This window comes from Opisthorchis viverrini (assembly GCF_000715545.1).
Source record: "Opisthorchis viverrini unplaced genomic scaffold opera_v5_4, whole genome shotgun sequence".
Taxonomy (NCBI): Eukaryota; Metazoa; Platyhelminthes; class Trematoda; order Opisthorchiida; family Opisthorchiidae; genus Opisthorchis; species Opisthorchis viverrini.
This window is the reverse complement of record NW_008751660.1, coordinates 603,900-748,078: the sequence shown is the minus strand read 5'-3', so window position 1 is coordinate 748,078 and position 144,179 is coordinate 603,900. Positions and strand designations below refer to the sequence as shown.

Here is a 144,179-nt window from a genome sequence, read left to right as displayed (position 1 = left end):
TGTTCGCTAGGTAGAGGTGGGCCCGTCGAGTCCGTTCTACCTGTACCTCAGGATCTGGGGAATTTGATTGGGAACTTTTCATCCCCAATCAAGATGCCAAGCTCAGCGAACAAACCATTGACCATCTACGCTACCTGAGCTACCGACATTTTCCTCAATAGAAAACCTCAGGAATACCTTTCAAATTCTAACAACCATCCATCACATCAACGTCTATTCCTATTTTCTTTAACCCGCTACAACGACCTTTTCAGAACAAACACAAACATTTATGGGTAGAATTCCGGTGTGTGACATGGTCACACCTGGTTTACTATTCGTAAAATGGAAGAAGGCCTTCGTTGCGGATTTATTTATTAGAAAATGCAAACTGACCAGTTACAGGCTATTGGACAGGGAAGCGAAACTCTCATTTGCATCCTATTTACAAAAACTGAACATCCATCTTTTCTTGAACGCGTCTTCCTGAACTTTCCTGTATATTCATTGACTCCAATCATTCATTGCTCAAATCCAAGCAAATGCTGCAAAGCGACTCCACAAATTCCGCAACAGATCTCCCCTTTCAAGGGATGCAAAGCGAATTTACAAGAAAAAACATACTACTCGCATGCCTCCCTCTGTAGTATCACCGTTACACTCGTATTATGTAGATTGTTAGTAGTTCTGGGTTGTCCCACTCATATTACAAGTGTAGTATGTCTCTTGTTTGTTTCAGTCCACCGTTAAACCTGGTTTTGATTTGGCGCTTTTTGCTAACCCACATGATGGGGAGTTTGGTAAGTTTCTAAACACACTGTTCTTGTTTTACAATTCCATACTGTCACTTTATGTTGTTGTGATGCTGGTGGTACCAATGGTAGCACTCCGTTCACTGGAAGCCACGCTGGACAGAAACTAGCCAGCTGGTATCCTTTTACAACCTTGTAGGTTAGATAGAACGACTTTGGGGGTTCGATACGGTACATAATTGGTTTTATCTATCTCTAGGGAAAAAAATGCTTCATGGTAACCCTAACTTTGAGGAATTCCGAAACCGGAGAAGCCTCCCAGGTGTGTGTGTGTGTATGGCAAACCCACTAATTTGCTGTCGAGTTGAGGCTGACTACCGGCAGTCTAGCTTGTTAATCTTGCGAATAAGTAGCAACTAACCGGTCCATGCGATCTACCTGCGATTTAATATGTCCGAATCCGCCAGACTCATGTTGTTCATAGTGCACTGCTATCAGCTCCTGAATAAAATGTTCAGCTTCCTTACCGCATGCCCGACTGTGACGTTGTACGATCGGGGTTTCATCCTGAAGGTGAAATGAACGTCTGCTGCAAAGCCTTCTTTTCATTCTTGTTGGGAATTATCAAAGCAGAACGCATCTCACGGATCTCCAGGGTGATTCAAACTCGTTACCTCCCGGTCAGTAAACTAAACCGCGAGTAGCTGGTCAGCATTGTGACTAACTCACACTTGGTACATGGCGTTACTTGTACTTCGGTGTCATTTTACTAAATGAGATATTCACAAATGCATCGAAGTTCGGGGACTTTTCTGTTCGTTGTGCCGTGAAACGTGGAGAATAGACCATCGCGTTTCGTAGGTAGGCACGTCAGCTGCGCTTTCGTGCTTAATCACGGTCATTGACTGCGTGACATCGAGCCGTACATGTCCACTTGTATATTGTGTTGTTATAGATGGTATATCAACTTCTCTTCAAGAGAGCACCTTCTCGGGATACCAGTTTGATTCATTGTGACAAACACATTGAAAACAACTATTTTGCATACTCCTGCGCCGATTCAATTAAATTTGTGGATTAAGACCACATTCGGCCCAATGCAAACCGTCTGTGGTTCTCCTACTCTGCGGAGACGCCCAGTGGTTTGAGAACTTTGGGTTGGCAAATTCTATTCGGACGCCAGTCACTCATCGTTATATTGTGCTGGTTGACAATTTAGTCGAAATGTATCCACTTCTACTGCCGTATCCAATAGCATTTAACCCCTTTATTACGGCGTTTCTTCTCCCAATCCGGGAATGTTGTCCTGGGTTAGTAAGTAGTCCGTGTGTAGTATGCGCGTGTGGTAACCTGTGGATTGGTAATGCTAGTGAATCTTTCAGATCTAGCATTGGTGTTTAACGAACCTACGCACTCGAAGTACCCCAGTGAGAATACGAAGGCCATAAATTACGAAGTGGAACGCCGAGAGGCATCAGACAGTCAGTGTTCCTTTGCAAGGTCGGAAGTCATGGTAGCATGTAGCAGTCATTTGGTGCTTGCGGTGGAAAGTATCGATATTGTCAATGCTGTGGACTTATGTGAGCCTGGAGATAAGTTTGACGACTAATGGACGGCAGTGCTGTGGGCCCACACATTAGGAATATTATCACGGAGCGAGCAAAGATGGAACCGTCACAGTGGGATCTCATTGAGGAATGTCGTGCCGTCTGAGTCTATCTCATTTGGATTGTGGATTCCTTGTAGAGTGGAAGGTGGTCGGATAAGTCGGTCCGAACTCACGCGTGCGGCGGATTTGCCTTCTTTGGTGTTCACTAAGGAAGGGCATTACTGAAATCCAAGTGAATGTTTCGCCTCGCCAGGTGGTTGCTTGGTGGTGTTGAGTTTTCCTTTTTCACTCAACTCATTGATGGATCATATCACTCAACATTCGCGGGATACACCGCCTACCTCGAACTTTTGTAGAAGCGTTCATTTATCCAAGCTCCCATCCCGTAAATCGCGTGGAACGGCTTTTCCTTAACATATCTGTAAAGTACACCTCGCTTGTGAATCTGGTTGATTTCACTTCCAAATAGTACATTTTTCTGATGAAATCCACAATGAGATAATTTGCACGTTTAGTTTTCCAGCTGATCAGCACTACGCGCCTAGAACCCAACAAAGACATTTCTGTGAGTCAGCTGATTTCTGTCACAGAGATCTCCGAACTAGCCCCGGTGAACCGGATCTGGCGCATTTCCATAAGTCATATTGATTTTCAATAGTGGTCGCCAAAAAGATGGGTCAAAACAGTCAGCATAGAGGCCCGAAAGTTGTAGATTGCACTGTCACCCAACGCTTATCCTTTATTGTTGAAAAAGACCGAAGTATGTGTTGAAATGAGGTCTGATTTAACAGCTGTCGCCACCTGGAACATGGGGACTCATATCTTAAGAATCGTACCACAACCTTGAACAAATCTTAAACAATTTAGATCTATTTTTCCCACAGCCCTCTGGACTATAGACGGGAAAGTGACCCGTAGTCAACAAGTTCGAAGATCTTCGTTTCATCAAACTCTTCTGGGCACCATCTAAGCCACAACTGGATCTGTACTCTTCAGTAGTTTTGTCTTGATTTCTCTGATCGGGTATATCCACACTGGTTAAATTTCTTTCTGTTTTATAGTCATTTTGCCAAGTAAACAGTCGATGGATGCGCGATGCTTGACCGTGTGGAATGAACTTTGCGCACGCGAACCTGCCGACAACCTCTCGGTTCCAGCTTATCGTATCCCGAATGTTTCGCAGTTCGTCGACTGGCTCTCTCGGGTTCCCATCAATGTCCCCGGTTTCCTGAATTCCTACCCACAACCGCCAGATTTCCCTGAGAATACTGATCGCATTTCCATCAACCATACAGTCGGGTGCCTCGAAAGCACTATGCGGTGTCATATTTTGGTCACTGGGAGCTTGTACCTAGTTGGGGCAGCTTTAAAAGTGAGCTTTTTGTCATGTGTACAGTGTGTTAGATGAGCGATACAAGTCCACCTTTGTACTGCTCTCGCCTAAATAAAGGCCTGTTGGCCGCACAAAGCTCTCAGCTGCAAACCTTTTGCGGGTGGAGTAAAACTTTTTATGCCAAAATGTTGCATTTTGTCGCGTATATACTCAAACCGAAATCCATCCTATTCTACGTTCATATTCATGCAGCTCACCAAATTTCATTGTCCACTAAAGCAAACGTTCCTTTGGCTGAAAAGTCTTGTGGGATAATTCCCCAGCATCGCCGAAACTCCATGATGCCTAAATGAGGCTCAAAAGCTTGGACTGATACTCTGAACTCATTTGCCCGATTACCTTAGTCCAATCAGGGACACGTCACTTCTGTGGACCTTTGTTTGACGACACGATTGACAGCTATCATCTCAGTCTTCAGCACAGGGCTCGCTGTATGACTTCCGTCCCATCTTAGGCGTACAACGGTTGTTTGTGGTAGTCATTATCACTTTGCTTATACTTAGTGTAGTCAGTAGGAACGTTTGAGTACTTACTGTCTGTTTGCTTTTCATTGGCTTTTGGTAATCTAATTATCCTCTGCTCATTCACCTAGGCACTGGATGAACCAGTATGATGGAATCACCCTTCTTCGCAAGCAGCAACGTGTACTTCTGAATCGAACTGTATACTCTCCACTAATTTTTGCATTGATTTTCCGCTATCCTCGCCGTATTTTGGTACTCTCATTCTGACGTGTAAGAGATGTATATACACAGCAGACTTATTCTATTATGATGGATGCACTTGGGCTGTGCTCAATCTTATGCCAACCATCGCTGCCTTGCAGTTAGACTTATGATCCAAAGGCTTTGGTTGAGGACTCTAATTGTCCTCCTGTTTATGTGTGTAGGCATCCCGGCAATACTCGAATCCACGTACAACCGTGAATTTTACACCTACACCTAACCCCAAGCCACGCCGGCCGTCGCATGATGCCATCAACCGGGTCGCCTTGCTGCATATAGCAGGGCAGGTATGCGAAGATATGCCACTGCTAACGCCTCGCTTTTCTCAATTACTCGTTCTTACCCCCTCTTCTCGTCATGTTGCTAGCGGCACTCCTGTAGGCACATTCTTAAGAACTGCCAGGTCCCTTCCCCGCCCATTCGCTGCACTATCTACGGTCGACTAGGCCGCAGAAACTTTAGGATCATTCTTCAACCCCCGAAATTCAGCTCATCTGGTTGCCTTTGCTATCTGAAACAAGCTGGACAACAGACTTCTCTTGCATACTTGCTGGACTCACTTTCTAGTAATATGTTGTGTTCTGAAACGAGGACTCAGAACCCAAGTGCAGTCGTTGAAGTGATTTCCCCTTTGTTTTGCGCTCGCGTGTATGCACGTCTCATGATCCAGAAGCCGCTACCTCCGGTTTCGCTGGGATTGATATTGTTCTAGCCAACTAGGTCTTGGCTTGACTGTTCATCCGTTAATATAAGCCTATGTGCGGTTCATTTGACAACATCTATCAGGGTGGCAAGTAAAACGCTGCCGAAGTCCCCTACAGCAACAAGTCCTCTGATGTTGACTCCTACTGGAAGGTAGTGTCCGCAGTGCTACAAAATGTTGAGCGCTCCGCTTGTGAATGACGTGACAAACTATATCTAAGCACTGAATTTAAAATTGACCGAATCCTGGACACAACCCTTCTGGTCAGTAGAGCAGTGCCACTCGACGAACTGTTGGACTTCAAGTGAAAAATTTGTGCGCGGGTCGATAAGCCTGGTGTGTTCAGAAGCTGTAGGGATTGAGCAGGCGGGAAACTCGGGCAAAGTGCACAAATTATTCAAGCTAATACGCGTAACAAGCTCAAAGAAGCCTCTAGCGAGCGAAACATTCGCTGATAACAAGAGGAAAGAGGAATGCCTGGATGGTTGGGCTGAACACTTACGAGCAATTCACCTGGTCACTTGTGGTTGCTCGGCCAGATTTCCCGCCCGTACAATAACACTAGCAGCTGAACTTGGGACTCCAATCGACTTCGGAAAGAAGCGAATGACCCTTGTTCCCCAAACTTCACTAAGCTAATGGGTCTGATGAAATTTGACCCATTCTGTCCAAAGATGAATGTAAATTCCTCACTCGGTGCTTGTTTGGGTTATGTGCATCTGCCTGGGGGGGTGGGGAGGAGATCATCCCAACCAACCGGGATGGGTCGATAACGGTGTTCATTTTTAAAAATTGTACTCAGTATGTAGCAGTCGCAAATGAGGCAGCTCTACCCCGCCGTAACCATACTCTGTCGATCATTTTAAGGTATCTTACAAGCGCAATAGCAAGTAGGATTACGACCGGGATGAGGCATTTTGGGTCACATCATCACGCTTCAAGAGCGCGTTCGATTCTGTTGACAGGTTAGTTCTTTTAAACATGCCTGAACAGCATTATATGTGCGATCCATGCTTTAGGACGTACAGTCTTTGAACGTGCTTCTAAGAATTCAAGTGTGACACTAGTTTGTGGGACACCATAAGTGTCTTGGAATTCGCCTTACCTTTGACGGTAATGTGACCATCGGGGTCAATGCACGAATTTCAGAGCCAGTTGTGCCATCGAATGGGCACATATCTGGGTCTCAAAAGACGCGCACATCAGACTACAGTGCAGGCTGTGCTGCCATACAGCTGCGAGACTGCCATTTATGGCGGAGGGTCTGAGATTTCTCCAGGTGTTTGGCCAATGGCGTCTCAAGTACCGTTAGGAATCAATGAGGTGGTTAAGATACGGGCTTGGAGTGAAGCTTACTTTGCTACACTCTATGCATTCAGCATTGCAAGGTAAGTTGGTTGCTCCTACACTCTATGCATTCAGCATTGCAAGGTAAGTCGGTTGCTCCGCAGGCCCAGTTACGAACCTCCGAGACAAGCTCTGTTCCTTCCATCTAATTCAAAGTGGCGGTAACCTAGAGGTGGACAGAATTTGACATGGCATAGGGGGATGGAGGGTTTCACAAAACGTTTGGCTGCCGTTGGTGATGTTTGCCTCCCGGTATTGGGTCCACGTGATCCTCTCTGTGCTTCGGCGGATACATTGAACGACATGGAGGCTAGCCGGTGTGATTAACGTTGATGCTACTAGTTTCTAACCCGGTTGTCTGACTGAGTGCTGGAGCTGTATGCACCTAAGATGTTTATTGTAGAATAGCTCCAGGTCCTCATCTTGCCCGGTTTCTTTCTCCACTGAACTGAAGTGAGCATTGGTGTTCTCATCCGGCGTTGCTGCTTATGACAACGATGCGGTAGAGTCAGGCAGCATCCTCTTCACTCCATGTGCTTCAGGCACCTTTCCCGTTCTCATAAATTGTGTCTTGGCTACGTGACTAGCATGTGGTGTATGTAGACGATATTCCAGTGCACTCCGTGGTTGTATTAACGTTTGTCAAACTTATCCGCGATAATGGTGAAGATCCAAAAAGTTGAACTCAAACTCGAGTACGAACTCTCCAAGCTAGTCTCCTAGCCGTGTGCCATCATAGAACGAGATAAAGACCTACCCGAATAGGAAACGTTAGAGTGCATGACCGGGGGACATCATGCGACTTGTTTTACATGAGATGTCAAATTGGCCTCGCTGTTCGTTGTCATTGATCTAGATACGGCTTCGTCTAGGTTGCTCCCGGCTGGCTGTGCCACTGAAAAAATACTATAGTCCGTGAGAATGCCATACAGTGAAGGATGTTGACACCCACTCAGCGCTTCATACTCCATCGGTTTTGAATATCCCCAGACATGTGGAAACTATATTTTTGAGTTCCGAAATCAACGTCGAACCCATCGGTGTATATTTAAAATCAGAAGTAAGCCAGTAGCAGAAAGCCCTGTTTTGCTGAAACAGCGCATTAAATAAAAGGTAACAGGATTGGTATTCAACTCGGAAGCAGACACTCTTTGACGCATATGTGTGGCGATAGCGACATCACAGAAGTGAATGCCTGTTCAACGTCCAAACAAGATACCACTTGCTCCTTTGGTGGTAAGGTTTCGATGATCTTTGGGAATCACTTACCGGTTGGGGCTAACTTGACCGAGAGGACTATTCAACTAGGGTGCACTCCAGGGATACCCTTTCATGCCTATGGTGGTTGTCTGTCGTGCACCGTCGAACTCGTGGCCCAGGTTAGTCTATAAGGAGCTACAAAGTAACAAGCAACGTATCAGTGATTTGATGGCGATATCTGCAACTTAGAGGTTAATAGTAGGACTGCAATACTTTCCCCTTAAAGTTGGCTGGCGTTAGCCTATGGGCAGAGAACATGGGGGAATCGTCAGGGTATTTGATGACAGCCAACCAAAACTTGCAATTTTGATGCGTCAAAAGCCTTTGTTCAAAAGTGCATAGGGTGCTGCTATATGTTTTAAAGGACACATTGAGTGAAGAATATTATTTTGCTGCGTGATTTTACAGGTCTTTTGCGATTAGTCCTTTGTCACGTTTGTGTGAAGCGATTCCACAAGTGAGTAGCAACTGTTTAGCTCATTCACGGTTATTTACCTTTTTCCCTTAATACTGCCCAGTACGCACCTGCAAGCCAGATGCTAAGTGGTGACCACAATTATGGGTATCCTTTCCCGGAACTAACCTGGCTGTCCCGTATTCCACGTGCCGACCCTGGTCCAGTAACCGCAGTAACCCAAATCAGGTCATTTTCTGCTACAGACGCGGGCAAAGCATGCAAGCAGGGAGTGGCCCCTCAACTTCGTGAAAGGTAAAAACAAGGCCTTTGCTAAGTTTTAGCCTCGAGCGACCCAAATTGCTAAACGCCTGCCGCAACAAAAATAGCTAAAACAGTTAAGAATTCCGCTCATGTGCTAGATAAATCATGGTGGTGTGTGCACCAAAACAAAATGTTTTAAACCACTGAACTAGAAGGGCTCAATCAGCTAACACCTGAGCCGCCAAAACACGTATCATGTTGCGTCAAACGAAAGGTGTCAAGGGAAGTTTTACGCCACAAACTGAACGTTATGGTGCTGGCGCCCACCAACGTGTTATATCACAACCACAATGTCAGTGGTTTTCTTTGCGGTTTCCGCTTTTCAATGAACTTTTACATTTAACTCCGCTCCAACAGCGACACCGGTGAGTCCATACAATTTTGCTGTACGGTGTGCTTCCAAAATCCAAGCTACCATTTCTTCCTAATGCGAATTTCTTCACTTCATCATCCCCACTTATGCTTTTCGTGACCGCGGTCATAAACTCAGCTGCCCAAAACCACGCAGCTCCAGCAGCGGTTTTCGGTTTTTATTCATATTGATTGGCTGAGTCACTGAAATACCGTTGCTTCTCCAGACTCGTTGTACCGGTTTATTAGCTACTCCAGCTCACGTTCCCTTGCTAGGCAGGATCTTTTGTTTGCCATCTCCCATCGTGTTGTTGCCCACAATCCTTTACTTTTAACGGTTTCATCAGTTAGAGACAAAAGCCCCTAATTAACGTGTTTCTCTGCCCTCGATGTCCACTTCATTTAGATTACGCCAGTTTATGCATGGCTTCATCTGCGCCAAACAATCTCCATTATTTGCGTGACCACATTTGACACTAATCCAGCCCTTTTTCTGACTGGGCCACTATGATCATGGCTGACGGCATGTCAACAACCAGCTAGGAATGAACCTTATCAGTATTGTTTTCAAAGTTGTACCCTTCCAGTCAGCGTGGCAGCTGCACTGGATCGACGACAGCACACTCCTAAGCCGTTCACTTGCCGTAGTTTTTGTACGAGGGATCTGTCACGAAGGTCTGGAAAATTTGGCGTGGTTACTTAAAACCATACTGGAACTGACAGCTGACGGTCGACCGGGTAACCAGATAAACCCTCCCACCGTGTGTATGGCGGATCTCTATCATGCTATTCATTTCACCGTGAACGGCAAAGCTCACTCAGCAAGTGGTAGCGCTGTGTGTTGGTGACTCATCCTTACTGGTTCATCGACCGCGAAGGGCTTTGTTACCCCCAATCCCCGAATTCTTAATGTACTTTCTGCTTTCGTTGGATGGAAGAGCTTTCCTCCCCCTTTTTCTTCAACAAGGGGAAGGCGGGCCAGCGAGCATTGGTAACTATCGTGAGTGCTTGCTGGAGTCTCTCGTTTCGTGCCACCATCTGCACCACTTGGATCGCCATCCAGCCGACGCCATACCCAGACCACGGGATAACCTACAATCAGCGACTTTCGGTCCGAGGACAGAGAGCGGAAGCGCCGTCGATGTTATGGTCAGTACTTGCTTTTTCCGGAAGCCCATCTGCAGTATCCATTGCGATGTACGTTTTTCACTGCTCCCATTCAAATACTAATTATCTGCGTCAATTTTCCGATTGATTATGGTGTCTCCGCTTTTTAAGCAGCCGCAAACAGACATTCATAGCCGAGAATTTGTTCTTCACGAAGCTCTTCGGCCTCGAGCATTTTAGGCAAGTGTCGCAACGGAATTATACAATGCGGCACGATACTTCAATAACACCTTTAGCTGCCGCACTCCTCGAGGGCCCTGTTGAGCATCAAATGCTCTACATATTATATGAAGGTGAACACGCCCTCATTCATTGCAAGAGCGTTCCGCCCGACTCCTGATACAGTGAAGACTGTATGAGATGGGTGTAACCATCCTCTGACATTTGACTTCGTTCGGCCCATGATGCGCACCTCTTCATTGGGCTCCAAAGAATTCCGGAGATTGGCCTCAAAGTCACTATTGTCTCACAGTCAAAATCAACCAGCCACCTCAAAGTATCTAAATCAAAGCCGTCTTGAATGCCACTGGCGGGTTCCCGAAAATAATTCCGATCCGCGCTTAACACCAGCTCCTGACAACCATTCGTGATACCTTGAAAACAGGTATTAACGTGCAATTCGACCTCCACGCTTGACCATTTGTCTCTGAAGTGCAAAGCAAAGCTTCCAGTGCTTCGTCATCGGTGTCACCGGAGACCTGTAGTCTAATTTTTGCTGTTGGATGGCGTTCTGAAAGTGGAACAAAAAATTTTACTCCAGACTGTACTAAACTTGTTAATCTGCTTGCGAATTCGCCCGGATTTCTAACGAACGGTTAGGGCTTCTTGCTTCGACCATAATGCTTCACTAATTTGCCACCACCACCCCGCTTAGCCAGCCGTATAGACTTGTGATGCATACGGTGATGCTGCTATACGGGTTTGGAAAGAAGAAATTCAAAGGCCTGTTGTGTTCCTTTTGGGACGTTCCGTGCCACCAGAGAAGAATAACTGTGCATCCAAACGCGAGCTCGTGGCGTTCTACCCTACCGTCCAAAATTTTGGGTACACCATAGGGCGTCAACCGTTCGCGATCTTGATTAATATCATGTTTCGGGTCTTCGTGTTCCAAAACTGTTAAAAATTATGTTTTCTTGAGAGCTCCGACACCTCGACTTTTTAAAATAACCCTCCACGAAAGTCTGACGTTCCCGGCAAACACATCATGGCAAGAAACATCCTTGAGACAGCCAGTCCTTGTTTTTGGCACCCTCGACCCCAGTATCATGGACACGGCTCAGAGTGAGGGACCACAGTTCCTCATTGAATGTAGAAACTCCTCCACCTTTCGGACACGCGTCTGTCAAGCAAGAATACCTTTGTTATCTGAACTCCAGGAACACACGATCAAATCCATCCACTCGTCGAATGAAGCGAAAATCCACCAGGACTTCCACAAGAGTACTCCTTTAAAACAGTACAGCCTGGAAAAAGTTTTCATTATGCAGCATTGTGAGCGAATCCCAGCCGAGACCTATCAGCGGCACAATGCCCTTAGCTGCAAAACCTTTAAGGTGAAGTGAAAACTTTTGCGCCAAAATGTTGCATTTTTCTGCGTATGTGCTCAACCAGGAAACCATCATAATCTACGTTCACATTAGCTCACCAAATTGTCCACTAAAGCAAACGTTCCTTTGGCTGAAAAGTCTTGTGGGATAATTCCCCAGCATCGCCGAAACTCCATGATGCCTAAATGAGGCTCAAAAGCTTGGACTGGTACTCTAAATTCAGTTGACTGATTGCTTTAGTCCAATCAGGGACACTTCATAGCTTTCAAAAATTCAATTCCATTGTGCGAATACTGAGCGCCAACCTGTCCATTAGTGTGATTTCAAACATCCCGCCTTAAAACACCTGACGTATCGACATCTAGGCTTGCTCCCACTAAAAACTCACCATCAGCTTCTGTATCTTTATCGCTGGTTGAACCACCCACTGCGACTTGGACTACCTTTACCTGCTCTCGGTATCCGAACAGCACCTGCTGTAGACTTTCACTGGCCTCCACGGCCTACAGGCCAAGGCCCGTTAAATCTTTCCTCATTACTCCGTAAATCCTCGGTTACACGTTGTTATTATTACTATTTCATCGAACATTCCCCACTGTTTATGACATCGTCCTGTTTTTGTGCGATCCGCACCCCCATAAACCCCCAGTCATGCTTCCTTCTGACTGTAGCCATATGATCATGCCAGACGGTATGCCACCCACAATGTGGGAATAAACATTAATATTATTATTCCACGCTTTCTGAGAACCCACTTCCAATTAAAACTTTCATTTTGTCGAACTATAGTCCGCGCAGTAAGCAAACGCATTTTTAATATCCCGCCTTTTTTCCCACAGTACGACCGTATTTGTCCGTCACACTGCACACAGAGTACAACCTATGCCAGCGTCACCAACTTTGCTTGGTAAACGCGGTGGGTTCGCTATTCGTTTACGCCTATACTTGGTCTCCTGTTGCATGTGTTGGTGCGTTATGGCAGGCAGGCAGGGGACCAGGATGAAGACAGCCGTGTAGATCCTACACATAACGACACCGCACTTCCCTTCACACTATCCTCAGACTGGATGGCGGGCGCAACCACTCTCTCTATATATAAATAGCAAATCTCAAATATAATGTTATTAAATAATTTGTCATTTGCCCTGGTACTAGCTCAGTACCTTTTCAAAGCTTCTGTTGCACGGCTTCTCAAGTTCCTACCTCAGTGCTCCCTGTCCAGGTCATCCGTAAGAAATTTGTAGATGGCGAATACTCCGACTCTCCTTTTTTCATCAACCTCTAAAGTGGGATCCTGTCAAAACTGCTCCAATTCACACACCCCTTTTTTGGGGGGGGGTGGCGTGGGCCTGTTTTCGGCATTTCCCGGTCAACTATATGTATATATATATAATGCTTCTCTTTCTGTCTCGCTGCGGCCACTTGTTGAATTTATGTATTTGATGAAGATCGGCGCAATCTGCTTGGTAGTTTCAAAAAACCAAAGGCTAATGAGCTCGTAAAAGTAATTACGGGGCAAACTATTAAAGCATGGGGAAATAAGGGAGCATGGTGTACGACAATTCTGTCAAACAAAAATAATAAATTATAAGCTGTGGTGTTAAGCCTAAATGTTAAACGCTTTCGAGTATACCGTCCCACACCCGTACAACTTTTAGCAAGGACAAGTGACGCAACCGAAGCTTGCGACCTTATTGTAAACAGGTTTCTTCTACGCCCCTGCCGGGGCTGTTGGAGATAAGGGCAGTGAAAGGTACAGCTAAACCACCCTCAAAAAGTAAGGACTATACCTTTCATTTAAACTCAGGCGCCTCTGGTCCAACTAAGAGGCCTGAAACAATGGGTTCGAAAGTATATGGTGCTGTTTACACAAAGATGGGCAAAAGTACATAACTATCCTTGGTCATCCGCTTCCATGGCGTTGGCAAATGTACAGGCGTATCACAGTTGACACAACGTAGTCAACATTCGCACATCAAATGATGACGAACATAATGTGGTCTCAGTTGTGTGGACTACGGCCGACACCTTTGAGTTCGTTCTCATGATTCTGACTGGCGGTGCGCTGACACCCAACTCGAAATCATACATGTCAGAGCATGCCTAGCACATAAGTGCAAGGGAGCAAAACGGGTGGAAGTCAAAAGTACAGGGGTTGTAGATGAGTGGACGAATGAATGTAAAGTTGGATTCAATGCTAGGTTTCTGGTACTTCAAAGCCTAAAGGCGATTCCTTTCAACATAAGTCTCGTCACTTTACACTGTTGCTGGCCCCAAATTTGCCGGTGTTAAGTGGTCGTGGGATTTAAAAATGCATGCAGTAATAGTCTCTTTAAGCAATTGAACGGAAGCTTCGCGGACGGGTTATATAAACCGCCCAAGGAAGATTTTTGCCAACTTTCACAAGGTCTTCTTCAATATCCGCGAATGAACACCGCCTCATCCTAGGATGTTAAACAAATCCGGTTTAACCAGAGGGCCGCAAACGTGACTCTCGGGGCTTAGAATAATACCAAGCCGGGAAGTTAGGTGCGCTGAAACGGTGTCAATCCTCGGGGCTTAGAATAATACCAAGCCGGGAATTTAGATGCGCTGAAACGATGTCAATCCAACGAGATGGCATAATGTGCCCTAAAAAGTGCTTTCAATAGGGCCGGATCACGACTGGATTTCACGGAATGGTTACCAGAGCGGAAGCAGTTAGTCTTTTCCCCAATTAGTGTCCCACACACTTGTGTGGCGTATTGTCGTTCCGGGCGGAATTAAGACTTGGCGTCGTTTCTGATGAAGGATTTCAGGTTTCCGTTTTACACTGGTTTTGTGACCGCCGAAGCCCTTTACATCGCCACGGGCGACGGATGCCAAATTATTCACAAAAATTTTGGCGTCGTGTTCTGAAGACACTTGCTTCTCTTTATCGGCTTCAAATGTGATCAACAAAATTACTGTTGAAGACAGTAAATGTATTAAGTGCCCCCTCTGTCATCTTGTTGCGGTTGGGTTTCGCACATGCATTACTAGCTGAGGCAGAACGTTCTCCACTGCATCCAACTTTTATAGGGAAAGATTTCAAAATAAGAACTGCAGATTGAGATTCCTTGCCAGATGACATATGGGATCAAAATGTAAGTGACTGCAGTTGCCGTCCAGCACGTGAAACAACAAAGTGAGAGTAACTGCTCCTTTTCCCGTAATACATTGATGTTGTTTTTGAGGCCAAACGACACGGAGCGAATGATAATCTGCTTTGTACAGTGAGGACAAATGTCAGAAGAAATCAGATAACCCATGTGTGATTCTCCGGGGCACAGAATTTAAGGCGAGGGTGGTTGTCTCGGGATGAATTACCCGCTCTCCTTCTGAGGGCCTGCCCGTAGAACACAATAGGCAACCGCTGCGATAGGCATATTTGAGACATTGGAATTGGACCCCGCCCCCGCGGGAAAAGTGGGGGAAGAATGCTCATCTACGGCTATTAGCTGCATTTTTGACAACTTGTCAAAAATCCTGGGGCAGTTTCTTGCTGATATGATTTATCGATACCTCCTGAGACTTTCTGAGGGTAGCAAGTGCAAAATATTACAGAAGAAAGACCATCAACTGGTCGCCTGTTCGTTTGCACCATTGACTCTTTTTGGAAGAAGGTCAAGGTAGGATCGATGCCTTGGTCTGCTGAAATCTGTGTTCCACGTTCCTATTTGCGGTTGGCAATGAGTTCTCCCCCATTCTTTGGTGCCATGGTTCTGCATTTGTGTTGCGGAGCGACGTGGATTTGGCTGTCACCGGGAGGAAGCTCTGTTTCTGCTCTTTACGGCGCACTGATTATCGGAATCCCATCGCTTCGCTGGCATTCTGTTTTAAGACACTATATATCGGTCGGAGTTCCCGGACCCGCTCCACCAGGTTACAGGCGTCCGCTTTTACGGCACTGAGTGAGGCCGGTTGCCCAATTTGGGACCAGTTTGAATTCGCGTGCCCCGACGGGTAGGTTCAAATATGTGAAAGACACTGCGTCCGTTCCTGTGGCCATGAGCTTCGCTGGTTGGGTTTCATACATTCTGTTGCTTGCCTCTAGGGTAAAGGGTACTCTAATTCAAATGCTGCTTTGGAATTCTGCCTACACGCTGTTTTATTCTGCAACCTAGCGACAGCCAACAGGCTTAGCATTTTTAGTTGGTACGGCATCTTCCCTGACCTTCGTCGAAGAATCTGCCCGCTGGGTCTTGTTCAAACGGGGCATAAGTAAATGCCATATCCCTTAGTATGTGACAGTTGTATTTCAGAATAGTCCGAGAACTCCAAGACGCGCTGTATCACCAACGGATTTGGGATCAGCAGCCATATTCGAATGAGCTATTTGGACAGGTTCAATGACGGTTACAACCCCCTTGCCACCTAAGTAGACAGCTTGGTCGGCGTATTCAAGAAGTGGTCTGACGTGGGCCCATAGATTAGTTGGTACGGCATCTTCCCTGACCTTCGTCGAAGAATCTGCCCGCTGGGTCTTGTTCAAACGGGGCATAAGTAAATGCCATATCCCTTAGTATGTGACAGTTGTATTTCAGAATAGTCCGAGAACTCCAAGACGCGCTGTATCACCAACGGATTTGGGATCAGCAGCCATATTCGAATGAGCTATTTGGACAGGTTCAATGACGGTTACAACCCCCTTGCCACCTAAGTAGACAGCTTGGTCGGCGTATTCAAGAAGTGGTCTGACGTGGGCCCCATAGATTATCTGGAAGTCAATGCGAGTACTATGCAGAGAGGTGCTTGAATCAGAGAAGAACTATATTTGTACTTTGAGACAACTCTCCGCAGTGGAATTAGAAGAGTATATATGGAAGCGGGCCGCACGCCCAAACCTTTTTGGCATCTAGCTTTGAAAAATCCTTTGGTCCGTTTCTTCATGTTCGAAAAGGGTATTCGCCGAGACCATTTTTGAAGAATATGGGTGCAGTTCCCCTCACCCACTCGCTCACTAGTTCAAACTACATTGAGGCTCTTTCCCATTCTTGTCATATGCGTTCGGGCCTCAAAAGTTCATTCCGACATATTGTCACCAACCTTCATGTCCACTGTCTTGTCTGCAGCGTCTGAATAAATCAGTTACTAAAACATTCACTCTTGATAAGGTTCACCTATCTCTGGTTATGATGGTAACATGCTTGAAATTACCTACTTCTCTACAGAATTTCCCACCTTTATGGAGAAGATGCCAGGGCACTGATAGGCAAAAATATGAATGCCGCGCCCACAGCGGACCCAAAGTACGTGTAAACAACTTCCAACAAAACTGTGACCCCATGGGGAGATTTTCGGGGTTCGAATAACTACCATCAGGTTCTGAAATTTTATGTTAAAGGACCCTTAGTTTGAACAACGGTTTCAGAGAGATTTGGGGTATGCATCCAGGGATCAGCTAGACGCATCCTCCAAACCTCTCTGAAACCATGGTTTGAACAAAGATATCTTTTACAAAAAGTTTAGGAGCTTGATATTATTTATTCGAACCCTAAATGAATGAATGAAGGAATGAATGAATGAATGAATGAATGAATGAATGAATGAATGAATGAATGAATGAATGAATGAATGAATGAATGAATGAATGAATGAATGAATGAATGAATGAATGAATGAATGAATGAATGAATGAATGAATGAATGAATGAATGAATGAATGAATGAATGAATGAATGAATGAATGAATGAATGAATGAATGAATGAATGAATGAATGAATGAATGAATGAATGAATGAATGAATGAATGAATGAATGAATGAATGAATGAATGAATGAATGAATGAGCGTTGTCTGTTGATGTGGTCACCTTGAAATTATTGCAGAAAGGTAAAAATGAGACCGGTTGCTTTTCACCTTTACTTTTACTTCAGAACGTGATTTTCCAATAATGGCTGCCGTAAAACGTCAAAGCATCTGTGTTCGACACTGATGTCCGGCTCTCCATGACTACGAAATGACTAGATACTGACAGAAAAGCTTAATCTGGTAGGGTATATGTGGATAGGAAGGCAAAGCTCTCTTAGGGGTGGATTATTCATAGTCAGGATGAAATGAAGTAAACCTTGCAGTCCTCAGAGAGCCCACAATCATTTTCAGGAACATTTAGGTCGCTTCGGGTGTGGCTACCCTAGTGACTTAGCTTCTCGGATATTTTGGACATAACTATGAGAGTAAAGATGGGTCACAATACTTCGGCACAAAACATGAGCCAGATGATGCCAAAACTCGTATAGCAGACATGGAACAGAGCCTCAGAATAGCTTGAATTAGCGGACAGCTTCCAACGTGCTATGTGTTTGAGATGTGAAAGATTCTTATATATAATCGGGCGATGGAAACCACAAGATTTGGTTTGCAAATGGAAGCAAGTTAGCTGATCGGTTTCCTAAAGGTAAGCCCCTTGATGAGCAGGCTGCTACCGCAGTTTAGTGTGGGATGGTTAGAAATTATGATGGGGACGACGGAGCTGTTGATTCTATTAAGCTACATGATATCGGCAGTAAAAAGCAAAAGTGGAGTGAAGTAAGCACAATAGTGCTTGAATTGAGCAAATTTGACGCCAAGTAATCGCCTACTCACTATATCTTCGCTACGACTGTACCGACTGGTTCACGTTTTAAGACGCATGCGGTCCTTGGATCCTAGGCTCAGGTCTGTACGGACTGATATTACGGTTTATTACCATACACCTCTCCATAACTTTAACTTCGCTGCGTCCAATAATACTTAAAATCACTGAATCTTGCAATCGCATCAGTGGCGTACACACGGTTTATTATTATCACCAATGGGATTAATGGAGCAAGTGTTAAATTGACCCATATATCGACAAGACTCCAGCTTTGGCGCGAGCATCATTCGGAAATTGCGGGCATTGGATCTATTTAGGACTTGCTGAGTTAGCCTCTACAACTTTGTTTAGTTTTTTGTTTCCACTGCTGATGCCGAAGATGTACACGAATTGTAATTTATTATTTATCTTCGTTTCAGGAAACCTGTCAAGCAAAAGCGGATTCTGAGAAGGAGAACATCACTACACATTACGTTTGTACCAATGCAACCAATAAATATAACCAATTCGCCAGAGGTGGTCGTATATTTTTCAGGCGTATGCTTGACAGACGGACGACATGTATGTGTACGGAGCACCATCGGTGGTCATTATAATTGCCTGTCATGCATGGTTGATGCTTCGTGTTCATCGACTCGCGTAGATACTGGCCTAACGTTTATTACAAGTAGCAAAGGCCTCAGAATCGGCGTCGCACGTGGATGCGGACTTGGAAGTTACGATAAATAGCGAAGGCAGACGACAGCAGGTGGCGTTATCACGATTACCGGTATCGGTTGATATCGACAAGACTCCAGCTTTGGCGCGAGCATCATTCGGAAATTGCGGGCATTGGATCTATTTAGGACTTGCTGAGTTAGCCTCTACAACTTTGTTTAGTTTTTTGTTTCCACTGCTGATGCCGAAGATGTACACGAATTGTAATTTATTATTTATCTTCGTTTCAGGAAACCTGTCAAGCAAAAGCGGATTCTGAGAAGGAGAACATCACTACACATTACGTTTGTACCAATGCAACCAATAAATATAACCAATTCGCCAGAGGTGGTCGTATATTTTTCAGGCGTATGCTTGACAGACGGACGACATGTATGTGTACGGAGCACCATCGGTGGTCATTATAATTGCCTGTCATGCATGGTTGATGCTTCGTGTTCATCGACTCGCGTAGATACTGGCCTAACGTTTATTACAAGTAGCAAAGGCCTCAGAATCGGCGTCGCACGTGGATGCGGACTTAAAAGTTACGATAAATAGCCAAGGCAGACGACAGCAGGTGGCGTTATCACGATTACCGGTATCGGTTGACCTTATTTTTCACCAATGTAGTTGGGTTTGATGGCGTATGTCAACTAAGGAGCGCGATTAGTTCCGGTGGGGGAGATATTGCTCTGTTGTTAATTATCATGCAGGTTTTTCATAACACCGCGCCATCTAATGACTAGTTGTGCACATAAGAGAGTAGAGATTACCCATGGATGTGCATATTACCCTCAATACAATATAGTGCATCAATTCTCTTTCACCAATTTACTGAACGGGAGGCAAACTTCTCAAAAAACTGTGTTCTGCCAAAGTTTGCTGAATAATTCATCCAATTTGTTACGTTTAAAGTTTTACGTATGCAAGCGGTAATCCACTATTTTTCTGGGTGGAATTTGCTATGGGTACTTTGCGGATGTTATCTCACCTTTAAAGGACACTGCGGAATGCTTCAATACGCTAAGGTTTAACCCCGTGCTTTATCTCAGTTGGGGCCGATGACTTTGAAATTCGCTTACTTAAATAATTGCTATGAGCAACACATCACCGAAACGTGCAGACAGATTACAATAGCTCCTCATAAAAGTCGAGGCTTTGAAATAATAATTTGGGTTTACGTTCAGCGGGTTAATTGTGCCTGAGTATCAACTATTACAGTCAGAATATGGCGATCAACGACATCATAGAGCAAAGGCGAGAATAGGAGCCATGTCTAGCAGGTGGTAGGAAACTCTCAACTGTGAAAACAGTTAACTATCAAACAAGGCTTGGGCAGCTTTTACTGGGGTCAACTCCAGTATGCAAGACCACTATCTAGAAAACCCAGTAGGACAATACGGAGTTCGCACCAAAGAAACCAATGACTGCTTGAAAAAATAAGCTATTTAGTGGGATTTTGCGTACTTTGGAATCTACTTCTCAACTGTTCATCAGAAAAATAACCCTTAGAGAAAAGCTGGCATTTCACAATATCCACCAATTGTATGTACAAAAATAGGCCCTGATACGAGCTTCCCTCGGAAAAATGTACGATTTAAGTGCATGAAACACCACCTCAGAAAATGTTAGAAGTCCTTTTCTTGAGAACCAGTGACAGAAAACCTTCGGTAACCCTATAATGGTGTCGTCAGCCTGCAGATAAAATGCTGTGCCCCCGTATTTTCCTGGTGACCTAATCACATCCAACTTGGCAAGGCGTAACTACGGATGGCCTCTAGTCTAAATGGTCTTTACTCTTGCACAGGACAACCCCCTTGCGCGTTTGAGTATGACTAAGGAGGATCCTTAAGGAGACTTCGTTCACATTGGTGAAGCATTTCTATCCACTGTTTTGCCAGTCGGCCGACGGAGGCAGTCTTCCCTCCGCTTGAGAGGGAGCGATTGTGACGCCAATCCACAAATGTAGTGATCGCCTATTACCCAGGAGTTACAGGCTTAGTAGCCTCACCGGTATCCAGTGCAAGGTGATGGAATGCATTTTGAAGCGAGCTGACTTGAATCACCTCAGTACCTGATATAGCCAGCGCAACCGGTATTCCTCCCAAACCATTTCGCGTGACAAACACGCTTGCATTTATAGGCAACTTAACCCAAGCCAAGGATGCCGTGTTTCTCGACACATCAACCCATTCCACAGGTTCTAATGTCTCACAAGCTCGGATCTTATAAGATTCAGGGAGAAGGCACACATCTGGTTGGGGCTTTCCCGACATACGGAATATTCTTTGTGATAGAATGCTTCTACGTCAGCACCAGTTTACATTGGAGTACCTCAAGGCCAGTTCATTGGACCACTCTGTTTTTTATTTATCTCAACAAATTTCCACCTGCGCCCTCAAGTCCATGTATACTTCTTGCGGACGACCTGGTTCCTGGATTTCGAACGCCATCGGTCTACATTAGATCATAGGCGCTGTCGCTGTGACCCTTTGACTTACATCTCCTGATTACAAGCGGGCACAGCTACCGCTTAATGGCTGTTTTTGCCATGCACCATTCGTTTTCTGGAGTTGACTGCAGTGACCCGGTGACTGGTCATCCTTAATCTCACTTTCCTGTTGGGTGGACGTAGTAGATCTCAGTTAAGCTAAGATTGTTATCCACTATCTGGGAAGCTGTTGCCTGACCGCTTCTTACTTGTCTACTGTCACTGTCCACATTAACTCCTTTTTTGCACAACTTAAACCCTGTGTCATGATTCTGTGGTGGGCTAACAGCTACCGCCTGTCCCAACCAGTCCAACAGCTGGCCTCCCAGCCGGCTAACTGGACGGCAAATTTTTACAACCAGGCACCCATTCTGGCCCAAATAGTACTTGGTTTCTAGCTCAGCAAACGAATCCACCTCTCCCGGCTCCATTTAGCTTGCTGCCATCCCCTTTCAGATATTTTCTATTGACACCGTTGTTTCTTATGCCTCCTGGCACTCGTCACACGCTACTGCTTTCATTCTATTTCTTCCTCGTTGCCCCTCTTCCCAAGCTTCAAACTTCGACTGCAGTTGCACAAATGCCCCGCAGAACTGTTATTCATTCAAACTGGCTGGTACCCGGCCTACACTCGCACGGTCCTTCAAGGAAGGGGAAATTGCCCGTTGCACTGCATCCGCCTGACTGCCTGTGTCAGTCTTCGTCTCACCCAGATCCAGCTGCTACAGAAATACGTATCTCCTCTCCGACCGCGGCAACCTTGACGACTGCTATGGGGCTGTCCACAAACAGAAGCATGTCAGGTTAATGATGGCATGGCACTGTCATACACAGTGGGGTGGCACTCCCGCAACTATTCATCAGAATCTCGACCGCGACCCCTCGCCCACTCGAATCTGTCGTCGCAACAACGGGTAAATTTTTCATCCGGCCTGTCACTGGGACGAGCTCTTTTGTACCCGATAAATTTTCGCTCAAATTTGGCTAGCCTGGTTTTCTGCTACAATTTCGGCTTGCCTCTTGTACAAGTTTAAATCCTGGTACGGTGTTAGGTTCGCCTTATGTGGTAGCACCTTGTCCCCATCCGACCTTTCCCCTGCACCTGGCTTCCCTACAGTAGTGCAGGCTGTGAGTCTGATTATTCTCAAGTTAAACCACATTTTTGAGACAAAACTCGCCCTTTGCTCCCAATTCGAATTGTTTCATCTCCATCTCCACTGTTTTTCGTTGTGACTCCGGCCATTTACCCAACCGCCCAGGGTCACTCATGGCCAGCAATGGTTTTCAGTTTTAGTTCATACCAGCCGGCTATATATTTGAACTAGTCGCACAACATGCCCATTGTTCCCTGCAAGTTGGGAAAGAGAACTATTATTATTATTTCATCGGATATTTCCCATTGTTCACGACGTTGTCCTCTTTTCGCGCAATCCGCAATACCCGCAAGTCCCCTAGTCATGCTTCATTCTGCCTGTAATGGTATGATGATGTCAGAAGGTATGCCACCCACAAGTTAGGATTAAACGTTATCATTATTGAAAATTTGTCCATACGTCATCCGGGGGAGACTCGGCGAACATCCCAGTCTTACGTGGTGAGAGTGGACCAGAAGACATCACAAAGACTCCAAAATCATCAGGGTATTCGACTCATTTTAAACGTGCTTGTCCCAATGCTCCAGGAAAAGTCGGCCTAAAAGTCCTTCCTTGTTCTGTAATGCAATGTAATGTAATGTAAATGTAAGGTGTCTGGCGCATGGAATAATTTCCTCTGACAGCTGTTCATTCCGCATCCAGTACCCAGTTCGAGGGACCTGTAAACGCCTTTTATTTGAGTCATCGCACCGTCTGGCTTACTGCCACTCACTAAAAAATTACACAGCACTTCTACAAATTCACTTAGCTTGTGCCCTTTGGGAGAACGAAATCCGACCCGGGAGGATTAGATCCTGCAAATTTATCCGTGACCTGTGAAGCTGCGAAAAGTCTAAACTTGTTTGTGACTTCCCACCGGCAGCTGACGTGACTCAGTTTTCACGTCTCTGGAAGGTGATCTCCGGATATACTTTTGTTTGTCTGGAGGGGTTTTTAATGATTAGAGACGGCTTCAATGTCCCCGTACTTTGGATAAAGAGAACAGTTTGATATATGGGAGTTCTTCATGCATCTTTTAGCGAAAAATACAACTGCGATGCTAGGGAACTAGGCTGCGGTCTTGGAAACCGGCCAATCCGAGACGGAAAGCGACAAGTAGTAGCTCAGCGAAGAAGCTCACGATCGAGGCCATCGCTCAGGTTTCCCGGGTCAGTTTCTGTTCTTGTCGTTCAGCGGCTAGCATCCATCTGAAAGGCGCAAGCGATAAAGGGTGTAGCACTGCTCTTTAACTTCTCAGCTCAACAGAGTAAGCTTGCCAGCTTGAGTGCTGGCGTAGAAAACCGTATAGCAGTGTTGTGAACTGGGCGACAGACAGACTGGTTGATCCGACCTGGGAATGGGGATTCGGATTCAACCTGTAATCTTTCGGCTATCGGCACCACAAATCTGGAGACGACTGGCGCGGACAGAGAAGCCGCAGTGTTGGACCGTTGGTCTATCTGGTCATCTCGCACACTTAGAACGCCTCCAGGCTAGGTGAGCTTAACACTTTGTTCCATGTTTTGCATGTTTTGAATCCGTTGCTTCTATGGCTTTTGTGGTTCAGCGACGGTTTCAGTGGAGATCAGACTGATATAATTTTCTCATGTTTTCGTGAATATGTAGGTGCACAGAGAAAAAGAGCGTCCTCTTGCCTAAGGCTTACTTGAGTGAAGGGCCTTAAACCAAATTCTACGCGTTTTAACTTTGTAACTATGCCCGGGCGAAAAACCGAAACAATTTTGAATTTACCCCGGTAGGAAGACCATGTCATTGGAGTGGACGAGTTGCTACGAGACTGTTCATCCACTCTCCGTCTCTGATCGACTGACTGACAGTCTGGTTCACCGGTTATTTGTACGCTGAACATCCGTGGCCCTACTGGTGCATGCATTTTTACTGCATCACACACTAAATCGCTCAAAGAGCGCCTGGCGCGAAAATGCGGTGCTGCGGTCCTAAGTGTTCTGCTTGTTTACTTGTGATAAGTTGTTGGGGGGTTTTGATGTTGGTAAGTCCAGTTTCTGTGTCTTTAGCACTTTGAGTAACGCCGGAATATCTGATAAATGTTTTTAAACATTGTTTCACCAATAAACACTAGACCAGAGTGACGGATGGGATTGCAGCCTAGTTTATTTCTCGTCTTCGGTTGTCACATGGCCTGTTTGCAGCGCTCGGAATAACTAGCTTCAGCTCGTGAAGCAATACGGGTTCTTGAAGTGCGCCCAAATTCAGCTTACAGCAGATGAATACATGGCAACCCCAGGGTTGGCCTTCGCCATCCGGCCAGATACCTCGTTCTTCATGTTGGGACCAGAGTATGACATCTAACTGGGAGTGTATGACAGTCGCTGACAACTTGCCCTGGCTATGAGTTCTTTTTTCCTGCTGCTTTGGTAGACCTAAAGTAAACCCTTAGCGTGCCCAGCCGCCAGCTTGTGTCGGGGTCCACACGCGCACGCAGCCCTTCAGTGTGAACGGCAGCATAAGTCCCCTGGTTAGTGGTTTCAAACACAAATTAATTCTTTGCACTCTTGGTGGTAATCTAACAATAACGGTCTTAGTAGCTCACATCGTTTGTGGTAGACAATATAGTGCAGCTCTGGACTTCTCTTGAAGACAGCTTCACGTGTTCTGGATTTGGCTGGCGTATGTTGGGAGCAGGATTAACGATATCTTTAGACCATGTTTGGAGCCCATGACGTCGTATTCGGAGCGCACACGGTATGAAAGCGCATCCCTCACTTTTACGTCACTCACGAATCGATGACGTCTGAACAATGGGCAGGTCGTTTGGGTAGAAAATACTTGGCACCCTGCCGCGTTCATTCGCCCAATGATTGATTATAGAGCACCGGTGCACTAACCGTGTACGAAAGACAGCATTCGGTTGAAACGGGGTCAGAGTAGCCACAAGGATAGTACCAGCACCGAAAAATGTTACCTCTATCGTGCTTTTCCCCTTCGAGATAGGTTAAAGCGCCAGCTTACAGACCGGAAGGTCCGTGATTCGAACCCAACCTCAGCATCCTGACTGCTCTTGTCTAGGCGTGGGTAACCCGGCAATATCCCAGCACTCGTGCCTCCTTGCGTTGGCATGGCAGCCAGGAACCGAAAGGGTGCTACAGCTGAACGACTTTCCCACCACTACTGTCAAAACCAGTAACAACAATACATTGGCGGTAAATACTGAGGCCTGACTGTTGCACAAACGCAAGTAGAAAAGACACTGTTTAGGACAGGGAAGAGGGGAGAGAGAGAGAGATAGGAAAACTGATCAGAAACTACACCTTGGATTTGCAACAGTATAAATCCACTTTGGTATCACATCGGCGTAAGATGCCATCAGTGACTGACTACCGCTCATTTTGGAATACATTTGTGGATTTCAACCAAGCGCTCCTCCAGAATCGCTTCTCTCTTTGTTTTCCAGAGCCGCGTAAGGGATTGACATCGCTTAGCAACCCAGGGACTGGCCTATCCCGGAGTTAGACGAATCTGTCAGAATCGTTCTTCCAAATGCTTCACCTTTGGACTTCACATCCTTTCACAATGCCGGAGATTTGCTTGTGATACGGCACTAACCCGTTCTCCAAACCACAGGATATCAGACAGAACTGCGGCATCGCTTAAATCTCCGGCCTCAAACATGATTTGGCCTGACGAACTATCAGACGCTAAGTGAAAGTGCACGCCGACCGTGAAGCCTCGTGGGCAGTGAAGGTTAAGGAAGTGAACGAAGCACATAAACCCGGGAATTCTCAAAGATTATTTCATTTGACCCGTGCGGCCGGTCCACGAAAACCGCCTATGAGCGAGAAAATCAAAGATCAAAGTGGTGCGGCCATTTTCGATAAAGAGGGACACAACCGCTGGGCCAAGCACTTTAGACAATACTCTTCGTGGCCTCCTTTTGCCACTCAGTTGGATTCTGGAGCTGCAGCAGACAATGGGTCTGGAATCCTATAGGGCCTTCAAGGTTTATGACTGCATATTTTATCTCAAGCGCCGCCAAGTGCTTGCCCGGATGGCCTCCTACCCGCACTGTCCCAGGATGGAGATGAAGTCCTCAGTCAGCGTTTGTCTTATCTGTTTGCCTGTGGAGAATGATGTCCGTCAAGGGGTCCACTCCATTTCTATCGTCTCGTGATCGACAAGTTAATGAGACGAACGCCGGAAAGTTAAAAAAACCTTGATGTTCAAATAGCTCAGTTCCCTAAAACCATGTAGGAAGTCCCGTGGGGAGCAGTCCGACGAAGAAGAATGAGTCTTCGCACTGCAAGAAATCGTATTAAGAGGTTATCTGGAGATTCAAGTCCTACTTCCCCCACGATGGGAGTGTTAAGAAAGTAGGACGTTTCCTTCGGGTCGGATCAAAAACACTAGTCGCCTAACAGCTGCCAGCGCATTATTCAGTACGGTCGAACTACTTTTAAAATCAAACTAGCTTGTTTTTTTCTCAAAAGGCACCTGCTCTGCGCGGCCGCATCAAGAGTCAAACAGTAGTCTTACTTCCTGCATTTTCGGACCAGGCCAGGCCCTACAGCGAATTTGTTCAGACTGTTAGGTCATTAGCTCCAAAAAAGGAATCTCTCAAGGTAACTCTGTCTTTCTCACTGCCTTGTGGGTCAGGCTCAAGGTCGGGTACCTCTACTGAACCCCCCTCTTCGATCTGGGCAACCGTGAAGTACCATTCGCTCTCACAGCTCTTCCTTCACTGACCCCTTCTCATCCTGGCGACCGATTTGGGTTTTACGATCTCTGTACAGCCAATTGCTCAATTTTATGTTCAACATCTTTGTTTACAGGCAACACAAGGCATGAAGTTAACCAGCTGCAAACCAGTCGTACACTTAGCTGGACCATTTGATAATCAGCTGCTGGTGGAGAGCATCGATGCATTTTGGAGTACATCACTGGACTCCATGGCATTGTGCGGGTGCGTGTATCTATTTACTTCGTTTCGAGGAAACACCGTTTGGATCGTTTGGATGTGCGGGTGCGTGTATCTATTTGCTTCGCTTCGAGGAGACACCGTTTGGTATCGTTGAGGGTCGAGATGGCTCAGTCGTTAGAGCACGAATTTACCGACCGGACCTCTGCCTTTCGACTTCCCCTCGTGCTTCGTTCTGGTGGCATGGCAGCTAGGCACCCAAAGGGTGTTACAGCTGAACGATACAATTCAGTTCACCACTTGCAAAGCGTCTCTGCGGTCAAAAAATATCGAGTTGAATTGGCTTAGAAGTTTCCAGAACTCGACTGGTACGATTATTGTAATGGCGGTTTAGGTGGTTGTTGGAGGAAGGCGAAGGAAGTCATGCTCATAGCTTTTGAAACGGCCCACCCAAATTCGGTCCACAGTGGATCTCGCCACGAACAGTAGCTCTGATCGAAGCCAGGAACAAACGACTATGGTGATGCGCGCAAATTCCCCAAACATCGCATAATGAAGAGCCTGGGGATTGATAGAGAGCTTCGGTGGATCGCACAAGCCCGGAAATGAAGAAATCGTCCGCCACCGGGGACCTCGTACCCTGTTTTACCTAATCCGGTCCGACGAAGACGGGTGTTAGCGAAGCTATCTCATAAAAGGATGGTATCCCAGTTCATCCACAGAAGGTTCTTTTTGGATGATGGGCTGAACACTTTGAAGAACCGTTCATTCACCCTTTGGACAGACCAAATGAACTCGAGTGGAGCGTTGACGTCAGTGTCGTCTTCAACGGAATCCCAGTGTGCAGTTTCATTGCTTCAGCATAACAAAGTACCTGGTCCAGATAGTTCGCATCCTGTACTCTTCAAGGAAGGTGGCGAGTCTATCGTGGTAAACCTAACGATTCTACTCCAGGATGTTTAGAACGAAGAAATTCAAGCAAATGGGCACCGACTGTAATTTCCATATTCAGAAAGAGCCAAAAACCTCGTGTGGAAACCACCTGGGGAGTCAGTCTAGTGGTCATAGCTTCCAAAATGTTATCTGCTGTTATCCTGTGAAGGTTAAAGCATCATCAAGAGAGTCAAGTTCGCGAGAATCAGACTGGGTTTCGCCCTGGCTCGGCTTGCATCGATCATATCATTGCTGGAACTGCGCCCTTTCGGCCTGTGGCCAAAAATGGTCGTCTTTTTCTATCTCGCATCTGCTTTTGACTCTGATGTCGTTAGAAACCGCGAAGGTATCTGGCGAGAGACAATCTCTCGAATTGGGAAGGCCAGAGCAACGTTTGCCAACCCCCGACACTCATGGCGCCGACATGACATCAGGTTGTCAGGAGTAGAGTGCGATGCCGCAGCTCAATTCTACGTTAAGAGCAACGTTTGCCAACCCCCGACACTCATGGCGCCGACATGACATCAGGTTGTCAGGAGTAGAGTGCGATGCCGCAGCTCAATCTGTTCTACGTTATAGATCACAGACGCGACCGCTGCTTGCGGAAGACCTTAGAAAGTTTGCTGTGTTTGACCATAGGTGCCTTAGAACGTTGCGTGAATCTGGTGGGATGAATGGTCGTTCAGCTGTAATACCTTTTCGGTGCCTATTTGCCATGCCACCCGAAGGAAACACGAGGGCTGGGATACTGCCAGGTTGCCCAAGCCTAGACAGTGGACGTCGAGAGGCATAGGTCGGGTCCGAACCACAGACCTTCCGGTCAGTAAATTCGCACTCCAACCACTGAGGTATCCCGCCTCAGTCTGGTAGGAACACCAGATCAGTAATGCTCAAATACACCAGATTGTTTTTGGAGGAAGTTCATTCCCCATCGTTAGGTCAGCTTGTCACGCTCCACAGGTTACGTTGGTTAGGCCATTTAATTCATATGCCAGAGGACCGTTTGCCTCGTAGAGCCCTTTCCGTCAAGCCTTTTATTGGGTGGAGACGACCCAGGGACGGTCAGTTCATGACTTGAAAATGAAGCATTAAAGTCCTTACCAGTCAACTCAGTCCTCGGATGGGGACCACGAGACGAGACAAACCAATGGTTAGTGATTCTGACGCATATGACTGTGTCACGCAGTCAACGGTGCTCTTGTGTAGCTCTCACTCTCTGTCGTACCAGGCAAACAAACCTTTGGACGCTAATACACACACTGGGCTATCGCCTCCAACGCGTTGTTCGGATTCCCTTTTCTCCTCATCCTCGGTGAGCGAAGCTGGAACTGCACATTGGTGCACTGTTCGTCAGCTGGAAAAAAACTGAATTTGTCGAACGACGCGCGTTCTGAGACCTCATCACCATCATAGACTGCAACATCAGTGTTGACACTGGTGCTTCACTGCCGTACAACCGTCAAGTTTATCTAGTTGTATTCGAATCCTTAGAGTAAAAAGATAAGAGTGGATGAGAAAGGGGGATCTTGGCGCTGAAACATTCACCCGTATGGGGTAGGGTCGTTAGCTTTGCACAAAAGTGACCTCAACGAGTAATGAGTATTAGCAGAGTATTGTTAATCCGTTCAACCTGACCATTCATAAATGAATCGGTGCTGAACACTCCATAAAAAATCGTTCAGCTGTAACACCCTTCCGGTGCCTAGCTGTCATACCACCAGAGCGAAGCACGAGGGCTGGAATACTGCCAGGTTGCCCAAGCCCAGACAGGGTTGGAACCACAGACCTTCATGTCAGTAACTTCGCGCTCTAATCACTGAGCCTTCTAGCCCCTCACGTTACAAGTAACTCCTCGAGTTAAACACAGACCGGGAACGTCTTTCACAGACAAAAATAACATGCTTAGCCGGTGATTACGGACAGAGCCTATGCTAGTTTGAGGTGTGGATGTTGATTATGAAACACCGGAGTTCCTTTTAAAAAGGATCGAACAATGCTCGGTGGTCGTATGGGACAGATTGCTTGTGAATGGGCTCTAGAGATCGGTCGATTTCGTGTCCTCGTGTTCAGCTGGTACCGCGCAAGAGGTATTTTCTCCTATTGTGTCCGATTGGGGCCCACCAATCAAGCCACCTCGCATAAATTTCCCATTGTTTTAGGGGCGGTGACTGCTTTGAATTCACAATCTTTTACCAAAGATTTGAATTTTTCGCAAACTGGTCTGCGTCTTACCCGCCTTCGTGTTTTCAAATAACGAGATGTCGAGCACACGTCACACTTTTTCGTCGGGTATAGATTTTATCCAGCAACGCAATCGTAGACTAACAGTCGGTACAGTCATCGACATAGTCATACGCTGAAGAATCAGTGAAATGATTGAGTGTGTCAAGGCTGTGCAGCTTCGTTGATTCGGTGTTTTCGTCGGGTATAGATTTTATCCAGCAACGCGATCGTAGACTAACAGTCGGTACCTTTATCGACATAATCATACGCTGAAAAATCAGTGAAATGAGTGTGTCAAGGCTGTGCAGCTTCGTTTTCGGTGTTAAACGTGCGGAACCGGTGATTCCGAATGGCTTCGGTTAGTTCATCCAGAAACACGTGCACAAGAACGATGTTGTCTGCATATTTCAAGTGGACAAGGTTTCCGTCAGCAGCTATTTGAACACCAAGGAATTTCATCTGCTTGAATCCCAGTTTTCTCATACTTCGAGCAATTCAGTATTTAAAACCAACTAACACGAGGATCAGTTTGAGAGATGCTGACCGCTCAGTGACTCAAAGAGCCCAAACCCGCTTGAGCGTGGGCATCTTTTGCTGCCTGATAACCATTATCACTTGAAGTTTTAGGAACATGTGAATGCGGCGCTGAAGAGAAACTGTTACCATTGGGTGGTGCTAAACAATATCCCTTGTAATGGCCGGAAATTATGGGTACTCGCAACGCATCTATTCCATTGTCTTGATCGTTCAGTTCTTCGATACCACTATAGAAAAACAGTCTCCCCACCCCTGAATGATTTTGGCTTCATTCTGGATCGAACCTCCAGTTGAGCAATACCTCTGATTAAAAGTCGCCTTAACCACTCCAGCGTGATGTATTTTATGAACAGGGAGTTTCTGTCTTCGAGAATCGGTTCCTATACAAAGTGTCAAATACTTTTTCGCATGTTTGTACCACAGATTTATAGCTTCCCGAAGATTAAAGTTCAACATTTCTGAAATAACTTATGTTCCTTATCTCACTGGTTTTATTTGATAAAGCTATTGTTGGGCGTTTTCGCTCGTGTCAATGCGGTCGCTTTGTCAGAAGACATCCCCTTGGACGAAGCTGCTTGGATCAAAGATGGCTACCCCGGACAGGCACTAGACGAGGCATATGTCATGATGTCGAACAACTGTTTCATAGCTGCTGGCATCTATGGAGTGATTGTTGTACTGGCTGGAGTTCAGTTTTATTTTGCCAAGCGAAAGGATAGGCTTAGTCGTTAAGCCATTCTGATTCGCCCGATTCGAATGCATAATAATACAGCACGTTACCGCCGGGACTTCATTCCAGCATGTGACTCGTTGTCTTTCCAAACTCATCATGTTCTCCTACCTGAATTTTTTCTCTCGTACCAATTAAATTATTATGATTCTACCAAATTTTAGCGTTTCGGGGTTCTTTCACACCTTGTCGTTTCTTAGTTTTTCCCTCGAAGACGGGCTACCAGAGTTTGCCACCTTGCCTACGTACTGCCGCTTTTGAATGCTGTATTGTGTGGCTCAGTGGGTATTTCTGTGGTGCAGCACTGAAATTCAATAATTCCATGAAAGCGTTCTTTTTATTTTACATGCACAAAGCTTATCGTTCAGGCAGAAAAGCAGCTTTCTTCATTTGCTATTCGGGCGAATTTTTAGAACAAATGATTAAACTGGGGTACAAATGAAGGGAGACGCCATACCCAAATCGAAAAGCCAGAGGATGGAATTGAGAAAACAAAGAGGAGACATTTACCCCAAGGCGAACAAACTGGGAACATATTACGCATGGTGGTTCAGCTTTAAAGATTGCCTCCGACGTCAACAAATCGAGTGAGATATGTAACTGTTATGTATAAGTCCTCCAGAAACTGATGAAGATAATGTAGTCCTTCCTCAGCAATCTGCTGACAGTGGAACCTCGGAAATGTTAAGCAACAGGTTCTAAGCGTGCTCAGTGCCTGGCGTCTCTTGACTTCCGTTACACTGATTGTCATAGTTATCCCTCTCCCCAAGGGTGAATATGATCCAAGATCATGCACACTTGGAGGAGGGGGAGGCAACGTAGCCGAATCTTCGATCAAGTGCATTTGATGTTATCAACTATCCATGCAAACAGCGGCCCGTGTCGCGTTAGATAAGGCGCAGGAACGCACGACCTGCTTCACTGAGGGCCTCGAGGGTGGAACAACAAATTAAATGGGAGTTCCGTTATTAATCAAGACGAAAAAATTTGACTAACAGTTTAACGATGCAGAGCTGGAGGAGATGGTTACCTTTCGGTTCACCTATTTTGTTCTACTCAGCCAAAGGGGAATTCTAATCCACCTTGCCTTTCTTGACTGTTATTCATCTCCAACTCAATCATGAGACCAAAACTTTTGTTCCCTATCGCGTCCCGCGAAAGTAGATTTCTCGATACTTCCGTTAGCTCCACGCTGTTTAAAAGATACTGGCCCCTGGTCACCACCAAGTTTCCATGCCTTCAGAATTGCGAACTTCTAATAAGGCTCCGAAAATGCATGCTGGTGCATACCGATAAGCCTCAATACTGTCGTACTGACCATTCTAGGCATTGTCATCATTATTGACAGCGATACACCAGTAGTAGATATTGACGCTTTACTGCCACAACTATGAGGGATGAGAGCTTCAGTGAAGAGTAGGGAATTAGTGCGAAGTCCCATATACTTGAGGAAGACGAGTAAGAATTCAATGCCTACACCTTTGGACAGTATTAAAATAAACAAATCTGAAGTCATGCTGAACTGAGGCTCCATAAGTGGGATTGATTTAATGTCGTTTACGAACCTCACCCGACACAAGCCCAGCCGTAGGCGAGCTCTAGTTAGACAGTTCGGTTGCGTGCAAGCGGCGTCATGTGGGCCCCATCAAGGCACGAAGATCCCATGGCACTGTTTGATTGTATCTATCTTCATTTCACGCCATGTCGTGGCCTGTCCTTTCACGAATATTTCGTGAGCTTGTTTGGAACGGCAGACAAAGCCTTTCTCGGTAGACACTAGTTAGACGGCATACCTAATACACCCCCAAGCCACCTCAACCTTGTGAGTTTAATCTGCTGCTCCAAAGATTTGGACGCATCACCAAGTATCCCTTCACACACCACCTAGTTGCCTACCCCTTGCAGCCAGCTAAATTCCTGTGTTGCGGAGACATCGGTGATCAAAAGCTTTAAGACGCCTAAGTTCCTTGGATCGCAAGGGCCAAGACTCAACCATAACGTAAGATCGACTTTATAATTGTGTATGTCCTCGAGATAGCTCAGTTGTTGATGCGCGGTCTTGCCGACCGGAAGGCCCGTAGTTCGATCCCAACCGCTCCTCTCTAGTCCTGAACAGCCTGACAGTACCTCAGCCCTCGTGCTTCCTTCGAGCAGGCCTGGCAGCTAGACACCGAAAGGATTTTACAGCCGGATTTTATATGTATACTTGTATACATGGTCATTTTGCCTCAGCGAAATTCATCCTCTTCCAGGTCGAAGTTCTGCATGGTGTCCTATCATGTTGCGTTCCACATGCCGAAGATAGATGCCACAATATGAGGGCAGCCAGCAGCCGTCGTAGGACGTGTGGCACTTATTCCCCCATGGTTGAGCAGGTAATTTGGGTATCTCTTGAGCACGTGTACGACCAACGACTGGCCCCAATTCTCTAGGACACGTTCATCTTCCGACATACACAAGCTAGCCAAAACTTAGCACAAGCAATGGCCTCTATATTTGAATAACCCTGAGAAAAGCTCTGACCCGGAGACCAAATGGCGCTTCAAAGTGGGAAGGCATATCGGTACTTCATGGTTATCATCCCAATTACGGTCGATGACCCTTCGAGGTCGCTTATAATGCGATGCATGGTATGTTTCCCTAACTTGTGGTTCATAGAGCCTTTCTAGTGTTAAATGAGGAGCTGGCTTCTTGGATTTAGTTGGAAATCTAAATGAAAATATGCACCGAGCAAGGACTTGATTTATATAAATCTGTACATTCCAAAACGGTTGGCAGTCAAGGACTAAACCGAGCTATCGGTAACTGATGATGACGTGGCACTGACTCCAGGATCGCCGAGCGGTAAGAGGACGGCAGGTAGCACAAACGATGCCTACCGCGTTGAAATCTGGCGCTGCTGATAAACAACTGGTGATCTGCATACGGTTCCAAATGACGCTTGTCATCATTTTGGTGTTCTGCGTTCAGATTAAACATATGAACAAGTTATGCTGATGAATTGAGGCGTCTTGTCTGTGCATTGAACTCTTACTATTATGACTAACTGTATGCGAACTCTTCATGTCGGTCAAAAGGACGGTCAGCTCCCGACAGGTATCCTTCGATGGACTGGAGCTACGGCACATTGGTGCATAAATGGATATGACAAACAAAGAGCTCTCAGGGTTTCGAGCTAGTTTTTTGTCACTGTGGGATTTCGGATAGCACACAGTCCGCTGTTTACAGGTATCTAGTGGAGCAATGAAGCAGCAGCTCGTGAACTTGTGACTAGACTAGCACCGGTACAAACCGCTGCAAGGTCACTCAAAATTCGTAATCTAGACAGAGTTGGCGCTCAGCAATTTTACTTGGATCCTTTATCCGACTTCCAAGATGTAGCAGAAGTCAGCCGATAGAGCATCTAGACTCTGCGCAAGATCAGCTTTTTGTTTGATTTGCCCAAGATTTTTCACGTTAAAGACTGCAATAAAAACAGGAGAATAAGGCCTGAGGAGCGCTGGCGTGCAATGTGTCAACTTCATAAGTGTCTGAATGACGTACCCACCACCGTATGCACGTAAGAATGATTGTCAAGTGCGACATCACGGGAGTTAGGAGATAACAGTGAAGGAAATGAAAGGTTCAGAAGTCGGATATCAGCTGTATGTAACGCAACTATCCATGACGCATGAAGGTTATTTTGTTTCTGGTTTCATATGGGCTAAGATACTGTCAGGGAGTCCAAACTTAGGCAGGAGGATGACTGGCGTCTTCAACCAAAGTCTGGCTCAAAAGTTTGCAAGGCAGCGGTGCGAGACTACTCCGGTAGCCCTAATTGCTCGAACCCCCGATTTCGAGAACCATGTAACTTTCAGGACTCTGTCCATTGAGCAACCTAATAGGAGACTGGGTGTTGAATGGAATTCCTTCCTTAGAACTCAATGAGTTACTGAGGTACGCAAACCGTCGCAACACAATAAGTCCCAGTTGGTCCGCGACGGGAGCAATCTAATCACTTCTCTTCTGGAACTTTCCGGTTTTGGAAGCCCCATGGCGTTGAGGCAAACCAGTGGTAATGCAGCGCTCCAGTCCATACACCGTACTTGACATTTTCAAGTTTTTTTCCTATTGGACTTGGAAACAGGGTGGAATCCAAACAGAATGCGGTAATACTGGGGCACAACATTGACCACTGTTTGGCCTAAAACCGGTGACACGATCTATCGGCCTAGAGCGGCGAACCGTAGGCGGGGTAGCGATAACTACCTGAACAACAGCGCGAACTGCTGATCACGTGGTGCTTTCGCTTCCTCCGAGCACTGTGCCGTGTTTGATCACCGCCTTCCTTACCCGGTTTTGAGGTGAAAGAGTATGTTAACCTAGGCGCAAGCAACCACCGCTACTACGGAAATGAACCGCCCCAATCCGGTTTTTGAATAAGATCAGATGAAGAAACTGTGTACGAGTAAATTTCTACGAAGTTCGAAATATATTAACCTCGGAAGTGGCTCAAGTAGAATAGTTTCCAGAGCCTAACTCGCATTCATTGCTTCGCCGTCACCTTTTGTCCGGTCGTCAGTCGTGTTTCTCGCATCTGGATTCAATCTCTTCCTTTCATTAGTGTCCGGTGACGTTTCTGTTTTTTTTTCAGCGTCGAGCTGTCCTGTTTCCGGAATGGTAGTTCGCGGCTTAGTGCTTGCAGAGTGGGTCGCGAAGCGTTCCCAGCCCGTCTGCGTGTAGCGCTTCTATCCTCCAAATTTGGAAGTGTTAAAATTTGGGACTCCCAGTAACCAATAAATCCAGTGGCTCCACAAAGGGAGGCAACGAATACTGTGCTTCCTCTTATAGGATACCATCCATTAGGTCTCCGAAATACCGGACTGTCAGTTTGAAATTACTTGGAGTTCTTCAAATAAGTTTAGTCCCCAAATTCCATCAGTCGTATTTCGTACATGAACACTCATCTCCAAATTAAATTGTTGCTAGTAGGAGACATTGTTACACTGTTGGTACAAAACCACACGTCACGTATGTACATTATAGCAGTATGGACGGCAGATCCATTTCAGTCGGTCGTTAACGCCAAGTCGACTTTTAAATGAGTGCTAATCGCTGCTTATGAAATGCCGTATTTACGATATGTTCTTCTGTAAGCTGGTCACCTAAGCAAAGTTCTGTAAATCGTATATTCGAGTTGCGAACAGACGTCAAGCTGTAGCACAAAACCCAGGAATAAGATGGGTTTGTGCTGTAATTGAGTAGTAATTTGTGAGACAGCAAATGTGTCCCCAAAGTGGATATTTCAGATCAGATCCACACGAAGCGATTAATAAGATGGGTTTGTGCTGTAATTGAGTAATAATTTGTGAGAGAGCAAATGTGTCCCCAATGTGGATATTTCAGATCAGCTAAACTAAACAAAGTTAAATGTCCACACGAAGCGATGTGCAGAATCCGTTTCCAAGATAAACTTCAAGCACTTGAATGGAAACCGTAGGTGATGGATACTCGTGGAGGCTCTAAAGGGTGTGGAAATTCTTTCAAGATGTTGGATGAAATTGGAGGTGAACAGCATGAGTAGCTTATAGGGAGTCTTCAAATATCGAGAAAAGCCAACAGCACTTTATCCTACGGAAACGAAATGTAGTGATGTGCGACGTGTTCCATCTATCCTCAAATGTAACCGGCACTCTATGACTTCTTTCTGGTGCATAGGTGTCTGCCTGAAGTTTAAACGCTCCATACAGCTTCCGCCCAGGCATGAGCGATAGGAAACTACGATGTCCAGTCAGCCCAGGGATCTTTCGGTTAGTGGCTTATGCCTAATGGTAGACAAGAAAGGCTCGACAAAGTCCCGCCAACCTATGGTCCTACAGATTCAAAAATGAACCCACACTAGAGATTCCAAAAAAAAGCTCAGTCACACACAGTTTTCTGTTCTCACTGGGACTAGCCAGTTAGGCATGGACGAAGTCGACCTGACTTCAGGCTACCGAACGCAAGGCCGCAGGTTCGTCGAACAGTCTTAGGTGACCGGTTGCATGCTCAGCTCATTGGTGAGCATCACGCGAAGTACCAGTGGTTGGATCCGGCATGATCATTAAGTTGAACCAACAGAGTAATCGGCTTGGTGTAGTTATTCAGGTACGTGTACATGACAGACCGGTAAATTTTCCCGGCACCTTTTCCTTGTAAGCCAAACGCGCAACGGCACGAACTTACAAAGCTCTAAAAAATCGTCCAACTGTAACATCCTTTCGGTGCCTAGTTGCCATGCCACCCGAAGAAAGCAAGACGGCTGGGATACTGCCGGGCTGCCCAAGTCTTAACAGGGGAAGTTGGGAGACAGAGGTCGGGGTCGAACCACGAACCTTCCGGTCAGTAAATTCGCGCTCTAACCGCTTGGGCCATCTCACCCCTCCAATTTGAAGCTGACTAGTGATTATGTAAGCGCTCTAACCGGGTTGCATTGTGTCGGGACGCACCCAGACGTGGAAAAAGTACATGTACAGAGAGTGACGCATCCCCAAGGTCACCATCGGTACGACACGTTCAGAAAGCAGGTGCGTTGGCGGAGTTCACCAAACATGGCTTAGCAACATATGACCAGCGTAGTGGGCCTGAGATTGTTCACGACCGGAACATCGCCATTGGCTGTACGGAGCGAACAAGTGGACGACCATATTCGACCATTTAGTCATCCTATATATTACGCAGACGCTCCGTATGTTTTGTCCTGGAAATACAGCCGTGTCCCCAGTTACCTGTCTTCTCCCTATCGCGTAGTCTGGCAGACTCAAAGCAGGCGTAACCCATAGACGGCCACCCACGATACAATGCATTGACGAGTGCATAAATGCGAAACTGAAAACTTTATTTCACGAATTGACTGACTTGGATTCGGGAGTTGACAAACAAGCAAGTGTTCCATATATAATTCAATCATGGAGTACCTCAGCCGTAAAACCGTAAGGAATCTTGTCAATCAGCGAAGTACTCAAAGCCCTATGCCCTTCCTATCCCTGTCGGAGACTCGAGGAAACAGTTAGGTTGCCTCTGTAAGATGCTTCTCAATTTCGTACAGTTAGTTCCGGGCATCTCCCTATGAAGGTCATCCTTGAAGAGTGGGGAATGAGATTTCCCAACAAACGGAGCTTCGGTTTACTTTGCGTGGTCATGTGACTATTTGCCCTATGAAGGTCATCCTTGAAGAGTGGGGGATGAGATTTCCCAACAAACGGTGCGTGGTCATGTGACTATTTAGGTTCAGCTACTGATTTTACCTCAGCTCACTAAAAGGTATCGATTCTACGTGTTTATGAGGTATGAATAAACATAAGGTTTCTGTAAGGAGCGTTTTTCTGGCGGGTCTGGGCGAAAAACGGTTGACTGACGATATTCCCGATTCTTCACTTCTAGTAACCAGTCAGTCAGTTCTCAACTATAGAACGTGTAACCGCTGCTAAGATTTCGTTCATTGAGGATAAGGAGAACAGTGAAGTCAGAGCAATGCGTCGGAGCCGGTGGCCCAATCAGCTCGTTGCCCGACATGGCAGGAAGTGGGAAAGCTACAGTCAAGGCAATAACCCGAATGTGGGATAGACATATGAAGGTCATTATCCACTAGCTTATTTCGTACCGAGGTCATCGTCGGAGGAGAGAACAGCTGGTAATACGACTGAATTTACGTGTGGGGATTTACATACTTCGTCGCCAAGTACTGGACTTCTAGCAGCAGAATATCCATAGGCGGCAACTTGTAGTCTTTGTTTAACTTGTCTCAGTGTGGTCTCCAGTTGGTGAGATCACTTCGTTTGAGATTCTTATGACTGGAAACACTCCCGCCGAAATTGCAGAGTTACATGCATCTTATCCCGGTTAGTAATTGCTTACTGAATGTGGGTTTTTCTCAACAAAGGTACTTTTGTTAACTTCTCAGGGAGGTTTCGGAAACGTTTGATAATTTACTGGGCTCTCAGCACAGAACTGTTGGGTTTTAAACCGGTCTCACAAAACTTGGTTCATCTTGTTTCGACAATACTCCTCTTTCAGTGACTTTTACAGCGACCTAATCTAGTGGATCCCTATAGTTGTCTTAATTTACTAATCTGTTGTGAATTCGCTCGACTACTCCAACTTGCTTCAATCAAACTCATCCTTCCTTTCGCATGTTTCTACCAGCACCATCAAAATCATATTTTGATTGAACCAAATGTTCATCCGTCAAAGTCGGCTCACTTCGTTTGTGCTCCATCGGTTACCTCGTGCGCGCCAAAAGTTCGAGAATGTACGATGTTGGTCGTGAGTCCTTGGGAGGCGTTCGTTCCATCCGACAATGCCGTACCCGATCTAAAGGCAGGATAGGACGAAAACGATCGATCGAAGTACATGATGGCTACACTATGTCGTACTCCTAGCGAAGTACCTGACAAACTCAGTATACAGTAAACTGTATCCATCTAGACTACCAGGTAGTCGTGCAAGTTTACCTCTGGTGCGAACACCATTACTACCTCCGCTGCTGACTGGGTCAACAGAGATTGACTGACCCAGTGAAACATCTATCATACTGAACGTTACTTCTCCAAGGTCTTGTGTTACCAGGCTATTTTTCGTCAGCACCGCTTCATCGACTTGCCTTGCTCCGACAGACTTAGTTTCCAGCGATTCATTTCGTCAGTGGTTTGAACACTTGCTCACAGAATGGAGTAATACGGATTCTGCGCTTGACAATACGAGTGGTGATGTTTTGCCTTACGCCCTATCCATGTGATATCTAGCTGCGATATAAACGGTAAAATGTAGCACAACGGGTAGGTTCACGGCAACATAACTTAGAAGCATGGTGTAAGTCAAAAATACAGGCTATCTGGCGTGGCGAGATCACGCAGAGAACGAATCTGTCTACGCTTAAGCACATTTTATGCGAAAACCGCGAAATACCAAGAATACCGCAGTCAGGGTTGTTGAACAATGGGATGTTCAACAACACTGTGAACGTAGCAGCCAACCCTGTGGGTCTTCTGGACTCATGAGGCACCGATCCAATCCGCGAACTCAGCACAAATCTTCAGCTTTTGAACATCTATGGCTGACCGCTAAACCTGGCCCTGGTATCGATGTACACAGTTCACCGATTTGAGTGCAAACTACGTAGGACCGACATTACTTCCTGTGAAAACAAATTCGGATACCGGGCTAGTCTATATCGGCAGACATATGACAAATACCCACTTAGTGCTCCAGCAGTTCAGTTCAGTCCAGCTTTTCTGCTCACAGACTGTGTAATGAAGTGAAATAGTTGAAGGTGTTACAGCCTTGTTCACCGAGAATAAGAGCGATAAGGAAATGAGTCACGTCCTGGATGCCACGGCTCAGCGGCTCCTCAGTGACACTCTCATCTGGCCTCATCTCTGTGACCGTCATAGCCGCACTCCTATAAGAACACGAGATCGGGCCTCCTTCGTTGCTCTTCTTGTGCAGTCGTGTCATCTGGCTTCACGCAAACGTTTCACAGGATAGTAGCAAGACTTGCGCCTCCTACCTGGGTAGAGAAACAGGACAGCATCCGAATGCTGCCGCGGTCACGACAGATCTGCAAAACGACTCCTGGTGATTCTGCCAAGTCTCCAGGTTCTTGATAGGCCAAGCTCAACCAGAAACATGTAGTTGTGATGTCTTCGTCGATCAAAAAATCCGGCCATTTAAGCACACTTAAAAGCTGACCCTGGCCCCTAAAAACGATCCCGAGTAGAACTACGAGAAATCGGTTCATTGGTAGTCTCAAACAAGATTAAAAAATTCGCAAACACTAGGACCGAGTCGGTTGCCCTGAGTGCTTTTTTCAATGAAACGCAAATTGATTGGCCTACTATGATGCTATGAAAGTAGTACAGTTACGTACACTGGTTACAACTATCTTTCTGACTTTTGCTACTTCTGTTGTTGACCAAACCACACGGAATATCGTAAGATAAAAACTGTTCGTCTATGAGAGACAACAACGAAGCTGTTTATTTGCATGATAATTTGTACAATACCTGTAACATTAGAACCGCCTACCCTGTGACGAGTGGTGGTGAGAGCGTCACTGAAAGGAAGGGAGTATGGACAAGCGATACCTGAAGTACCATGCATGCGTTGCCCGAAAACCAGCCACCCATCCCCGGCTGCTGTATGAAATGAGAACACAAAACAAACATCGACCCGTCGAGAGGCTGTAGGGCAGCGATATGCTTGAAAGCGTGCAATAACTGAATTTCCCGAACGAATCCCTTGCGTTCTTTGGCAAAAATACCTCGCTCATACTTGTATAAGGACAGAGAAAACTGTCAGTCGGTGCAAATACGTGCATCCTCCAAATTGAATACATTAACTTCTTTGTCTATCGCGCGAATGCTGATACCGTAGAAATGAAAAAAACAATGGTGATAAAACAGAGGGGTTGGTCGTGCATAGGAAAACAACATCGATAAAAGAACATATGACAAATACCCACTTAGTGCTCCAGCAGTTCAGTTCAGTCCAGCTTTTCTGCTCACAGACTGTGTAATGAAGTGAAATAGTTGAAGGTGTTACAGCCTTGTTCACCGAGAATAAGAGCGATAAGGAAATGAGTCACGTCCTGGATGCCACGGCTCAGCGGCTCCTCAGTGACACTCTCATCTGGCCTCATCTCTGTGACCGTCATAGCCGCACTCCTATAAGAACACGAGATCGGGCCTCCTTCGTTGCTCTTCTTGTGCAGTCGTGTCATCTGGCTTCACGCTATGCAAACGTTTCACAGGATAGTAGCAAGACTTGCGCCTCCTACCTGGGTAGAGAAACAGGACAGCATCCGAATGCTGCCGCGGTCACGACAGATCTGCAAAACGACTCCTGGTGATTCTGCCAAGTCTCCAGGTTCTTGATAGGCCAAGCTCAACCAGAAACATGTAGTTGTGATGTCTTCGTCGATCAAAAAATCCGGCCATTTAAGCACACTTAAAAGCTGACCCTGGCCCCTAAAAACGATCCCGAGTAGAACTACGAGAAATCGGTTCATTGGTAGTCTCAAACAAGATTAAAAAATTCGCAAACACTAGGACCGAGTCGGTTGCCCTGAGTGCTTTTTTCAATGAAACGCAAATTGATTGGCCTACTATGATGCTATGAAAGTAGTACAGTTACGTACACTGGTTACAACTATCTTTCTGACTTTTGCTACTTCTGTTGTTGACCAAACCACACGGAATATCGTAAGATAAAAACTGTTCGTCTATGAGAGACAACAACGAAGCTGTTTATTTGCATGATAATTTGTACAATACCTGTAACATTAGAACCGCCTACCCTGTGACGAGTGGTGGTGAGAGCGTCACTGAAAGGAAGGGAGTATGGACAAGCGATACCTGAAGTACCATGCATGCGTTGCCCGAAAACCAGCCACCCATCCCCGGCTGCTGTATGAAATGAGAACACAAAACAAACATCGACCCGTCGAGAGGCTGTAGGGCAGCGATATGCTTGAAAGCGTGCAATAACTGAATTTCCCGAACGAATCCCTTGCGTTCTTTGGCAAAAATACCTCGCTCATACTTGTATAAGGACAGAGAAAACTGTCAGTCGGTGCAAATACGTGCATCCTCCAAATTGAATACATTAACTTCTTTGTCTATCGCGCGAATGCTGATACCGTAGAAATGAAAAAAACAATGGTGATAAAACAGAGGGGTTGGTCGTGCATAGGAAAACAACATCGATAAAAGAATATGGCATTGTACTGGTGGTTAAACAACGGTTGTTGAAGCCAACGTCCAGAAAGAGGTTGTAATCACAAAATCCCATAATGGCGCTCAGGATGTCAGCAAAAACAAGTGTAGGGAGGGATACGAAGTCAGTTTGCCGAAAAACAAGAAAGCAACGTCCGCGGAGGGGCAGGGACGGCTATTTGTGCACATGATTCTCGTGAGAGAGAGGTTTGTCTCTAAGTTTTCGCATCAAAAACAAACGTAAATCATACACATCATTACGTAACAACAGGAGGTCAATGGATCAGCAAGAATCTCAGGAAGAACGTCAGTTCACCAAATTCAAAAAGAGAACAGGAATGACTAATTCGAGGCTAGGGAGCATGTCGGGACGTGAACTGATACGGTAAGGTCGTTTAAACATGAGGGTAATTAAACAGCTAAACTGCTCAACGGCTGGGAAGTGGAACCAAAGGTTTCGGTCACATGTACCTGAGGCGCGCACACAGACACGCTGGTGACAAAGGGGAGGAAGGGTAGTGTATGGATCTTATATAACAAGTGCACATGATATGGAACTCATCACAAACACAGAAACTGAAAGGGAGCACTGTCGCCAAGATACTCACGTGCTCCAGTCTGGATAATGACGAGATCTGAGACAAAGGCTGGACAACTATGCGTTTCAATGCATATTTAGTATTCTGGAATGGTCACGAGGGACGAGATATGAGTAGTGAACCGAATCCTCTGTCGCCGTTCATGCCGGAGAGTAGATGGCACGACAAAAATGGCGCTGTCTTTGAAGGCGCTTGGAGTGATGCCAGGAAATACGAAAGACAAGGTAACCCTGGGGGCTCCCGCAGTCTGGCACTTGTTGCATTTTTTTTGCAGACAGACGAGGGATGTTAATTCAACGCTGTTACCTCATCACCCAATCTCGTCTGATAGTACTCCGTTGGTCGTGGAACTGTCCTCTTCAACTATTGAGATTTTAGGCAATGAAGAATGCTCCTGTACAGATGATTCTGCGTCCATCGCCGAAACGGGTGATTCCTTCGCCATCTGTTGTTGCTGTTGTTCTTTCTGTAGTTTATCCAACACGCATGAGGATGACTCGATTAATCCGGTTGCTGAATCAGTACTAAGCTGATCTGGAGACATCCGGCTGAGTGGAACGGGATCCGTTGGCTTTTGTATCGGGTCGGTAGTTGTTGTGGTTGTTATAGTCGCGGCTACCGATGTCTTGATACCGGTTAATGGGAAGCTGCTCACTTGAAAAGGTAATTGAGTAAGAATCGGTGACGTTCCGACCAGAGGTTGTTCACTCTGGAGCAGGAACGGGATAACTTGCGCGATGGAAACGGATCCAAGAAGACCTAGGAAGAGATAGAAAAGAAACTGTAATTTATTTCCGTAGGACGAGGGCACGAAATAAATCAGTATCAACACTTGCTCGGAAGGTAGCAGTGAGAAAATTAGTCCGCTACCCAATCAGTGCAAGCTGCCTTTTAGGGAACGAATACAGCTGATCGGAACGTGAAAAATAAACTCTACGAGCACAAGAGCGTTCGTATGAATCTGCAGAAAAGCGACGACTCGGAGACACAAATGTCTAATATTTTGTCGATCAGTGTTTAGGGCTGAAGAAAATGGATCTAGCGCACATCCCTATCTTGAGATCCCCATCCAGAGAAACGGCAGTTGACAACACGACTGAGTTTACTAGTTCGAAGTTTCACACAATACTTCAAGGCTATCGTCTGACTGACTGTACTGGAAACGTATCCATTTGATTCGCTTGTGAACACAGAGCTCTCATACTGCGAAATAAGTAGTCTTATGAGCGCGACCCATGAAGAATGACTAATTTGCTCATTGGAGGCAGGCAGCTTCTCCAGAAAACCGTCCGGCGCGCCTCACTAGTAATGATCGGATGACCCCACTGCAGAATACTGCGGAGACACTGTTGGGCAAAGTCTAGAAGTTTCCTACCACCTACTGGCCTCACTCATGTTGAATTTTCAGAAAAAAGTACAGACTACGCAAGCAGGATGCGAATGAGTAGCAAAATTGTCCGGGGATTTGAACCGATATATTGCCGCTCACTGAAGGCCTATTACAACCGAACCCAGCAACACAGTGTGAAAGTCACACCAAAGTTGTACTCTATACGCTTCGGCCGATCCCTCATACCGCCTTCTCATCATATCGCCCAAATGCATCTTTCATGTAAGATCATTGCATTGTATGAGAACGGACGCAAACAGCTAGTTTGTGCCAAGAAACCTATCAGATCTACTGATTCTTCGAGTTGCCACATGGGTGGAGCTCGAACACCCAGACCCACTGCTCAACTAAGTCGATGGGCATCGACTATTCTGATTAAATGTCTAGCACGTCGTATTGACTTTACTGGGTCTACTGCTCCTGGCCCATCTTTCCTTAACTCATTTACTAAAATTTGGGTGAACATCGCTTTACCGTCCATCTGGATATCTTCTATTAAATGGAACCGCTAGGTATCGGGTTGCCTCCTCCTCTTGCTGACATCCACCTATTGTTCATGCCTGACTAGTGTACAAGTGCGCTAAACTGCCCACTGCGAGCGGACTGGGTAGCTAGTTCTGACAGATGAACGTGCAATGGCACTTCGCTGTCACACGGTCCTCGGAGTGAAAAGCGCGCGCCATCTGACAATGTCGAAGCCATGTATACCTAACCTGACGAGATGGCCCAAGCGGTTAGAGCGCGAATTTACTGATCGGAACGTCCGTGGTTCGAATCCGACCTCTGCCTCTCGACTTCCCCTGTCTAGGCTTGGGCAACCTGACAGTATCCCAGCCCTCGTGCTTCCTCCGGGTGGCATGGCAGTTAGGCGCCGAAAGGGTGCTACAGCTGAAAGAACCTGACGAGTGCTCCATCTGCGCAATATTGCGGTGTAAGCATCTGGTTCACAAGTCAGTACGTACAGTAGTCGCAAATTGTACGTTCTTTTTTAACGAACCCCAAGTGAACAAGTAACCTGAGTTAAAACGATTGATTTGCACCTGTTTCGTTAGGCCACACCAACTGTAAGTTAAACGTACATCTTGACTGACGTGATAGGACCGAGGACTTTCAGTGGAGAAGTCAAACATGGCACCTTACACTCTAGTGTAGAGTACAGAGTCACTCATGCCACGTCAAATAGCTGAACACTAGAAGGATAGACGACGCAGATCAATTTAATGGAAGATCTGTTTACCTTCGAAAGTATACACAAAACTAATCAACGTGAAACAAAAAAGGGCACAAGAGTATAAAACAACCTTTCATGAAAAATGACAAAAGACCATTTGTTGATAATACCCGGTTTCGAACTTGAAAATCATAAAATAGAAACATTTTCTGCTTGTGATCAGTGTCTACGAATAAATTTACGAGACGTCTGGAATGTCCTCCAATATAACTAGCAGGAAAAAAGAAAACGGATATGCGAAAAAATATGGTGCAAAAAAACGAAATCACCGTTTAGCGAAATGCACTCATTTGCAAACTAATTTGGTTTTTCGAGAGGCTCAACTGTAACCCAGCTGAGTCTCCCGTTTGTGATGTTTCCAGGCAACTGAATGTGCTGCACCAGGCCGCCTCATGTTTCAGTCGCTACGATGTTCGAGATATCGCGATACATGTATATTTGTAATGCGCTACTCATAAGATTGCTGAAAATTCGTCGACAGCCCACGACCGGTTTCGCCCTTCTTGGGGCTCATCAGGTAGGTGCAGTCCCCGAGTTTCCGTCAACCTCATGTTCCACTTGAAACCAAACTGCACAAAATTAGCGAAATACACTCAGTTGCAAACCAATTTGTTTTTTTTGCAAAAACTCTTGTAATTTGGAATTATTGGATGTCGCAAGAAGAGATGAACACGCACGAAGTTTAACAGAGTACGTTACAAGCGAACAACGGTACTTTCAAGAAATCGGCTTCCAACTTCTGCAGTAAGAAGTAAACCCGCAGATGTCGAAATTTTCAAGATGTTTGACAAATTTTGAGGTTTTACGTGCTTACGCTGTCAACAGCGCCCTAAAACGCTGCACAGAAGTCAACGAAACTTAGCGTCTAGGGTTGTCTATCATCGAATGCTGGAGACCATCATAATCTAGCAGCCGATTGTGGTTCATTATCTTGATTGCGTCATTCTCACGTCAACTATCTCAAACCTATTACCAAACGCACCCCTGTGTGTGCGTGAACGGATCAATAGTGCGTAGTTTATCATCCAATCACAAAATGCTTTGCATCTGTAATGAATAATCGTACTTCAGCAGCAGTGCGTTCTCTCCATTCAACATTCATTGGACAGCTTCCTTCTAAGGTGGTCATGTTCCATTTTGTACGCTGTCCACTCTTAACAGTGAGTTGAACGATGCTACTCCATAGCAAGCAGCCAGCACAATCCCATTCAGACAGAATTGCCTAAGCCAATGCTTTTCTCAATGCACACAGTGAACATTTTGTGACGTGTCATCCACTCAATCAATTCCTCCCGCATCGTAACACTTTCAGATCCATAAACTCACATACACGATGTAGGTCAAAGTGACTCAGGAGCATTCAACAGACACGGTTCGTGTGGCCAATTAAGCGGTCCGACTGTGGATCACTCCATGGCATTGTTGTGGATAGACGGAGGTTAAGTGGCTTGTGATAGATAGCACAATCAGTACGTACTTATTTATATCTCAAAGACGAATTTGAGCGAGTAGCTGTCTTCAAGAACTTCTACCAATTGGCCCACCAAACCGAGGCTTTTATTTTATCGACAAAGTTGAAACTATTTTGAGGTCGTCATTCTCCTTCCAAACTGCAAAGTCCAAGATACAAAGTCATTCCAGTAGCTCGGCTGACGCATTTGGCAAGTCGATAATTTCGTTTTTACTTGGTGTATTGGAAATACCTGAGTCACAGCGAAAAAATGAAGTTTACCAAAGCTGGTGAATTTAAGTAGCTCAGCTATCAAAGCTGTGCACACACTCTGTGAGCAACTGCATTTAGCGACGAGTATTCGAGCTTTGAATTTCCTAAGTTAAAGGGGTACAGAAAAGGTGAAACAGCGGCTTAATTTAATGGATATTTGCGCACTATGTTTACCCAACAGATAATCTCGAATTTGTTAACATCCCTCGCATTCCCAGTAGAGCATTCCATCGCTTCGGCTTTCAAAAGTGCTATGCATTTGAAAAGACCACTTTGTCCCGAACTCGCAGGTTTCAAAGTTGGGTTTTCCAGCAAAAGGTTGGACTGGAATAAGACCAGAAATTTTCGACCCTACTACTCCCCACAATGAATCACATGATAGGCGAATGCTATCTAGCGTAGTGACTGGTGATGATCAGGCTACGGAGAACTAGGATGTATGAATGCGAAGTTTAAATTCATTGACTATTTTCGGTGTGCGTTCGTGGGACCGAGTGAGCTTGAAAACTGAATTACCTGATGAATCCGGAACATAGCGAAACTACGTGAAGATGAGTCAGGTTCTTGAAGGTCACGCAGGCTCCGCGCAAACCGACTAGAGTCTACTGACTATGCCCAGGAGTCGAGCGGCTGGACAACTTCGAATATCGACCATTCCCCCGTACAATAGAAAATACTTCGATACGTTAAAATATTGGTCCATACGAGAGAAGTACATTTCAAATGGACTCAAACCAATATGGTAGATTTCTACAAAACGCAACCATCTGGCTTGAAAGACAATCGGTTGGCAAATAAAATCAAGGCTTTGGTGGACACCTTTGGTCGAGCCCTATAGGCTGTCTTCACGGGGGGTGGTCACTGTATTTCGAAATCAGCTGGCACTGGAACAGGAAACTAGTTGCACACGCTGCGGCCAGTGCCTAGACATCCATAGCGAAAAAAACTGCTCACTTGAGAAAAACGCCTCCTCCAAATCTTTCGGATCCAAATATCGCAGAGTAGACAGAAGCTGAGTGAGCACCAGACCGCGTTGTACCATGGTTTTGGTAGGGCTGTCACCGGAATCTGTCCTGTCTTTTCCGCTTGTCTGAACTGTGAGAAATTCCGCAAACTCGCTAAGTACACGTGACTCAAGTTCGGCGACTTGCTGGGCCAATTTGATATCTCTCAAACCGAGACATAAGTGACCTTGAATAAAGTGGAAAGGAAACAAAGACATCAAGCTTAGCAACGAACATATACCGGCATGGATCGGGCTTCTTAGTAGCAAAGGAGACATCTTCAGTCTGCCTAATTCAGATAGATCTTGATAGCTGCCTCATCCTGACTACTAGTTCGAACTTATAACCAACACACATGATAAACTAGTTGAATAGCTAAGGGCCACATCTGTGTGCCAATAAAAGGGCTGATACTTCCAAGGAAAGTACAAAAACCACAGCATCACGGCCATCCTTTTAATTTAGGAAAGCCACGCGGCGGTAAAGTCGAATGTACAGGACGTGAGAATTCTCGTCCTGTAAACTGAATAGCCAAGTCATTCAGAACGCAGACGGTAAAAAGTGGCTTGCAGCTGAAGTCATGCCGAAGGTAGACAAACGTCCGTTTACAAACGTGTATACAATGGGCCTAGGCAGTGAAGGGTTTTCTGCTGATTACGGCTAATGTTCTTCAGCCCACTGGAGAGGGAGGGTGAACCCGCAATCATACAGTGCACGGCGGTCTATTTCATTATTCATGGTGAATGTAAGTGAAGATACAGTAATGTGTGAATCTATCCAGATAAAAACGCACGCCAGCATCAACTAGCTTTCTTCACGCGTCGGGCTAGCCGTTTTTTGGCCACTATGAGGATTCCAAAAAGAGATTGCGTGGTTCGATCTAAAGATGCATTTTCACAGTGCAATAGCGTTCAGGACTCTCTGGAAATGTTCTCTTCCAAAAAACCAAACACCCATGGGAAGAGCTTTGGATGGCGACGTTGTCTATGCTTATAGGTTTGCCTATCCAGAGAGACGTAGTGTGATGTGGCCGTCCGAATGATGCCTTCCAATCAAAGGCTCACGAAGCCTCGTGGGTTCCTTGCAGAAAATAATGCTACCGGTGACAATATGCCTATTGGGTCTAGTGCACCAGGTGGACGCAATCATCTGAAAATATTTGAGCCAAATTATTTCACCTTAAGGTTCGAAATGAGCGTCACCCCCCGAGCTTATCACTTGTTAAGCTGTTCTTGTTATGGACCGTGTATATGGTAAAACTCGGTTGATAAGCTCCACGATAGAAACCGTGCGTTAGGGGAAAAAGTCTTACCTGAACCTAGAACGACCATGCAGCGTAGATAGCTGTATTCATCCGCACTTATGTTGGCCTCAACGAACTGAACTAGTAACCGATCAACCAGCTCGACCACGGCGGATGACGGTGAAGGTGCCTTTGATGGTCTCACGGCATCCGATGAATGAAAGGTATCTGGTGGATCCGCTGAAGAGTCCAACAACTTGGCATCACCGGAAATTCCGTTGAGTTCTGACTTCCCTGTCGTGGTGATAGGCTGGCAGAGTTCTGTAAGGCACAAATTCACCAATGGGCTATTAGACTGGAGTTCGTATAAGCTATAGATTATCCAGAAATGCAATGGATGAACACCTCTTTCGTTGGCACGAATTTTAGACGACCTATGGTGAATTGTCAAGTCGGAATACGACATATTAAGAGGAAATGCAAATTTGCCATCGGAATTACTCACAAACTGGCCTTCAACCTGCACCTTGCCCCAGAACCCCAACACTCGGGGAGATTTACCTCGACTTCCCATGAGGTTGCGCTATGGGTTCCCAAGTATCTCATCAATGGTCTGTTACCTTGTGGTCCTGTAGGCCAAGTTATTCACACTGACCATCTACAGCTGACAAGCTTTAGCTCAAGTGAATCTGACCATACAATGTGCCGACGTACCAATCGCTCGGTGATGCGAGCAGCTCCTGCTAGATTGTTTTTGTTTATACTACTGACATTTGATAGTAGCATAGCGATCAAATAGTTTTGCATCCCCAGCCGTTCAAGTGGCGCCCCATCGGCGTGCCACTCCACTGGGACTGAGTGCACTCGTTTTATGCAAACACCGTTAACTGATAATACATACGTAATTTGTAATGTTTCGAAAAAGAAGACTAACTAAACCTAATACGTTTGCACTTCTTTACACAACTGTTTTCAGCAAACTAAAGGAATATGCTGCCCGACCTCATCAGTAAATGCCACGTGCTTTTATGCGTGTTTGGCATAAAGTGAATGCTCCTCACGACAGGGTAGTTGGTTAAACCCTTCAGAACAGGTTATAACAATGAACTCGAAGTATTGAAGGGTCTTCTGTCTCGCACCATCCGTTTCACCAATTCACGTGCTGGACGCAAACCATCCCAAAGGCGCCTGAGTCACAAAAGTGGTGGCGGTCGAACTCAATCGTATTGGCAGCTATTACCTGGACTGATTATTCGAAAACGAGATATCGTTGTGCATGAGAACCTGGTGACTGAGGCAGACCTTCATCCAACCGAAATCTAGCCCACAAAAGTGAATGCAAAACTACAACTGAGCGATATATGAGGCACACCTTAGTTTGTCCCTCAGCTGAAAGCCAGTAAATGAACCACCGCTGTAAGCAGAGAGGAGGATTACGAAAACTGGAAGCGTGCGAGTTACGAATAGCTAGAACATAATTACAATCAGAATCCTGTCAGGTGATGTTAAGAATTGTTACTCAAAAAGTGATCTTCACTATTTTCAAAAAAATTTGGAAAACTAATAAGTTGACGGAGGGAAAATTGGACGTTTCAGTCTACCATCAAGAAATCAAGCGGCGTTGGAGCTCCATGGTAGGAAAACGTACTTTTCTGTGGGGAACAATCCGCCTCCGGTTTGAGGACGATAGCGGGTGAGGAAATAGAGTGGTTCGACGCTGCTTTCGAATCCGGCGGATCATCTTTCTCCAATTGCTTGAGCTGTTGAAACGTCTGACACAGACCAAGGACGAATAAATCGGACCAAGAGACGGCCACCAGATCACGCTGCGCCCAGATACTGTGTGTAACAGCGGGGATGAAGATGATAAAGAATTAGCTATCGGCTTAGCGTAAGACTCGGGTGGTCCACACCACAATATATAAACGAGGACAGGCAGAAAACGCCAACCTGTCCGGCTATGGAACCGATTCTGTGCATAGTCGCCGTGCCACCATTGGGGTTTCCCCGCGTGGGTTCGGATCCCATCCCCGTCGCCAATTATAGTAACGGTATTTTCCTCAGCTTAGTTCTCGGTCTGAGCCTCCCAAGCTAGCGTTCACGTCAAAACAACCACCAAAGGTGCACAAGGTCTATTAACACCCAAAACGAAGTCAAGAACAGTTGTACAGCGCTTCGTATATATAGCGTAAGCGGTTATAACTTTCTGCAATTTCCGACGCGTCCTGGATGCGCCATTGGCAACCGGCATCTGGCCAATACTGGGTCATGATTGGCTGTTGGGTCAAGATTGTTGACCAATCAGATCTCGTCTTGATGCCGGACCGGCAAGCGTCCTGAATTCTGGGCCAACCTCGAGCGGGCCAGGCTTCTCGGCCGTAGCAGCGCCTAAAGACGTGCGGTATAGTGGGATCCGCGTGGATTCCTGCCAAACACACCTTAAGAATGCATGAAGACTGATGCATTGACAGATTAGCCGAGCCCAGACAGAACAAATCAAAATGTGAGCGGCAGGTTCAAGCTGAGTATCTCTGAGTCATGAACTCATGCCCTAGCCCTTAAACACCTCAACCATCTATCCGGTAGTGACCTCACTGCAAGTTGGCATGAATCTTTGATTTTGTCGCAGTGCTCTAGTTTGAAAGGTGCTCTTACTGTCTACACTAGAAAAAAGGAGTTCGAGATTCGCCCTCACAAAAGCCCATATACTCGCCCGGACCATTAGCCGAACTTCGGTCATTGATATGCGAGGCGAGTGTTCCTCCACAGCATGTTAATGTCCCCTCAAATCATCGCATCTGAACAGGTAGATATGTTTGATGGATGCGCATATTATGAATTACTGTGGAGGGACACGCTCTCTATGAACGGAAAAGCAAAGCTTCGAGCCGTACAAAGTGAACTAGAAAAATAGGGTTAACTTCAATGAAAAATGACACTTTCGTCAAATAGAACTTACGGTAATCGTTTCAAGCATTTGAAGCGGCTCAACCAATCGACTGTGAGGAACAGGACACGTGACGCCAATTCATTCGACACGCTAGCACTAGATGTACGTGTTGATCGGCTGAGGTTGCAAGTGCGGATAACGTCAGGAGTGAGCTCGAACACGGAGTTCATAGCTGAATGGCAAACAATGGGCCCATCAAATGAAGTAACTGCACTTGGCTCCGGAGATTCAACTCGGGATTGCGTACCAGGATTGGGGCGGTTATCCACGCCGGGCGGATACAGGGATTGGTCGATGCCATCGGCATCACCATTTTGTTCCTCCCATCGTGGTCGACGAGGGGATCCAGTGAGTTCTGGTGAAGATACACCTGCTTTTCGTTTGCGCAACCGCGTCATTGGTGGCTCATCAAGCCTCTCCACCGTCTTATTTGGATTGGAGATGGGTACACAACTGCCCACATTGAGGCCTGGAGAGAAAGTGGAGAACGACAACACCTTGAGCAAACTAACGCATACCCAAAGTTAAGTGGAGCTATCGTAAACAGGCTAGTAGATGTATCTCGTGTAACGGAAACGGTATGAAAACCGTTAGAAGATTCAGAGAACTCGCTAACTTCTGAAGTGCGGATCAACCACGTAACCCTATTGCTAGTACAGACCAAAGTACCGAATTCAAGCCCAATGCGATGGGTACTATGTGAAAAAAAACATGCAATGAAATCGCATAAAAATATTGAAAAATATTGAAAATATTCACTGAAGTGGAGGACCTACGATAGTGTTCCACCGGCGAGCGTAGGAAATGACACAGACTAGTTGATTACAGCCGAATCGATCGGTCCTTAATCAATAAGTTTATAGTCGGTCTCATTAAATCACGAAGAGTACCATAATTTTAGCAGATCCGTCCTGCAGACGGAATCAACCTATGCTTAAAAGACGAAAAGCAACCTGCATCGTTTACATCCTTGTCGGGAACCATCGGCAGTGCATGTTCGGCGATGCCCTGGGGATTAGCTGGGTTCCGGTTGGAACACTATGGCACAGATAGCTAATCAGCAGTGTGATTAACATGCACCTAAACAGAATATCGTCATTCAGCTGTAACACCCTTGCGGTGTCTAGCTGCCATGCCACTCGGAGTTTGCACGAGGGCTGGGATATTGCCAGGTTGCCCAAACCTAGACAGAAGTCGAGAGGTAGAGGTCGGGTTCGAACCGCGGACCTTTCGGTCAGTAACTCCGCGCTCTAACCACTCGGATCATCTTTTAGTGATACGGTTCGTGTCACGTGTCTCCCTTGGAAGGACATCAAAAAAGGTAGACCCGGGGGACCTGCGGGATTTTCTCCATTCCCAATCAGATTGCTCATAATTTGTGGGTCGATCCGAGTGGTCCTACACAATTAACCACTGAGGGTATTCAAAAAATGAACTGAATTCCCATCTAACTGGATCAAAGGGGTTAACCATGGCAGAGTAGAAGTCCACGAATGCAATAAAGGCACAAAAATTGGGAGTATATACCTCCAAAACGAGCCAACTATCCGCAACCGATCAATGCGTCGCTGTTAGGGGTTCAACACAGATTTGAAAATGACGGGATTCCATCATAAAAACACTAACAACCCCTATACACCGCGCAAAGCGAGAAGTGAGATATGTGAGAGGACTCGTTTCTATGGGCATGACACTCACCTGTAGACAATGGTCTTTCAGGTCGCGCGCTTTCCGTAACAGTCAGGTTTGGAGGAGTGCCCCCAGATAAGCGCCTCCCGAGCAGATTTAGTAGATTGGTTGCTCTGTTGGGTGGTGCGGGAGGAACAGAGGAAACAACCGGTGAAACGGTTGGCGCAGCTGTCAAAGTGACGGACATTGGAGAACTGAAGGTCAGCTTCGGCTCCAATGTCGTAGGGACGACGGGTGCTAATTTCAATTGGTTTCCAGGTGTGGTCAAACTCAGAGTTGCAGTACCACTGCCGTTCACGCCCATCATCATGGCTATCAATGCTTCTAACGTATCGGCCTGACCACTACGACCGAGCTGACTTGTCTGTAAAGGTGGTGCTGCAGGTTGTGTTTGTTGTGAAGGAGCTTGCGACGGTGTGGAAATAGCAGCCGTCGCTTGACGTGATGGGACCACACTGGTATCACCACTCAATAAGTTCGAATTATCACCAGACCCAGATGCGAGACGTTCCAACAGATGAGTAAACGTTGCTCTGGCTGGATTGATAGGAGGTTGTTGTGGTGTTGTTGCCGCAGTGTTGTTCAGTGACTCGGCTGTCGTCATTAACCAGTAGGTGTACAACGCGGCCAGACTGCGGTCTTGTGAGGGAAGGGTAATTGTTGACGCGGTATCCTTACCAACCACAGCGTTCAGTGCGGCCTTTGTTAACTCAGTTAGCTCAATGTTTGATGGAATGGTCAGCTTGTCCAGTGTGTCTGCTACGGATGGCGTCTTGTTGATAAGCGCAGGGTCCTTAAACGCAATAGAAGATTGAACAATACAGTCAACACCGGAAAGAAAACAAGACAGATATTTTTGCTGTCTAACACGTCGCTGGTCCCAAGAATAAAAGAGTTGTTAGCAGCTATAACTGATGGTGTATTTGCCATTCACAACAACAGCGTCACCGGAGTGAAACCAACAAACACTGGCTCTTCTGAAAACGCTGAGTCTTCGGCATCTCATTCTCCAACAATCACTCATTCAGATAACTAAATCGGACTGGTAACAACAAGGCTTCTGTTATTGAGACCGCTAATAGAGTTGCAACCTTTTTTAGCAGAACAACACTCCTGCACATGCCTTTTTCAGCTACGGTAAGGCATTCTGAAATGAAGATACTCGTCTGAGGAAGCTCCCTCTCTCCAGGCGGATTACTATGTATGGTCGAGTATCTTAACTAAGAGCTAGCCGGCAAGTATGCATCGGTACCGAGTACTCACTTGCTGATAATGCTATCGCACCGACCAAATGATACACAGAATGGACCAGAATGATTTCCAGAAAGGCTTCCTAGTTCGGTGTTCCAGTTGACCAGCCGATCTGCCCGCCTAAAAGCTGATCAGGTCTGTGACCCGAGCAACTAACCCCGACCCCGTAGAGTAGTTGTTCAGTCCAAACTTCAGTGCTACCGCCAAGACAGCAAAAAATGCAAATGATCGAACAGTTTGGTCACAACCATTGGCAAGTTTATACCTGTTGTTCTGCTGTTAACCTTATGGCACAGCGAGAGAAATTAGCGACCGAGACATCGTGCTCTTATTGATTGATTCGTATGGGCTGAACCGTCACCAACACCATACGGTTGAACGTGTTGTCTGTTGCCTGTGTGCACGTCGAAACAAGTCCAACTCCAAATGAACCCACACACATGAAAGATCAAACAAAAAGCTCACTAGCAAGCTTAGGCGACTAACCAACGTAATCAACTCTGAGGGAGGGAGGGAGAGAGAGAGAGAGAGAGGAACCACATGCTCTGGTGATCTACGCAGACAGACACACAGACAGACGCACGTTGTAACCAACGTACATTCAGTGACACACTAACACACGCATGTACGCAAGCTAACACAGACCGTCGTACCAAACACGTACCCGTGTTTTGCAAGTCAAACCAGAGATCGGGGATGAATAGGTCGCACGTCTGAGAGGCGAAATCGACCGCTGCATATCCATCCCAGATAGATTCGAAAGTGATCGGGTTAAGTCGGACAAAGATTGACTGAGTTCAAGGCCTCGAGAATTGGTCAGACCGGATGGGGAGTTATCCTGCCTAGGTGTAGTTGTGAGGAGCTCGTTTTTGGGTCCGGATAATGGAAGTCGGGAGAGAAGACATGCTTGGGTGCCATCCAACGAGGAAGGGGTGAAGGAAATGGACGGGAACTGGTCGGCAGAAAATGTAAGGAGGGGTTGGGTTGTGCTCATCTGCGGGGAAGTCAACGTCACCAGATGAGTTAGGCCTGTAGCATCATTGTTTGTGCTGAAAGTCAGGGGATTCATCACACTCACTGCAGGTGTGGATTGGTGGAACTGGTCATCTACGTGCGGTTGAGGCTCGCCTGAATACATATGAGGAGCGGTATGTGACCCGTTCGTATGCGATGACCCTACAGGCGAGTTCTCGTACGTCTGGCTATCGTCCGACGCCGATCTCGGATTATTCAACTCGGACGGATGGCTCAAAAATTCCCCACCCTCTCCGTCCATCGACGGTTCCAGCTTGATAGCTTGAGTCTGTAACTGTGAAGACTCAGAGGAAGGTCGAGGTAATAACAGTCGAGTTCGACTGGGTGTATCCATTACCGACATGTTCGGGGAACTTGGTCCCCCGCCACCGAATTCGTAGGCGGTGGACGGTCGACGTTCATTCTGTACCGCCTCGGAACGCATACCCACAAGAAGACACTTCTGTAGGCGACAATACTGGCATCGATTACGGTAGGCCTTATTCACCAGGCAATTTTGATCACTCCTACACACATAGCTGACATGTCCACGAATGGAACGTTTGAAAAAACCCTTGCAACCCTCACAGGAGACAACTCCATAGTGTCGACCTGAACGGAACGGTAAGAGAGGGGATCAGACGGCATGTTTGTAATAATAAACGAGAGAGCAAGGTTAACAGACAGGGTTATTTATTAGGCTGTAAAGTATCGGATACCGTTCCAAAAACAAAACGACCGAGTCCTTCCCAAACTAAAACAAGGTCAACGAAGACCATCACGCAATTGATACAGCCGAAAGAGGCGAAGACATCGGTAACAATATATGGGTGATAAAAGCAACCACACCGTTGAGTATTTTGTAAGTGTTTGAGTGCGATGTACATTTTAGTCCTAGGTGCTCAAGCAGCTTAGGAGTATGCGAAGCTTTCCACGAAACAAACAGAGGCGTTTATTTACGAATGGTACTCTATTCACCACATCGTCCCCGATATTCCTGGCGGATACTGATCCTCTCGATGATACAAGGTATCGTTTAATTGAGTTTATCCTCACTCATCTACAGGCTTATGTACTCTAGAAAAAAAAATTGATCTCCTAGCCAGAGGGAGATTAAAAAAAAACAAAAAATTGATCTCCTAGCCAGAGGAGAGATGAAAACTAAGAGATGGAAACAGAAAAATACAAACTCCGTTGACTTGAGATAGTGCAACAAGAAGCGAACGGGTCCTATAGAGAAGAGAAGTCTGAGTAATCCCCATCGCAAAGAGATAATGAAACCCTGGATGTAAATGAACTAACTTAAGCGGTCAACACGAAAACACAGCACTCACCTGAGGCCTTATCACCGCATACTCGACAAGGTTCCCAAGAATGTCCTTCGCCGGCCACGCTTGCCACAGCATCTGTCTTACCGGTCATCCCCTCTAGCTTGTTAGAGCTATTCGATGTAGTTAGTGAGGTATTCGGCGACCGTGAGTGCTCGTTCGAAGTGGTGACCTCGTTCGACAGAAGGATACAGGGCGTCGAAGACGGCGTTGAGCAAGTACCAAAAGACACAGAAATATTAGGAGTTTGAGAGATGGTAGTTGAGTTAGCGCTCATGGGTGATGGAGATATTCTAGATGGACGAGCAAATGTGGAGCGCGTGGAAACCGTATTGGATACAGCTGGGATGATGGTCGACACACTTGGATTGAGCGTTTGAGATAGAGTCTCAGAACGAAACTGATTGGGGCCGCAGATTATTCGACAGTCTGAAAAACTGGTAGGTAACACGGATCCAGTGGATGGGTCATTTGAAGAACCAGATATGGTAAATTGTTTTTGTTGAACTGCAGAACTGGATGTCGCATCCAACAATTGCTTGATTAGCAAGCTCTGAAGCGCCATGGATAGACTGTCATCGGAAGACGGGACCGAGGTAGTTGTATTATCTGACGCGGAATTCTGAAATAAAAAAGTCATGTATAAACTAACTGGCTAGGTCGGTTAAGGTCGAACTTCAGTAGGGTTGACTTCATACCACATCACTAAAATATGGTCGCTAGAGGTCGGTGGTACACGAGACGTGCCATGTGACGTGCCATATCGAAATTATGTACGATACCATAATTCCAAGTATCAATCTCAGCCGACTGGTGGTCTACGGCTGAGTAGCACTAGTATTCGCCAAATACTTGGCTAACCAGGGATATCTCCGAACTGATTTCATTCAGATACTGGTTCTCAACCTATACGGTAGAGTCCCGGATATACTGTTCAGATGAATCTCCGTGGAATAGTGCTAGATAGCTCGTAATGCGTCAAAAACGTATGAAGTTATTAAATGGTTATTATCGTACGGTTTGACGCGGTATCTTGTCTATCCCGTGTTGGAATGATTGAACACAAAAATGAGGATGAAATCCGCAAAAACGGATGAACAAGTACCATAAACAAAGGTTCCGATCATTAGTTTCCTTAATCCATAACCAATTACTTGTGGGTTATGGGTACCTATCGGTTATTACAGTATTCGTAACGCTGTCTGAGTAGATCATCTCTGCTAGGCTGCCGGAAAACACTGGTACTGTGGAACAATGACGGTAAGATGCAACCAGGAAGTGTGGTTATTCCGAGACCGGAGAGTTGGCGCAGTTTATGTTCAACAGAGTAAAGGGTGGAGTTGTGTGTGTGCGTGTGCGTGTGTGTGTGACACATGACGTGAAACCTAGAATGTGCAGTATTCCACACTGACCTATCTGTTCCAGCATGCCACCATTAAGTAAAGACGCACAAACCGAAACGAGATCACTTACGCTACGTACGCACGTACGTTCACAAGTCAACCAAGAAGGTCACAATCATCCGAAGTTGCTACCACAACGGACTGTCAGGTGATCCAGTGAAACGCTTCCTACTGGATGCCATACTAACCGTATTTTATTTCATCAGCTCCAGGGTTAAGTCAGATCTCAATAATGAGTACATTGAGTGGGTAATCCAGTAGTTGAAGCGTCTATCGAGCGTGCTCACGTGATCATCTCTCGCATACGGTTGAATACCTAAATATGTTACTTAGTTTCGAACGCATTTGAATGAATGTGCCAGGAAGTTTTGGTGACATTTCCTTAGAAAGTGGGCTCCTGTCTTGCCAAGGGCGTATAGTGAACAAACCTGACTCAAAAGTTGTGAAATCAACTCGGTCGATAAACTGCCTGTGGTTGTGCCGGTCGAGTTGTTCGTGGTGGTGGCTGTGGAGCTTGATAGTTGTGCCAACGCCTCCAAATTCAGTGTGGCCGCTTGCGACGATGAATCACTGCTCACCGGTATCATGGTTACTGGAATACCGGCACAGTTTGCAAACGGAATCGGTAGTTTGCGGATGTTGTTACCGCTGCTATTGTTCAGCCGGGACAACTGCTGGTAGGCCGAGACCATATTCAAATTTTCTAACAATTGACCACGAACATTTGAACTTGCCGCCAGCGCAGCCACATTGGCGGCGGTCGAATCTTGCTCGTTTGATACAGTGCTATTCTGAGGGACTAGCGTTTCCAAAGCTTGTCTCAAGTAAACTGTGGGCAAGGCATTGTTGGTGCTGGTATTGCCGCTGCCTGTGCTGCCGCTGTTGTTGTTGTTGTTGTTGTTGTTGTTGTTGTTGCCACTCAGACTGTCCAAACCGGTTGTGAGTAGATCCAGGCCGCTTGTTCCATTGCTCATCGAAGTGGGACGCAATTGGGACAATGGTGCACCAGACAGAAGGGATATTAGCGTGTTAGAATCCAGGGAAAATGTATCCTTCTTCGACTCTGGTCGCTGAGTGTTCTAGACAGAAATGACAGGGGATGCGGATAAAATTAAAAACAAAAAATAAACTAAAAAATAATGAAAAGTATCAAGACTTCCGAGCCGAACTCGGCACGGATCTTATCATGTGGTTCTGTGTGGTTCATTATATGGAAAGTCTAAGGTTAAAAATTCCCATATTAAAAACAAGTAAATAAGTTTAACAAAAATGGGATCATAGATAATTGTTAGATGAGCAATTCAAGTTAAAGTGGCTGAAGAACCAGGGAAATGTGGAACTAAGCGACCCAATAGAGAAGCGATTTCCTCTGTTATGAAAGGACAAACATAGTGAGCAAAACCTGATCAACTGCACCGAAAAGGGACGTGCAGATGTCTACAGACATGACATTTCGCCATATGAGGCGATCCCAAACGGTGTTCGGTATACAACCAGGTGTCCTGGGTGTTGGGTCGCACGCAGTGAGTTTGTTGTCAACTCCTGAAGCAAATCAAAACTAGACGGAGACACTCGTTTCGGTCTCACTTTCATCCGCTAATGATGAATTAGATCTTCGAAAATAAAAAGGGAAAGTGAGCCATCCTGTGAGCAGACAAAAGCAGTAAACTAGAGGTGTGGACCACACTCTCCACGGGAGTCACAATTCAGCGATCACGTCAGATGCAAATGCGAAACAAACCTCATATGGAATTTTATGAATTTGTAGAAACCGGTTAGAACATCGGTGCTCGAATTAATAACAGGTTTGCAATACGCTGCAGCTTATCGCTGAAGGGACGTCAAGAACTCTCATTTCGCTCATTTCGCTTTACCGAACTTTCCTGACATGTTTTTGCGCTTGTTGTCGTTCAGACTCCGATAGACCACCCTCTATCCTGTGACTAACATAATTGTGCGTAACATCAGTTCAGGTTTGACGCTCTGCTTCGCCAGCCGACCAAAGAAATTCAATAAAGAGTTCAAGGCTGTTTTGTAAAGGCCAACAACCCAGAGGTCACCACCTCCGCTAAAAGTGCATCTAATTATTAGTTTTCCGTCTGAACTTAAAACAACGCTACACGGCTACCGTGTGATAACTGAGTCATCCTTCTTGCGGCGCGAAAAATTGCGCTTCTGGTCAAACTAAAGGTAGGTTACTAGCTTTCTTTCTGATGACTGCATCTTTCAAGAAATCAAACGAAGGCGACGACAATCAAATCATCAGGTAAAATGAAGAAATCACCAGAATTAAAAAAAAAACAAGCATGCGTCCGCTGAGAGTTTGCCAGGCTTACAGCGACACTTCATTCACTACGTTATTGTCTGATAGTCCTAACTTAAACGGCAATTGACTCATTCCGGGTGATAGTAAAGGAGTTTCTCAAACCAGATGAAATCCAAACACTCAGCTGCGACATCACTTCTCACCAGATTTGCCATTTCATGTCACCCGGAAGGAACACAACCGCCTAGGTTCAGGTCTGGAATGAATCTAACTAGCCTTGAAATAAAGAGCCCACAAGGTCTTAAGTTTTCAACTGATTATGAGAGAATGAAGATCCCCAGAATCGGTGCCTCCCTACATAGAACAACGATAAAATTTTGGTCACAAACGTACTACAACCGCAAGGATGACAACGTGTCAGCTGACCCCGATACTTCCCACTAGGACTCCCCTAGGACATCTATGACAGTCTCCACACTTGATAGACGTCTTGCCTGAGGGGAGCTACCTTTCTTCTATGAGGCCAAACGACTCCGTTCACGATAGTCGCCTCCCTCCGGAGAGATGCAATATAGTCAGGTAGGCACGTAATGCAGGTAGGATAGACCAATCATATTTCTCGAAACAAATACAACTTTTCAGCTCTCATTCAGGTCGGTAGGAAGGGCCACAAATCTAAAATATATGTCCACATTACTTTGTCAGTGAGCCTCATGAGGCTGTGAGGATAGTAATGGCTGTTAAACCCGCACAAGGCAGCTACAGACAATGTTCAAAGAGCCACTCCCTACCGCATAGTATTAATGGTAGAAGAATCGTACAGTTAGCTGAGTTGTATCGATATAGTCGGGCTTCAGTCCATTCCCCTACTTTTCAGAAGGCCGGGATTTCCGTATACGTGGAACCACGTAGTGCTGTGAACGTCACGTTAAGGTTTCCTCTAATCATCATTGTCACTGATTTCAAAGATAACCTCCACAACCCAGTGAACCAGCTATTTAAGCGCCTCCAAATGCGTTCCTTCCAACACGTTAGGTGTGACCCAACTCAGACTCAAAAACTATATTGGCACTTATAACATTTGGGAGGTCTGTGAACATCCAAGTCAAGCGGAGTCGTACGAAAGACGTGAAACTGTTTCGACCAGACTGCTAATTTGGTAACCCACTCACCCCCCATCCTTAGCGTGGACTTGAAAACTGGCAATGAAACAAAGCGTTTTCTTCTCACCACCAAGTGCACCAGCCAAACTTGTATCTGTCTGTGCAGGTATGTGCAAGTGCACCTTTGAGGTCCTCATATTGATTGGGTGTGTCAAATCTTTTTTTTCTAGAAATCAAGATAGCACGCATCACCCACTTCTCCATCTAGCCTCCACGTTAGATTGGAAACGTGGGAGGAGCATGAGTGGTCGCAAATGGAGTAATGCTGTCTGGTATGGACAAACTGCCAGCGGATCAAGTGTGATATACCCTCCTTATCTTATTATTTTTTTTCAGCTCAACGACGGTTAAAATGATTAGCATGCAGTGTGCCGCTGCTTTCTCGTGACATCTTCGCACTGCGGTTTTTCAGCCTTCTGGTGGTATATCTTCCCTTGAAGAGTTGCTGAAACTTGATACCAATAGCGTGTCAAGTACATCTGATGTTTGGATATCGCTTCAGTTGTATAAGCTGAACAGGATAATAGTACCTCGTCCGCCAGCACACAGTGATGCCCATTGAAGTTGTACCCATTTTGGGATAGTACACCTACAGACTTCCTTTGGAATCCTACAAAATCGTTCAGCTGTGGCACCCTTTCGGGACCTAACCACCATGCCATCCGAAGGGAGCATGAGAGCTGGGATACTGCCAGGTTGCCCAAGCCTAGACAGGGAGAGTCGAGATACAGAGTCGGGTTCGAACCACGGACCTTCCGGGTCAGTAAATTCGCGCTCTGAGCCATCTTGTCCGCTTCAGCATTCTAACCAAATTTTATTGTCCTTCCCATGTGCAGCTCTCCAGTTCAGATGCTCCACGTATCCAACGATCTTCCCGAGTCTTGTCGGTTCTAATACTTAAAAATGGTGGGCTTTCCGGATGCAGCTTTTCTTCGAGTTTGGGTCAGTATTTTGAGTAAATTATGTTCAACCGCGCAAACTTGTATGCTATTCCCGGTAGCAGTTTGCGGTGGCATTGGGACAACGAGGTTCAACTTAATCAATAGTGTGTACACTGGATAGGTCAAGCTCTACAAAGTTAAGAACAAAATCTTCAGGACATCACCAATTTCCTCCCAGTCCCAGATTTCCTCAGAGATACCTGCGCGCAATGCTTCTCAACGAGTGAGCTTGAACGACCACCCCTTTTGTGTATATTCAATAGGTCCCCGCTCAAAACAGTTCAGCGGCAATGGCGCGAAACTACCTACCGGGAGATCCATGGTTCGAACTCAGCCTAGCCTTGTGATTGCTGTTCTCTATGATTAAGAAACTTGGCGCCAACTCAGCACCATAACATGCGCAAGCTATGAACCGACCGAATCTCTTCATTTCTTCCATTTTCATTAGCATGGACAGCAATAAACCGGCAATTGAAACTGCCACATAACGATGGGGGAAGAAGAGGAAGAGGAAGAGTTAGGAATTTTTGAAAAAGCCCCATGTCAATAGAGGAAACTACCAAGAGTGAGATGCCTAAATCTTCGAAACCATTGAAATAAGTACATCTTAGCACCATGTAAGAGCAAGCAAGGTTGACCAAACTGCTTTTGCGAAATTCACCCAAAACAGGCTAGACATACAAGGACAGCCAAGCGTTAGCTACATACTCAGGCTAAGAATCGGCTGCAAGCCCGCCGCGCGTAGTAAAACACTCGCTCCTGTATTCGGAGCTCTGTTTTAGCTCGGTAATAGTCGCGCATTCGCGCAACTCCTACTGAACATTACGTCTGACATGGTGACAGTTCCAGTGAGTCCTCGAAATATTGAAATCTAGGATATCAACTCCTGCGCTAGAAACACCGAGGCTTACCACTTCTTGGTCGGTGTGATTTCCCCGTTCCTGATGGTAAAACTGGACCGATGAAATGTTGCCACTAAACCTGTTCCTCCCATAATTGGACTAATGCTATTCCTTGCATATTCACAAGCTGAACTGGAAGACGTTGGTTAGGCGAAGTGTAGTAGTCACTGATGGTATGAGGATTTAGTTTGTGAAGCCAGAGGTGGCTGATAAGCTATTCTCCCGAAGCTTCGTGTGCTGTCATACAGTTCTTTGTGATCTGTGGCTTAGGCGTAGAGTGAAAGGTGTTCCAGAAAGATCATTGAACGGGCTGAGTCTTAGTCATGAGGAACCAAAATGGTCAATGAAAGCTGATGGCAAGACTCCACGTGCATGTGGCGACTATCGCAGTACGCTTAATCCACAGCTTATTAAGCGGAGCCTTGCAAAAGCCAACTTGAAGACGTAGTAAGCAAACCGAATCAATCAAAGATAGACCTAAAGGATGTGTCGCCGGATTCCAAATAACGGTGCTTCTAATGTTCTGATTACCATTAACAGTCCGTTCGGCTGTTATTTAAACTTTCCCCCTCCTAGGTCATTTTACGGTAGGTTATGATTATGACTAACCATGAATCAAAAGGTGTTGAGGCATATCAAGATGATGCGACTGTTCATGCCGGTACTAAACGTGAACACGATCAACGACTCTTTAGCATACTTAATCGTCGTTGTCAGTTCTGAAAAGTTCTTATTTTCCCATACCAACTTCGACTACTTCGGCAATGTTTTAGATAACTGTGGACACAGTCCGAATTTCGACCCTCCGGCTCAACGTCCTCTAAAGCGCCTTTCTGTTGCGCAACGGTTTGCGTACCTCATTAAACTACCGAGCCGAATATTACTGGGCGAAACAAATATTCTGTCAGCCCCCATCTTCAACTAGATTGTTCTGTCAACTTGTCACTTCACGAATCTCCCAGGTGAAACTTGTTAAACCAGTTTATCCTCAGATAAATGAAGTTGAGAACATCAGCGATCCTACCGTGTACTGGGAGTACGAACATCGCTTCTACATCAGAAATCCCTTTCGGATGTTGGAGAAAACTAGTGTACTGATTTTTCCGTGTTCTACATGACGATTCCTAATTTCAAATGTCCCCATTGTGTTTCTCCTATGACTGTGTCTAGCTTCCGCATGGTCTCAGGTCACCGTAATCCAGTTACTCGTCGAGTCTCGCAGTCCAAACCAGCTGAGGGTTGATACGTCGCAACCACTAGCTCCGCCATCAAGGTAGGCTTGAGGGACACACGCATGTGGCAAGAGTTGAGGCTTCTCGGCAAATTTACGTTACATTAAACCGTTTGTGTCATCACAAAAGCTTATAATAATAACCGTTCAGCTAAAGCACCCTTTCGGTGTCTAGCTTCCAAGCCAACGGAAGAAGGCACGAGGGCTGGGATACTGTCAGGTTGCCCAAGCCTAAACAGGAGAAGTCAAGAGGCCGAGGTTCGGCTCGGTCTTCCGGTCCGTAAGCTGGTGCCCTAACCATTGAGCTATCTCGAGCAAAAGTTTATACTGTTCATAGGCTAGAATGCTCAGTTCCTGTTGCAAAATCGACACGGACTGATGGCCTACCAAAAAGGATTTCTCGAGACAAAACTATGCGAGGTAGCAGAAAAACGTCCGAAATATGCAAGTGTGTCCCGTTTATCTCATCCATAAGCACTCGTTCCGCTTTGAAAAAGTTTCTGAAAGTACTCTGATGTAGTTCGTAACATGTCGACAAAACATTTCGCTGTGTTATTAGCATTGAGTAGAACAAAAAACGCAACGACCTAATCGATTTAGCCTAAGCTGATCCGCACAGTTTGACCCCAAATTAGTCTAATCAAGCAAGAGCAGCACGCTAAAAAGACCGGCAATTTGGTGCTTAACTCCTCGTCCATCACCCAAGTTCAGTGAAACAGATCGAACCGTAATAAAGTCTAACCTGAAGGTCTTGCGATCACAGGTTACACTGGATGAAAGATCAAGGTTACATGAGGTCGCTCAGTGGATGATCATGTTGAAAACTTTGAAAGCTTAGGGTTGAAAACCTTCAAACAAGGTATCGGTGGTGTGGGGTGGGGTGGAGGGAACGGAAAACTAGTTAGGAGAATGAGGTGGCTGTAGGCAAAGTGAACAGAAAGAAGCAATTGGATCGCTATTCGACGCCCATGATCTAAGAATGCAACAACAGAACAGTGATATCAAGTGGTCTAACCTCATCACTAATCATCAATACCACATCTCAGTTTTATACGTCATAGATTGTACAGATCGGTCCCTTTCATGTCTGATCGATCGCAATCATGCCACTGAATGACTTGTATAGTGAACGCAGCTAAAACAATCTTAGTGAAATGGAAAGAAAAAGACGGGTAAAGTGTATCCGGATAAGCCCAAGGGAAGTCACACAACTTGAGTGAGACGGTGTCGTTCACTAGAAAAACACCTTTTCGAAATATGGCATCAGCGAGGGACTTATATGTATCATTTGGTGGAAGCAACGACCCAAATACCTCGTAAACCTGCGGAGTAAATGGTTCAGGAAGGATCTAAGTAAACAGAGCTGGCAATGTAAACTAGCGAAGAATCAAGCTCTATTGCCCTAAAGAATCTTTTGTTTACCGACCAGTTTTGCTCCGTTCACCAGCATAATTTAGCAAATATGCGGTGCAGAAACCAGTTGGGTCAATCAAAACGAGTCTGTATCTAATGCCGTACAACCCAGTGGTGCTGATAGCTGGGGTCACAGGGTCAAAATGCAGGCAGGCACGTTACCAGTTGTTTCTTGATCAATTTCAGTCCCCAGCCACTTGTACATGACACGCATCTGTGCATGCAGACATTCCAGGTATGGAAAGATGCCACACGAATCCCGGTACCATTGCACTGCAGGGGATCATACCCACGCAGGCGGCAAGTTCCAGCATGTCAGGAACCCTAGATGGGGGCAAAAGGGCATAATAGTTGGAGAAATTCAACCATCCTAGGTCATGTCAATGCAAGCCTGTACGAGAAAATCCATCCGCCAAATTATGGAACGCGTGTAGATCAGACAGAACACTGCGTTGATCGTCTGAGAAAGTGGACGGGATTGGACTCTAAAATCTATCATACAAATCGTCGATTAATTGAGAAAAGACATTGGATTCTTGTGCACGGATCACACAGCTAACCATTCCAGGACATGATTTCATCATAAAAAAGTAACAGAAAACCTAAGATGATCAGACCAAGGTTGAGTCCAAGTCTCCCGTAGGATGTCCTACCGCTTTAGTTAGTGGAACGGTGAGAACATCAAGGTTGACAATTTCGTCAGAATTGGAGAATCAATACCATATAGTGTGATGAAAAATGTGGGCCAATAGCCAAGGTCATTGGGATCACGATAGGACCACCATATGCGAATCTGCGGTCCTGACTCTTCTTGAATAGGTGTCCGCAGTATGGTACATTCACAAAACTAGTTCTCAGCCTCACACACAACATATTTGAAAGAAATCAAAAGTATGGTCAGTAGGACGGCCAATGGCAAGCATTATCACAAATCACCCTGGTCGTTGGTCGGTTCGTCGATTCTGGCGATTAGCTTGCAAACATTTCGTCAGCATTCGGGGAGACATCATCAGTGCGCGGCTGAGTTGATGACGAAACGTTTTCAAACTAATCGCCCGGCTTGACGAAACGATCAACGACCACCTGGTCAAGAACCAGTGAACGCACCCAGGCTACCAATGTTTCGATACATTACCAACAAATGACCGTGTCTGGAAACAGCCATGCGTCCTACTTCGGCAGTCGGTTTTCATGCGGTAAGTAAGAACCAAGCGGGTGCTTTTTGAACAAAAGCATCTCACGAGCTACGAAGGTTAGTCGCAACTGATCTGTGGTATAAACAGGTTTGGCAACCCTCATAAGGGATACATGCCAGACAACATAGCCTCTAGTGAGGCAAAAACAGCTCCTTGTCTATCTAAAAAAGCATACCAGACACAGTGCTCCACAAGTCTCTCACACAACCGTACGGAAGTGAGTTCGAGTTGAAGTTGTCCACTTTATCTCAGGATGGATACAGGTATGCATCGGTTTTGGTAGCCTTAGTGCAGTTTAATGCGATTTTGTGCGGCTCACCTGTCCAACTACTAAGGATTGCTGTTGCTTACGGAGTTCCTACAGTGTTTGGGCCACTCGGCTGAGATGCACTGCCCAGAAGCCTCGTCTGTTTCATAGCAATGTGAGATTTGGTAGTATTCAATGGAGATTTCATCCTATCAATGAAGTCAACCTATGCTGAAAAACCGAGAAGCATTGTACAGCTGTTTCATCCTTGTCGAGAATCGTCACCAGTGCGCATCTCACGAAACTTGAAAAGTTTCGAACCCGCGACCGTCCGGGCAGTGATTGAGAACACACAGCCGTTTGGTCAGGGCTTGTCAGCAGTGTGATCAGCTCTCAATTGGACGCAAACAACTCATCCCCCGCTTATCGCCTATTTCATTCACAAGTTTCGTCACCACATTTCCCGAACATAACAAGTGGAACAATGATGGAGAAGCGTATGATCCATTATTAACTGTCATTTGAGGCCAAACTACGTAACCGGAGCTGACCGAGCCAACAGGTAGCTCCCAGTGAAGGTCAGGAACGATTTTCCCAGTCCATTATAGGAATGAAAACACGATAGTCATTAGGCTACGACGACAAATACGTACTCTGTAACCACCACACCTATTGCTTAACCGATCGGTGATATGTTAGTTCACTACTCAGGTCAATCGATCGAAAAATCGGAGGTCCGCTTATGTGTGTTGTCCACATGAATGTGCGCACCATGGATGTGGTCGAAGATCGATCTGTAGTTTTCATTGATTGCATGACCTAATGACCTTGGGTGTGAAATGTACAACGATCGTTATTCGCCGCAGTCCAAACAGCATGACCGTACACACTAATTTGTGCACACAAGCAAAGAGCAAGATCGAGAACTAGGGCACATAAGCATGACCGTACACACTAATTTGTGCACACAAGCAAAGAGCAAGATCGAGAACTACGGGCACATAAACACACACACACAAACCGACCAACAAGTGCATACATTCGACACAACCATTCTTCACAAGCGACAAATACGGTCAGCGCACCAGCTTACGGAGAGATAGCAGGTAGGTGGCCTTTTGACCGTAGACAGCTGAGGACAAGCAAGCGCACATACCGATGGGGCTAGTAACTAGGGTTGAACACATGGTACCTGCCGTAGCTACTAGGACCTAATTGCTAGCTGATTGACCCCGATGGATGTGGGGCGAGATAACAAATGTGAACTATCCTAATAAAAGCATGACAGCCAAAGCGACCAGTTTGTAGCTGGTGCCGAGGCAAATGAAATTTCCGAGATTAATATTCGGGTGACTGACAAGTAACTATCTCTTGATATCTCTTATAAGAGTATTTTTGTGCTCTCTATTGATGAAACAACATATGTGCGGAGTTTTCAAGATGGAAGTCGGTAGTAAATTTGAAGGTGACCAAGCAGGGATTCGAACCTGGGTCGTCGAGACGAGATTCAGCGATGTTAGCCACTGACTTATCCGGGCAAAATAAATAGGTTGGCAAAAAACGTTACAGTGTCTATTCAGAAACTTCTGTATCAATAAAGATCATACACGACTGAAATTAAAAAAATTCAGCTCAAGGGGGGGGGGTGTTCTTGCGATAAACTAGTTAGACCGACGTGCGAACATCGCTGAACACGGATTTATGGATTATTGCGAAATACGGATTGCTCAGGTGTGCTGCTTGACTGCTGGTTTGCTTGCTCACCCACCCACGCATTGTTGGTGTCTCCTCAACTGATGACGAAATCTGCAACCCAATCGATAAGCTCCATGAACCAAATAATAATATCCACCAGCATACAGCTTAAATTCAATTCATAATACAAAAAACGCCCAAGAGGCCCACCACTTTCGACATCCACAAAACTCCTACTTTCTAGAAAAGGCCACCTCTCTGAAGAAATCATTTGAAATGGTTATCGTCTGAGTATTGGCCCACGCATGATACGATCTAATCCTTCTTAGAAGCTCATCATCACTGCCTAGGTCAGAAAATTCTTGTTTGTGAATTTCCATCGCAGGAACATTTTAGCATATCGGGGGGGGGGGTGTTGGTAGGCGCTCTGTAAGGAAAGCCCAGCATTTAGTGTCTTAGTGTCCGCTTTTTTGCAACACGTAATTCGCTGGAGTGGCAGATTTTAGAAGACACCAGTTCTCGTCAGTCCTAATTGACCTCTGTTGTCATTTTGAATATTCCTAGAAGAGGCCATTTTGGATAGTTCCTTATCGTGGTCTCTCCTGAGAGGGACAACTGCGTAAGTTATGCGCCATACAGACCAGTACGCCACAACTTAGCCAACCCACTTGTCCGCAGTACGCATACATGAGTAAAGGAAGGAAGTGGTCCGCACCTGGGGGAACCCAGACTCGTCTTTATGGAGAACTGGGAATAATCTTTCAAAAAGAGTAAACCCGAATCCACAGACCCGTGCCGAGGAGTGATCCAGTAGGACTTTCGAGTTTCAAATAGTCACAGTAATTTCGCCGAACCCAATGGAAGCACGAGGGCTGGGGTACTGCCAGGTTGCCCAAGCCTAGACAGGGGAAGTCGAGAGGCGGAGGTCGGGTTCGAACCACGGACCTTCTGGGCAGGAAATTCGCGACCTAACCACTTGGGCCATCTCGCCCCCCATTTCGCTGAACAAGTAGGGGAAAATCCAAGTCGCACCGATACAGCTCCACATGTTTTCACAAGCAGTTCATACATCATACGGGATTTATGTCTGCACCACCCGCTTCTCTGGTCAGAAAGAAACACCGATCAATTTGTGATGGGCAGCGTAGATTTAAATATAAAGCAAAGGAATTAGTCCTTTTCCTGATAGAACACTACTCATAAGGTTACTGAGAACTCTTATGTCACAACGACAGAGAACAGGTGTGCAGTGAGAGCAGACCACAGAATGGATTATCTGCGAATGAATTACGCGGAGTAGTGAAGAGTGGTGTGAAGCTTGTTGCAGACGAAACAGAGGACGGGCTAGCATGGAGATGATATAGGGTTAATCGGGTAGCAGGGTTCACAACTAGGTGCTATTGAAGTGAGAATGCTGATAGTTCATGTAGTATGATTGGTTGTCAATATCGAGCTGATTCACTAACCTAGACCACTTGGTGGCAGTTGGGTACGGCTGAGTTATCTAGTTCGGTGGATAAACCAGAAATGTGCGTCGCGACACTATCAGAAATGCAGTACATTAGTCCCTCTACAGTAAGCTCATTGAAGAATCGTGCGAGGTAGCCACTATGAGAGAAAGATGTTTGAGGAGGTCACGGACAACTATCCAGACGTATTTTAAAGGAAATCACTACAGTAAGGTCATTTAGACAGGATATTTTGTGAGGCAGCATATTATTCCGAAGAAGGCAGGGTCGATACGTCTCAGCGATAATGCTAACTTGCCTCTCCTAGTCATTACAGTAGCCCACGATGTGTGACTTTTGTGGTAATTCAACTGTGGCACCGAATACAATTCATGGTGAAGTAATACACTGGAAATAAGTCGTGGTCGCATATGGCTAGACGGGAGTAACTGGGAATTAAGGAGAAGGGGAGAGGTCCAAACAGCTGATCGGGATCTCTTCCCTCGAACTATGTACCATTCCGAGTTCTGTGGCTGCAACTCTTACTTTGAACATAAGGACTTCTTCATGAAAAATTACAGACCAGGAAAGTGAATGCGCCATACAAACATACTGGTTTAAATGCAACGTTTGGGGGAAATCGCACCCATACCTTGCTCATATGGTGCCGCCATGATGGTTTCAGGTGGTTCTCAGTCGGCTTCTCACTCTACTCCCTATCTTAGAACACAGTCGTGTTAGGATAAAAGCCAAGCCCTTTTCATTTTAGATAAGCTGACTGGTGTTATAGTGTCACAGCCCGTTAGTTCGGACGGAGAGCAGAGGTTGGGGGAGGAAACCCAGCGAAATACCTTGTGCAAACTGCTCCACCCACCGACCCTTGCAAATCGAGCATAGTACGGCCTGGGCCAATCCTTGCGCTGATCGGAAGCTCTCTAAACCAGCCAACATATCGCCTTGACCTATTTTTCGGACGGGCATTGGCCAACCGGTCCGTCAACGCTACGTGGGCATGTGAAGCGAGGCGGGTGTTGATCGACCACCGCGCGTCTACCGTCCCGTCAAGGGTATGGGAAGTAGGAATACGGTCAGAGGTAACAACTTGACCGAGTCACACGGTTGGCTAGCGGTTGCGCAGACACACCAGGAACTTGTTCGATGAGCAGTTTTAGCGCATGCAAGCCTGTGTAGCAACCCACCTAAATGCGAACCAGCATGTCTAGAATACGACCCAGTGGTATAGAAACATCAATGCGGAAAATGAATCGGACGGTTAGGTGGCAAAACTGCATCTATTGCTTGCAGAGTACCCATAAGACTGTCGGAAAAGACTCAGAAAGGGTTTGGCGAACGGCGAGTTCAAAGTTCCCAATGTAAATAATTAAGGTAAAATACACGGTGTGCTCGGATCGGTACCGGAGATGATGCCAGCCTGAGCTAGGAGAGATGACGTTTCTGCGAATCCTGTGAGGAAATTTCACACACAATGAAAATATGACAGTAATTACTGGATAAAGATCTGAGCTGGGAGGCATATATGGTCAATAAGTATGAACGCAGACCCTCGAAGGAAGCACAAAGTAGCAAAAGAACGATCGAGGTAGCAAATTACACGATTATCAAAATAATTGTCCCACCAGGTTTTATTCAGGAAGTCGGGCCAAACGAAATTAGAAACAAGCCAAATACCGCTGTTTGGGAGGTGCAACCGCACAAAAATGGTCTCTTCTGCGAGCTCGACTCCTCCGGGCTTGTGACTGTGAAGTATCGACACCTACTAAACTTTTTGGCTTACTCAAAACTGACCGATTGATAGATACATCGCGCTTCAATTTTCAGATGTATTAACGAAAGGGAGTGTAACCGGGGTGCAACTGGGTGCGAACAGGATGGTTTGTGTGACCCCGTTTCACACTTATGCCTCAACGACAACACACCAAAGCTGTAGCACGCTTCCGGTGCCTAGCTGCCATGTCACCCGAAGGAAGCACGAAGGCTGCGATACTGTCAGGTTGCCCAAGCCTAGACAGGAAAAGTCAAGAGGGAGAGGTCGGGTGCGAACCACGGACCTTCCCGTCAGTAAGTTCGCACTCTAGCCATTTGGGCCATCTCACCCCACCAACACACCAAAAACTGCTGCAAAGGAGCTAAATGTCCAGCGATCGAATTACCGTACGCACTCTACAGGAATGATGCACCATAAAGTTGAAGCTATCGTTAGGAAGGCAAGTGTGACCGAGTATCCCACACTAGTTTAAGACCACCATCCACCATCATGATTCTGAAACTGTATCAAGTTAGAGTAGTCCCTCAGTGGTGCAACTTAGTCAGTTTGATGACGATTGGGATGAATTTCAAGTATCTATCAACATGCCTTATGCTACAACGCTCTCAACGAAAACTGAAAACCCCAAGAAAGTGGATTCACACATTTTGGTTGACGTGATCAAAGTTATGGATGCAACATCATGGCTAGAGAAAAGACTGCATATATGCGTCGAAAATGCGAGCTGATTTCGGTCGTATATGAGGAGTGGTCGCATCGTGAACAGACGAATAGCCGGTGACTTGCAAGTGCCGTATCTAAGCGCACGGTCATACTTAGAACGGTTGCAGGGAGACTCGTTAATCGCAGGGGGGTACATCTCCCAAGAGTGACCACTCTCCACATGCTCATGTAAGTAACCGGAAACAGGAGTGTCGATAGTATGCAGATTTTCCTACATTTACTCTCCACCGTTTGAACGGGGGACTGCGTAGATGGTTGTGGTAATTACGAATAAAGGAAACGAGAACCCTCTTGTGAAGATCTCTAGAGGTTCTGACAGAATCACAGAAAAGCGGTGACTGTGGAGAGTCTGTTTGTGTACGGGAGTCGTACTGCATATTGAATCAATAAACGTTGGTTTCTTATTGACTAGCAGTAGCTTGTAAGGAGGACTAACTCACCGAATCGCCAAGTGCTTTGTATAGTGGCTGCTGACCCTTTGAATCAATGTAGCGGAAAATTCGCAAATGCACACAATTTATTTATTGAGACCTTACCGTATGAATGCACACGGTACACGAACTTTGACCTAAATGAAAACATGTACAAAGTATGCCCGAGTGAATGTGTGTGCGTGGAGAGGGGTGTGTTTACAATTGCGTGGCGCTGAGACATGGAACAGTACCGTTTTGATGGCATTCGGAAAGACGGGACGTTTGACAGATGAACACATGGCTGCATACACACACAAGGTAGCGTGCGACCGCACGGTTTTCGATGTGTCGTACTACACCCTACTTACCCGACTGCTGATATGGCGTTGTGCTACACCTACCCAATGTCAACATCGGATTCAATGTGCACGCTAACATTCAGAATCCGACAGTCTGTTCTGCTAGTAATTCGAAATGCTGTTGATGTACCAGCACAGGGTCAATGGTGATCCAAGTCAGGTCCAAGCTACTCAGATCATTGGTATGCTAGGTCGTGGAAACAATCTTTTTGCACAGAATGGTGCAACAAAACAGCCTTCTAGGGGTGTGAAAGAGGCAAGGGCATTCCGCCAATCACAAACAAGGCCAAGAGGGTGCTTAAACCAAGGGCCAATGTACACATGGTACAGTACTTCCCATTCCCCAAGGAACGAGCAGTCTGGAAAAAGAACAAGTAGTTTCGGCTGTGAAACATATGCACACTGACGGAAACTTTTACTTCGTGTCAGCTAGATTAGAAAAATTTTTCAGGATGAGTGTGCTCTGTGGTGCTACCATAAAGGCGGATCACATGGGGTCCTATTTTACCAAGAGGACAATCGTGGACTTTGTGCATGGTGAGCTCATCAGTCACAGGAACTGGCTAAACGCATAAGTCTTGTGTGTCACTGTGACATTACCTCACTCTCACATTCTCTGGACAGGTGTGTGGAGGTGTGGGCGTCTCAAAGTGACTGTGGTAAGCTAGCACCAGGTCTCTTCCTGGGGCTTCCTCTTCTATTGCAACTAGGGCTTTAAAAATGAGGTTTATGACTGTACGACAGTGTACCATCGGTGTCAACATTGGTGTTGCTGTCTGACAAATTCGAAGCCACGCAACGAGGGTAGAGTGCAGAAAGACCCGGGCGTGCTCCAAGTCTAAACAGAAGTTCGATTTTTCACGAGGATATTACGTTCTAAGCATTAAGCATCCGGGAGATTTTTCGACGCAGGACACAGCGACCTCGTTCAATCTGTCCGTGAACTCAGTTGTGGCGATAAGTGATCCAAAACGAAGGTGTACTGAAGGTTGGAAAAGTTGTCTGCCTTGGATTCAAGAACGGCTGTCCCGTCAACTCAGTTTACACGAATGTTAGAGATATAAACATCACAAATGTTTGCGTAGGCTAACAGCGGGTCCTTCCTCGCGTCCTATTTCTCCCCACACAAAGGCTTGCTTTGTATCAATCGGCCTGGTTAAACGGTAATGAAGCGCTGGTGTCCAGTTAAAATAGCTATTTGATTTTCTTTACTCAGGTTACGACTGCGTCCTCAGTGTCAGCATCAGTTGTCATAAGAGGTGAAGGCATCTCCAATTTAACGTGTGCACTAGCAACCTGGGTTCCCCATATGAGAACCTCATGAAGAGCGAAGTGATCCTGATCAGCTTTCCGAAATGACCGTACACTAAACAGTTGTCAATGAGATCAGCTTTCCACCACTTCTGACAACAAGGTGGGCTCACGAACGAGTGATAATGAGCTTTTACGAGGATAAATCACTGTAGGCGGTGTCTACAACGGCAACAATCTTGAGATAATAACGGTATACTATTGTTTATTACCGTGCAACTGGGTCGGTTCCGACTACGCGAACTGTACGCAGAAATTAGTGGTACCTTGCTCGGCAGATGGAGTTCGTTCCCTACAGTGTGAGCAGCCAATGAACGAATTCCGCTGTGTTTAAAACCGGGAATGACTAAACCTGGTAATAACGAATAGAAACTGACAACAGCCTTTTTCATGGGTCAAGCGAGTTCCTCGTCTGGCGTCCAACTATTCTGTGGTAGTTATATTCCCATGGTTGCCAACTAACGGTAATAATAATATTATTATTAAACGCTGTCCTGCCAAAACTGGTTTCGTTCTATTCCGTTTCCGAATGGTGTGTAGACATTGAGGAGTGAGTTCAGCTCAGTTAATAGTTGAAAACAATATACCGAGAATATGCTGGATCTGCTGCTGGAACCCAATTCCAACATCTCGACTGATCCTGTCTAGATTTGGATAACATGGCAGTACCTCAGTCATCGTGCACCCTTCGGAAGCTAGGCACGGAAAAGTGTGACGGTCACTTTTTCAGTCACCGATAAGAGAATAGAGCAGATGTAGTCGGGCACTGAAGACGATGGCATAATCAGCTAGTTTATGCTGAATCATTCTAATCTCCTGAAGAAACGGGAACCGTGAAAACATCTCAGTACAGCTGTACCCGTTACTTGCCCGACGTGGTTGGCAATGATCGATGCGGTAAGTCAAACGACTAAAGACCACCCAGTTGATGCACAGTCAGTCCAATCGGTCAACGAGACTTCACAAAAAGAGAAACGAAGAGGCATATACACAGAAGGCGATGTGGCTTCGAGCGAAAAAAGGCAAAATGTTCCAGATAATTCGGGATAAAACTCCGAATGAAGATAAATAGGAGTACAGTGTGCACAAAATTGTTACAAAGTCTCGTGAGAAAAATCCTAATATTAACGGAAGTTGGAGGACCAGCAAAGCGCTCACAACGTGCTCAAAACAAAAACCTCTATCGGATGCTACTTATCCAGAGACAACCCATATGATCGTAGGTCCAACCAAGGGTCAATGTAATCTATCGACCACGGGTGAGTCACGTGGAAGTTCATGAAAGCCAAAATGATACGGAATGCCCATTTGCGCGAAGTGCAATCTATCGGATTCATCAAAACTTGAGATGCGGTAGATCACTGGAGTTGAATAAGAGCTCTGGATTGAAAGCAGGAGGAAAACTTTAGAGTATTTCGAAACTAAACCCACAAAGTCCGTTCTCCTGATCACAGGCCGATAAAATCGTTCCGAGCGTTTGTCGGGTTCAGTAGTTTTCAGCAACCTACCTTTAAAAATAGACGCTCCTGAGAGTGGACATCTTCAAAACGAGCGTGCCATAAAAATCATTCGATACAGGGATAAAAAACAACCAGACTTGAGCTGTCGTGTCTTAGAACTAGAACTAATCTGTCTCCGATGCCCACCGTAAACGTCTTGATCATTTGGACTAGATGAGTAATCCTCTTTCTGAAAACTGCCGACGTTAAGCTAATAGATCAGAAAATCACGCGGGTGGTTGCATCTCGCCTCTTCAAGTTTTTTCAACTGCTCACCACCGGAACTATCCACTACAGTTAACCCACCTATACGAAACGGATTATTTCCATTTCAGGTCAGGCAGCTAACGTACGCTTTGGTCGCATGCCCAGTTAAGCCATGGGGCTCGGCGGGATATTTGAGGCATCCACAGGTAAACACGCCTAGATCAGTCTCTGGAGTTGCAAATCACAACACACGGTTCGACATGCAGGCCTTATGTTGCAGTGCGCAATATTGTAACCACAATAATGATGCAACAGATGCCTAGCGGGAAAGATCACTTCGTAGGCTTTGATCACAATCGATAGCTAGAATCAGTATCTGGCCAAACTACCCAATTTCCTGAACAAGTGGGTAAAAAACGCGCGCTTGTTTCCGCACACAGAGAAGCGAATCAAATATGGTACAAGAGCAAACCACATGGTCCGAGTCTTCAAACCTCAAGTCCATCCAAACCGATCATACATTGGAGATTTTAAGATCAAGTTGGAAGAAGCGTCGTTAGGTTACGCACACCTTAACGCATAACATAGAGTCATTCGCATCAGAAGGACGGTGATTACTGGATAAATGCTTCAGGCTTTCTACACAAGGGGATTGCACGGGGGGAGGGGGGTAAGATGGCCTCTCTTCAGATGAGTCTCTTGAGAAGGGGTGATGTGCGTCTAAACTTCATAATCTACATGCAGTCGGATGATTGAAAGGACTGTTGACACACTTCTTGCGGGAATAAGTCCCATAGTCTGAAGTAATGCGAGGAAGTAACGGTCGATAGAGCACCCGCATTATCTCAAAAACGTCCAACCATAATGCTAACGAGTCAGCCGGTTGTGTAGACAACTCTGAAAAGCCAGTTAAATGCCCTCCAGATTGTTAGCCTCGGTCAAGCAGTATCAGGACGAACAATATTGATGACATTGGTTTTGTTCTCATTCAACCTCAAGCTTATGAGTTCATGACCACCGCGAAGAATATTCGACTCCGTGACGCAGTGCACTTAGGTTTGGTTTCCCCTTATTTTATTCTACTCAAAAATCCATGAATTGCGTAGGAAAGGGTCAAGTTACACCGGTCCTCGAGGACATCCAAACACCTAAATACGAGACAGTTATGGAAAACATCACGAAGGCAGAGCAATTCGATAAATCACCAGGTTCCAGTACTACGACCGGTAGAAATTCACGCCCTCAGGTTATGGCCTAGCAACCGAGACGGGTGGCAAAACCGAATACAGTAGATACGACACGTGCGTGCAGGTGTGTGCGCGTCGCGTGCCTGATTGACTGACAGACAGGCCAACAAAGCTGAAACAACGTGCCAGGAGAAAGCAGAGTACAAAATCCAGTGTGACCTATTAACCGGACAAACGTGGATCTACCTACAAGCACCAGTATCACGAACATGCCGGTGTATGCGACCAACGATAAGAGAAGCGCGACGGTTTCCGTCCCTGGGGACGGGCAATAGGAATGTAGAACAGACAGGCAAGCAGAGCCAAAAGGCACAGGCATCGAGGTTGAGTTAGGTAAGCGATGGTAGGAATGCGCGGGGGGTAGACAGCAGGGCACTGGGTCAGACAAAGTCTGGTGACCTTTTCCACAGAATTGCCATGGGAGAATGTTTTCCTCCACCTCCAGCTCGTCAATTCAGGTTAGTGGATCGATGGTTGCTATGCTCGATGTTCGCGCAACACAACAACCGTTTGCCTATGACGGTAGCGATCCGGCAGATTATACGAAAAAATTGACCGACTGAAGCCGGTGTTTTGGTTTCTCTGTCGAAGGTGAGTAGTTAGAACAGGGCGGATGCATCCAAAGTTCTTAAGTAGGTTGGTCGATAACGCATGAAGCAGTTTCATAAGCATGGGTGAAAACGGACGAACGTAAAATGTTGGGCGATGAATGGCTTGAAGCTTGGTTTATGGAAGAACAAATCAGTGCGTAAACAAGCAGACAGATTCCTTGTAGAGCAAAATTATTTGCAGGAGTAAATTGTCAAGAAATTCGATGGAATCCTTCTCACGTAACTGCATATAGATGGGATAATTTTTCCAGAAATCGATGAAAATGGTCACAAGATGACATTTCGTTCGAATAAACAGTTCAATTTCAAAAAAATTAACCCCCTTTTGAAAGTCAACGTAGGTAAGGTACTTTGTCAGTTTCGAGAAAAACAAACCAGGAACGGCCTGATTTACGTCCCAGTAGGTGCCCCGTAGTACTGACGCATTCGCTTCAAAGCACATAAATCGTTCAGCTGTAGCACCCTTTCGGTGCCTAGATGCCATACCACATATATAATATTATATATATATATATATAATGTTACTGGCCTAGCAACTCTGGAATATCGTCGTAAATGTGTGACATGCTGTAGGAGTAGTCGGTACCAGGAGGAATCGAACGCACATACGATTCCGTCAACTAGTAATGTAGCTGATATGCAATCGCGACAAAAGTACAGCCGTGAAACACCATTAGCCGGCTTAGTTACTTACTGGCCTAGCAACTCTGGAATATCGTCGTAAATGTGTGACATGCTGTAGGAGTAGTCGGTACCAGGAGGAATCGAACGCACATACGATTCCGTCAACTAGTAATGTAGCTGATATGCAATCGCGACAAAAGTACAGCCGTGAAACACCATTAGCCGGCTTACGCAGCATTTGCGTTGCTCTACCACACAATACCGTTTGTAGCGCTCACGAATGGATCTCAGAAAGCACTGATTCAATTGGGTCAATCACGCGAGCCTTAAGATGTACACAGCTTTTAAGACTCTCTAGTCCTAGACCAAATCGGAGGGAGAAGGCCAACCGGGAGCTGGTTCTGTCTATATTTCACTGCCACGTCCCCCATAGCAGACAACGTCGACCGTAAAAGTAGGTATTATTCAGCTACGGCATTTTAAACTTGCAAAGTACGGGCTTCGAAGACACTGTAAGGCCCGATTGTGTAATACACATAAGGAGCTAGTGAAGTTTGTGTCAGGGGTGTCTTTTACCAAAACTCACTTCAAAAACATGTTCACAAGACTCGCAAGACGCTACAGTTCATTGGAAAACTCAAAGGGCCTACAAAAGTGGTCTGATTTTGAGGCTGTTTCGTCAGAGGAGGATGGTTATATTCCCGGCTAGGAAACCATAAAACCGACAGTATGAAACACTTAAAGCGACAAAGTAGTAAGAAGTCAGGGAAGTTTGGTCTAAAATGCGTGGACAGGCTGCTTTTTGTAAAAAAAAATTCCACAAAAGTCATGTTCATCTGCCTGTTAAGCAACAAATATTTTCTACCCGAGCCCCCAAACCCTTTTTGTCTATTAACTGTGGAGGAATTGAATCACATCGCTAAATAACCTGCACTAAGCAAAGGGACCTCCCCGCTATTGGGTGGTAACAAACAAAGAGAAACCGAGGATAAATAGCACATATAAAGGACGAGCACCAAAACAAGCCTATGACCTCCAAAAGTATACCCACACTTCCCAGGACTGCAAGCTTCGTCCAGAGTCGATCACAATCCTTACGGGTGACACTGAGTGATACATTAAATAAGCGTACCATTATTATCGGATGAGCTGCTTCCTATCGAAGGTCTGTCAAACGCTCTAGTGCAATAAACCGAGGGGGGAATGTAATCTGCACTGGGCTACACAGCTGAGCTCTCGTTCAGACAACTGTCCAACGCGACATGCATTCGAAAACTACGAATGAAGATAAATTGTTCCAAACGTGTTGACCTTGTGTCGTGATCTGTACCTCCCTGATACTGACTCCCGTCTCTCTGTGTAAAATAAACATGACCAATCGAGCACCAACGATCATAAATCGAAGGATCTTCGAACACAGAAAATAACAAAATATCAAGAGATGTCATCGTGGCCGAGTAGTTCGCTAATATTCCTTACAGGTGACTAATCCCTTCATTTCACTATCAACGGTTATCTGGTTAAAGGTTACATATGCGATCATTCTGCCAACACTGACTGGAAGCACAGAGCTGACCAGTTGCACAACCACGGCGCATGCTGTTGTTTGGGACCCAAAGTTCAATATTTCCCTCGTTCACAGTATTCTTTAACGGAATATACAAGGGAAACTTCATTTTTAAGTTGGAAGGATATTCAAGATACACCGTCCATCCTACGCGTGCTGACGGGGAAGTTGCAAACGGAAGATTCGAGTGAATTTCATCTAGGTCTCCCGTCAACATAAATTTGATTCGCAAATGACTGTTTATCGAAACGTGCGAGATGTAAGTTCAACGGAGATTCGGAGACTAGGCCCATCTTGTGGATCTCAAAAATCGCAAAACCGGTAGCGGGCTGTCCTGATTCTTCCCCAGCCTTCTGATTAGTGCATTAAAACTCATTTTGTCCCCAGTATGGGCACTTACGGAAAGTTAGGCAAAGTTGCCAAAAAAGACACAATTCAAGGTCACACAGTCACCGAGCACCACCCTATCTCAATCCTATTATACAACTTTCACAGCACACCTTAGATGCGTTTGTGTGAAACAGTTCAGTAATACGTATTGAATACAAGTGTCGAGTAGAACACACATTGAAACTAAAGAGTCAGAAACGTCAGATGCAAGCCGTTGGAAGGCTGAAATTGGATCCATTTGAGTGTCCACATGGATCGCAATATGAGTGACGAAATTCGTCATGAACAAATACTGGGAGCGTTGTGCAGACAGCATCAGCCAGCTTTTCTGACGTTCCACATATTTAATTAAAAATTGCTGAGGAGTAAGGCCTGTACAAGACAGTGCTATAGTTCAAACAAGCATGGTCATGAGCAGTGTAAGCGCACAAGTTATTTTCTACCATCTATTAATTTAAAGAAAAGACCAGGGGTTTCCATATCGATGCACTTGTCGTTCTTCCAGATTGAAATATGAACCTAGTCCCTGATTCCCAGAACTGATTATTCCAAATTGCACACTTGAGGTTTACTTCAACGTGAAAACACGCATATCCACGATTCCCTCGTGTCCAGGAAGCGCTTGCAGTACGTTAATCGTCTGAGTGCTTGACTCGACCAGAATTGAGCAACAAGGTAGTGCAACGACGTTTGAAGTTCACGTACACTAGTAGACTGTGTTTTCATCCGAAGTGCCAGGAGTACATCAAGGTAACCGCAGTGACCTTGGCAACAAGCACATCCTTGGGCTGAAGCTTACACGTCTTTCTCATGTTGAAACGTCCTGATACCTTAGTTTCTTGAGATAACTCGATAGGGATCCGAAGGTGTTCCGAAGGAAATCTCAGAACTACTCTATGAAATTAAGGTGCTTCAAGGAGTGTCCAACCTCTGAAACGAAAACCGGAGCAGTGAGCGGCTCTCCGTTCCAGGTAGCCTAACGTAAGATTAAGTCGACATACTTTACGATCTCTGCTGGGCCGTCTGGAAAATTCCATCAAGACTGTGTAGGAAAAATGCCAGGATGTGTTAACATGAAGAAAAGAATAGAGTTAATAATAAAATAATTACGCAGTAGATTGGCAAAATTTTTTCGAGACACTTCAAACCCTACTATCGTTTCTTTCATAGCGCTTACCGACCCAGTATGTCTGAGAGTGGCCCAGTGAAACAGGATCTTGAACTCTAATACAAATTCTTCTCAGTGATCAAAGCGAAAAAAAACTCGAAAACCGCTCAGCTGTAGTAATCTTTCGGTGCCTAACCGCCATGCCACCCGAAGGAAGCACGAGGGCTGGGATACTGTCAGGTTACCCAAACCTAGGCAGTCGAGAGGCAGAGATCGGGTTGGAACCATGAACATTCCGATCAGTGAATTCGCGCTCTAACCACTGAGCCACCCCACCCCCAACGACTGTAGAACCTTTTCATGTTTGTATTTTTATGACTTCTAATGCACCGACCTGCAACTCGTCTGGCATTTTGCAAACCCGAAACCGTTAAAGACTAATAGCATGATGGTTCTGGGTTGACGTTTCCACTGACTCCTCGCAAGGGCGGATGTCACCGTAACTAGATAAAATTGTCCACTTTTCAGGAGCGTTCGCCTCCTAGAATGCGAAAACAATTCTCTTCTAAAGATGAAGAGTAGAGCGAGAGCATTCTGCCCTCTTTCCAGATGTTTAGCCCTCCACCAGTACGCTCCTAGAAACGGCCAGACCGACAATCAAGAAGTAAAAGCAGTTAGCGATGCAAACACAGAAACGTTTTAGAGGACCAGGAACCTCTGAAAAGTAGTACAAAGTCAGCGGAACATTCATGGACAGGACAAAAGTGCGTATGCGCCTTCCATCGAAAATTCGACACAGGAGTGACTCCACCTAGTACTTTCAAGTTGATTGGTTTTTGGGTGTGCGTGTGTGTGTGTGTCAGTGTGAGTGAGCAGATCGAGTTTCGGAATGAGGCGTATGGTGCTACTACACACAAGCGAGAATGTTTCGTCCTTTAGGACACCTCAGACGATAAAAGTGCCATTAAAACAATTTAAAAATAGCTTCGATACATGCTTGGTTTACTCCCGGGATGTCTGTAAAATAATCCTACGGTGGTTCAGTGTGTAATTCCAAATGGTCGTCGGGAGAATGACGAACAGCTGAACAAGTATCTATCCACTTAACTAAAAATAGATAACAAAACCTCTAGACTCACACAAGTGTTCAGAATGTATACGATGAAATTAATAAAGCTATGCGACATCTCAGCACTGTAATTTGGTCGTAACTCAGCGGCAAAGTCCAATTTCTCACCCTCCGTTTACGGTTTACCTATCATGGTCTTACCAAATAATTAATCATTACTGACGGCTCTCCGTTTGACAGCCTGTATGATGGAATGCAGTTCCTAGAAGGCAGTGCACGCACGGATTGGTGAGAATCGTGAGATGATCGCATGCAAATTTCCTATGACATCGTTCAGTGATCATTTGACCGCAGACAATTAGCGATATGTGCACATGCAAACACCAAGTCAATATAGCGGATCGTGGTAGAATGTACTAAGCTACGGTACTCATGACACGCTATCAGGGTTGTTTCATGCTATAAACTAGGGTCTTACGGCACACCATAAAGAGCGATGTTGATCAATCGATAGTGACACGTGATGTCATCTGACCCCTGAAGGTGACTGACTGAAACGGTGGGCTAGTAACCGCATAAACCATTTCAGGTGAGTCTAAGGTGATGAGCAAAAGAATTGGATGAAATTTGGGGCACGGTACCAATCACATGGACTATCCAAATGGAAACCAGCTGACTGAAGAACCTTAGCAATTAGACAACGGAATCGTTTTCGAGGGCTTCCACCATCAGAGCATCCGATCACAGTTTCCAGCGCCCGACGCTGATTGTTCCACAATATTGAGGACTTACTGCTTTCAAACCAATCCACAACCTCAACGCTCGTGTTAATGGTCAAACCGTAGAGATCATCCTTCTGGTTTAATCAGTTTGAAATTTGTGATTAAAGAAACACGCTAAGCCTTTGTGCCTTGCGGCAAAAATGAACTCAAAGTAGTTACGAACGGGTCAGTCAATAGGATGGGTTCGCACTTTAGTTCCACTTTGAGTAGTTTTTCAAGCGCATCCCTCAATCCAAAAAAGATGTGCTCACAACCTGTGCTTAGATGATCGGCTTGTCAAATTTACTACACTACTATGCTGACCCATAACCGTTCATATCAGCCATACATTCCACATGACTAGTGGGAACGGTACACCATGGTGGCCGCAGTTGAAACATCATAAACGAGAGATTCAGCTGGGTTCAAGGTGAGTCGCAAAACCAAAATCGTTTGCGAATGATGGTATTTCGCTAAGTTCGTGCAATTTGGTTTCAAGTAGAACATAAGGTTGACGGAAGTTCGGGCACTGCGCCTGCCTGATAAGCCTAAAAAAGGGCAAAACCGGTCGTGAGCTGTCGAAGAATTTTCAGCAACCTTATGAGTAGTGCATTACGAATAAGTCTGTTCTGTTTGTAAGCTGCATCGTTAGTTGGAGCGGTTTGATGCAATGTTCAGTTTCAAAGTTATGGAAGAAGTTATATGAAGTTTAAAAGTCACAGGACTTACATCAAGGCCATCAATACCATCGGCCTACTTACGGCGAAGGACATCATGATCAACACGTAAGGGATCATCGAGAAAGTCATTCAGTGGAAAAATGCATCTTGCTTGATCGACTTGAGAAGTAGGTAAAGCCGACAAGGCCTACAAACCTGAAGTTCCAGAAGCAGACTCAAAACCTCGATATTACCATTATAAGCTTCTTCTGCTTAGACTAGACGTGTTTTTGGTTTGAGTGCAGTAAAAAGGTTGTCAGAAAAGGTCGTCAGCAGTCCAGTTCAGTCTAGTTTTTTTTTCAACTGAACAACCGCAAGGAAACTGGACCTCAGCCTGATGCAACGGTTTGCGGACCTCAAAAACTGACTGAGCTATACTAGGCGATGACCACGTAGTATCCCTCAGTCCTATCAGACCGGTTAGTGGATAGAGAGCAGACAAACAGTCTCTTGGTCCTCTGGGTTGATGGTTACAAAACCACGACTTGTTGCTGAAGAGTTGAACTACTATGACAGTCTTGAGGTCAGGCTTTTGGAAAAAAGTCATTCTCCCGTCTCGGTGAGGGTCACCTGGCAACATCTCACTTCACGTTGTACAAACATATGAACCTGATGTCATATAGCGTGTAGCGACATGATCCAGATCATCTTTAATTGCTGCATACAGCGACTGCATACGTAAAAGTACTGACGACTGCCACCTTCCTTCATGATGATGATGATGTGGGATGATCCGTTTAGAAGGGGATAGAATGTAATCTGGCACGCAATACTCCCGACAAGTGAGCTGCATTCTCAAAGGCAATCGAAATTATGGAATAGACGCCCACGTGCGAGTGAGTACGGGAAATGAGGTTCAATTGTTGCGTATTAGTAACGGGTAGCAGCCAGATAATCCTTTACACTATGGAAATCATTACCATCGACAGCATGACATCAGTGTTCAACACCGATGCCCGGAGAGGAGTAATTGAGAAGCCAGGTAAGGGAATCGAATCGTAGATATTGCTCATAAAGAGCTCGCACCACGTCTTTAATCCTTCCGGTTACCGAAATAATCCAAATCAAAGAGTAATACCAAGATATCATACGGTTCACATCATCATACAGGCTCTTCTTGTCACGGGAAAACCAAACAAATACGTAATAAAAAAAAGAACCTAGTGGTCAGGGGATTATAAAGGAGCTTTAAATTGTCAGTCGATTTTGGTCCAGATAAACTAGACGGAAATTATATCCATGAACGCAGACAGATCCACATAAAAGTTGCTCATAACTTGTGTAGTGACGTCATTCTAGATACATTTCAAAGAGGGCATACTCTTAAAAGACCATCTGAGGATGACAGAAGCTATCGGACTAGCAAGTTACAGCTTTTAACTGTTTCCGCTGGCAAGTACCCCATACCAGCAGTGATGAACTTAACTCTATTCCCTAAGGTACGTCCGACTCAGCAAGACCAAACTGTCATCGAAGGATAGCTTACTCCAATGATTTCAGTCATCATCATCATCATGTCGGACTAGCAAGTTACAGCTTTTAACTATTTCCGATGGCAAGTACCCCATTACCAACAGTGATGAAGGTACATCCGACTTAGCAAGACCAAACTGTCATCGAAGAATAGCTTACTCCAAAGATTTCAACCATCATCATCAAATGTGTCATCACCAACGTTGACACCGATGCCTCGCTGCCGTACAACTACAGGGGTTGACACTGATGCCTCACTGCCGTACAACTACAGGTTTTATCCAATTCTACCTAAGACCCTAAAGTGAAAAGGCAGAAAAGAGTGGATGAGGGGGACCTGGTACTGGCCTGTCGCAAACATTCTGAGGTGCCTAGGGTCAGTCAGACAATCTGAAAAGAAACTGGCAGCACGAACGACACTGACACCGAGTAGCCACCATTTCTTGCAACGTCTCCAGCCAAGCACGTGGTGGACATGGATGGTGGACCGCACCAACACGGAAACTCTTCGTTATCACTCTCACACCCTTCTGCAAAGTCATACGTTGTCAACTTCGCTATTCGTTCTATTTCGAAGGAGGCAACACTCGTCTCGATAGACAGGGTTTTAGCCTGTGTGGCCCATGGCCGAGCCAACGGTGCGCACCCTAATGTCGAAACTCACACAAAACGTCGATGTTAACTCATTCTGGCAACTAGTACGCGCAGCGTATCTGTTGGAAAGGCTAATGAGCGGTCTGTTCTGAAAACATCCATAAATGCACCTGAAAATCTGGCTCCAGAGTTTGCTTGCAAGTACCATGAATTCAACTGCCTGGAAAACTACATCGGGCGAAGATGCACGCGCGTCCCCAATTGATGGTTGATACTATGAGGATGTGTAGTCATGTAATGAATTGGTAACAAACTAAGCAGTCTCACCAAGTCTGGTAGAGATAGTAAACCCCCAGAACAATCGTATATAATGACAAAAAGTTACTAGTTCGATTCCTACAAACGTTACTATTGCATTCGTACAAAATCCCAGAAGTATGTCCGTCAAAGAATTTCCCATCCAATTTTCTCCATCAAAAGTTTGACGTTAATGGAAAACTCAGTGGCAGATATGGGGTGAAACAAACTGTATTCTCAGCAATATGTTCATGATAAACGAAGTACTAGCATCCCGAGATTTATGCTTCCTTGTCATAGTGAATGATTCACACAACGAAATGCCAATGTCTGGAGGTTGTTATGTCGGGATTCTGACGAGTGGGGATTCTTGCCGCATGCCAGCAATATCCGTTGTGATCGATGATAAAACGACTTTAGTCACGTGTCGGTCAGACGGCTAAGGTCCACTGCTCCCCTGTTATAGGGAAGTGCATTAAAGGCTAACCTAACCTCAGGCCAAAGCCCATGTTACCAACCTGGTGTCAGTTCCTGTCTGTGTTTCGATCCATCAACCTGTGCTACGACGTCCTCGTGGCAATCGCTCCTCCCTCGACCAATTTCGGTCGTGTGACCGCACACAGAAAATGATCCAGATGTTGGAAAAGAGGTAAGCAGCAACGTGACTGACGCTCGTCCTTTGCCTTTTTGTCGCCTTCATTCTGGTCTTAGCCAAGCGACCATGCGCGCAGAAGGAAAAATAGACTAACGGGCATGCAAGCTTTCATGTTTGCATATGTGTTTGCGCGGCACGAACGCGAAAAAGGACATAAGTGCACCCCGTGGGGGAGGCATACTGACACGCACGCCAAATTGCTGAACAGAGGGGGGCTAAGCGCTCGCCTGGACCAACAGGTCGCCGAGGTCAAGCTAGACAAAACAAAGTGCTGTGTCCGTAAGGCTTGGGCTGCCGATCTGAGAGAAACTATGTGGGCGACGGGTCAGTTATATTTCCCATCAGGCTGCCTTTCCATCAACTGGGTAACCGACACCCTGTTGCATGACGCATCAAAGCCTTCGAACAAAATAGGCAAGCCGACCTGTCCCACCTTAGAAACATCGGGACTTCGTCTCTCGATAAGTATGGGGGTAATCTACAAGAGACAAGTCTGGTTGGTAAACAATTTAGACCATGAGGCAGTCGGGATGACCACTAGACCGCAACAGAAAAACTTGGCGCAAGATCAAAGTATTGTTCAAGAGGTCACGAGATTTACGCCAAAGGTTTGCTTTCAAAGAATGGGAGAAACAAGTGACTGACGGTCCCCAGAAAAACAACCGTAGCAGCAGGTGAGGTAGGCCAGGCAAATAATGTGGTCCTGTGTGAACAGATAAAACACGGAGACAGCTTAACCTTGATAGCCTAGATCTACGACAACCCTATAGGTCTGGGTACACTCAACTCAAACATACCGGCTGGTGCGACCAGATTAAGCAATGTGTATGACCCATGGAAAAAGCTGTGTCGAGATTTAATCGGTGGACGGACAAGCATTCCCAAACCGGAACAGCAGTATATATTCAGGAGGAAATTACATGTGATCACATGTGATTATCCGAATAGGGCAGTATCGTTGCTGTTCATCGGTAGTTCTTGGATCCTCAATAGGACGGATGATGAAAAACCACACATAGTCCATGAAATTATGATCCAGGGACTTCTCACACCGGAAATTTCGAATAGCAATGTGTTTCCTACACATACGACCTGAAGGAATACCCAAGATATGCAGAGAACGAATGAATCATAAAGCTGCCCCCTCCTGGAGGGACTACCCCAGGTGACCGATCAGAAGCGACCCCTTCTATTCAAAGAAACCATTTAAAGTGCAACCCTTTGAGGGACGATCAAAAAGCACGAACGATTCGTGCGTAATCCCAAAACCGTGCTACATTCTTCTACTTAATGCTGGGATTTTGACAGCTTGTGTGACTAGTCTGAGCAACTAATGCTATGAGTCGGTAGCAGTTAATTCGGGTCAACACGAACCACCCCAGGTAATTACCGAAAATCAGCCACGAATCGGTCGCGTGATGAGCGGGTACCCGATCCTTAAGCTGATGTCTGTCATGTCATACTTGTTCCCAGTCGGTTTTGGCAGTGCAACAGAATGCCCAACTATATAAGTTGAAAAAGGGACTGTTCTAGCCTTGAAAATGTGCGCTGCAAGTGAATGGATCAGTGGATTCAAGAATCATGGCTGCAACATAAGAAACCGAGAAAGAGAATGTCTGAAAAATTCAATGGACAATGGTAAAATGATCCTGGTTCAAACAACCGGTCGGCTCACCTTCGGTTAAATGTTATTGTTTACGCTCTTCGAAAAGCCATCTTGACGTAAAAAAAATTAGCATTGATGTACCTCATCTTAGCCAGTGTAACAAGTTCTGCGGTAGGGAGGGTACGAAATGGTTCCTACTGTCTTTTCCGAACTGGCCAACTTTAAGCATAACAGTTTTGTTAAGAAGAAGAAGAGCAATTACGACCAGCTGAACAAGTCACGCTAGCCAGCGCACGCAGTTCAGTTAATGAGGCAGGAATATCCGCAACAGATGAGCCTGACCTTTGGTGATCGTGAAATCACGTGACCGAAGGATGGTATTACCTGTGAGCCTAATCGATAGTTGGTTCAACAAGCTCAGCTGATCAAACACGTGATACCCATTTCGACACGTACACACACACACAACACAAAGTTTTTAAGCATAACAGTTTTGTTAAGAAGAAGAAGAGCAATTACGACCAGCTGAACAAGTCACGCTAGCCAGCGCACGCAGTTCAGTTAATGAGGCAGGAATATCCGCAACAGATGAGCCTGACCTTTGGTGATCGTGAAATCACGTGACCGAAGGATGGTATTACCTGTGAGCCTAATCGATAGTTGGTTCAACAAGCTCAGCTGATCAAACACGTGATACCCATTTCGACACGTACACACACACACACACACACAAAGTTTGACAGGGGAGGAATCCTCATTTACACATCCGGTGCTGTTGATCTGGTCGCCTGGGTGGTGTGAACATGTCGTGAACAAGTCTGTCCGGTTGACCGTCGCGTAAACAAATGTCAAGGTCATCGATGCAGGTGGCCCTGTCACTGCTATGCGGGTGGCGCTTCAGTGGACGAGAAAAACAAACGCAGTTGCCGGTCAAATGCTAATAAAGCCGGTGAAGCGACATTGTCACTCGTATGTTTGACCCGGTGCGCGTCTACCCCATCACTTTCCGTGCTGAATTGGTACCTGATCAGATTAGCAAGATGCACTGCAAGCAGGGGCAGGACAGGATAGCTATCTTATCTGTACCGAACGCTACAACATGAGAACTGACGGTGCAAACAGGATGGCGGGGTGAAACTTAAACGGTTGGATCATGAGCTGAATCTTCGCAAAAACCTTGTCAAAACAGCAAAAGCAAGGAAGTGACTATGGTTTCCAGATCTATGTGTGGCTTTTAAAAATGGGGAGCTTCGAGCGTTCCAATTAGGATAATCATTCATAAAGTTGTCCTAGCCTACGGACGAAATGAACCAGTTCCGACACCTCGGCTGTTCGGAAGATCATTCTGCCGATCATGCCACACCAATGGTACTCAGTTGCTAGCTACGACTATAAATTTGTTCTCGCAGTTATACACTCGCCTGCAGATTAATAAGGCGTGGGTAGAAAATCAAACTGCATATATTCAACTCAACTTGCCACACAGGAGCCACCATCCAAAGTACCGAACGGGTGTGCTTGCGGGGTTAGTGAAACTTTGTTTATGAATCACTATCGGATTCGCCATTTATGGGTCCTTTAAAGCCCCAGATTTCAGTCACGCGTGTTGACTAATCGAACACCAAATTGTACGTAAGTGGAGTCCATCCACTTTGTAAATCAAGTTGGAGTCAACGGAAGAAGAACCGCTCAGTTGTAGCACACTTTCGGTGTCTAGCTGCCACGCCAACGGAAGGAGGCACAAGAACAGGGGTACGGCCAGGTAGCACAAGCGTATACAAGAGCAGTCAGGGTGCTCAGGTTGAGTCAGGTAACGCCTCATCTACTGAGCTATCTCGAGCTCTAAGTACTTCAAGGTGGTACTAGTAGTATCGCGCAATGAGACTCAAATGAAATTCCCGTTATTGATATCCTCCAAGCGAATACGTTCGAATAAGGACGAAATAAGATTGACGGAAACTCGGGGACTATATCCACTTTGATAGCTCCAAAGAGAGTAAAACAGGTAGTGGACTGACGAAGACTTTTCATCAACCCTATGGGTAATGATGTTCTACCAGAAATGTGTTCATTTTCCGTTGACGCAAACGTCACCGCTGTGACGACACATTTCCTCTTGATACTTAGTGTTTCGTTACGATTCACTGCTAACTATTTACCGGCAACCTCGTAACACACATTTTGCAGTTTTTTCGAAGCCGTTATAGAAAAGGCTTACTCTGTAGCCAAATAAACTATACATGGGAATAATGCAATAACCTAATGAAGTCACTTTTAACTGTAAAAGATACACTCCCCCGATAGAAAAAAACTCCCTTGAAGAGCGATCTCAGCCACGATCTGTCGTGCGGTGAATGTCCCCGTCAGTATGGTTTTAATACACTGCATATAATTGGGAACTTTCCGCGAACTTCGCGGCATAATTAGTCAAAAACTGTATTCCCAACTTTCATAATGATTCAGGTGGGCTTTGCGCAGAAGCGAAACCTATGATAAGGTTATCCACAAGACTTTAAAGACCCATATTCGGCGCTCAGTCAAGTAGAGTGGTTTGCAGTGGACAACTACATGAGATGAGCGCTAAAACGTACAGGTCGCTCAAAATGACAGAACCCTAAAACACGATACTCGGATTAGCTTAGAGCATGAAAGACCAAGCGTGTTACTTAAAAATTAGAGAAAAACGATCTATCCGAACCAACTTATGCTGCTAAGCTAAACTGAAACTAAGTGGGAACTACAATTTTTACAAGTTATTTGAGGAATGTAGCAGTGATCTCCTGCGTAAAAAGGACACCTCACAATAAGGGTCATTGTAGTCCCTTATCGGTGAGCTATTCTGGATCGATATGGTGATAAAATCATAACAAGCTTGCGGTCACCTGTTAGTAGATTATGTGTACATCGAGCCATGGAGGCATAACTGACAAATTTAAATTAGATGGAGTGAAAAAAAAGATTAGTATGTTTGCAGAGAGGTCAGTCTTGTCTTACGGTTAACACCGTTGCTAGATTTGGCACGTGTCCTCCAAACTTAGTGGTTCAATGCGCTCTGTCAACAGCCGCAACCTAGACGAGATTGCTGTCATTCGGACCGATCAAACTTGTCTAGGTGAACGCGGCTGAACTGACCATGTTCTGTAAAACTCGTAAACGATTCAGATATGAACCATTGATAATATTGTTGTGATCCGTAACGACCACACTGTTCATGAGCAAAAACAATCCGACGCGCGCATCTTCTCTACGAAGGTTACCACCAAGTAGTAGTTGAAGTTGATAATGAATACTGAATAATGACATTCATTCGGCACCCAGTTCACTTTCTTAATTGTGCCGTAACTTCAGGCTGAGAAGACCTAGCAATATAGACAAGCTGTATCCAGAGTGACTTTCGTAAATACTTCGCCCAAATTCATACGCAACTACTCATCTACATGCATCTCATTAGGATATCGCTACGGAAGCCACCTGTGTGTATAGGGCCACGCAGAAGTGACAAAACAACCCTATGGTGCTCCTTAAACACTTTTTTTTTAAATCTTACCCTGTTTCATTGTAGATTCATAGTCAAACCCATAATAAACACTGACAAACTCAACAGTATCCGCATATCGCACTGTGTAGATGATACCACGAAGTCACGCCATTTGACCCAGTGACCTGAATACGTTGCCAGGGTTGTATTGCAGTTTTGTACAATACTTACTATAGACAGATGATAATGCGGGTTAAGCTGAGCGGTCAAAGGTCTAAAAGGCTGCTCAGTAATAGGTCACCCACAGTCTAACTCTGAGGTCTTTGTGGATTTACGGTCAATAGGTCCGAAGTCAGCACGTACAAGCATGGTGAGAAGCAAAGGGTTGAATCAAGCACATCGAAAAGTGTGTGGATCTTTGGCTCGTTAAGAACTAATAACGAAGTGAAAAACTTGCGGCCAAATCTCCAGAACCGAAAGTCCCCAGTGCGATTCCATCCCTGATAACCCGACTGCTCCCATCTAAGCATAATCAGCCTGACGGCACTTCATCCTTCGCGTCTCCTTCCAACGTCATGGCTGCTATTCGCTGAAAGCATTGTTCAGCTGTAGCACCTGCCCAACCAATATGCCACCCGAAGAAAGCAAGAGGGCTGGGATATTGTCAGGTTGCCTAAGCCTAAGCAGAGGTCGGGTTCCAACCAAGGACCTTCCGGTCAGTAAATTCGCGCTCTGATCACTGAGCCATCCCGCCATCTCGCTGAAAGCATACGAACGAACGACTCTCGATCTCCCGGAAATATCGACAAACTATAAATGAGTGAGGTGTTCTTTGAGCAGACTAGTAAGTCTTAGATTGTTTGTGGGCAAGTATTAAAGACACGTTTATGACAAAGGGTACCCAGGTAACGAATTGCCTCATTGAGGCGGACGGGTGCACACTACCTCACAAAATGTCTGCTGTGTAGTCTTGGAAGAATATAACGGCATCGGGGTGATTTTATAGCCACACCAGTAAACGCCCAACAACCAACGAAGTCACGCACGTTCGAAGGTGGGGATGAAGACAATAAGTTGTTAAGCGGTCCTATAGTGGCACTCAATCGACACGCAAATTCTATCTGAATTCATACAAACGCTACGATGTCACTGTGCCCACGGACGACATTTGGGCTTTTGGCTTTCCAAATTCAAATAAACTGAACTGAGTAGGATACGACACATGGTACAAAGATCAATTACCAAGCCATACGTGGTCGTAATATGACACGCTTGTGACTATTATCTAGGGTGCGAATGTAGTCACCCTGTGGGGAGCAAATACTGCGGACGAAGACACGAAAGGTCGACCGGTTCAGTTGGAAGATTCGACTGACAGTGCATCCGGTCCGTTCGGTGAGGGGGGTGAAGTACTTCGGACCGTAACATCTGCTTACTCATACCAACCAGATGTAATCTGTTCAATGAGTTTGGTAAGAACATCCGCCTATGCCAAGTCCTACTTTGTGCAACTATGTGTGTGCCGTTTCACTGAGTGTGAAAGACAGAGTGCTTTGACTAAATGCGGTAAACGAGAAGTGTATACATGGGAAATATAGGCCTCCACTTCCGTTACATTTGTAGACTACCTTACAAAGAGTATAGCCGGTAGAGCGGTCAGAGAAATGCCATACACAAGGAAATGCAGTCTCACTGTGTCAAATCTGACCGTGGGTATGCATCATCTGCACTAATGAGAGTTGACCTCTACAATGTAAGAAAATGTTATCACGAAACTCCGGAGTGCGGCACAGGCACCACGAAAATGGAATAGTCGACTGGGTCTCCGTCACATCACATCACATAAGCACACGTACCTTGTGCCTAAGCGCGCGCACAGTACCTACGCAGAAAGTGTGCCACTTGCGAATGCACTGCCTGCGACGTCACATGACCAGGGTACAGGCTAACGTTGGTCACAAGTTTTGAACCTGAAGGCACACATCTGTCGTCCTGAATTTGTTTAGCGTAGTACCTCGCGCACAAACGCACACAAGCGCATCTGCACGCACGATAGCACGCGCTCCGGGTCGAACGTATCAGTCGGTCCGCGACCCGCCAGTTAGATAAGCTGGTCAAGAAAAGCTCACATGAACAAAGACTCCGAATGCAAGCAATGTCCCAAGTCAAAAGTTGAGAAAACGAGAACCAACGCACGATACAAATGTGAAGAATAAAGCTGTCTAGTTTGGATCGAAACCGAGGAAGCTGGTTCCCGGCAGACTGGAAACATTCAGATTTCTCTGGAAACAAATAGTAAAATGGTGGATAGCAGCGAACCAAACTCTTTTGAAAACAATGTAAGCCAAAAAATTTCCCGACTAGTGAAGTCCTTGTATTGATACTCTACGGCTGTCTCCATCTCTGAAAGTCCACTTACAAGAGAATGATCCCTTAGAAGAGGCTGTTTTCGTTAGACCCTTCAAGTGTATTTCAACGGCTAACTACACTCCCAAAAGGAACTGCTTTTAGTTAGTACCATGAGGTGGACACTCCGGGGAGGAAATACTCTATGAAAGTGGGAAATGGGGATGAGGGCTATTCTAAAGTGACTATGTTTCGAAATGATGACTGGACGGCGAAACTCACAGGATGTTGATTTTCGCGATTTAAAAAATTACGAAATCATAATACGAAATGAAGCACAACTCTTTAGTTTAAGTTGATTCGCACGCAAAGCGTGATGACCCAACCAAAAGATAAAGTATACGACTCAGAACTACAGAGACTACACAGCAAGCTTCTCGAACTCACCACATGATTGAGTAAAGCAGATTGAAGTAAACAGTACAGGAAATCGTTCATACTCGACCCCGACTGGGCAAGCAATGCGGTCAAATCTTGGACAGTCGCAGACACGGTGTTTCCACCGGAAGGTAAATTATTTACCACAGAAACATCGGTTGCCAGATTGCCAGAGGTTGGATTTCGGTCATTGGTTGGGTTGACGGCTGTGGGGCTCCGCAGAGTAGGACCAGTACCGTCTGTATGTGCATTATGTGGAACAACCGACGTCAAGGTCAACTCGTTTGCGGTGGAAGAGACAGGTGCAGGTGCGGAATTTGCCGGCAATGACCCGACGCTTCGCAGAAGTTGTAACAGCTGAGCGTTGGAGGTCTTACCAACAGGAATGGCTGGTGTTGTGGCAGCAGATAGATTTGATGCAAGACTGCTCAAGAGGTTGCTCAGGCCTTGGTTTGACACGGTCTGTAGCGTTTGAGCCGCGTCTAGAATGGGGACAGTGTGTGGTTGCAGTATGGTAGGTCCCGACGATTGGGTCAGAAACGAACCGATATTGCTCTCGGCTTCGAGTTTTGGCATCAGGCATGCTTGTGAGAAAAGTACGTTCGTGATCACACCACCCGTTCTACTGTTCGGATCGAAAGCACTTAGAGGAGTAAGAGAGACAGTGTTTATGAAATTGTTCGAGTTCGCGTTTGTCACGTTGAGTTGGGTGGAGGTATTAACCTGGTTTGTTGATAAGGTTTGTGACCAACTGGATACGGCAGCAGCAACCGGATCAACGCTGGTTTGGGAAGCGGCCATACGCTTTGCAATTCGTGAGAAATCAGAAAATAGGGCGCCGATTTACTGGCCCAATGGTCCACATCTACGTGCTCAGAATGACTTCCAAAGTGGCAGGAAGGTGTTTGGTCTCACCTTGCTTATGGGTTTGTGCGGATGTCTGAAACAGTTAAGTATGGAAATCAGTAACTGCTTACGCGCAGAATACGTATCCTATTCAACATATAAGTATGGCATATACTTTAGTGCTGTTGTTCTCATCCGATAAAAACGGAAACGGACAGAAATTCAGAAAAAATCTCCAGATAACTTTGCGCCTAAAACTAATCGTTCAAAACACTAAAGCACTACAGAAAAAGTCGTCGAATAAGTTGAAAACAGTAGATAACAGTCGAATGTTGAAATCGCAGTTTCAGTGATCTACCAACTGTTCTCTCTCTATCCAACTTGTGCAATATAGAGTGGATAGTAAACGGCTGACTGATGAATATGCAAATCACCACACAGAGACCATTTGAAAAATGTGATACCAAAAGCTTGAAAATTTTGAAAACAAGGTCAAGGAGAAACGGTCAACTTCTGATATCATGGAAGAGGCTTAGTGTGGGCAACCGCTGACATTTTCTGCGCAAAAACGTCCGAAAGTACTTGTGGGATGATGATGTCAGTTACAAGACCAATAGAAATTGCTCTCAAAGCTTCACCTTCGACAGAAAGCTACGCGATGGGAAAATGGACTTCATTCAGAACTCATATACATGCGTATGCCAAAGGCGCATTCGTTAGGTAGCAAGTAGTATTCATCCGAGCTTTCTACTCCCACCATTTCATTTTGACGATGATCTACCCACACCACCACACTGTCTTCGTCGAAAGCTATCAGGCATACCAAGCAGTACCCTAATCCTCACACACACACACACACACACAATCCTCGTCAAACTCACGACGGCTATACCTCTGAAGAGAAGCATCTATTTTCTTCACAAACGAAGAGATGGATAACCTTTGGCCGATTGTGGTAAGCGGAATCGGTCGAGTAACAAGGACAACTACGACGGCTAACCGTTAAGGTTAAGTAACCTATTGCTGTTCAAGCTTCAAGCTACCTGGTAAGTTTGGATCAATTTATGTGAAGCACCCCAAGGATCTGATTTCCAAAAGACTATTGTTGTTGGATATGGTGTCCCTATGAAATTCCGAAATACGTCGAACGGCACAGAATCGAACGTTACCTTGTCAACATCTATCGTGAACAGAGCCCTGTGGTAAAGCGTCTACAGTCATGTGCATATTTTATGTGCGCGTGCGCGTGTAACTGAAGTCTGAATGAGACAACCGCTTAACCCTCGTTTGTCAGCTGCATGTCATTTCCACACCCTAACGGAAGTGGCTGTCCTACTTGAGAGCACTATTGTCCCATTGTGTCACTGAGCGCAGGGTCCAAGGAACCCGCTCCGTTCATCTATTGATAATGTCTATTTCTGTCGTACCCAAAACTAGTATATCGCTGTCCTTATAGGCGGTGATAGAACTCTCCTCGAAATGTTACTGACAAGATTTATTCCTCATATTCAATCCACCCATGGGAAACACTTATGAAAAACAGATTTGCCGCCTCAAAATACGATACTTCGATATTTCACAGAGCGCAAATAAGACTGTTCCGTAAGTTAGTCCGGCCGTCTGAACTGCACCCGGGTAGCCTGGGCATCCTAAGTTCAAGTTTGCTTTCTGCCTTACCTTATAGGTGATGCGTCTAAGGGTAGAAAGGAAATTGTCGGAAAAGAGGAAGCTACTGAAGATGAGGCTAGAGCCTGCGTGAATCGACTCATCGTCTTGTTTCCAAGCGTCACCATGTCAGGTTTACCTGTCTCTTATTGCAGCCCTCCTCATCAAACAGTCCGATCCACTTCCATAAGTATCACAATACTCAGTACTAGCTTCCATGGTTCTCGATAAACCGCCGAAACTCTGTAGTATTGATCAAAATAATGCGCATGTACGGTGTACACAGAAATATGCGTTGAGCTCGAACTGGATGTTAGTTGGAGGCACAAATTCGCAGCAGGTCCTCAACAAAGCGCTCAAGTACACGACTACATGCTATAAACCCAAAAGATGAGCGCCTAAACTTACGCACTGATTGATTACCCGCAACGGTACAGGCACTTAACTTTCAAAGTTATGGGAACTTTGCAAAAGCAGATAGATAGCGTAACAGAGGCGTATTGCTGACATGCTTCCGACAAGTCCTATCATTATCACACTCCTCAACCAATCACGTTCACAGACTGTCAAAATAATCACCCCAGCAGCTTGGTCAATTAGTGCCACCGACCGACATGATAAGCACGGCAAGATAAAGCTAGTACGATATGTTGTGGGTTTTTGGGTAGCAAGTAAACCGATTTAAAAACCGTGTTTATGCGCTGAAATGTCAGGATAGGTTGCCGATCTATAGCCAAGTGGATAACAGTGAAAAGATGATGATGAAGGACATAAGAGTTCAAGTCCCAGGAGACGCAATGTTCGATACAAATCTACAGTACTCCAAGCCTATTGATTCAATTTGGCAATGAAACCACTAAGAATTTTCGCACCTTTATCCATTGTGGGATCTCCCAGGATTATTCAGAACATCTCTCGGCAGAAACCACATGTCTGAATGTGAACCCAACTCAACCCAAGTGATGGCGTGAAACAAAAATTAACACCCCTACCCACACGCGTGGATCCTTTTCAGCACACGTTGAGGCAAATACGAAGGTACCTTGGAAAAATAAAGGGAACGTCTTAAGATATGAAAAAAGATAGAGCTCTTCGAACTCAGATGCGGTTGGTCTCTTATCGTATCCGTCTGGAATCTTGTTGGGATATGGGTTCAAAAGGAAAACTGCAGTCAGCAGAAAGCATGCAATCACCTGATCGATTAAAGTATCAATTGGTCTAGTTTACAACACTCCGAGGATCGCGGTTTAACGATGCGCGTTGCCTGGCGAGATTGGACCATATCATGACCACATCCTCAACAGTGATTTTAAGGGGAACGGACGTACCATTCTCCCCAACACCTAATAACCATAAATGAACACAACCCTACAAACCATTGATATGTGCTGTGAAGCATGTAGCAAATTATTATAGTGATTTGATCCCTGAAGGTCAGGTGCAACGGGGACACACCAAACAACTGGTACCTTTAGGCTTCGGTCCCCAGGGCATATGAACGTAGGTTCATCATATTCCTCAATCGATCCCTCAGCAACGCAGCAAATAGACATGTCGTGAGGCAAAAAAGACGCTTTGTACTGTCACGCACGAAAGCATTGTCCGTTGAGCACCTACATACTGAAGTGAATCCACAAGTTCTCAACAAATATGCTGATAAGTTATGTCGATTGGCATTGAGTCATGTCTGCTCTAAGTCTTCCGCTCTTCGTTCGCCTTCAATGATTGTACAAGCTAACAAGCCTTCGTAACCGTCCGGCTTGGTATCACCAGATGTGAATAAATTTTGTGCTTGATTGCCCCGCTTCTCGCATACCAATAACCAACCACATAAGTATTCTTCTATCGTTCGTATCCCGCCAGATGTTGCCACATGCCGCTATTTTTCAAAACCAATATTTCAACACCATGGGTAGGGAAAACGTGCTGAATGAACGTCACTGTTTCACAGGCGTTTCGATGGAAAAGTAAATTTTGTCTGGTAATGTCACACGGCCTTGAAAGACAAGTGCAGTGATTGCGCTCTAGGCTGAAATATTCACAAGGCAGAGCGGTTTCCCTTGGTCTGACGTTTTACCAATGAATCCTGTCCAAAAAGAACATTTGTGGAAGAACAAATTATAATCTGTTTTGCGGATGGGGCTTGCCGTGTATGCCGTCAAGACCAAATCGGTATGGAGATGAGTAAGTTGAAGAACAAACCTTCTCTAGGGAGAAATCCTAACACGGGAGAACGATTCTGATAGGCTCCAGTATTTTACTACTGAACCCATCTTGGAAAGGAATTAGGACAGAAAATCCACTTGTGAATGCTGCGAATGGTTTTTTGGTCGCAGAGTACATCGAAGCAACGTCAGTTTTAACTGGCCAGAGCTGAATAACAGCAATCCCAGTAGATCTCGTAGTTCGTCTCAATAACAAGCATCAAATGAAGGGGGCACCCGTAAATGGATTAGTTTTATCTGGTTGAAAAATCGACTGAATTGCAACTAGCGATGAAATAAAGATACCATTTATGCCTTTCATCACAGTCGGTCGTTCGGCTGGAAAACCTTTTCGGTGCCTAGCCGCCATGCCACCCGAAAGAAGCAGGGAACTGGGATACTGCAAGGGTTGTCCAAGCCTAGACAGCGAAAGTCGAGGCAGAGGTCGGGTTCGAACCACGGACCTTCTAGTCAGTAAATTCGCTCTCCTAACCCCTGAGCTATTACAACTCGACCACCAATAGGTGAAATGCAGCTATTTGTGGTCAGCATGTCACGGACACCGATAGAAGTGGAACGCAGAGTGTGAAGGGAGATCTGGGGGGAGCCGACATAAAATTAACAAAAGGCGAAAAATAGAGGTGACTCAAGTGTTAAGTCACATCGGCATCGTCCAGACGAGAGTATTCAATGGTGAGACGTCTACAAAAACATGGCTGTTCTTTTAGTGTCTGGTTGACAGTGACCGGTGGTCCCTCAAACTCATTTTATGCCAGCAAACGATTCCAATTGGCGAGCGTTAAAGCTGGAAGATTATTATTGGTAGTGGTAGTAATGATGCGCTATTTTGCGGACCACAGTTGACAAGATATTCGTTTTAAGACAAACGGAAATGAACCGGGGTATTTAAGCCGCTAGACTTCATTTTCCGACTCAAAAACTGAAGAAGCATTCCGGGTCTCCAGAACGCGTCACGTGCCTTAACAGATGCCGAGCAGTGATTTCTTACGTTTCACGTACTTCAAATGGTTTCAAAGTTATTTCAACTAGACAATGAACCAGTTAACGATATTGGTCTATGTCTAGAGTTCTGGTGTACTCTTTCAGACACAGTACTCTCTTCTTGGTACGACATCCAAAAATCGAAGCGATTTCGGTCGCATTAGAAAGCTGATCTTAGTCACCATCATCATCAAGGACAGCAACATGAGTGTTGGCACTGATGTTTCACTGTCGCACGAGGTTGGTCTGGCTATAAAAAGATGTGCTGGCCTACGTCAAGCATACTGAGGTGCCTACACCTCCAACCGCTCAATCAGACAATCTGGAAAGAAACTGACAGCACGAACGCCACTGACATCGATTAGCCGCCATTTCTTGCAACGTCTCCAGCCCAGCACAGGCAGGGTCACGGAAATCCCATCCTAGAAAGCGCACAATACCAACACCACCCAAATTCTTCGTGATCTCTTCCATGCTTTTCTGCTGATTTAGGCGTGAAGGGTCGAGTAGCCTGACACGAGTGCTGTGCACAACCACGCGACTGTATTAGAAAGAGATAGAGAAAATAGCACACCAGGCCAGTGTTCACTGTCACGTTCCAAGAGAGGGCGGCGATTCCAATTTCCCCGTCCAACAAGGGTTGCCTTCCGTGCTGTTATGTGAATTTACTTGACTGGCTAAGTTACCCTTTATCTTGGTCCAGTCGACAAACTGTATTACACCAAGTGCAGAAATTCGCAAAACTATAGGACTCCAAAATCGGGTTGGTAATTGGTGTAAAACCTGAGGGTCACCCAAACATCAAACGCAGCGGATCAACTGAACAGAAGTCATCACTGGGGGGTCTCCAATTGGACGGTGGCTTAAGGTAATCCTATGTTTCGCTGTTGTTGATTTTACGTTGGTCCCTTCCAAATACAAGTATGTAAGTTCTTGGTTTCGTTCCGGATAGTACGTGTCAACCACCAACAAAAAAAATATTCTATCAGGTCCACCAACGGTTGAGCCTTGGCGGGCAACGAGCGTACTGCCATGAGTCTGTCGCAGGCTATACGTTAATCTTCGAAATTACGTTATTTAGGTGCCAATTCCATGTGAAGCAACTCCAGCCTCAAACGTAATTTGTTCTGGCGACCTCTACCCAACTACATCCGCTGCGTTGACCAGATGACTGATACGAAGCGATAACCAATTTGCAAAGGATAGACTATCAGACAGTGCTGTGGGGCACAGTATGGAATGTGAATGATAGCGGCAACGAAGCAATCTACGGAGTGTCGCAAGATTTAGGAGCGTGTTCGTAAATTAACGATGCTGAGGTACGAGCCCACCGGCTTAAGCTGTAGATTACGGATTTGAGCCCAAATAATGTGACGGGGAGTACAAAGACGTCGTCAGCAAAGTTGTAGCAGATCAAACTGGTCAAACAACAGTAGCAAATCAAGCAAGATTGCAAGTGTGAATGTTCCAGCTCAATTAAATTCGGTAAATTAGGTAAAAATGAACGGAGCATGAAGCTAACAAACCCGGAAACAGTGATGTAAGCCCTTCAGACTTAGTCTTGTCCAAGAAGACTGTATTCCGTGTACAGGGAATTTCCCGCGCCAGAGGGGAATAGTTCTGAATTTAACTTGACAGATGACCTATCTACTCAACATTCTGGTAAACCTTCAGCCCAGCTTGAGGATATAGCGGCAGCGGTAGTTGATAAATGAATTTTTGGCGAATAGACGTTCTCGTGAACAATGAAAGAACTGAAGCGCATTCAACAAAATTTCGGTCGTTGTGCACAAAGTCGGTTTAATTCCGTCCACGTTCCATGTCACTTCTAAGCATGAATGAATTTGTGGTTGTCGGAATAGCGCCTTTACTGTCCTGGTGCGATTATTCCGGTTAGTCCACACCAAAGCGGGAGGGATATTACTCAAACGGGTATGTGAGTTCAAGCGTTGGAAGGGGGCGTATCACGTCAAAAATAACAAACAGCTCGTCAATTCTGGTTGAAAACCTCGTTGGCTGCCCTACAAACCGACTAGGATTCAGCATCTAAGACTCCGCCGGAGAAAGGAATCAGTCAGAACAACGAGCCCTTATACTTTTTGGCGAACGGATATCCAGATCGAGATGAAGGACTTTAATGCTGTAACAACAATGGGATGAGCTACTGTTAACAGGTCTCCAAGGCGGTTCTAGTTCCACATGTAAAACTGTTGGAATGCGCACTAGGAGCAGCTGGAATTGAACGAATACTCCAGGATGTGCTCGAAACCCTACAAAATCTCTTAACGGCTCTTAAAAAAAACTGAAGTTCGGTTTAGATTAGAACCCTAAGTTTCGCAAACCCTAAGAAAATCCAACACGGTCAGCATCAGATGTACTGAACAGATCAGCAGATCACTTATCGGAATGTTATAACATTCCCTTTAAATTAGGGGAAGATGGCACAAAGCTTGAGAACACGTGGAGCTTCGGTCTGAATCTGCTTGAATGGCATTTGGAATCCGGTGGACTTCCTGCAGGGGGACTACTAGATATTGAGAGCTTAATGGGCCTCAGTGATATCGACAGATTGGCATACGCATACCCCATAGTAGACCATTCGAAGTTTAGATTGAAGAAACGGCACTTCATGACTTCTTCATGTGTGCACATTGATCACCCCAAAGAGGATTCTCTATAGATATGCAACTTGCCGAGAGTTCCTGAGGGGAAACCCCACGAAAAATGGCTCTACTGTAAGGCATAAGTCACTTCCAGGTCAGCATCCCCGGGGAAGAAGTTCATTGCCATATCTTGGGTCAGTCACCTGAATCCTGGGAACAATTGCAGCATCCAGCTCAAGACAGTGCAGCCGAAGCGCGAACTCCTGACCAGAGAGACAATAGATCGCGTCCAACCTCGACATCTCGATTCTCTGACTAAGCTCAGGAGGCAGTAGTACCTCATCTCTCGTGCTTCTTCAGTTGAGTATTAGGTGGACAATAAGCCTTGTTGACCGCAGCTCATCTGCGTAACTCCGTGACTAAGATGTCACATAGACATCACGAGAAGCGGAAAATGAGCTCCGAAACACAGATACACATTAAGCGTTCAGCAATTCTATTCGGGGTATCTGTAAAAATTGACTGCCCTCTATATAAGTTTCGTATACAGTGACAGGATCTGGCTTGGTAACAGCAACAGTGTAACTTTTCTCCCCGTAGTTCGAACCCGATCTCCGTCTAGGCTAGGGCCAGCTGACAAAATCCCAGCTCTCATGCCTCGTACTGTTGGCATGGCAGCCAGGCACGGAAAAAAGGTTTTACAACTGAGCGACTTCCCCCTCTTCTGGCAACCACCAGCAGCGCACCGCCCATGAGCTTCGAGTGGCTTCCGAATAAGTAGTTCACTGGTCGTAGGACTAATACAGTAATACTACACCATCCTCCGGGGAGTTGCAGCAGTCAAGCCTACGTGGTTTATGTGATCAGTCAACCAAAGTGCCTAGGGTTACTGAAAGTTTGACGAATAGGTACAGCAATGTAACATGAACAGTCGCTTCATTAAGACGAGCTAAGAGCCATGTTCTAATGACGTACTGTCGTACTCCATAATTCCGTTCTATTTATTTTCTGGAGGGCTATTGATAGCAACATCTAATCTTCTCCGGGAATGCACAAAAAGCCGGCTGTCTACGCTCCAAGGAGTAAAGTTTGGATGGAATTACCGAAACATACTCATTTGCAAACGAATTTGGTTTTGCGAGAGACTCACCTGGAACCCAGCTGAATCTCTCGTTTGTGATGTCTCCAGGTAACTGAATGTGCTGCACCAGGCCGCCTCATGTCTCAGATGCTACGATATTCGAGATACCGCGATACAAGTATATTCGTAATGCACTACTCATAAGGTTGCTGAAAATCCCTCGAGGACAGCATCTAACCAAACTTTAGAGGGCTTCCACAGTTTCCAGACCATTCCTGGTTCACAGCTCGCTCAGTCCGTGTGAGGCGGCACAGTTACTAGCACGGAATTCTATCCAGCTCTGTCCTTCGGGTTACCCGCGTTACCTGTCTGCATTGGTGTCTGCTGCTTCAGTCGGAGTACCGCTAACTACCACAAGGGGCAAGCAAAAATTAAGACTAGTCGCACTGTGCCGCATGCAGTAAATCAATCCATGTGAATTGGGATGATTTCGGAATAAAGCGCGGTAAAGTTAGGGGACTTCGAAATAGGATATGAACAACAGCTAAGACTAGTGGGACTAACCAAATAGCAACCTAAGAGACCTAGGACAGGCAGACCGCCAAACAGACGTAGGGTTGAGCCTGTCTGTCCCTCATCAAATACAGACAGTTTTCCAAAGTGGATAGAGTATTACAGGACCGACGGTGGCACCTAGGACAACGAATTTTAAACCAGTCAAATTGGGCGAACAGATAAAGAAAGCCCTCTTGCTGTCATATTGGTCTGTGAATAGCCTGATACAAAAATAACAGCTACAGTAACGATGAGACTCTCCTGGTCACAATACCAACAGAGACTATGCTGAAGGCGGATTGTGGATAAATTCGCACTTACCGAGCGGTTTACAGTCGAGCCAGATGACCTTGAATGTGGAGAATAAAATTCCAATTAAAAACTATATCACACTGAGTGGATGATGGAGGCTGAATATTAGTGGCCACAACGAGCACTGACTGTTCGAGGAATTATGGTAATCCAACAATCGACGGGGTTAGCCGCACACTGCGCGGCAGGTCAGTCAGATTGACTGCCTCAGGCGTAGGTCAGGTTTGGGTGACAGGCTGAGCGGCTTCGAACGCACCGGCGTGCACGCGCACACATACGCACAAGAATGCACGTGCGCACCCGACAGAGCGCAACAGAGAGAGACGCGCGTTCATGGCATGGAGCGGTTGTGAGCGAGACCCAGACAGGTATGTCGCAGCGATATGCACCGCACGGAGGTGGTAAGCTAAAGATCGACGGCCTGAACTCCGACTCCTATTTGTTGTAGCAACCACAAGCAGACAAGGCCAGTGTCAATACATCTAACTGAAGGGGCGTGACCAGTGCGGAAGCGCTATGAACGCACAGCCAGTCAGGTTGCGCGGTCACTCGACTTGGGAGGCTTCGCCAGACAGGCGACTGCCCGTGCGCGTTGTATGTCGACTCAGACGCACACACGTGCTTTGTGCTCTATGCGTGAGTCGAGGCACGTTCCGCCTGGATTCGACACCAGGTTGCTGTGGTACTCATGAGTCTCGCAGTTTCGACAAAGCTGTGACACCACAGGTTCGCCCCACTGTTTTTTCGCTCGCAGGATGTTTGCATAGGACAACGAAGCACTTCAAATGTCTAAATAAGCTGCGTTCACTAGTTAGCTCCATAATACTGAATAAGCTTGGTATAAACACTGGGTGGGATTTGCTCAGAGCGGTCAGTCTTTTAGGCATGGTGCAAGCAGTAGGTAGTCTCTGATGCCAGTCTTGGTAACTTGGTACAATATGCAGAGGGCGGTTATCCATAAGTTCAGGCCTAAGCTAGGTCCGCCTGTTGGTAATAAGTTCAATATATATTACCCGACTCAGTTCTTGTTTAGTTCCCCACATCGTTTCTCATGACAAGAGCGGGATAGAGCTTGCGGACTACTTCATCGACCTCTACTACCCCGGAAGCATAGTATTCCGACTTGACACCACTGACCTTGGGCTGAGATCTAGTGTTGCCAAGACAATGTAGCTCAGGGAATGTGTGTGGAGGGGCGGGAGTTTGCTAATGCAGACCGTGCTGCACGTCCTGTCTGTCCTCTTGTGAAGCACTGAAGCAATGAATGTACAGGCGAAATTTCCGATATTTGAGATTTCCCATGCATTCCCTGAAGCGGGCACTTGGTATTCGCTGGATCGAATGCCGGACACGGCGCATTTCGTTGGGTTGAAGGTCACATTCAAATTTAGCTGGCTGGAAACGAACTGGAGTTTGCCAATTCAGCGATAGACAACTTTGAGCCAGAGATCTGAAGGATGTTGCACCTGGATACATCTGTGTCAACGAAGCCCCGCCTTAATGTCCTGGATATTCCGGAGCACTCAAACCCGCAGCAGTGCTAGAAGTTGCATTCTGTGATAGTTATGTGGAACAGGCTGAATAATGTCTGACACTAACTGGCCATATACATGTGCCTAGGATACGTCTCGCGATTTATGCATGCCATCAATGTCCCTTCCCATGCACTATGAGGTTCATCTGTTCGGTTTTATTTACTTGATTTAGTAGACCAGACACGATAGCTCTAGAGCTGTCTGTTGCCTTGTGTTCACCCTTTGGTCTCACTTCATCGGACTTACACGAGTCACATAGGATTAAGATAGATTCGCATACGGGTCAGCGCAAACCGAATATTCCGCGCGTCCATAGGCGTCGTTTGGTATGACAGGTCAACCCGGGGACGGATACCAGCCCACCATCGATAGTACCTGGAATTTTCTCTGTTGAGAACGAAAACACCAGGACTTAAACTGAACAAGGCTTACCCACATTGTTGAGATGGGCTCTGTTTCATTTGGAATGACCGACCGATCAGTCAGCCAGCCGACTAGTCAACGAACCAGTGAGCCAATAAACACATCCATGATTTTCTCGGTTGTTCACGATACTTGGAAAGGCTTCAAAGTGAAATGGAGTAACTTACCTTCAAATTATCAAATTCATCCTCTTTTAAAACAACGGATACCTCATCTCAATGGAAATACTTGATTTCCGTTGATTGGACCTATTTGAAGACTCTTAGCTAATTGGATGAGGGCAATACTTCATGATGTTACCAGCTGGCCACCTTTTGGAAGACCATCTCGGACTCCACTCGACCGAAAATAACTTCTTGCAATGTGAAGGTACTAACTCTGCCAGTGTTCTCGCTTAAAATCAACCCAATGTGAACAATCTACATCCCAATGCATTTGACTGTACTTTTCCGTCTGATTCACTCTTTTTTTTATGGCTTTAAGGGGAATACAGCCTCGAAGAGTAACTGGGGTATAAATTCGCCCCAATAATATATAGGGACAAGCATACGGGATATGACTTAAGCTGACTGGATGTTTTTCATAAAAATGTCGGTTGACATCGTGTACAGCATTTTCTGTAAACCAGCCGTTTACCGTCAAATTCTGCAACTGTATAAATGGATTATGGGAGTTCGTCGGGGAGAGAGAAAGTCTCTCTCACCTAGCGAATATACACTCATCTGCAAACTAAATTGGTTCTTTTGAGAGACTCACCTGGAACCCAGCTGAATCTCTCGTTTATGATGTTCTCAGGCAACTGATTGTGCTGCAGCAGGCCGCCTCATGTTTCAGTAGCTACGATGGATTTTCAGCAACCTCATGAGTAGTACATTACAAATCTATCTCACCTAGTTTATCATTTTACTTCCGAAGGATGCACAAAGTTTGGACGTACGAAATTTTCACCTCCAGGAGAACTACTTCATCACTCTGAGGGGACAAATAAAGCCGATTACAGTTATCAAGAGGAGACCAAAGCCGGGTCACCGATGCATTGGGACATTCGAATGTCAGGATGATGAAAGAATAATAGGTTACGCACAATGAAACGCCTTAGTAATAGGTTCCCTGTCCCCATTTAGGAACTCGTTTGAGTGATGCGCGCTCTTATCACAATGATGTTTGGGAAATCTTCCGTCCCGAACAAAATGCATCGAACATGGCTTCCCAAAAAGGAAAAACATCTTTGTATGGTGGAAGTCTCCAATCGTCATTCGCCATGCACTCAGCTACTTGAAAATGCAGATCACGGTTGGTGAGATTTCAAATAAAAGGGTTCTTCCGGGTGATCTGGCGTACGCTAATCATGGCCCCAGACGATCAGCCCATTTCGTCTCAGGAAGGTCAACAAGTCACAACAGATTTAATTTCCATAATTGAGGACTGTCCGAACTAGGACAGGTTTGGTGCCCATTTGCTCATAAAACAGAACCAGAATGCAAACCCAATCAGATAAGTTTTCACTCCTGCGTCTTGTGTCAGTTACTTTCGTCGTTAAAACTGGACCATTTGACCACGAATAACCAAACTCACTCGGGTCTGTATGTGGCATGCATCCACATCACCGATATGTCAGTTTGACCAACATACACGTCCATATTATATGCCCAGGTTGCTCAACAAAACGAGAATCGTTCTGCAGGTATGATCGGACAAGAATTGTGCATCCCCTCGGCTTGCATGTTCCCGTCCAAAATGACGCTCGATGCTTGTTTGATGGGATATAAGGAGAGTTCGACAAAGTACTGGTTAAAAGCCAGATAAAATACCGCTAAGTCTAACAAGACAGGGGTAACATGGTATCTTTTGGAAGAATTTATTGTGAAGTTACTTTGCTCATCGTCTCTGTATACTTTAAGGGTAACCAGATATTTTGACCCCAATATTTCAGTCCAACGCTTGGTTTACGTTCGCCGAATTCGTTAAGCGAGTTATTTCACCAATCAGTAGAAGATTTTTCGAATGCAAAATAACGAACAAGGTTGTGTGAACTTCGTGAGGGGTCATTTCGCATGATCCTAGATCACACACACACAATACAACCTGTGTAAACTCTCTTACCTGCTGAATCTCTCTAATACCTCCTCAAGTTTCCACCATTCACTTTTCCATCTGATAACACCAGCAGGTAACACCTCACGCGTAAGGCGTGTGTGACCAGCAGTCAAATTTGTACTTGGTCTCATGTCAGCACCAAGGTTCGTTTCCAAAGTTTACCTAAAGAACCTGGTTTGTGCACGTCTGGTAGAGAGAGGTGAGAGTGAGGTTTGTAGTTGACAGTATTTTCTACGGTCCTAGTAAGTACTACTGCACATCCATAGGAACCCTATGCCCCAAGTCCCTGGTTCAAATGGCCAGGACATCTTCTGTGATATTTATGGTTATCAGATCTACTCTTCTGCAGCATGGACCGGACTGGTTATCTCGATTATATCCAAGCGCACAACGCCCTCAATACTCACATCTGGAATCTCTGGGATGAGCTCATGGGACTAAGATGGACCAAACCAGTGACGCAACTATGCATGCAATCATCATTTACTGGATGACTATTTATCTGTACTTCCAAACTAGCTCCACAATAAACAATTTTTACCGAAGATCAGTTGCTCTAACCTCATTTTCCGTCAGTAAAACCGTTGCTATCAAGCAACAGTTTTCTAGTCGATTCGCCTTCAGAAATCTGATAGCAGATGATCTTCTTCCGCCGTCCATCCCTGTTCGGTTCTTCAGAGTGTGTTGGTTGGTTGGTTGGTCGGTTTTTTGGTGCATAGGAAGCGACGATAGCTCAGGCTTTCCTGCAGCAGAGTCTACTGTCTAGTCAATGCGTATCACTGTCCTCTCGCTCAAGAAGGAAGAAGTCGTCCCGAGGTTTGAACCCACCCCAGCCCATGACAAACAGTGGCCGGAGCCGGGCCAAACACTAATGGAAATACCTAAGGTTCAATGCGATGGTTCCCAGGCACGATCTTTCGGAGACGAGCAGTCGCCTCTCCTCCCCAGGATGAGCACCTGAAAAGAGCTGCAAGTGCCAAAATAAATTTTTATCTTTTACAGATGCATCGGAAACCATAAGGCTTTTCCAGCAAGCATCAACTGTGAGTTTCTAGAGCGAACAAGGCATGATTAAACGAATACCCCGACCGTCCCGCAAGACGTACTGCTCTGCTTGCGGTGGGACTCAAAAGATACAGAATAAGTTTCGAAGCCCTGATTAAAACATCACTCACGTGTCAACAGAATAGTCAAGAGGCTGTTTCAGAGTCTACTTTCTCTTTAGCCGACTAATCAGCACGAAAGATAAAAAATAGAATGATGCCCGTATATCTTTGTAGTGTACTACTCATAAGGTTGCTGAAAATCCGTCTACCTTATGAGTAGTACATTACAAAGATATACATGTGTCGCGATATCTCGAATATCGTAGCGAGTGAAACATGAGGCGGCCTGGTGCAGCACATTCAATTGACTGGAAACATCACAGACGAGAGATTCAGCTGGGAGGTGAGTGAGTCTCTCGAAAAACCAAATTAGTTTGCAAATGAGTGTATATTCGCTAAAATGACGCCCGTTCAGCCCTCGTTGACCACATTCAGAAAATATTTGCTCCAGGGCCCAGTGGAATCAGCCCGTGCATTGCCTCACTGCGCCTGAGGACGACTTAGTCAGCGCATATGCTCAAAAAAGACAATGAGTGATGTTACACGGAAAAGCGACAACTTTTTGTTGTCAGAGGACTTCACTGCGCTATGGACAGAAGTTTCCCGAAGTTTATGAGATTTGGACCATGAACTTTACGACATGCTCAAGCTGTGAGCTACCCAGTCATCGTTCCACCACCACAAAATACTCATTCCATAACTGAAAGATTCGAAAACTAGTTTGACGTACCGACTTCAGTTGACCTCTGCATTGATGGACCTCAATCCATCCAGCACGTACAGAGAAATGTGACACAACTCCTCGGGGATATTCTTTATCTTGTTTTCGTCTTTTTCATACTTGCTCTAAAGACATTTTTTTAGAAATACGCCAAAAAGAATCACTCATCTTGGAACAGTAAAAAGCGACAAACAGTAACAGGGCTTAAACAGGTCAGAAATTTTCACCTCGGACGCCTTGATCGGGTTGGAATTAGCGAATAAGGACCACGGCAACCAAAGAGAACAGAACCTTTGCCGAAATAAGGCGAGAAAACAAAATACTAGAAATTTTCGGACTAAGCAGTCAAACCATATCTAGAACGAACGGTACAGAAGACAGATTTGACAAACTGAAAGATTTACTGTTCAGCGGTTTCACAGAGATATCTATGGTTCTTCGGCATTTAGTTATGAACCATGCATTTGGCTATCTCAAATGTGTCAAGATGCTAACAGAGAAGTGTGACAGCTGACCATTGTGGAAACAAGGAAGGTATGGTCCAATAAATTTAACAAGTGTCGGAACAGACCCTCGAGCGTGGAGTAGGTTGCAGGGTATATAATGCCTCAAAGAAAAGTGAAAGTCACTGAACCTTACTTGGAGTTGCAAAGGAATACGACAGCGCACAGGCAATTAGGGAGCAAAAAGGCTGGAGAAAATATGGGTGTGGCAGACAGTTCGCAAGAATGTTGGCCGCACCATGTTGACCCGCACCATCTGGCATAAAGCGAATTTTCTTCAGGTACTCAAAGAGGAGTTCATCTTGCCGCAGTGTAAAAGAAAGGGAACTAGGGGCTTGTTTTCCAAATACCGAAACATCAACCCGTTGAGTTATGTGGGTAGGTTGTTGATAGAAGCTCTACTCAATTATCAAAACCAGTGTCTCAGACGGACAGTGTATCTTCCGTGATGATCCTGGCAAAATAAGGCGGATATTAGCTGTATGGCAGCTTCAATAACAGCCCCGTGAACATTTTCAGCATCCTTCTGCTTTCGTGGTGGACTCGACGAATATCTATGACCCTGTTAACTGGTGTGGGGATATAAACGGGACCTCCTATGTATTTTTGTCCGCTATGGTTTGCGGACCTTATTCGAAACCTACGTGACTGACTGAGGGCAAAAACGTAGACTTGTATATCAGAATCGGTTGAGTTTGAAACCATCAAGGAGAGGAACCTAGCTGCGACCTTTCAATCGACCTCTTTGTGCTCTGTCTGGCGACGATTTTGTGAGAGACGATGCTGGCAACAATTCCACAATAGCCCTGATTAACCCATGTCCAAATCCAAACTTTTCGGAGCGGATGGATTCGTCCGCCGGACCGAAGTTTGTATTCCCGTACTTGCGGATGACCGTGTTTTTCCGTCCACACACATTGACTGCATGCAGTCTTTAACTGAAAAAATTGCAACAGATGCTATATAACCTGGCTTGTTTGACCCTATACATCAGTTTTCGCCGAATGGACCTCTAGCACCTTTCCGCCCATCAAGATTGTAGGGGAGTTCGCGAACATTGTACAGACCTTAGCTATACCATACTCACAGGCTGTTGGTTGTTCGCTGACAGTTACCCTAGATAACGAGTTTCCGTTGTCAGTGTAGCTCCTGGTAAACTTGAAAAACGGGTGTGGAAAACCTGAAATTGCTGTTCGAAACCAGGCAGTTGTCTTCCGCCTTTAGCATTGCCACTGAAGGACTGAAGGAATAACCCCCCATACTTGACACACCATTTTCGAAGTGGATACTTTGTCCTCTAGACTGAAGAACTACCAAACACGGAGGAGCTGCGATGAGATGGAGGTGCTAGTCCCATTCAACCAATTACAGTGACTGAGGTATACATGCTGGAAAACAGCATCTCGAAGCAACTGCTTTTTGGACGGCTAGAGACGTAGAAACTTAAATCTGGTGGATAGAAGTGGGGTTGTCTGAGCATCACTGTTTGGTTTTTGAGTGTTACCAACATAGATCCCGTGATAGCAATGTTGTGGAATGTAGGTAGCTCGGGTGCGCTGTTTGGTTGCTGGTCTGTTCGCCGAGCTTGGCAGTTGGATTGAAAACGTTTCATCACCAATCGAGGTGACATCGTCAGTGCAGGGTTGACGATGCACTGACGATGTCACCTCGATTCGTGATGAAACGTTTTCAATCCAACTGCCAAGCTCGGCGAACAGACCAACAACCAAATAGATCCCGTGAATTGAAAGGTTGGAATTCGGGAATAGACCACATGATGGAGGATAAAGCAAACTAGTTCCCGTCCGTTTGACGGTCGACCTTCCCTAAACCAAAAGGTTGGAGTATTCAAGTTATAAGTACCTCATGGAGTTGTTGGGCATGGTGATGGAGTCAGCTGAGTCCGCAAAGAATTCGGCCTTGTTTGCAAGGGTCTTCGTGGATCTGCTGAACAAAGACCTACCTGTCGGTAAAACGTTCTGGGTATACAGGGAAGTTTAGCCTGTGGCCTTGCCTGAACTGACTACCCGAGAGCATCGCCGTGTAGACTAGACCAGACTTTGTTAGTGTTGGTCACAGTAGTCTATACGAATGTATAGACTGGAGATTCAGGTCATCCGTCCATCAGAGTCGGATGCCGTCGCCTCAGCCATCTGGGTGTCGCCACACGGGCCTGCCAGTGTGCCTGTTCTGCATATTCTTAAGGGCCACTTGTCAGTGGGGTTAGGACGAGTAGTAAAACAATGATTCTTCCGCGAGTTTTCTGTAGGAAAGCAGTCCACGCTACACATTTTCACATATTTGCTTAGTGAACCATATGATCTCTCGTATTTTCGGGACTGTCCTATCACAGTTTTACTTCCTCGTGAGTGTATTGAAAATTAACTCGTGTTTTAGAGTTTGATACCGATTCTCGTAACTTGCGTTTCAGGCTGACAACTCGAGATGAGACATAACATTGTTTATGAGGTTAGCGAAAACTAATTGACAACCCACTACCGGATTTGCACTTCTTGAGACTTCTCAGGTCCCCCAGTTTCATAAACCTTATGTTTTGCCTGAATACGCAGTTGGCGAGTTACACTCATTCGCAAAGTACGTTGGTGTTAACGGACGACTCAAATGAATACTATCATTAATTGAATTTTTCTCCCAGCAACATAAATTCACTAAACAAACAGGTGTATTTGCCAAGAGTTTGGACCTTTTGTGTAGAACTTATAAGGGGTACTCAAACACATTCATTTTACTGGGTCTCCGTAATCAGCAGTTGTGGTGCAATTTTTGGAAGGTTGAAATATGCGTCGGAATGATTTCTTCCACCTCTCCAGTAGTCTCCTATTAATTAGATCACTATCGCAAGCTGTATTGTACCAAAGCGAAAGAACTGAATTGCTAACTGTTGCACTTTTGTAGCCCAGCTTAGCGATCTGAGTGTCCCAGTTGTGTGACTCACGTGCTTATGACCTGCAAGGCGAGTGATACGCAGCGCGGATTCAGTTACCCTCGCAGTGCGGTCATAGTGCAGCGATCAATAAGATCATATGAATCTGCGCTAGATTATTTATTGAGGTTTGTTTTCCACGGTCTTGGTATCCACCATTCCGATAGTTGAAAGAAACATCGGATGTTGCGCCTGAACACTATGCAAATTGGTGAGACAATATGCATATCGAGCACGCATCGCTGTGTTGCAACAAGCGTCATGGAACTGCATGACTGGTAGGAACTAGACGTACGTTAGCAAGGCAAAGCCGTGGAGATTTAACGATACGCTTTAAGTACCGGATTATTCGAGGTATCAGTAAGGTGTCCGACAACTTCAAGCGAATCTTTTTCATGAAGAAAACTACTCACAAGGTTGCTGAAACCTCTTCGACAGCCCACGACCGGTTTCGCCCTTCTTGGGGCTCATCAGGAAGGCGCAGTCCCCGAGCGAGCGAATCTGTCTGTCTGTTTTGTGGTAAATATTGACGGTGGAATAGACCGGCTGATAGTGGTGTCAGGTTTTGTATCCGCTATCTTCATGTCCACCGGTGTGAATCAGAACATTGCACTGAGCTCCCTGAAAACCTATAAGGTGGTTTTGAGATGCAGCCCATGCAGAAATCTCCCTATGAATGGTCCATTTTTTCAGTTCCGACAATCTACTGACGAAATTCCGATCCCTGAATAGAACCACACTTAATCCATCTCCCCGTACCTGATCAAGGTCCAAGTAGTGGTCAGGGGAGCCATATTTTTGTGACCTTATTTAGCTTTGCTCAAGGTAACCAGCAACGGACGCACTGCATATCTGGGACTAGTACAATCATAAACAGGTAAATGTTCGGCTTAGTCCATGAGAACTGTTATCCTAATTCTAGTGACTGATCAATATGCAATGTCTCCGTGTTTGTTTCAGTCGAGCTGCAACGAACCCAGAGGGCTGAAAAGCAACCGCATCGGCGAAGTACCCGTAACACACATCATTTATTAATTCTAATGAATGCATAAGAGTACCTTTGATCGTCAATATATTCAAAGCCGCGAGTTAAAACAATTGCATGTTTTGAAAAAGGACATCAGCCGACCAGTAAGCTTGCAGGGTACACTGCTAGGAGTTGGAAAATATGGTGATGAAATACTTTCAAAGTAAATTAAACGGTGGAAGCTGTTCCCCTCGCATCAGAAGAGGAGCTTGTTGTAAAGGTTTCTCCAAAGTTCCACCGTAAAAACCGCACGCTTGCAGTACAGCAGTTCTAGCTGCTACAGTTTCGTTCACAGGTGATTTGGGAAGGTGGGGTTGATAGTTGCACAGTGGAAGCGATAGCTACTATAATTGATGTGTAAATACATGGTTGTCAGTGGATTTTTAATTGAGGAGATTGGGAGGGGAACTATGCATTGAGGGCAATAGCATGGCAATGGCACGACTGCCATTGAGATGGCGACTGGACCTTGTCTGACAAAATCTCTAACCATTGAATTGTCTTGTCTCGGGGTCGCCATCCAGAGAGACAGCAATGACCAGCGCAGCTGAGTTTGTTGGTAGTAGCTTTCATACTTCGCTACTAAGTCATTGTATGGCCTCCCTGGCTCGTTTCCACCATTCGCGTGGTTGTGCGAAAAGATTAGCTTTGCTCAAGGTAACCAGCAACGGACGCACTGCATATCTGGGACTAGTACAATCATAAACAGGTAAATGTTCGGCTTAGTCCATGAGAACTGTTATCCTAATTCTAGTGACTGATCAATATGCAATGTCTCCGTGTTTGTTTCAGTCGAGCTGCAACGAACCCAGAGGGCTGAAAAGCAACCGCATCGGCGAAGTACCCGTAACACACATCATTTATTAATTCTAATGAATGCATAAGAGTACCTTTGATCGTCAATATATTCAAAGCCGCGAGTTAAAACAATTGCATGTTTTGAAAAAGGACATCAGCCGACCAGTAAGCTTGCAGGGTACACTGCTAGGAGTTGGAAAATATGGTGATGAAATACTTTCAAAGTAAATTAAACGGTGGAAGCTGTTCCCCTCGCATCAGAAGAGGAGCTTGTTGTAAAGGTTTCTCCAAAGTTCCACCGTAAAAACCGCACGCTTGCAGTACAGCAGTTCTAGCTGCTACAGTTTCGTTCACAGGTGATTTGGGAAGGTGGGGTTGATAGTTGCACAGTGGAAGCGATAGCTACTATAATTGATGTGTAAATACATGGTTGTCAGTGGATTTTTAATTGAGGAGATTGGGAGGGGAACTATGCATTGAGGGCAATAGCATGGCAATGGCACGACTGCCATTGAGATGGCGACTGGACCTTGTCTGACAAAATCTCTAACCATTGAATTGTCTTGTCTCGGGGTCGCCATCCAGAGAGACAGCAATGACCAGCGCAGCTGAGGTTGTTGGCAGTAGCTTTCATACTTCGCTACTAAGTCATTGTATGGCCTCCCTGGCTCGTTTCCACCATTTGCGTGGTTGTGCGAAAAGGGGGAAATTCAGAATTTGCAAGGAAGTTGCCTCAATCAAACGCATAGAAACGCCAAAAGGGGGAAATAGGGGAAAACCAGATCTTATCATGACTTTTTACTGCAGTCTCGTCAGATGACAATTCGGTGATAGTTTCCCTAGCCATTCCGCCCGCAAAAATTCTATCAGCCACTTCTTACTTCCTCCAATGAGTACATAGGTAACACTTTGACAGATGTCCCTCACTCGCAGGCGATAGATATTGGGGATGGCTTCCCCTAGCCAAAACAAACACTCTGTTGTTGAGCTAATTCAGCGACTTCTCGCTCCAGACGGTGATAGCGCGTAAGGAAGGGAGATCGTCGTAAATTATCAACCAAATGTGAATAAACTCAACTTATGTCTCCCTGGGTCGTCTGCCAATAATTCTCAGGCTCGAATTCGAGTGAAAGTGAGCCAAATAGGACCTCAATAAAAAGGGATGCCTGTATAATAGCTGACCCGAGAAGAACTTTTCCAGTGCATCAATACCAACATGCCGCGGTTTACGTAACAAGTCAAACTGTTCCATTCTCTACTCCACACTATTTGCATTGTCGCAGTGAATGTGGGTGTAAGCAAGACAACCACATTGATGCTGAAGAGAGATTTTACGCATGGATGATCGAGTATTTATCTTCCATACATGCATCGACGTCTCATCGGTTCGCAGCCCAATGGTCAGACTTTGCAGTGCACTTGTCCTTTCGAATGTATCCGAATGTGACTGTACTTTAGCTTGAGGCTAATAAGGTCAATGTTACAGTAATCTGGACAAAAAAGCATCCAAGTTTGTTGTGTAACAGCAACAAGGGCAAACACATTTTCACAAATCACCAAGAATGCAGCTGTGTCCAAACACGATCAGATCCCATTCAAGGTGTGCGGATCGATCTCGGCAGTATGCTCCTCGACAATCAGAATTAGTCAACGCCACGCCAAGAAATGACATGACCCGAAGTTAAGAGACGGTTCCTTTGTTTCTTTTATTCGACCCACACTGAACGAAACCTCACCGGCCGCTGCTGTTGTTGTTGCTGCAGCAGACCGACCGGACACAATGAGTGTGTGTTTGTGACCTCTCGCTCGCTCGAATGCGTCCATGTCCTTTCTACCCTCAGCCCACATCTGACGGCTTCATTCTGTCCGTCGCCTCGTCATCGGCATCTCACGAACTCGTCGCTCTGGGTTATTTCAGGTCATGGGTCAGTGCTGTCCGGGTCTCTGTTGACAAAAGCACTTTTGGAGTCCCTTCAGTCTGGTTGCCTAAATGTCGTTGCGTACATGACAGACGGTCGGCTCAATCTATCTTTGGATGAGGTCAACCCATGTAACAGACAAAGGAAACATGGGAAGTGGGATAGAGGTTAAACGGAATGGCGTGGAAACGTCCATACTGTGGCCTAACTGGGTAACGAACTGCGGATGTGATGTACTCCTGTGTTAAGAAAAGTTGCGCGTCAGTGACAGAAAGTTTCACATGTTGCAACGTAGAAATCCTTCTTCGCCTTTGTAATAGCCATTTATTCGTTCATCTGGTTGACGGGACTGTCTCAAGGACACCATCAAGGTGAAATGCCCAATAGCAGGACTGAATATGGCAATATATGGACGTATGAGGCACGTGAGTCGAATACCGTTCTAAATAGAATCACGTGAATTGCGTTGGCAGCCGGATTGCGAGAGACCATTGTCCGAACGAAACCAGTGCTTTGGAACAAATCTTACCAATCCACTCAACAGTTTCCCAGATAGGGACCATTCACAGAAAGAGCCAGGATGTTCCCTTCCAGTGTTGCGTCTTTTTCGGGGAACTACTGCACCGAAAAGGGTTAGCACAGAACAGAATTGTCCGAGGAAGATCAAACAACGCATTTTCGGCCATTGGTTGACAGTCTACACACAGCTGAATCCTGAACTATTCCATTTATGGCTTACTAAGTGGATGCATTTTTCCACAAAAAGAGGTAAATATCGCAAATTCATCTAGTACGTCCGAAGAAGCCACTTGGGAGAGAAATAATTCCAACGATTCGAGAAATACACTCATTTGCAAATCCATTTGGTTTTCATGAGAGACTCAAGTAGAACATAAGGTTGGTGAAAACTCGGGGACTACTTTTACCTGATGAGCCCCAAGAAGGGCGAAACCGGTCGTGGGCTTTCGAATAGTTTTCAGCAACCTTATGAGTAGTTTCCTTCATGGAAATTCTAAAGATTTTTGTGCTTCTCAATGGACGACAAACTAATGATTAAATGAAAATTCATAAACAAAGAGCCAGTGTTGCTACAGGATGCCAGTCTGAGGAAAATTGCCAAAAAATATTAAAGGTCGTCTCAAAAACATTGATTCATGTTGCTTCTCTGAATAAAAGTACTTCTCTAACCTTAGTAAAGCAAGTTGATAAAGGGTTTCACAAAGTAGCAATCGAGGTGATCAAACTGAGTCGGTCCTTTAGCTAAGACATCTGTTTAGAAGTGATTGACTGACAGGTAGGTGGGTTAGCTTAGATAAGAAAGTGTGTAATGTAATGTAGACGAGAATTATTCGAATTATTCGAATTTCCATCCACTTAGTTTCAGGTTCATCGTAGAAAACACGCTAGTGACTTAGGCAAATCAGCTGTGATCCAATAGGCGAATCAATGTGGAATGCTGGTGAATTTGTGCGAGATAAGGCCATGTCTTCAGCAACTTAGCTCGCAAACACCCACCATGCGGCACGCGGATGTTCGTGGGGTGTTGTCACGCCACAGACTTCTGCCCCTTCATCCACACTCAGGGAACATAGGGTCATCGATGTTGATGAACTCCCTCCAGTAGCTCATTGACGGTTCTACTCATTCAAACGCAACTGAAGCTTGAGGTCGTATTTGTGCGGCACATTTGGTTGCAGAAAATCACAGATGGGAATTTCAATCGAATCTTATCCGAGTCTCTGGTCGATACCATCCGAACTTTTCGCATGTGTGACTGCATCCATTTACTTGAATTCCTGTTGGAAACTCACCTAAGCTGTCTACGGCTTCAGCTTCCATATATGAACACAACGCGATTAAGGATAATTCTATCAAATGATAGCTAGAACAACACTGACGACTGCATTGGTAACTGTTTCGTTCGAAATGAGGGTATCTTCACGCAAGAGAAACGAACTCGCCAGTTTCTCAATACTCTCTGAAAATTTCGACTCGTTTTTCTTTTACTGTGCATAATGTACAATTTTCATCCGAGTTTCGGGGCGGCGGATTTCAGTTTGGTCAGCTCAAATTTTGCCTTGGCTACACTTTGATGCGAGTTACCCGCATAGCGGGTTGAGTAGTATCACCAGGCGACGCCACATGTTTGTAACTCGTGGATACGAGAGTCTCGTTATCCATGAGACGGAGATTGAAGAAGACGGAGTTTCTCATAGAGGACACGTGACGTAACAGTTTGCATCAAACTTTTGTGGAAATCAAGGAGTGGATGAAGTCTTACAAGTACAGCGAAATACACTCATTTGCACTCGCCTGGAAACCAGCTGAATCTCCCGTATGATGTTTCTAAGCGACAAGGGCAAAACCGGTTGTGGACTGTCGAAGAGTTTTCAGTAACCTCATGAGTAATGTATTGAGCCACACACAATCATCCACGTACTGACCGGAACTACATCTAATGAACTACGGATAATAACTTCCGTATCAGTAGAAGCCTGCATTCATTTATAGACAGCATTATCTTGAATTCTATTCGGCACCCGTATCCTAGTTTCACCAAGTGAATTCGGTCACATTGGAGAGTTGGTCGTACCGCAGAAACAGAAGTTTGACTGGCCGTACACAGCCACCCACTCTTGCAGGAGGGGGGGCAGTGTAAGTACTGAGGCACCAGACCCAGTATGACGGACACTTTGTACCTGATGTGCGAGTCTTGACTGTGCTAGCGCACACTGCGCCTTGAAGAGCATTCACCATTGTTTGTCCTTTCTTTGGTTGTTGGTCTTTAGACACGTTTTCCCATACAAAAATCCTTACATACTTTGGGATTCACCTCATCAGACTGGCACTGTCCTTGGCATGATTTCGAATGAGACGTTTCTCTCTTTTCCCCCATATTATCCTGTTACTCTTTCGCATTCATAGCTTGCATTCGCTTTTTATGTTTGTGACCATGCTCTTCAAAAATAAATGATAATATGCTAAGAGAATACTGTGTCAGTATTGTTTCAAGTGACTAAAGCTGGCCCTGTTGTTCTTGATATGAACGAAGGTGACGAACAAAGTTCTTCGCCAATGAACCAAAAAATACACGACACATCAGAGAAATCAGGTGTACAATTAGACCAACACACGGGTACAGAAGAGGCAAATACCATCTGGTAATGGGGTGAACCACTTGACATTGTGACCAATTGACCCTCTTCCTCCTTTTGCTGGTGAATTCCAGTGGTACACTTGAGTTCTGACGAGTAGCGCATAAATTTCTGATTCGTCAGCCAAGAGGGTCAGCCGATGAAAAGAGCTTCGTCCGCTACTTTCGCTTCTAGCATTCATCAAGACTGTCCTGAACATTTTCACCGTTGATCACAGCGTTGGATTAGGGGAACGAATCACCACCACACCATCAGTGAAATTTACTTCGTTCGTTGCTATGACTTCATTTGTCAAGATTTTCACTATCGGAGTAACCAGGTGAATCATTGACTCGGATGAGGGCAAACTCCCTGGTCACTTTTCCACCGCGCCTTGAACGTGGAATGAGGGCACTGAATCTCACCTTAGTCGGATGACTGAGACAATATGACCGCCTCATGATTTAATCGGTTCACTTATATGGGAAAAGTTTCCATCAGAGGCCCAAAACTAGAAATGTTTTGCTTTAAAAGAGAAGTCTCTTTACCACTGTGGATTTGACCCCGGGTTCTGACCTTTGGGTGACACTTTAATGATATTACACATCGGGTTCAAACTCTGTATATTGTTGTTTTGTTATGTTACTGTTGTAAACGGTGAGTAAACGTGAAGACCGTCTTCAGTCGAGAATGGCCATCTTCATTTCGACTGCACTCCAGCCAGTTGGGGCGCTCACAAAGCTAGCTGTCATAAGGCCCTCCGCAAGCCGAGTTTTCTCCTTCAGATCTAAATAGCCTTCAAGGTCTAGCGCTGCGGCACATTTGGCTCCGCGCGAACCAGCTTTGGTTGTCCAGTGGACCTCCACTGGTGCTGTCATTGTTGACCGACAAATCCGTCCATTCTATGGAGGCATACAGACAATCATACAACAGCTTAGTTATTCAGTTTGCTCGACGTATCATCCAGACACCAGGTTCACACAGAGTCACAATTCGTGGCTTAAAAGGATTAGAATTGGCCTCAAGACGAGAATACGCTCACCCAGGACGAGTACGATAAAGGTCGGGAGCAAATCAGGGCTTGGTGTGTTCTACCTAGAATTAGCGTCTGATTAGGTCTGAGCAGACAAACCCGCGTCTTTTCTGTTGACCGGAAGCACTACTCATATGATCCGAACGACTCACTTCACCCTTCTTGAGATTCATCAACTGGATGCATTACTCAATTTTCCGTCAACCTTATGTCCAACGTGTACACCACGTTCACATGCAATTGGTGAACTACACTCAGCTGCAAATCAAGCTGGTGTTGACCGATGACTCCGCTGAACTTGCTGTCTGTATCGTGAACGGGAGACTCAGCTGGGATTCAAATAGGTCTAATATGTTAGCACAAATTTTATCTGTAAACGAGTGAGTTACGCCAACCCATGTCATCTTGCGTGATAGCCATGCAACGAAATAGAGCAAATTACTACACATAGCCGGGAAGTGAACCATGAATTTGCAGGCCTCCTTAGCTTTTTTGTGGCTCAGCTGTTCTTATTCTGACGTCTTGTTCAAGCTGACAACCGGTTCGTGTCCCGATACCCACCACACACTTTGTTTTGCTAGCAGAGGCAGAATGTATACCTTCACTTTTTATAATGGCTCATGACGTTAGTTATGAGCATTTGCAATGTTAGGAAGTTGCTCGTATTCATGCTTCTTATGAGCAAGATAGAATATGGTTGTGAACCGATGGAAGGCATTGTTTAAACCTAGGTACCGAATACCCATGTAGTACATTGTGTCGCAAAAGTTCTTTTCCATTCCCCACAAGCTGTTTCTCAAAGGTATTTCGTAATTTAAACGCCTATGTTGACAAGTCTTTACCCAAGAATCGAATTCCAGGTCGTGCTAAACTAAAGCTGTTCAGAATACGAGCAGAAAGATTATGAGCAGACATGACATTCACAACACCCCTCCTCCTTTTATTACAAACACGACAAGTCAAGGTTTTCCACTCACGTTACAGGTATTCGCTGCACAATCAGATAAGACCCAATCCATCGAAGTTTCTACACGAACGTCGTATAAACCATGTTTGACCTCGAAAACTAAAAGACTGTGAGTGTATTTCGCTAATTTCGTGCATAAGGTCGACGGAAAGTCGGGTACTGCCCCTACCTGATGAGCTCCAAGAAGGACGAAACCGGTTGTGGACTGTCGAAGAATTTTCAACAACCTTATGAGTAGTGCATTACGTCTACAAGCGGTACTTCTTGGGTTTTGAATTCCGGTGGAACACGTTGGACGCGGGAGACTTTGGTAAGTTTACCTGGTCCAATCGGCACAAGTGGTTTCGTAGAAAACGGGAAACTCCTGTTCACCTCATCAAGCAGCTGACTCATCAGCTGACCTTCAATCATAATTCTGATGACTTATTTGCAGATTATTACTTTCTTTTTGGAGAACAGCTCCCATGCTGGCTGGCTGAAAAAGCTGTACTTACGCAAGACAGGCTCCCATGACCTAGCTATTTTTAATGCTGTTGTTGTCCGCTCTAGAGATAGGTTGCATTTGGCCAGACTGTTTTTCCTGCAGTGAGTTTGTTTGGTCCGTAAAAATGTCGATTGCACACCCAGAGAGAGAGAGAGAGAGGTTGGAGGACGGGTTACAAAGGTAACAGACAGTACAATCATTCCCGTTCAGCGAGGAAACCGACTGGCCGAACAGAATTGTTTCGTCGTGCGGAGCATTTCCTCTAAGAGAAATTCACCATTGCTGATAGGTCGAAAGCGCTGATCAGTGTGTCTAAGCTCATCTGGTTCACTTTCGTTCACTTCCGAATCTAATAGATCTTGTCTTACTTGACTCATGTGAAGTTAATTTGCGAAAAAGATCACAGCCGAAACCTACTCACACATTGGGTGACGCTGATAACTGGTGCACAGTTAGATTATACCTTTCCGATCGGTTCACTTCATCTTCACAACTGATTTGTTAAGACTCATAAGCGTCGTGTGGACGCACAATATCATTACACAGGTTTCTCGCCGCTGCTGGTATCGTTACACTGTTAAAATGAAACAAAAAAGATACTACCATTTGTTTTCCACCTGATTAAAACCGCTGCGGTTTCTGTGGATAAACGGTACAGAGTAAGGGCTTCAGATGTCTACCCGATACTGGTATCCGAAAAACATGAAAACGATGTTCGTGATCCTACCGGTTTCCGTGTGAACAGGGTTGGTATCAACAGCGTTGCGGTTGTTCGGCCTTAATTTGATGAAATTCGGGCGAACTAAGCCAACTACAGATATCCTCTTAGTCCAATGTTTGTTGCTGGATGGAGTTTGGCATATCCGCCTGGTCAGTTCAAGAACACGTTTGTTGCAATCTACTCAGACGATATTGGTGGGTTTGGGAATCGGTAGCAAGATAAATTGGTGACAAGCATTCTTTTCATGCGTTGACTTTTCTTCTGACATTCGCTCCCTAAGGAAATGTCAGTAGGGAAATCAAGTATTTTTCCTAAAGGGGAAATACCATAACAGTCAGAGGATCCGTAGGTAAAGGGGAGGATCATGCTCATAACTTGCCATTCCGTCCGTATTTTGCAGAAGTTTAGAGATCTGTTCCCATTTTTTGTCACTAGCTGTCTTTGGTCAATGACCATTGGGTTCCCGCTTTGTCAGCACTTTTGTATAGCTTTCTGCTAGTTCACTCTAAACCCGTATGGGATAGTCCAACACATATGTGACCGCACTATATGACTAGAAGTTGACTGACTGCTTTCGAACTGCCGACACGTCACCAGTACCGTACACAATCAACATGCGGATAGCAAGAACCTGGGAGTTCTGAAAAGGGCTATCTAGTCTCTGCGACCACGTAGCACACTGGGGTCAGTCGCTGCACAATGTAGTTGTTTCTATCGGATGTGCGAACGACCCTGGCTGCAACTGTTTTTTTATAGTTTGCGTCGTTAGATCACGGCCACAGTGTTTGTGAGCGAACGAACGTCTTTGGAGGTCAGCCGAAGAGATTTTGCTGTCGACACCACCCACCCACCCATTTACATTCGCGTCCTTAGACAGTTTGTCCCCGGCCTACGTCGGATAAACAAATCCTAGTCCGACTGCTCTCGTGTTTCCCTCATCTGCGTTTCCAGGTCAACTGAGGTCAACAAACAAACTTGTTTTGTACAGGCTGTTGTCCCATCAAATTTGGTGGTTTTCTGTCTACTGTTGGATTCACCAACCTCCTCAAGCGGTAAATTTGACGTTACATCACACCAGGAAGCTTGGTTGATCCGCAAAGCCTAGGAGAGCGTGAAAATACCTCATTGTTGGCTTGAACTGATGCCTATCCGTCACACGTTTATTATTCTCAGGTCGATCGATAAGGTGATGAGCTAGGGCGTGGTCTATTATCTTCTACCACCCTACAGGAAATTTTGGCACTGGCGTCTGTCAAACATCGCAGCTCCAAACGTTCATCGCATTTGTTACCAGAGCCAATTTAAACTGCGAAACAGTTTGTGAGTTGGAGGCGGATACTTGCCCCGTTTGCAGCTACGGAAACGGGATTCTGAAAGCAGCCGGACATTTCTGTCAAGCCACTCAACACCAAAAACACAATTACTCCATCTAATTGATGAAAACGTCACGATATGTTGGCATTATTGTGCACACTGTTTTCTACGGTAATTTTGCTCGCCTGCTGGACTACATGAATTTCGCATGTCAAAAAATAGAGCTCATATGAAGTGGGAAACAACAAGAGTCCTTCACTTTTGGACGTGCTGCCAAAAAGATGACCAAGCAACACAGTCGAAGATGTGAATCACATTTGGATTGGACAGCCTACATTATTTTCGATTTCACACCGGTCGTCTAAAAACACGACTTCGCGAAAGCGATGGCTGCTCAGCGAGACATGGAAGCTAATCTATTGAAGGACTAAAATACAACCAGGATTTCTAACACAGACCCTAATGCGGAATCGGTGTCCGGAGGAAGTGATCACCCTAGAATTTAACTATTCCAGATGGTGTGTGTATTTACGTTAGCACTACTCTGCGTTGCACGCATCCGGCTAAAAACAACCTATCCTCTCTTCCACTCAGCGACTTACACCCAGAAAGATAGGGTGCAATGCATAGAAATATCCAGGCCACGTTTAGCTACAGTATCCCTTAGATAGGCAGAAGTGAAATATATTTACGCTAACACGCAGATAAGTCTTTTTAACAAAAAGCAAGTAGCGCTGTGATTAGGACAAACAGCAATGAATCGAACGAGAGTACGCGCATCACTGGTGCCGGACAGCTAGGAAACTCTGTCAGTAATTTCGCCTCACCATTCAGGCTACATGAGTGCGGCCCTACTTGAAATCAATCCTTTGCATGTAAAACAAGTTTTGAAACTGACGGTCGACTTACCTTCCCAATAAGCACCTGGAAACTCGCCCCATTCTAAACTTCGGATTAACTTTAACCAATGAATAAGTGAGCGTAGAAGCACACTTAAGTGGCTAAATTTCACACAATTATCACTTTTCGGTAAGTTGAACAGTGGTTTCAAAACATTCAGAACACGTCTGCTGTTGAACTACTGACGGAAGATCCGATAGTTAACCAGTTCGCTTTTTCCCTACTCGAAAAAAAGATGTGTGCGTAGTTGAATGTGTTGACGCCTGCGGGTATGCAGGTTTTCGGTATGTGGCTGTTGCTGCTGGTGGTGGTGGTGTGGATTTTATCAACCTCTGCTGCGGACACTTGACTTGGAGAAAAAACTTATCGATCACACGCTCACCGATAAAAGATCAGTTCATTTGAAAAACGGTGAAGAATGTGGTTGTGTTCTTTGTTCCAGAAATTTTTTAGCAGATGTTCGCCTGGTCAAAACGATACATTTCGTATCCGATCGCTTGCCTGATTGCATTCGGTTATGATCATTACTTGCGGGCAAGTTGCAATACAGACTGGAGTGGGGATTTGTTCTGAACGCGGTATTTCTCTACTGAAATTAAGTGAGGTGGATAAACGAGTCCGTCAGCTTGGGTTCGCATTCAGCTAACCACACTTTTTACAGACTGAGGCCATGCGCTTATGCAGTCGGTATCATGCTTTCTTACATTAATGTTTGTCACCAGTCGGTCTCCGAATATATCTGCCTCTGGATTGGTCCATTGGTAGAGCAAATCTTCTCCTTAATTCGGAGAACAAAATACGGAGGAAAAGAACTGCTGTCCTGATCGCAAAATTAGGAATAGTTTGCAGAAATCTTCAAATTTACACAGACTTTTATGAGGACCTCTCGTAAAGATTGAGCTTTCAAGGTATGTCTAGAGACGCAGCAATTAGTGTGAATCTAAAGCTTCCAATCGAGGTAACAAGACTGATCTCAAACAGATGGCTTCAATAACGATAGTAATAATCATCGAATTAAGCTAACCATAAAATCCTCTTCTAGGAACATACAGTTGTTGTGATTGTCGGTTTGGGAAGTATCTGTAAATAAGGGTGAAGTTTTTCCGTGAATACGTAATACACTACTCATAAGACTGCTGAATATTCCCCGGCACCCTTCTTTGGGCTCATTAGGTAGGCTAGTCCCCACTTTCGGTCAAACCTCATGTTCTGCTTCAACCTAAATTGCACGAAATTAACGAAATACACTCATTTGTAAACGAATTTGGTTTTGTGAAATACTCATCCAGCTGAATCTCTCATTTTTATGATGTTTTCAAGCAACTGAATATGTTGCACTGGGCCACCTCATGTTTCAGTTGATACGATATTCGAGATATCGCGATACACTGTATAGACGTAATACACTTGAAAACATAAAATCGAGAGATTCAGCTGGCTTCCGGGTGAGTCTCCCGCAAAACCAAATTGGTTTTCAAATGAGTATATTTCGCTTTTCCGTGAGGACTTCATTTTCAGTGATTGAGTGAAGACTTAGTGGAAAGTGAAGCTGTGTGAATCTTTGTCGGAAATCCGTAACCGTTCACATCGTCACAACTCAACATGATTGGGGATTCCTGGCTTAAGTTGTGAACACCCGAAGATCCACCATATACAAGCGGTATTTAGGTACCACAGACCTCGCCTTATTACATCGTGTTTCGTATTAAGCTGAGGTTGTAAAATGCGCCCAGAAACATAGCCTTCTCCTCCTCTCCCTCAGGAACGATGAGTCTATGGGAAGCGCATTGGAAAACACCAAGAATTTAACTATGCCGTGTGCATTGGTTGATGAGCAATTTGGCTAGATTGCTGGTGCAGGAGGAAAAGTAGCTTCCACACTCACATTCCGACATCAAACCGCCTCTATAAACAACCCATCAGTTCAAGTAAAAACGTAAGCAAAACGGCGCCTCTTTGTAGTCACATGCCGGTTGCCTCCGCGCAACAACTGTTTGGAAGCTGATATCCAACCCCGCATCTTACGGTCACACGTTCTCTTCACATCGGCATCTTGGATCATTAATAGATTGTTTTCGGTACCCAATGCATCCCTCCACTTTCAATGAATTTATTCGGATACGTGAGAGATTTTGGGGAAACTAGCTTATTCTTTGGGACGAAGTTGGTGCCAAGTGTGATGGGAACTGCAATCAGGTGTATGGTTGCCCGATAAGACTCTTGAGGTTGAGACAGAGAACGGTTAACTGAATCGGACCCGCAATGTGTAGCAGTTTGCACTTATGAACAAGACTACTAAATTCTACCTAGTCGAGCTACCTGCATGTGGACAGCAGGCTCTGAAGTACTGTACACTGCACTGAAGTACGCTGTACATAGTATTGCGATGCGGACATAAGCTAAATGTAAGTAGCCTGCTTTATTCAGGCACATGTATTCAGGCATACATGGTACTTTGGAGTGGATATTGTGCTGACAACGGGGATTTCTTTGGTGTGAAAGCAAGGTTTTAACTATGCTTAAATCCCAGTTTAGTTGAACAAAATACGAGAAAACGCACGTACTGGCCTTCTTCAGGGATCGATGGCATTTGGATTTTACACTGCTAGGAACATCGTTCTGGACTCCGCAGGGAAGAATTGCCTGTATCATTCAATCCTGTATCTGCCCCTTATTAGTGATGTGACTGGTGAGCGAGCGAGCGAGCAACCAATCAACCAACTAATCAATGAATGAGGCATGCAAGCGTGTAAGTCAGTAAGAAAGAAACTGGGAAGTTAAGTAGGCAGGTAAGGAGATCAGTGAGCGTGAAGTTAGATAAGCGAATAAATAAGTCTGGTTCGACAAGGAAGGGTTTTCGAGGGCTTTGTTTCGAGCGATAGATGAAGCCGATTGGTTAAGGTTCATCATTTGTCCGACAGACAGTAAAACGTCTCATGGCGAATCGAGCAGATTGGAAGTTTTTGGATAAGTCAGGTCTCATCAGGTCTGCTGCACCTCGTTAAGAAGGTTCCCTTCTCGATGCTATCTACTCTACAAAACAGTGCATGCGTACAATAAACCCTTTTTTCATTGACTGTTTACCAGATGAGAGCAATATGGGTGGTAAGCTAAATTTTCGATGAGCCATAAACTAGCTGGACAAACTCAAACAGCCTCGTTAAATCGATACCGAAGCAAGTAATCTCAGGGATCGTGACAATGCAGGGGATATTCGTTTTTTTTTTTGCTAATGCACTGCGCCCGTGATAAAAAAAACTGTTGTGTGACAGTTTTGGTTGCATTCCATTGGTTTGGGAGATAACGAGCCGAACGGTTGCAATATGCGGATGAAAATAGTAAGACTTACAACGGGTGACTCACCTGGAATCTACATGAATTTCTCGTTTATGCTATTCCTAATCTCCATAAGCGAGAGATTCAGCTGGGCTTCAGATGGGTCCCCCGTTCAAACCGAACTGGTTTGCCAATGAGTGTATTCAGCTAATTCCGTGCAATTTAGATTCGAGTAGAACATAAAAGTGGCAGAAACTAGGGGACTGTGCCTACCCGATAAGCCGCAAGAAAGGTGAAACCGGTAATGGGCTGCCAAAGAGCTTTCAGACACCTTATGAGTGGTGTGCTGCGTTCATAAAGCGCTCGAATTTATTGATTTAGAGTTTAAAATAACAGAACCCTTGTAACTACAGTGCGTAATGGACGTAGATCTGTTGGTAGTGTGAGGAGATTTGGGATTTTGTGTGTGGAGATTTCATCCTGTAAGTGAAGCCAACCTATGCTGAAAAACTGACAAGCACTTCTCAGCTTTTCAGCATATGTTGTCTTCACTCACACCAGGGCGTAGATCTACTTCAGTGCTGAGGTGGAATTAATACATGCTTCGCTCTTTCTTGCCGGGGGAAGTAAACTTCTACGGCGGAAGATGTGCGCAATATTTGTTCCTTCTGTGTGAAGGCAATTTTTTCGCTAGTCAGAAGGATACCCAAATTGTGGGGTAGTCTCAACTGAGTTTATTCTTATGACTAAAAGCACTGTTTTCACAAGTAATTCCAGGCAAATGATGGTTCTGCTCCCTTACTTCAGCAGTGCATATGTGGCTCACTGTGGCTGATCTGTTCACCGAGTTCATTACGTAGCTTGCAAATCCACGAAAACAGATTAGTGATCAATAAATGCATCGGGCCTACCAATAGCTCAATCGATGAAAAACCGGCCATCGACTTGTAGGGCTTGAGCCATGGCGAAACCTTCGTATATGAGTTGCTGCCTCACGCTCCCACCCACTGGAGTGCGAATTCGAAAAAGCTATGCCGATTAGGAGAGATGGTCGCAACACACAAAGAAAGGTGTTGGGGACCAAACATGGGTTTGGATTGTGAAACAAAATTAGACCATATTTTAGCTGTTTTCCAGATTTTTGATCTTATATGACAAAATGATTAAATACATCCCAAAAATCAAGTGTTTCCAGTCCTGTCAACTTTGATTACCTTTGGTATTTCCCACATTTAACCAGAACCTAGTTGTGTAAAGTTGTTAACATTGAAATGAGAAAGTGTGTTGCACGACTGAGTGTGGTGGTCCCCAGTGCACAACCTCCCCCCCCCCCTCCGATAACAAAGGAAGGACCTTTGTCAAGGAGTTCATGAGGGCTGGAAAACTATTAGGGTTTTATTGATTGTTTGTCTTTGAATAAAAGCCCTCTCGTTTTCCTTAGTACATGTGTCTCTTGTTAAGGGGGACATTTGCACTAACATTATGCTCGCTCTTTCCTTCAGAAAGATTCAACATGAACGAATCCACTTGTAAAGTACTTCTGTTTGCTGTGTCACTCGATCCACTCAAACACTCTGAATCCATAGGGAAATCAGGCTAAGAAACTAATACTATTAAATTTATCCCAACTTCTACGAGTAAGTATATTGAAACGATAATTACAATAACCATTAAAAGATGCACGCATCGATAACCTAGAACATGAAGTTGACATCTCAGGTGTAGTAGGTCGCACGATTGCTGAACAGGGTTCACCACACACTGATCTAATGGCACCCTGTTTTATCGACTTCCGGAAAATCCTTAATTAATGCTGAAGATCACGATCCGGATAATGAATGCCGAATATTCATTACTGTTTATGAAAGTTCTGAGAAGGTTCATACGTAGCAGACTAATCTAGACTTGTCCCAGATAAAATATGGGAGAGATTAGATAAGTTGGAGAGTGAAATGGGCTACGCAAACTCTTCTCCAAAAAACAAAGTACCATCATGCTTGCTATAATAGAATTTGATCTTTTGCTTAAGAAATCGTATCACAGGAGATGTACTATGCTCACAAATAGGTTCGCCCTACTAGTTCGGAAATCGATTGTCCGCAACTGCATAGCTAAATCCCTAAATTTGGAGTACGTCACATATGGGCAAAAACCTATCCTGCTTTATGCCACCGGCGTTGGACACTTTCGAGTGCGCACACCAGCTGAGGTAAACCCAGTTAAATGATGGACTAGTGATTGCGTCCCAAATGCGGTACGGTATGGAAAAGCGTTTCGGAACCGACCGAGTCGGTTGTATGAAAACGGGACGGTACCCGGAGGGACACTGAGGTGATGTGGTGCCATGATTAGTTTTACCTCCATCTTCATGCGGGGAAGGTGAAATGCAGTGGTAGTTCACAGGCTAACATTTTGCAAACGAGGTATCACGAACGTCCCATCTTTCATGTTGTCACCATGATGTACCCCAAAGTTTCTGATAAATAGCTCATCATCATCATCATCATCGACAGCATACATCAATGTTTCAATACCGATGCATCACTGCCGTAGCTCACCATAACCAAACTTGATTTATCATCCCATTTTTTAAATCATCATCATCATCGACAGCATGACATCAATGTTCAATACCGATGCATCACTGCCGTAGCTCACCATAACCAAACTTGATTTATCATCCCGTTTTTTAAACCACCCAGTCGTTTTGTCCTTTTTTCTGCCTCTTCCGACAAAACCACTCAGAATTAACTGGCCTTGTCTGGACAAAATTATCCATTTACTGCTAAGCTTCTAAGCTGAAGTTGAAAGTTCAAGGTTAAATGCAGTTGGAAGTGAACCACAAGCCTGTGAGTTCCGACCAGTTCCGACCAGTTCGTGTCACTTTGACCTTTCTTATCTGAGTGCCGTGAGAAGTGATACTAAACTGCTTGACCCGACCTAACCAACTTTAACATTTGTTGTTGTCGTTGTTAGTGTAAAGGTTAGGAAGCCTGATAATCATTTCACTCAATCTTTTACTATCAGTGTTGATTTGTTTTCCCCGTCGTTCACATCTTCCCGATTTGTTGGTGTACTTTTTGACTGCCCACAAAGACGGATGGTAAAAGTGTGTGATCGTTGTGGTCAGTGTTCCAGTTCGGTTCCAACATTCGGTGTATGGATGGAAAAATGGTGAAGGAGCGTCAGAATGATGTAAAGAAGTGTCTAAAACATCATTTGTGTTGGATGCCTTCAGGACCTTTCAGTAAGAGCTAACTTGTTTTTTCCACTGGAATCAGCCGCATCGAACTACAGGTAGGTATTGTCACCGGGGGGCATGAAAATTGTGGGCAAATGTGCAGAAACGATTCGAATAAGTACTGGGTGACGGGAATTCAATTCCCCTGGCCATGCAGGGAACTAGGCCAGTGAGGTTTCTGTGTACGAAACTGCACGCCTTGGTTTGAACAGTATTTATGCGTGCACTGTAGTCTCAAAGTAAGATGAGTCAGGTTTTCTCGTGTAGTGCTTTAAGCACCGAGTGGTGCCTGTTATTCTTCAACTGAATGTGCTGCACAAGGGCTACCTTACGTTTCAGGATCAATAAAATAAACGAGAGGTACGGCTGGGATTCAGTTGGGTCCCCTGACAAAGTAGACAATATCATCGCAAGTTCAGTTGTTCGTATTTCGTCATTTGGTGGTACAATTTTCATTGACCTTTCAGTTCACGAAAACTCATCCCATCGAGTAGACATTTTGGAATCTCCTCCACCACGGATATGTCTACCAGAAACGATGGAGTACTGAACCCAACCAGACTCGAGTGGAAATCACTGAGGCAGCACCTGGATTGTAACAAAGCAACAGTAATTAGTAGGGACTCGGTAACTATTGAGTCATCTAATTTTCCAACTTTGGAAACTTTAGCCCACATTTAGCCTGTGTGGTAGGCTTTTAAAGGGGTGATCTCACAAAGCGATTGGTTCAGAATGTCCCGCTAGTGCCTCCAGATAGTGTATTTAACAGAGCCAACAGTAACCCTGATCCCTGGTAGGTACCAGTCAAATACAGGTCCTGGGTCAATTCAAGAAAATTATCACTGTAATTTTACTTGTCGGGGGAGGAGTTTCGCAGTTTTAATTCAGGAACCAGTATCTGTATGGTTATATTAGCCCACGAGGCAAATGGTAGTGAAATACTTCCGTAACGCAGAAGTTTACTGCTTCTTGTGAGGATGATTTCTCGTGAGGAAGGTTCTCTATCTGGGGGTTACCAAATTTGATCATCGTTAGTACGCTCATGGTCAGGCCGGAAGCTGGCGATAAGGCACTTCATGATCACTACCTATACGCGGATATATTGGGTTCTCCTCTGTCCTCTTCAGTCAAGTTGACGCAAGCAACATTGAAACGCAAAATGAATAGACCCAAATAGATGCTGTACAATCCAACAAAGCTGATCCAAAAAATTCTAGTCATTTTGGCAGTGAAACATCCATCTTCAAAGGACTATTTTTAGTAACAGCAAATCATCTTTGGCTTGAATTTCAAAGTCGGCAAACAGCAAAATAGTTCCAACTAATGGCTGAGCTTTCCTACATCTTTACGATGGCTGCTGGTTGGATCCTCATCTCATGGACCAATAATTGTCAGGATTCTCCTTTGATACCCACGGCTGGGATGACACTAGTTAGTTACGGGCAGAAAAATTACTTGACAAAGTTGAAAACTAATTAGAACAAGCGCGCCTTACGGTTTGTAGCTCTTTCCGAAACTATATATCTTCCGAACTTTCTGGGGTATAACTGCGATACCAACTTCCTGAGCCCTATGCAACTCATCCAGATCCTGCTTACTATCAAGGGCTAGGAATTTGTTATATCTGCTGATTCGCCGGCCTGTGGTATCTGCTGCTGACCCGCTCCAGTGCCTAGTGTCGCAGAGAAAAGACTCACAGAAGGGAACACAATAGCTATATTCCAACAAAGTGGGTGCGAGAGCGTGAGTGCGGGCGAGTGTGAAAAGTACAACCGCCTCACGCACTTTATTGGAGGGATACTGTCTGAACTCGGTCCAATGCTGACGCACGCGGTCTGGCTTTGGTGCGAGGCAGCGACGTGCTGCATATTGCGGAGGCGTTGTCTGACCTTGATCAACGCTGACTCGCGCTGTCTGGGTTTGATGCAAGGCTGTGACGCGCTGCATATTGAGGAGGCGTTGTATGTCTGGTCAATACTCAATACTCTCCGTAGCTTCCGGGCATTCAGTGGTTGCTTTCAGGAAGCTGACCTTCCTGATGGAATTCAAGGTCTTACTCGTCTCTGATATGACCTATGGGTGAGAAGTTTGAAGTCAGAGCAACTTGTCATAATCCGACACCTAAGATGCCGTGAGTGAACTCCTGAGGGTTTTCACAGAAAGTACTGGTGATGAAAGGGGACGAACAGTTCTGGATAATGGACTAAAATATACGTGCGTTTTGAATACGCAGAATACCAGGCGGAAAGGAAACTGAGAGATATAAAAAAACCCAGAAGCGGTCTGCTTGTACTGCAAGATAGAGAAGAATCACACGTTGGCGACTTGTTACATTTGTTTTAAGAAGCAAAATTTCACTATTTTCGAGCCTGCATTATTCAGTAGCAGAGTTAGATACCTGAACTCTCACTTGAATTTATGCGAAAGGTATTCGCGGACAGTCTTGTCTTGCAGCGTTTCAATTCAAGTCAGGAAAGAATCCCACGGATCCACTGATCCCACGATCATGTGAACTTTGAAATTTGAACTGTAGCAATCGGGTTCAGAAGCATGGTGAAGCACCTATGGTAGGGTTGTATTTGAGGGATGGCTGTTCAACCATGGGCTAATTTAAAGGGATGTGGTAATAGATGTGGGCCGAGCTTTTTTTGGGTTCAACGCACTTGATCCATACGGTATAACAATGACGCGATGTCACTACACACTACCTGTATGTCTTTAGTCGCTGCTACTGAATTCATTGTGTATTTTGTACCGCTTATCTATTCAGTCCACACGTGATGGGGATGAAAATCCCGAAAAACATTGACGATATTTCATATTGGAGTCCATTAGCCGCACAATGCTCTTAGCTGCAAAACTTTGACGAGTTGAGTGAAACTTTCTGAGCCAAAATGTTGCATTTTGTTGCCTATGTGCTCAAACCGAGAACCATCCTAATCTACATTCATATTTTTGCAGCTAACCAAATTTCATTGTCTACTGAAACAACCATACTTCTGGTGGAAAATTTCCGGTGGAATAATTTCGCAGCATCGCCGAGACCTTGGGATGTCTAAATGAGGCTCAAAAGTTTGGATTTGTACTTTGAACTCAATTGCCCGATTGCTTTAGTCCATTAGGGAATCATAGCTTTCGAAAATTCAATTTCATTGTGCGAATACTGAATATTCGCTGTCCAGCGAAATCAAATGGTACATTCATAGCAGCCACGAAAAAGTGTAGTCACATCGTTTAAGGAGGTAGTACTCGCGACACGGCACTCTTTATCGTGACCTTCAAAGAAACGAACCCCCAGGTTCGAGAGGAGTACACTTGGTCAGAAGATGGTTGACTTGTTCTTTAACAGTGGAAATGTCCTGTGCCACTGAGCTAGGTTTACTAACCAGCTGTCAAGATGAACAGCTGTCATAAGCGTTGCTTACAAACCGTACAAACCGTGTCACTGAGCTGTTATTGATTGAACCGGATGTAGCTTGGCCAATGAACAAGTCCGGGATTAACATCCGGTACTGTGCACTGGGACACATTGCAGTGAAGCTGAGACAACGTGCAATGGCACAATACCTTTCGAGTTGCCAAAACTTATCATGGATTTCGTTGTTATATTGCAATGCCTCGTGATAAATAGTCTTGTTTCCCTCTTCGACTCAGTCAGGTGGTACAAAGGTTACTCGTTTGTAACGACCGACAAGACAAGAAACTTCGATCACTATATTAGTACACCATGTAGAATTTTTGTCTGTCGCAGACATGAAGGAACACTGAATAATTCGTGCGGTCATTTCAGACAAAATGAAATCTTGAATTACACACACACACTAGCCGTTTGAGAAAGACCAGAACACATCCATAGCATCGTATTCCCTGTCCTGGCGGTGCAGAGTTAGCACTCCATGATGAGACGTTCTCGTATGGTTGTATCCTGGAAAGGATGGTTCATTAAGTGTTATGTTATCTACTAATCAGTCAATCAACCTTGTCGTTACACACGGAAATTGAGGAGACAAAAAGCCTTGAGGAAATTATACTGCAGCAACTGAACAGCCAATATCGAGATTCGAAGAATCAAGAATGGAATGGAACAAAACAGTCCAATGAAAGGCTGAAATAGAGAGAGAGAGAGAGAGAAATGTTGAGCAATATGTTCGTTAGGAGTGCCTCTTAACATTAGGAAAGTCACTGCGTGGATGTGGACGCTCACCCAGACCCCAGTCGCGTTTTTCATCTATGTAACACAGCTCTTGAGAACAATAGACTAATTAAAGAAACGGAAAACTGCCCATGAAATCATGTACACATTCACATAAGAGGATATCATCAGACGAGTGCTACATATATGAACACATGAGTACAGCTGCGCACTACGAACTTTCGGAGGTTTGTAGGTTCAAATATCGCTTGAGATTTGTGAGGCGTCCATCGCTGAGGATTCGCACGAAGGCAGCAAGAACGACACAACATTTTTCGGCTTTTCAGTGTAAATCCCTTCTACGATCATACTTTATGAAACCACAAGCCTTGAAAGGGGGGGTCCCTGGCTTGAATCCACCATTTAATTCCGAACTGTTCATGTATAAATTTGGCCAGCTTGATAGTATTTCAGCTGTCCCATTTCTCTCGGGCTGCATAACTTGCGCATGCGAGAAAAAGTCCACAGTTGAACAGTTCGCTTCTTCGGGTTGGTCATCAGGCTGAAGTAGCGAATCTCCAATTTGGGGGGCTCCAGTGCCGCAGAATAAGCAGCCATCTTTACTAAACCATGATTAAGATGTTTTGATTCTCACTGGGTAGATTTCATCTTGGTTGTGTCCATTCTTGAAGATCTGCATGTTTTTATGGGGTTTCAGTCGTGCACACGTGATGAATTCAGCCTCGTTCCACTATTTACACCTATTTCCAAACCAGGCCGACTCAGGTTTCAGTTGACATGATAATCGAGATATCGCGATGTATGTATAGGCGTAATACACTACTCATAAGGTTGCTGAAGATCCCTCGACAACCCATGACCGGTTGGGGCTCATCAGCAACCTTGTGGGTAGTGTATTACATCTAAACCAGTAGCTAGTCACAAATAGGAGGAAAGTCGTATAAAGTTATGTTTTGCAATTATCTCTCACCCTCTACTTCGATTCACTTCTTATCCGCACTTTCAGGTCGAATCATACTAAAATGAATCCCATTCCTTGTTGTTACTGGGGTTAGGGTTTACCAGTCTGTGATTTCTCTTGAGGAGAAAACCCGTCAACTAGCACAGTTACTGACTTCCTCCAGGTGTTGCATCTTCGGGTGGAATGGCCACCCTGCATTTCAGGGAGGAACTACGCTTTTCTCACCATCGAAATGACCTTTACACCTGACCTATAACATCTGGCATGTTTACAGGCAATTTGTACACGATTACGACTAGATGAACGGAGAAACACTACACCTGGTGGTCCATGCACGCAGGTTTACAGATGTACGGTGGAATTTCCGAGAGAACAAAATACGACCACCTAAGCTGACAAATAGGATGTCTATCAATATCTCACTCACCTCGGCGTAAACAGTCCACCAACATCGCTTTGTTTTTTTGTTTTTTTTTCCAGTTAGAGTAACTGCTTTAATCGGCGTAAACAGTCCACCAACATCGCGATGCTTTCTTGTTTTTTTTTCCAGTTAGAGTAAACTGCTTTAAATAATGTCTTCCCAGTGATTCGAAGGTTATTCGTTTCATTCAGTGAAAATAAGTGTTGATAGGTGATTGTAAGCCTTGGTTCATCATTTTAATAACTTCAAAGAGCGAACATCATAAGGAGGGGCTTTTGGCATTTTTGGGGGATGAACTATTCATCGGTGGTGACAGTGAAATGACCTGTTTCCGGGGGAAAATGTTTTGGAAAACTGGGGCATCTCGCTCTGACAGTAGGCCAGAATGTGTGCATGGTTACCACGTTCCAATGTTGAAAAGTGGATTAATCGAGTCAGCTTGACGGCAGAACATCAGAGAGGAAACTACGCCTCCTGTATATGATCAATTCTTTCTTCCGATTGAAAAGGCCTCGTCAGAATAAACAAGCGTTAATTGAAAGTTCATCACAAGTTTCACATATAATGTCTATTCACATCACTTTCGACCTTCCTCTTGATTTGGCGCACCAAAAAAGGGGAAGCACCGGACTCAAGTTTCGGTCCTATTAGAGCTGATTGACCGTGACGGGCTTGAACTTCAGGAGACTTAACAGGGGAGGCAAGTTTTACAGCACCAACTTACCAGGGGCTGTTGAAAAACTTGTGTTATGACACCTGAGTAGGTGGACCTGATGACCCTTGTGTGAATACCTTAGTTGGTTGCTTGACTCCACAGAATACACCGAATATTTTGCTGTTTGTCGGATGTAAGGTTTGAAAAATCGGTGTTGAATTTTTGACCAATAGTTAAATTCCATTTTACTTTGGGATTAATCACTAGAAAGTGAGGATACCGCCGCACAGTTATTAGCATAACAGAACGAATAAGGTCCCCAAATGACCAGAAAAAGAAATCAGAAAGTACTATTTCAACAGAAGAAAACCGCTTTGGAAATATGCGAACTGTTTCGTCTGCTTCAAGAGAGTTCGAAGACTTCTATTCGCCTACATGTAAGGTACCACAACGTTGCTATTGAAGCGCGATGAGCGAACGGGAAGTGAAAAATCATTCTAATTTCACTTCATAATGTGCACAGCTTCTGTAAATATCCGACTCTAGTCATACACTACTTTTCACGTAGTTTTGAGGTCTCACGGGATAGGTATTTTGTTCATAGTCACACCACTCTCGTTTGAACGGTCGTCCTCCTGTTCTGGCGTAATTATTCCAGTGAGTCCACACCAAAGCGAAGCACTGGACTCGAGGTTCGCTCTTACTAGAGCTCATCAGCAGTGCATTTCCAATGGTCGTGCCGGGATTTGAACCCCGGACATTTGACAGGTGGGGCAAACGTGTGGCCACTTTTCGCGTAAACGGGCGCTGACCTTTCTGGTGGCCGCCTGATATTACAATAGTTCATTCAAGCAGCTACAACAGTTCCTCACTTTTTCATTGCAGTTACATTCCGAAGCCCTTAACCAAAAAAGGAAACCACAGTACAAAACGCCAAGCCTAAAACGCCTTTTCTCAACAGTTGAAGCCCTAAACTGTCCTTGCACACTTCCTAAAGCATACAATGGATACAACGAAATTCATGAGGAAATCACTTGATATCATTTCCATAATGTGACAAACACTGAAATCAGTAATTACTACTTAAGATGCGTGAGCTGAGTGGAAACAACGATGATGAATCAGCAGTACAGCGCAGCACGATGACAGTATAATCTATTACATTAAATTGTACACCACAGAAAGCGAGAGAGTATATATATATATATCACACTAACATTTCAATTCATTTTAATTAACTGGTGTATCTTGCAATCAATAAATATCATTTTAACGATAAACTAGCTGAGTTCAACATAAAAATCCTTGAAAACAACTCAGTGTATGTTTCATGGACTCCGCCATACACATGGTACGAACAAACGAAACCCTTGGATAGTCTATTTACGTGCTGGATATGAACCGCGGTATAGAATGCACTATTTGAATTTTCGTACTCATTTATGGGA

At 45.3% G+C, this 144,179-nt stretch overlaps 5 protein-coding genes across 5 annotated transcripts in view; 3 read left to right on the top strand and 2 right to left on the bottom strand.

Moving 5' to 3' along the window:
* The window catches only part of T265_00411 (hypothetical protein), a gene marked incomplete at both ends in the record, with an annotated part of 42,748 nt that extends 38,259 nt beyond the window's left edge, over positions 1 to 4,489 (top strand). Inside the window, 3 exons of the mRNA XM_009164184.1 lie at positions 719 to 779; positions 3,402 to 3,712; positions 4,326 to 4,489. Of these exons, the coding sequence (XP_009162448.1) occupies positions 719 to 779; positions 3,402 to 3,712; positions 4,326 to 4,346 (393 nt within the window). The remainder of the gene's footprint in view (positions 1 to 718; positions 780 to 3,401; positions 3,713 to 4,325) is intronic.
* Positions 4,490 to 6,709: 2,220 nt separating this feature from the next.
* On the top strand, positions 6,710 to 13,658 carry T265_00410 (hypothetical protein; the record flags this gene model as incomplete). Its single annotated transcript, XM_009164183.1, has 5 exons — positions 6,710 to 6,825; positions 8,177 to 8,225; positions 11,381 to 11,495; positions 12,391 to 12,519; positions 13,513 to 13,658. The coding sequence occupies 5 exons, from the start codon at positions 6,710 to 6,712 to the stop codon at positions 13,656 to 13,658; spliced, it is 555 nt and encodes a 184-aa protein (XP_009162447.1).
* A 28,726-nt stretch (positions 13,659 to 42,384) lies between these two features.
* T265_00409 (hypothetical protein) lies at positions 42,385 to 42,657 on the top strand (the record flags this gene model as incomplete). The annotated part of the gene is made up of 1 exon (XM_009164182.1): positions 42,385 to 42,657. One exon carries the CDS (start codon positions 42,385 to 42,387, stop codon positions 42,655 to 42,657), a length of 273 nt encoding a protein of 90 aa, XP_009162446.1.
* A 374-nt stretch (positions 42,658 to 43,031) lies between these two features.
* T265_00408 (hypothetical protein) lies at positions 43,032 to 108,544 on the bottom strand (the record flags this gene model as incomplete). The annotated part of the gene is made up of 11 exons (XM_009164181.1): positions 43,032 to 44,880; positions 49,420 to 49,656; positions 50,782 to 51,033; positions 52,361 to 52,551; positions 53,672 to 54,131; positions 55,361 to 56,144; positions 57,267 to 58,228; positions 58,951 to 59,566; positions 60,776 to 61,417; positions 98,140 to 99,070; positions 108,408 to 108,544. 10 exons carry the CDS (start codon positions 98,929 to 98,931, stop codon positions 44,432 to 44,434), a joined length of 5,385 nt encoding a protein of 1,794 aa, XP_009162445.1.
* A 12,655-nt stretch (positions 108,545 to 121,199) lies between these two features.
* Positions 121,200 to 121,400, bottom strand: T265_00407 (hypothetical protein; the record flags this gene model as incomplete). Its single annotated transcript, XM_009164180.1, has 1 exon — positions 121,200 to 121,400. One exon carries the CDS (start codon positions 121,398 to 121,400, stop codon positions 121,200 to 121,202), a length of 201 nt encoding a protein of 66 aa, XP_009162444.1.
* Positions 121,401 to 144,179: the final 22,779 nt, after the last annotated feature.